General features: G+C 45.5%; 2 protein-coding genes across 2 annotated transcripts in view; one reads left to right on the forward strand and one right to left on the reverse strand.

The window, feature by feature from the left end:
• The first annotated feature begins 4,321 nt into the window (after positions 1 to 4,321).
• On the forward strand, positions 4,322 to 93,766 carry GDI2 (GDP dissociation inhibitor 2). Its single transcript, XM_082256715.1, has 11 exons — positions 4,322 to 4,496; positions 27,007 to 27,114; positions 36,229 to 36,328; positions 39,358 to 39,492; positions 39,961 to 40,159; positions 46,117 to 46,248; positions 55,388 to 55,487; positions 69,631 to 69,802; positions 80,495 to 80,639; positions 85,938 to 85,992; positions 92,828 to 93,766. The coding sequence occupies exons 1-11, from the start codon at positions 4,452 to 4,454 to the stop codon at positions 92,972 to 92,974; spliced, it is 1,338 nt and encodes a 445-aa protein (XP_082112841.1). The 5' UTR covers positions 4,322 to 4,451; the 3' UTR covers positions 92,975 to 93,766.
• A 43,080-nt stretch (positions 93,767 to 136,846) lies between these two features.
• TASOR2 (transcription activation suppressor family member 2) overlaps positions 136,847 to 144,179 on the reverse strand; it is a gene marked incomplete at both ends in the record, with an annotated part of 111,944 nt that continues 104,611 nt past the window's right edge. Inside the window, 5 exons of the mRNA XM_082253520.1 lie at positions 136,847 to 136,853; positions 139,974 to 140,088; positions 141,885 to 142,066; positions 143,310 to 143,415; positions 144,155 to 144,179. The exon at positions 144,155 to 144,179 is cut by the window's right edge and continues 129 nt beyond it. Of these exons, the coding sequence (XP_082109646.1) occupies positions 136,847 to 136,853; positions 139,974 to 140,088; positions 141,885 to 142,066; positions 143,310 to 143,415; positions 144,155 to 144,179 (435 nt within the window). The remainder of the gene's footprint in view (positions 136,854 to 139,973; positions 140,089 to 141,884; positions 142,067 to 143,309; positions 143,416 to 144,154) is intronic.

Below are 144,179 nucleotides of genomic sequence, written 5' to 3' on the forward strand. Positions count from 1 at the left end.
ACTGATCATACTTGAGATGTTTCTACAACTTGATTGGAGTCCGCCTGTGGTAAATGCAGTTGATTTGACATGATTTGGAAAGGCATACACCTGTCTATATAAGAACCCACAGTTAACAGTTTATGTCAGAGCACAAACCAAGCCATGAAGTCCAAAGAATTGTCTGAAGACCTCCAAGACAGGATTGCATGGAAGCACAGATTTAGAGAAGGTGACACAAAAAGTTCTGCAGCATTGAAACTCCCAATGAGCATAGTTGCCTTCATCATCCATAAATGGAAAAAGTTTGGATACACTAGGACTCTTCCTAGAGCTTCCCGCCCGGCCAAACTGAGCGATCGGGGGAGAAGGGCCTTAGTCAGCCAAGAACCCGATAGTCACTCTGACAGAGCTCCAGCCTTTCTCTATGGAGAGAGGAGAACCTTCCAGAAGAACAACCATCTCTGCAGCACTCCACCAATCAGGCCTGTATGGTAGAGTGGCTAGACATAAGCCACTCCTCAGCAAAAGGCACATGACAGCCCACCTGGAGTTTGCCAAAAGGCACCTAAAGGACTCTCGGACCATGAGAGAAAAATGCTCTGGTCTGATGGCACAAAGATTGAACTCTTTGGCCTGAATGGCAAGCTTCATGTCTGCAGAAAACCAGGCACTGCTCATCACCTGACCAATACCATCCCTACAGTGAAGCATGGTGGTGGCAGTATCATGCAGTGGCGATGTATTTCAGTGGCGTGAACTGGGAGACTAGTCAGGATCAAGGGAAAGGTAAATGCAGCAATGTACGGTTTTCCTTTTCCTGCGGTTGGAGCGCATGCTGGCTACGGCGTACACCTTACCAGGAAACATTGCTTTTAACACTTGGAGAAGTTTGTGAGTGTTTTATTTGCTATTTATTTAATAAAAAGCTTAGTTTACACTTACTACAGCATGTTCTTTTATATGATGGTGATAACGAGGAGATGTGGAGGAGATTACCCTGGAGTATAAGATTAAATAGTTGGAGTGTCCCCTACCCTTGGAAGGAGGTGCAAGACTACCCCTGTGGATATTTTAAAGGCTTGAGCCCTGCCTACCTTTGGTAAGTAGGGAGGAGAGAGGGGAGCACGGTGTGAAACACTGATCACAGTGAGATCACGAGTGGAACAGAATTGCACATTGGACACTGGTCATTTTATGATTCATATAAACTGTATTGCACAAGGACTATTGAGCAGATGAAGGAAGATATTTAAAAAGTCACGTTGGCACTTGTCACTTTTTATTTATTTATTCACAGATTATTTAATTTACATACATTTTTTAATTTACATAATTTATGTTTATTTAATGATATATTTAGCACAATTATTTATTTAGATTGATTATACAATATATGGAAACTATATGATTGCTAGACACAGCACGGTTGAGCACTTTATAATTTATGTATATTGATTTTATCTATATATTTATTATAAGCACTTTTTATGGTGTTAATATGCAAATACTGACACGTCCTCTTAATAGATTGTTTAAGAACACTTTATAAGCTATTTCAAGGCAGCGCTGATTAATTTGCACTCATTCAATGTACAGAGACATGCTTGATGAAAACCTGCTCCAGAGCACTCTGGACCTCAGACTGGGCGAAGGTTCATTTTCCAACTGGACAACGACCCTAAGAACACAGCCAAAATAACAAAGGAGTGGCTACGGGACAACTCTGTGAATGTTCTTGAGTGGCCCAGCCAGAGCCGAGACTTGAACCCGATTAAACATCTCTGGAGAGATCTAAAAATCAGCCAATGAAGAGAGAGCGGGGGCGGGGCCGAACCACAGCCCTGTGTCTGAATGGATACACAGAGTTGTGCCTCGGCTAGGGTTCCCCCATAGCAAGCTGCTTGGTGTGTGGCCACACAAAGGGAGGGGCCAGGAGAGCCTAGGAGGGACCTGAGAAGAGGAGGATCAGTATAGTTCATATTCCTATCGCACACCTTACTGGTTTGTAGGCTCGTGTGTACTGGATGCTGAAGCAATCACCAGTTGGCAACTGGATCAGTTACAAGTAGATACATATTCGCCAGCACACCAAGGATCTTGCAAAAGCAGTCCAAAAACTTAATTCCAGATAAGATCACATCAGAAAAATATAGTGCAACGTTTCGGAGCCGCACAGGACCCCTTCGTCAGGCATGTGCCTGACGAAGGGGTCCTGTGTGGCTCCGAAACGTTGCACTATATTTTTCTGATGTGATCTTATCTGGAATAAAGTTTTTGGACTGCTTTTGCAAGATACTTGGTGTGCTGGCGAATATGTATCTACAAGAGGAGGATCAGGGCTGCTCTGTGCAAAACCAACTGCACATAGCAGGTAAGTATAATATGTTTGTTATTTTTATTGAAAATGGTCAGTTTTTCAGCCGGACCTGATCAGACCCTCCATTCTCTTTATGAAGCGGCGGATCATGTTCACTGACAGAACCCACCAGCATTCTCTTTATGGAGTGGCGGATTATGTTCACTGACAGAACCCACCAGCATTACCTGCCAACAGTAACCACCAGCATTACCCACCACCATCCAAATTGATAAAAACAGATGGATGGTGGTCCTATTCCCCAATCCCCATCCGTCTGGTGGCTCAGATAGAAATGGACAGGCGGTCCATTTCCATCTGATTGCCCCATAGAGGAGAGAGGGACTGTGTCCGCTCTGCATAGCGGAGATATCCCCTGCTGAGTAAGCAGATTCTGCTTAGCGGAGACGCCTATGTGAAAGGGCCATTAATTGTTTTAATTGAATCATGGATCACTTGAAAAAATTAAAGTGTGTATGGTCATCGTTTGAACCTACCATCAACTGTGTAGTGTAGGGGCCTGCCTGATGTCAAGCTAATTGGATGGATTGTTTAGGTTTGTCCTCATATAGTTTTGGTAAAGGTAGGAGATCGTCAGACATCCCAAGTCTCCCGTGACTTACGGGAGTCTCCCGCCTTTGGCCGGCGGCTCACGGACACCCGCAAGTGCCGTGCAATCTCCTTTGCTGCCGCAGGAGACTTAGGATGTCTGCAGTCAGTGACAGCCGCTGCTTCCTGCATAGTTCCGGCTCTGTCACAGGCGGAGTGATATGAAATGCACTTCGCCTGTGACAGGAGCCATACAGGAAGCAGCGGCTCTACTCTCTACTGCAGCTGCTGCTTCCTCCAGCAGTACCCGCCTGACTAGCATTACCCGCCAGCAGTGCCAACAGTACCCACCAGCTTTACCCACCAACACTACCCGCCAGCTTTACCCACCAACAATACCCGCCAGCTTTACCCACCAGCAGTAACTGCCAGCATTACCCACCAACACTACCCGCCAGCAGTACCCATCAGCGTTACTCACCAGCAGTACCCATCAGCATTACCCGCCAGCAGTAATCGCTAGCAGTAACCACCAGCACTACCTGCCAGCAGTACCCACCAGCATTACCCACCAGCTGTAACTGCCAGCAGTACCCGCCAGCAGTAACCACACCAGCAGTACCCGGCAGCAGTAACCGCCAGCAGTACCCACACCAGCAGTACCCGGCAGCAGTAACCGCCAACAGTCTGCAAAATAAGCAGAAAAGGTATGTGCATTAGTGTGTGTAAATTGTTGCAATATGTTTTTTTAATAACTAATTGTGTTTTGTTATAATATGTCATGTCCTTATTCATACATGTATGAATAAGGACATGACATTTTCTGGCTGCCTAGGTCATATGTGCTAGGGGTGCAACTAGCCCCCAGCACATTACTGTATATAACCCAGCATGTGCAGTGTTTCTGACTCATCCTACCACCATGACCACTCCAAATCACTGAAGCGGTCATGGTGGTTGGAGTGTTCCTCTGATATCTCTCAGAAGAAGTAAATCTCTGTATACTGATTACATTTTATTTGATCGTCCTCTAGTTGTGTTAAATTAGTGCGGGGGGGGGGGGGGTGCGTCAGCGTGGGAAGGGTACAGCAGTGCAGGGGGGCGCGGCGCGGATTGCCACCTCCCTAAAATGAGTTGCAGGTTGGGATGCCTAGGTTGTACAATCAGATTGTAGTGTGTATTGCCAGGACATTTTAGCCTCTTAGAACTGGGCAGCTTAGCACTCCCCCACATACACTATTTTTTGATAAAGTTTATTGAGTAATCAGGTGACAATACACCGCCTTCTTTAACAAAGCCAGCAGCCAATGAACTTGACTAGGGTGACGTAGAAGGAAGTGGCTGGCCGTCGTGCAGGGAGCGCACAGATTGACAGCGGCACGCCCCTATCGAAGTCCCTGATTGGCTGCTCGGTGACGTGCGGGTGTAAGTTGGGAGTGGTGATCCGTGCGCGCGGCCGTTCCGCTTCTGTTAACGCTTCCGGAGCCGCCATACGTGCAGTCAGTGAGCGCGTCCCCGATTGTTCCTGCTTTCTAACACCTCAAGTTCTCCGCAGCCCGACAACATGAATGAGGAGTACGACGTCATCGTGCTCGGTACCGGCCTGACGGTGAGAATATGCCCGGACACACGTCCGCTTTGTAGTCCTTCACTCCTCAGCAGAGCCGGGCCTAGAGACGGCGGACACTCCCCACACGGTCCGGCCCTGCTGAAGGAGCCTGTGTGGTGACAGTGCACATAGCACCGTGTATTCATGAGAGGATATGTGATCTCCCTGGACGCTGACCAGCCGCCTCAGAGCTCCTCATACAATGGCGGCTCAGGTGTGTCCTCCTCCCTTGGCTGTATGAGGCCGACTGTGCCCTGTCTGCACCTCCTCTATAAGGGAGGAGGAGACCCAGTACAGGCCAGGCTTCTAACCTGCATACTACCCTCATACCTGTAAGAGGAGGTGACAACCTTTCATTTCTTGGTCCCCTTTCTTACAGGTGGCCGGAAGTAGCGCTAAAAATGGGCTTTTGGTAAGTTTACTGCCTACCTAATGGCACCCATTGGAGGATACATTTCTGCAGTGCTTTTTAGGCTCCATGTACACGGGACGTTGTTAAAAGTCCCTTTGAACGCTGGAATTTTTAGGACGTTTGAAACGTCCGTTAGGCCGCGTTTGCACCCGTGTTTAGCGGGCGTTTGCTTTTAGAACCGTTCCTAGAGGTAAAAAAAAATGATTCCCCTTTAAAATGGAAAAATGCAAACGCTAAACTCGGGTCATCGCATTCGGTCGCGTTTTTGCGTTTGAAATGCCGGGAAACACACGTTCGAACGCTAATAATTGCTTTCCAAAAACCGTCCCTGAACTCAACTGCCTGCAAATGACTGTTAGCGACCCTGTGTACATGGACAGATAATATAACATAGAGGTGGGTTCAGGGGCTACTGAAAAAAAAAACGCCCAACTGCTCCTAAACGGCCGTTTGCAACGTCCCGTGTACATGGAGCCTTAAAGCGGAGTTCCACCCAAAAGTGGAACTTCCGCTTTAGGTGGTCCTAACCCCCTGACTTGCCACATTTGGCATGTCATTTTTTGGGGGGGGGGGGAGCGGGTACCTACTTTTGACAGGTACCCGCTCCCACTTCCGCTCGGAGCGGCGCCCTGAGCGGAAGTTCTCCTCTCCCCCTCCCTCCCTGCAATCTTCTGGGATATGTCAAAGGTCCCAGAAGATTGCCGGCCAATCACGGCGCGTAGCGAAACTCGCGCATGCGCAGTGCGTACCCGGCTGTGAAGCCGCAAACTGTCACAGCCGGGTGCCCACAGCAGTGGTGCCGGCGCCGAGGGAGAGGATCGAGTCTTCGGGCGGCCGCATCGCTGGACCGTTGGACAGGTGAGTGAAATGCCTGGAACTCCGCTTTAAGCTGAATTCCATGGCATACTATGAGATCAGTCCAACCAGGTGCATGCCACCTCTTGCCTCCCTAACCACTTGCCTCCCATCCACCGTAAGAGCCGTATAGCGGTGCGGCTCTTAATCTGGCATGACGGCGTACCAGAACTGCCGCTCTTGCGTGTCTGTAGTGTATCGATCGCGGCAATGTGGTGTTCCTAGGACATGGCGTGACCCCAATCCTGGTAAAGAGCCAATGGCACGGCTCTTTACCCTTGTGATCGGCTGTGTCCAATCACAGAGGGTCACATGTAAATGCAGAGGTGCTGTTTATCGGAGCGCCTCGCCTCACACTGTGTGTGTGTGTGGTGAGGAGAGCAGATCAGTGGCTCCTCCTTGAAGGGGTGACCAGGATCATCAGTGTCCAGTAAAACCCAGCAGTGCACATCAGTGACACCAATCAGTGCCAATTAGCGATGCCCATCAGTGCCGCCATCAGCCCACATCAGTGAAGGAGAAAAATAACTTATTTACAAAATTTACTGAGCAAAACTAAAACTTTTTTTTTTTTTTCCAAGAAAAAAAAAAAAAAAACAGCGCCGATCAAATACTACCAATAGAAAGCTCTATTTGAAAAAAAATGATGATCATTTAAATTGTGCACAGTGCTGCATGACCACGCAATTTTCATTCAAAGTGTGACAGCGCTGAAAGATGAAAATTGGCCTAGGCAGGAAGGGGGTGAAAGTGCCCAGTAGGCAAGTGGTTAATCTGGTGGCGCCAAGCGCACACAAATATGCGGCTTAATTAATATTTGCTTGCTATAGTGCCAGTAGAGATGTGCCAAGAGAGCATGCTTCTAGCACAGTGATAGGCGGCTGAAGGAAACCTCACGATCACTCCTTGCGATCGGGAGTTTTACGATCATGTGACAGCCAATCAGGGTGGTCACATGGCCAAATGCCCTGCCTGCCTCCTGACATTTTAAAGCACTTAAAGGGGCAGCAGGAGCTGGTGCCAAGGGGTTAGTAGTTAGTAAAACTACTATACATCCAAAGAATGAAAGGTTGCAGTGGAAGGCCAGCCACATGCTATCTATGCCTAAAGAAGAAGTGAACCAATGTGTGTGTGTGTGTGTGTGTGTGTGTGTGTGTGTTTTTTTTTTTTTTTTTATATCCTTATATCTTGCAAAGTAAAGGCATAATGTGCTAGTATGCATCGCTTACCTATATGTACAAACAGGCTTATCTATAGGTACAAACAATGGATGGAGATTTACTTCCTCTTTAAACCTGATCCCATCTCCATTCTAAGACCTCTTCTAGCTACCCTGCTTCTTATGACAAAGTTTTTTTTTTTTTTTTTTTAACTTTAACCACTTCCTGCCCGCCCTATAGGCAATTGGCGGCGGGAAGGTGGTCACATTATCCTGACCCAACCTCATATGAGTGGCGATGGGTGCTGCAGTGTGTCACTATGACACACCGTATCTCCAATCTCGGTAAAGAGCCTGTAACGTGAGAATTACCTACCCCGTGAGAAAAACCTACCCTCGTCACTTCCGGCGAGGAACAGCTGAGCAGCGCAGCAGTGCGCATGCTCATAGCCCAGGATACCTAATGGAGCAGCTGAGAATCAGACTAGTGCGCAAGCGCACTAGTATGAAACGAACACGGTGTCCGTGAAAAAAACCTACCTACGCGGGGGTTACATAAAACAGCTGTGCTGCAATATCACTCATCACCGCTCCTGTCCCAGTCACTTCCCTGCTCTCGGCTATTAAATATAAAAGCGGCTGGCGGCTCCGTGATTTATGTTTTCATACAGCCGCCGCCGCTTTTATATTTACTAGGTGAGAGCAGGGATGTGACAGGGACAGGAGCGGAGATGAGTGATATTGCAGCACAGCTGTTTTAATATAACTGCTCGTGTTACATACAGTGCCGTGCAACCGGAAGTGACGAGGGTAGGTTTTTCTCACAGGTAGGTAATTCTCACGGAACAGAGCCTACTGACGTAGGATCTTTACCATGTGACCAGCTGTGTCCAATCACAGCTGGTCCACATAGTAAACAGGAAGAGCCGTTGATCGGCTTTTCTCAGTTCGTGCCTGACGGGCACGAGTAAAGGAGAGCCGATCTGCGGCTCTCTGGAGGGAGTGGTCTGTGCTGGTAATCGCAGCATTGATTACCAGTGCAGACACTTGGAGGGGTGCCACTAGAACCCCCAGGGATGCCCACCCATGACCCCAGGGATGGCAATCAGGGCTCGGGGAGCCTGCCAGTGGTGCCCTTCCCATCAGTGCTGCATCCCATGTCATCTATCAGTGCTGCCCACCAGTGCCCATCATTGCCATTTATTAGTGCTGCCTATCAGTGCTGCATATTAGTGCCTCTTCATCACGGTCTGTCAGTGCGGCCTCATCAGTGCAGGAAAAAAACTTATCTATTTACAAAATTTTATAACATAAACAAACTTCTTTTTTTTTTTTTCAAACTTTTCGCTCTTTTTTTTTTATCTGTGTAGCAAAAAAGAAAAATCTTTGCGGTGATCAAATACCACCAAAAGAAAGCTCTATTTGTGGGGAAAAAATTACATAAATTTGGTTTAGGTACAGTGTTGCATGACCGCGCAATTGTCATCCAAAATGCAACAGCGCTAAAAGCTGAAAAGTGCCCTGTATTGAAGTGGTTAATGCATTCTCTGCATTAAAGCAGAACTTTACCCATAACTTGATACAAAATAATGTTCTTTAGCAAGGAACATACATTCCACATTAAGAATTATACCACCAAAATAGCGTGTGCTGTAAATTACCCCCAGCATTGCTCCTGTTTCTTCTTGCCAGGGGCTGCCATTTTGCTAAAGCCCAGAGCCCCTGAACAGCAGTAAATCATCAAACAGAACGAAACCCATCAATTTAATGGTTTCAAATAAGTTACTTTCCTGGAATGCAGGGGTTGCTTACGGTCATGTTTTGTCCTCAACCAAACCGATTTAACAGTGTCCTAAAACCGTTACATTCCCAGCATGTGTCGGGAATGTAACCGTCACATTGGATGTGCTATCAACGAAACAGTCAAGCCATGAAGTGGCTGGTGTCATAACTTATCCCATGTGCAGCACCATGGCAGCTGCAGATCAAGCAGAAGCAGCTTCCTTGGCTGTAAAGAAATGGAGGGCTTAATTCCACTTTAAGGCTCCTTTCACACAGTGTGTCCGTCAAACAGACTCCGCTTTTCTCAGTGGGGGATCGAGCCGCAGATCCCCCGCTGAGCAGGAGAATGACAGCTGTTCTCCGCGCTGTGTGCGGAGACACAGCTGTCACAGCCCCATAGATCTCTATGGGGGAATCGGATGGGAATGGACCGTCGGTCCGTTCTCATCCGATCCCATGCGATCCGCTGGACGGATGGAAAATAGGGTTTTCATCCGTCCAGATTTATCGGATCGGGTGTCAGCGGACATGTCTCCGCTGACATCCGATGCCCCATAGAGATGCATGGGGGGACCGTTCAGATCCACCCAAAAAACGGACAGGCGGATCTGAACGGTCCACCTGTGTGAAAGAGCCCTAAGGCTGTCAGCAGATCGGCCTCTACAAACTCTTCAGTGCCTAAAGATAGTGAGCAACTGAGCATGTGCAGAGCGGGGTGAAACAGTGTGCTGGATTTTAAACAGTATAGGCACTTATTTTTAATGTTTACATAGCCATACCTGCAAATGGGGCCAGCCTGAAGTCATCTAGCAGGATTTAGTGTTTGTAACCCCAGCATTTCATATTCCCGATATATGCCTCTGCTGTACCATGTACTTGTAAAAAAAGTATCCTGTTCTTCTTTCCTTTTTCTTTCTCCCTTCCTTTGTGTGACATCCCTGGTCCTGCTAGTCACTCTGCTTTCCTGTTAAGAACTGACCACACTAAGTAAGAGAACACAGTGTGGTCAGTTCTCTAGCTGTGCTAGGAACTCTGCCTGCTTTCCAATGATCAAACGTGTCCTGACGCACCCCTGCACAGCCTTTCACTGGTAAGATCAGTGTACTGTTGCTTCTCCTCCCCCCAGCTCTTATGCAGCTGAGAAGAGGGAATGTTTGCCTTTTTAATTTCAATTTTAAACTGAATGGGTTGATTTGCAAGGGGATAGTTTACAATCCCTTTAATTTTCTGACTAAAGTTACACTTTTAAGGCTCATTTACATTTGCGTCAAAACATGACTTCAATGACACTTATTTTTTTAAAGCACCCTGAATGCCAATCAAAGCATCTGTCCCTAAATAAAAATGTTTGATTACAGTCCTGTTCACACGTGTTTTATTCCCCATGTCGCTTTAGTGGCATTTTAAAGCGTCTTCAAAGCCTCCATGAAAGTCCCGACTATGATCGCTGGCAGCACCTGTAACTTTTGAGACTTTCATTCAGCTTTAGCTTCACTTTGTTTTGGAGGTATTAGAGGTATGAGATATCAACACACATATAGGGCATTTGCCAAGCTTCATTAAAGCTTCAAAAAAGCATAATTGATGCACCACCAAAGCAGCAAAATAGCATATTAAAGCTGTAGGCACTTTAATGTGTGTTAAAGTCGAAGCAAGTGTAAATGAGCCCCAAAGCAGCATGAATTCCATTTATTTAAAACAGAGTTCCATCCAAAAGTGGAACTTCTGCTCATTTGCTTCCTCTTCCCTCCTCCGGTGCCACATTTGGCACCTTTCAGCGGGGAGGGGAAATGAGTACCTGTTTGACAGGTCAGGTACCCTTCCCCACTTCCGGGAGGCGGCGCTGTGTCTCGGAAATTTGGCCTCCTCCTCCTTCCCCCGCCGCCGAGCCATTCTGAATGCGCAGCTGGTGGGGACGTGGGCCCTCTCCTGGGGATAATGGGACCTGGACTTCCTGAAAGATCCCCCCTGGCCTGTCAGGCTACCCGGCCCTGGGCCCTGCCACCCTCTCCCGTCCCCTGGGGGGTGGAAATGGTACCTTCTCCTGCTGGGTCTGGTTGTAGATCCCTTGGGGCCTTCATATTGGGATCCCTGACCGCATGGCGCGCCGCCATCTTTAGTGTGGGCAATAGAACTTTTTTTTTCTCCATTGACTTGTATGGAGCAGCCATTTTCCCTGTGCTTCCCATAGACTTGCATTGGCAGCCATTTTTGTGTAGCCCTATGGAGCTACACAGGCAGCGTGACCTTGCACATAACAGGCTTGAGACACATGGTTTGGCTGAAGAGCTGGTCGGCTGACCAGACTTCCAAGGAGGCCTTAACAGATCTTCCTTTTCTGGGAGAGCGATTATTTGGTGACTTGCTGGATGAGTTGATCAAGGGTCTTGACTGGTGGGAAGAGTACTCTTCTTTCTCAATCCGCCAAAGGTAAAGAACCCCGTAAAAAGCTTCATTCACCGCTCGTAGATGTTTTTTTCTCTTGCCTCTGGGACGCAAGAAAAAGGTAAGCCATTAAGAGCTTCTGGAGGACCTAAGAAGTCCTGGGGCAATCCCAAGACCAGTCAGTCTGGTTCTGCAGACAAGTCCTCTTCAGCATGAAGGAGCACCCTCACCCGTTTCTGGGGTGGGGGGGATGTCTGCGCTTCTTTCAGGGACCCTGGCTTTCCTTTGTTCAAGACAAATGGGTTCGCGAACTGATTCGTTCAGGTACAAGTTCGAATTTCGGTCCTGGCCGGGGGACAGGTTGTTTTCAGTCAAAACTTCGCCTGTCTCCGGATCGTTTGAAGGATCTCCTTTGCTCAAGGAGTGATCGTGCCGGTTCCTCCGCAGGAACGCTCTCAAGGTTTCTATTCAAATCTGTTCAGTGCCCAGAAAAGAGGGCAAGGTGCGTCCAATCCTGGATTTCAAGGCTCTGAAGCGCTTTGTGTGGGTGCAGAAGTTTTGGAGTCCATTTGGTCGGTGGTGGCATCTTTGAATCAGGGATTTTCTGGCATCCATCGATATCAAAAATGCATGTTTGCACGTCTTTTGCGGGACACCAGCGATTCCTCTGCTTTGCGGTGGCATAGGAGCGTTTTCAATTTGAGGCGTTACCCTTTGGTCTCGCCTCCACTCCCAGAGTTTTTACCAAGCTAATGGCCCCGGTATTGGCCTTGTTACTTCGAGAGGGATTGCGATCTTGGGATATCTGGACAATCTCCTGTTACGAGCAGACTCACTTAGATCTGTTGGGCGGCCTCTCGATTACAGTTCAGTCCCTTCAGGAATTTCGGTGGACGATCAATTTTAAAAACTGCTCTAGCGTCCTCCGTATGGGTGACTTATCTGGGACTGACTCTAGACTCGGCCTTGGCAAAGGTCTTTTTTCATTGGAAAAACTTCAGAAGTTCGATCAGGTTGCTGCTGTTGGAAATCAATCGGTCTTCCCTATGGACTTGCATGAGAGCCCTGGGTCTGATGGTATCGACCTTTTGAGGCGGTTCCGTTTGCTCAGTCTCACTCTGGGCCTCTGCAAAAAGATTCTTGCAAAATGGAACAGGAATCCTCGGTCGTTGGACCAGAAGTTACGTCTGAGCCATCTCACAAGGTCGGCTCTATCCTGGAGGATTCAGTCGCCAGCTTTGTGTCGGGGCAAGTCTTTCCTGCCGGTGTTCTGGACGGTGGTCACCACAGATGCCAGCCTGTCCGGTTGGGATGGAGTGTTGGGGAAGCTCTGTGCCTAGGGGACTTGGTCGACAGAGGAGTCTTCCTTGCTGATCAATATTCTGGAACTCAGAGTGATCAAGCTTTTGCCTGTTCCACTGGACGAGTCAGCTACATCGTTCTCTGGTTTGGATACAATTGGACAATGCCACGGCTGTGGCTTACATCAATCAAGGGGGCACCAAGAGTGTCCTGGCGGCCAAGGAGGTGGCCGAGATTCTCATATGGACGGAAGACAATGTTCTGGCTCTTTCCGCAGTCCACATTCTGGGTGTGGAGAATTGGCAAGCAGATTACCTGAGTCGTCAGGTGTTGGATCAAGGGGAATGGTCCCTTCATCCGGAGGTGTTTCATCTCCTTTGTGCCCGGTGGGAGACTCCGGAGGTGGATCTGTTTGCATCTCGCCTAAAACAGAAAAGTCCAGAGGTTTGTGGCCAGGTCTCAGGATCCTCTGGCCGACACCACAGATGCTTTGGTGGCTTCTTGGAGCCAGTATCGGCAGATTTATGCCTTCCCTCCTCTCAAACTTTTCCCATGGTTTCTTTGCAGGGTGGCGGTAGGAATTTCCGGTTGTTCTGGTGGCCCCAAACTGGCCTCGTCGGTGCTGCTGTAACTCTTAACCTTGTACACTTCACACTGTACACGGACTCTTCAGAGCCCAACTGCTACACAGTTGTCCAGCTCTAGGAGGGCAACTTTAGACGTCATCCTAATACCCGCGCCACTGGGTTGCACATTGATCGCTGTGTCCTTTTTGATTATAGCATATAGCTGTCATATTTGTGGGAGTATACAACGTACTGACTGACTTCCTCCTTCCTGTCCTCCTTTCCTCCCTCCTCCCAACAGGCACTCTCTGCTAGAGGCTCCCCCCCCCCCTCACAAATATTTCCCTGCAGACAGGAACCAGCAGGGAAAGATCATGTGACCTCTTCACAGCACAATTAAAATTAGGTATTTAGCTGCCTCCCTTTTTTTTTTTTTTTTCTCCACACACAGCAGGAATGGGAAGGAAATCCCTCCAAAGTGAAGGAAATGCCCCGTTGGACATCATTTGTTCACTACCAATGATGGTGTTTAGCAGGACAAAGTATGAAAGACAGATGATTTCTGCTCATCTTGCACTAAGCATCTTCTAATTTAGAAACTGACTACAGTGCATCTAGGCTATTTACTGGGAGCAGAAATGATGTGTGGAGGAAGGAGGCAGAGTTCTATTTTAGATATGTCACTGGTTCAGCTACACAATGCTTATGCTTTACGTGTTTTAAAGTGATTTGTAAAGAGGTAAAAAAGTCTATACTAGGGATGCACCGAAATGAAAATTTTGGGCCGAAAATGCAGGATGCCCTTGGCCGAAAACCGAAAAATGACTTTTTCCCCCAAATAATTTTAATGGAGGGGCATACACCAAAAACAGGCAGCGACGTACACCTGTCGCTGCCACCCTATCACAGTATATGTACTGTGACGGGTTGGCAAGTGGTTAATTTAATTACCAATGGTATTTGTATTATGCAGCATGAGGGAGTTAATGTATTGCCACTGCTGGTCACTGATGCATTGGTGCCCGACCAGTGGCAGTTAATTAACCCCTTTGTGCTGCATTAATGCAACCAGTATCAGTGTTAATTAACACTGGTTGCACTGATACTGGTTGCACTAATGCAGCACAAAGGGGTTAATTAACTTCCACTGGTTGGTCACTAATGCATCAGTGACCAGCAGTGACAATACCTCAACCCCCTCATGCTGCATAATTAATACGAATACCATTGGTAAGCTGCCTCAGCTCCCCCAACCCCCCCGCCTTCATCGGTGATGTCACTACTACTACGATCTGAGCATGAATGAAGTGACACACCGGGCGGGGGGAGCGGCCGCTAATAACTGTAACTATGTGAGCCTTCACTTCCCTGTCAGAGGAGATACCCGTATGATAGGGAAGTGAAGCTCTCGCATAGTTAGTTATTAGCGGCCGCTCCTCCCACCCAGTGTGTCAGTTCAGTTCATTCATGCACATCGTCTGCTGACAGGGAAGTGAAGTGAAGGGCTCACATAGTTACAGCTATTAGCGGCCGCTCGCCCGCCCGGTCTGTTCATTCATGCACATCGTAGTAGTAGGGACATCATTGAGAGGCGGGCGGCCGGCCAGAGGCGCGTCTTATCAAACCTGCGCTGCGCCGCCCTCCTTCCTCACGGCGTCCATTAATTTCGGCATTTTTAACCCATTTTCGGCCGAAATGGGATAGGCCCATTTTCGGCCGAATATTTCGGTGGCCGAAATTTCGGTGCATCCCTAGTCTATACCATCCTGCTCTGTGCAATGAAATTGCACAGAGCGCCTGCAAACCTCCTCTTTTCGGGTCCCCTGCCTGTGCTCCTGGCCCCTCCTCTCTGTCCAGTGCCCCCATGGGAAGCCTCGTGCATGCTCGCTCCCGAGCCCAGCTTCTGTAACCATTGACAGACAGCCCTGCCCTCCCTCATCACTGGCTTTGACAGCACTTGGAGCCAGTGGCTCCCGGTGCCCCAGCGAGACCTGGAAGTGAGGGGAGAGAAGAGCTGCAGATGTGCACAACGCTGGATCGAATGAGGGCTCAGGTAAGTAAAATAGGGTTTGAAGGGAGATGCTGATACCTAATGCATTCTTTTGCATTAAGATTAAAAAAATGTTTAAGGTTAAAAATGTTTAGGCTTTAGAACCACTTTAAAGATCGGTCCTAGTTGTATGAAGCACATTTGATGTAGCGTTAAAACTCCTCTCTTACTTCACTAAGTTACAGCGACTGTGTGCGCTGTATAAATTGTATGTAGCCTCAGGTACATACAGTATACGACGCTGTGAGATGAGATCTTCCGTCCTGCTCCTGTAGCTAAATCGAGTTGGGCTGAGTTCTGCTCAGCCATTCAAAGAAAGCTTTGTATTCTATCAATACAAAGTTTTCTCTGATTGGCTGAGGTGGAGAGACAAGCTGATGAAATCACAAACTCTGCCTCAGAGGAAGCTTTGTATTCAGTTTATATAATCCTTTCCTCTGGCTGAGCAGCAGTCAACCCAACTCAATTTTGTTTCAGGTTTGGGATGTGACTTTCTCATCCAATTGCCGGAACAGAGCCCTGTATAATGTGAATAGCTGAGGCTAGATACAATTGTTTTCCAGCGTTCCCAGCCACTGTAACTGTTAGTAAATGTTCAACTGGATCAACTTGGTCCAAACAAACTAAAGTTGAATGTAACCTGGAGATCCACTTTAAACACTACTAGAGTGAAAAGGGCTTTACTGTGGGCAGCTGGTTCAGTTCTGTGTCTGTACATTCTACACAGGGAGGGTCCTTACACTCAGCATTGAATACCTACCTTTTTTATTTTTTCTGTCTTCAGTGGCTGTACGTTTATGTATGTACTTGTCTGGGTTTGAAATGGTTAACGCTAAATGCACAGCCTTTTTTTTGTTTGTATGATCAGGAATGTGTTCCCGTTATTTTCCTATGGGAATTTGAAACACCTTCAATGAATTGGGTTGCCTTAGGAAAACTCAAGACATAAGCTACTGCTTGAGTACTACAAAGGCAACAGTGTTCTTGCACAAAGGCAGCATTATATGTATGTTGTCCATTTACAGCTTACGTAATGGTAAAGAATGGCAAAGTCATCTGAAAAAGATTCAGATGTCCACTTTGGCTGTTGGGAAGTGTACTAAGCAATATTGTATACAGTTTAGAATGGGATCCTTCTATGCGGCTTATTGTTTCACTTAGATTTTTATGTCTATAGCCTGAGATTTCAACATCCTGTATTAGAACAGCAAACTACAACCCAGTCTCTGCAAGACAGGCCAAACTTTCCAATGGGAATGAGAATATATTCACCGTCCCAAGAATTATTTTCTGAAATGCAATGCTCAAACACATATCCCAATGGGGAAAAATATCATGCTGGATACCTATACTGATATGGACTGGGTAATGTGTTAGGATTGAAAAAAATGCCACATCATTTGATGGAAATGAAAATGATCAACCTACAGAAGGCTGAATTCAAAGACGCCCTGAAAATCAAAGTGAAAAAATTATTCAGCAGGCTAGTCCATTTTGCTGAAATTTCATTGCAGCAGCTCAAAATGGTACTCCGTAGTTTGTATGGCCCCTACATGCTTGTATACATGCTTGATTATGTAGGGGCATGCTTCTAATGAGATGACTGATAGCGTCCTGGGGTAATTCCTTCAGATCTGGACCCCAGGGCATCACTGAGCTCCTGAACAGACTGAGGTGCAACCTGGTAGCGTGGGATGGACTGACACATAATGTCCCAGAGGTGTTCCATTGGATTTATTTCAGACAAACCTAGGTGCCATTTCTTCATCCTCCAGGAACTGGCTGCATACTCTTGCCACATGAGGCCGGGCATTGTCGTGTACCAGTAGGAACCCAGGACCCCCTGCACCAGTGTAGGGTCTGACAATGGGTCCAAAATTTCATCCCGATACCTAATGGCAGTCAGGGTGCCATTATCTAGCCTGTAGAGGTCTGTGCGTCCCTAAAAGGATATGCTTCCCCAGACAATCACTGCCCCATCACCAAACCAGTCATGCTGAACGATGTTACAGGCAACATAACATTCTCCATGGCTTCTCCAGACCCTTTTCACATCTGTCACGTGTTCAAGGTGAATCTGCTCTCATCTGTGAAAAGCACAATGCGCCAGTGGCAGACATGCCAATTCTGATGTTCAATGGCAACTCGAGCTCCACGGTCCCAGGCAGTGAGCACAGGGCCCATTAGAGGACGTTGGGGCTCAGGCCATCCTCATGAAGTCTGTTTCTGATTGTTTGGTCAGAGACATTCACACCAGTGGCCTGCTGGAGGTAATTTTGTAGGGCTCTGGCAGTGCTCATCCTGTTCCTCCTTGCACAAAGGATCAGATACCAGTCCTGCTGATGGGTTAAGGACGTTCTACGGCCCTGTCCAGCTAGCCTAGAGTAACTGCCTGTCTCCTGCAATCTCCTTCATGCTCTTGAGACTGTGCTGGGGGAGACGGCAAACCTTTTGGCAATGGTGCATATTAATGTGCCATCCTGGAACAGTTGGATTGCCTGTGCAACCTCTATAGGGTCCACATATCACCTCATGCTACCAGTAGTGACACTAACCCTAGCCAAATGCAAAACTAGTGAAAAGCAGCTGGGGAAAAAAATGTTAGTGGCCTCCACCTGTAAAACCATTCCTGTTTTGGAGGTAGTCTCATTGTTGCCCATCTAGTGCACCTATTATTTCATTAACACCAAAGCAGCTGAAACTGATTAACAGCCACATCTGCTACTTAAAGTGATTGTTAACCCACACTGCTAAGTTGATCCTCTTTCTTTTCCAATGGTAGGTGCTCCTATTGCTGTTTTATTGGAAAAATGCAGTTTCTATCTGTTTAGAGAGCGCCAATCAGCCGTCACGTGACCTGCTGCCCCTCTCCTCTCCCCGCCTGACAGCTTTAGCGGGCAGGGCCTAGATTCCCCCGCTGACGTCAGTGAGAAGGAGAAAGCCGGCCGGTCACGTGATGGCCGAGCGGCGCTCTGAAAACAGGTATAAACTGCATTTTTTTAAATATAACAGTGACAGGAGCACCTATTATTGGGAAAGAGAGGATTATATAAGATATAAAGGTTTTTCTGCAGGAGGAGGGGAGAGGACAGGAGAGCTGCAGCTGACCGAGGCACGTACACTGACCATGGTGTCGGGGCTCAGCAGCATGATGCACCTTGGTCAGTTTACAGGGGGTGGGTAGAAACTGACAGGATCAGCCAGATTTTTTTTTTTTTTTTACGTGATCTGGGTTGCCAAATTACACAGCACAAGCACTGTGCTGTATAACATACTTTGAGGAACAGTATCTTTATTTATTTTATTTTGGGGTTACAAATGCTTTATCTGACCAAATCAATATCCCAGGAGTTTATTTGACTTGATGCTATACTCTGATTAAAAAGTGTTGCTTTTATTTATTTTTTTGAGCAGTGTAGTTAATGCTTGTAATGATGGTATTTAGGATATTCAAAATATATACACCTTTTTTTGTTTCTGCCACATTTAAATGTAGACTAAGCTGACCAGCAAAAGTGATAGTGAAAGGAAATTGGTAAACTGGAACTACTAGGGTGCTTACAATGATTATTATTTTATTATATTTTGAATTTGTCTTAAGCCTTGCCTTGCCGCTTGGTCCATGTGAACATACACACTTGAAAGTTGGGGATAGAAAGGAAGTAATTGTATAGCATTTTGTCTTTTTATAATCGGTCATCCAGATAAACTAGTAATGCTGTACTTCAATGTTTTTAGTGGGGCATTACTGCAGGATGATTGCTGTGCCTTCTGGCAGAATGCACTGTTCTTAAGGATAATTGCAATACAAACTTGCTGCCCTACAATGGCACAACAGGAAAACACAGGCCTTGTTGAATAGCAAGTTCAATGTGATTTGTTGAGTACGTTAAATCATTTAAAACTACTGAGTAATCATTTTCTGAGTTTATTATTATTTATTATTATTATTATTATTATTATTTTTACAAATGTAGCCCACGCCCACCACCATCCTATTCCATATATATCCCTGTAATTCATGCATTTCTCCATGTTCTGTTGCTAAGTGTGGACGCGCTACAAACACATCCATCAAAATACACAGGATTGTGTATTACGTCCTGTCCATATACTGCGCCCCCTTGCACTTGCTGGCAATTCCCCCAAATGACAGCCCGTAGTTGCTCCATAAATAGAGGCTGCAGAAGTTTACTCCTGTGAGAACACACACTGGGACACATTAATTATTTCCTAGAGCTTAAGGTAAACTAAGGGTTAATATCCCCAAAACAGATCACCTCGTCATGTAATAGAGATGAGGAGGGTTTTATAGTCGGCTGGGAGGATCTCTGTTTAGGATTTTAGTGCAGCAGAGGCAGTATTGAGTCACGGGCTTTCTCCAAGGACCTTTTTCTGTTCCTGTGCCTTTGCTGCCTATTAAGTAAACGGAAGCTGTGCTTAAATGAAAAGTACATTATACTGGTAAAAAGCTGTACTTCTTTGGATTAGGCGTTACTTGCAGGGTGGGAACCGTAAAACAAGCTAATATGTTGGCTTTTTTTTTTTTTTTTTGCTAACAGTAGCTTCTTTTTTACTAGGTTCCCTTTCACATAAATGGAGCATTAGGATTTGACATACTATGTTTTCATGTAATTGGTATAGTCCTGGGATCTTCATTTTCAGTATGTATTAAGCAGTTGAGCTTCTCTTCCTGGTAAATCAGATTGTTGGGCATCCTGTTTTTGTATAAGGGGGAAGTCCTTATGTTGAGTCAGGGTTGCATTCCTTTCTGAAAGAATCTGTGACCTGGTCTATATTGTTCTTGGCATACCTGTATTAATGCATACCCTCATTATTTGTCAAAGTAATAAGGTGTGTTTTTTTTTTTCCTTTTAATTGTAGTATTTGCTGCATTCACTAGGCAGTAGATTTATTGTGCGCATTACCAGCCGCTGCCTACACACTCCATGCAACCAGCAGGAGCTATCAAATTTGTACTCTGTAAAATCAATGGCCTGTAAAATCAATGGTCTGTGCCGCCGTTGCTTGCATGTAACCACTTATCTGAGCGGTTACACACGAATAAAGCTTCCAACAAAGTCTCAATGCTGACTGGATAACGCTGACTGTGTACATCCAGAGTCAGTGTTTCCGTGCAGTTCTGGACGCAGCTAATTGGCCAGTTTGTATGTGACAATAGCACAGTGTGTTGTTGCGTCCATAGATAGTTTAGCCCCCTCTGAGCGCAGCTATCTGCACCCATGTGGCCATGTTATTGTAGCCTTGCTTGTAGTTGATGTACACTGTTTCAGTTGTAGCTTTTGCTGCCTGCACTTCTGTTATACAGCTAGAAGTTTTCCTGGGAGAATATAGAGTTGCATGTCATTTACTTAAAACCTAAAGTAGTTGTAAAGGCTCAAGTTTTTTTACCTTCATGCAATTCGATGCACAAAGGTAAAAAAAATCCCCCCAATACCTACCCAAGCCCCATCCCAATAAAGTGATGTGCACGAGAGCCTCAGCTGCCCCGGTTCTCGCTCTCCTCATTGGCTAAGACAGCGAAACTGCTACTGTCAATCATAGCCAGTAAGCAAATGAGGTGTTGGTGGGGGGGGGGGGGGGTTGAGCCACAACTGTGTGTGCAGAGCAGAGGCTTGGGAGTAAGTCTGCTTGAGTGCCCGCCATAGCAAGCTGCTTGCTGTGGGGACACTTGGCAGGCGAGAGGGGCCTGAGGATGACTGGGGCTGCTGTGTGCAAAACAATTACACAGAGCATGTAAGTGTGTATGTATATCGATACATTTAGGAGGCCTTTTACAGTCCAAATGTAATACCAGGTGAATTTTTTTTTTAGCAAACCCTCGTTTAAAAAAAAAAAAAAAAAAAATTGCTGTCGGATATTTTGCAATATGTATCATGCACACCTCCTTTCTATTTCCACTCAGTACAGAAAACATAAAATTTGGTCCCAGCACTTCCTGTCTAAGGGTGACAACACTGTCTTTGATTGCTTTGCATACAACCCCAGAGTTACTACCTTAAATTTGCATTCCCTCAGCACACCACAACAGCAAGTGTGATAACATTGAGCCCTGGTATATCCAGACTTCAACTTCATACAGCCACAAACATTCTTCAATTCGCACAGCCTAAGCTCACTTCTGATTGGATTTCTCTGGTTCTGACTCAGTAGAATGTGTCAACCTCTGCAGACATCTGGTTCCCACTCTGCAGCTTGCTGGCAGGGGACAGCTTTTTCTACTCGGGGTGTGGTTGTTTTTTCTTACAGAACAAACTATAGGTTTTTGTACACTTTTTTATTTAATGTACCTGTGATGTTTTTTTTTTTTTTTCTTTCTGAATGTGGTATTTCACTTAGATATTTTTGAGGTGTAAGGTTAGAAATTAAGCGTTTGGCTCCGGAAGCCCAGAGTCCCCACCACTGCATTGCTTTCGTGATGAAGCTATTAATAAAACCTGCCATGAATGCATTCCCTCTGCACATCCTTCACTCCCCCTTGAAACCCTTTTGAGTGTCTTGTATACATAGCATGTTCTACTAACCTGTGATTGTACAAAGATAATTTACGATGTACCTAGCATGTATGTATCCGTTTTCTGAATGTCATTTCTCTACTGAACTTATATTTCCTCCCATGGGTGAACAGCAAGGACGTGAAGTATATGCAGTTAGTGTAGCCAGCTGTAAAGGAAACCTGTTGCTTTGTGCTGCATGGACAAGGCACCTGTTCACTTTAATGTATAAAATGTATTGTTGGTCCTTTTGCTGCCAACAGCGTAAGTGCTTGCCTCATGTAAACAAACTTATAGCAGCAAGGACATTAATCATAATCTTCAATCCACTGGCTTGTCGAGTGATAAAACTGCCCAGACACTTTTTTACACTGCCAGAAATGTGACTTCCATGGTAGATTTAAGGCAAATATTCTTTGCCTGATCCTCTAGGTAGTATAAACCTGTAAGCACTTAGCTCAGAGCACTTCCCGGTTCAGAGAGCTCTCAAACATGGGGTAGAAGCTGATCAAACACTCGCTTGACTTCAACCGGGTGCAGAGGTGAGATTAGGGGCTAAATAGTACCAGTCACCTGCACTAAGCCAGTGTTTCTCAACTCCGGTCCTCAGGGCACACTAACAGGCCAGGTTTGCAAGAAAACTGAAATACATCACAGGTGATATTCTTTGCTGCTCGGTGATTGCAATATTCTAGTCTGCATATCCCCAAGGTAATACTTAAAATCTGGCCTGTTGGTGTGCCTCGAGGACCGGAGTTGAGAAACACTGCACTAAGCTATCACATTGGAGGGCTTGTCATCCTCCTATAGTGTGGGGGCAAATGTATGTACAGCAGGGATTTTGTAAGTTTGCCCACTTAAAAAGAAATGAAGGGTCTATAATTATCATAGGTGTATTTTAAATGATCGAGACAAATATCCAGAAAAATCCATGCTACAAATGTTATATAAATTGAGTTGCAGTTCAGTGAGTAAAATAAGTACTTTATCCCCTACCAACCAAAAATGATTCTGGTTACAGTATGTGGTACACACGAGTCCTGTAAATTTAAGAAGGTGCTTCTAATGAAAACTCATTATGTCTATAAGACACCTGTCCACAGAATCTTTCTTCATTCAAACCCACCATCATGGACAAGACCAAAGAGATGTCAAAGGACGTCGGGGATAAGATTGTAGACCTGCACAAGGCAGAAATAGGCTACAAGACCATCAGCAAGAAGCTTGATGAGAAGGAGACAACTGTTGGCACAATTTTTTGCAAATGAAAGAAATAACCATCAGTCACCCTTGGTCTGGAGCTCCATGCAACATTTTGCCTGTTGGGGTAAGGATGATCATGAGAAAAGTGAGGGATCAGCCCAGAACTACACAGGAGGTGCTTGTGAGCGATCTCAAGGCAGTTGTGACCACAGTCACCAAACAAACCATTGGTAACATAATATGCCACCATGGATTGGTCCCCCTCAAGAAGGCACATGTACAGACCCGTCTGAAGTTTGCCAATGAATATCTAAATGATTCAGAGAAGCATTGGTAGAAAATGCTGTGGTCAGATGAGACCAAAATTAAGCACTTAGGCATTCACTCCACTCGCCATGTTCGGAGGAAAAATACGATGACCCTAAGAACATCATCTCTATAGTCAAGCACTGTGGTGGAAACATCATGTATTGTAAAATCTTGGATGAGAACCTTCTTAACTCAGCCAGAACACTGAAGATGGGTTGTAGATGGGTCTTCCTGTATGACACAGGTGTCAAACACAAGGCCCGCGGGCCGAATCCGGCCCTCCAGGCCATTTTATGTGGCCCTCATACCTCTCCTGTAGCTGCAGGAGAGCTCCAGTCCTCCAGACCTTGTACTTTCTGCTTTCCAGCAATGCCTCCAGCTTCTTCCCAGCAGCACCACAAGGTAAGGGAGGTGACTAAACCTTTATAAGCACCACACCTGCTTGCCAATAAAGGTTTCTTCACTAAGTACTAAGTCGTGTTTTGCTTGGGAATCAAATACTTATTTATTTGCCTAATTGCAACTAATCGTGTTTTTTTTTTTTTTTCTTCTTGATATTCTGTCACTATAATGTGAAATACACCTATGATAAAAAATTAGACCAGGGGTCTTCAAACTATGGCCCTCCAGTTGTTTAGGAACTGCAATTCACATTATGCTTAGTCATGTATGGGAATGTCAGAGTTCTACAATGCCTAATGGGACGTCTAGTTCCACAACAGCAGTTGGTGGGCCGTAGTTTGGAGATCCCTGTTATAGACCCTCCATTTCTTTGTAAATGAGCAAACTGCCAAAATCTGCAGGTGATCAAATAATTTACCCAGTGTGTGTGTAAGTATTTAGAAATGCACGATTCTGGATAAAATGAGAATCGCACTTTATTTTTTTTTAGGATTCTCAGCGTAACATCTTTCACATTCTACAAAAAAAAATTGGGCCAACTTTTACTGTCTAGTTTTTTTTTTTTTTTTTTTAATTCATTTAAGTGTATTTTTTCCCCAAAAACTTTTTGAAAGACCACTGTGCAAATAAAATACAATGTACAATGTGCATATAATATATGTATGTGTTTGGGGGGTTCGAAGCAATTTTCTAGCAAAAAATACTGATTTTAACTTGTAAGCAACAAGTGTTTTAATTTGCGCAAAAGTTATAGCGTCTACAAATTACGGGATAGATTTTTGTACTATTTTTTTATTTTTTATTAGTAATGTCGGCGATCAGCGATTTTTAGCGGGACTGTGACATTTTGGCGGACAGATCGGACCCCTAACTGACATTTTTTACGCTTTTTGGGGACCAGTGACAATACAGTAATCAGTGCTAAATAATATGCACTGCTACTGTATAAATGACACTGACAGGGAAGGGGTAAACACTGGGGTGATCAAGGGGTTAAAAGTATGCCTACTTGTGCTTACTGACACTGGGGGGGGAGTTGGACAGAGGCAGGGAGAGATCAGTGATTCAGCTAAGCTGAATCACACAATCTTTCCCTGCCTCTCTGACAGAAATGCAGCCTGTTTTGTTTACATAAGCAGGTGGCTCTTCTGTCACTGTAGCTGAAGATTGCGGATCACCGCCGCTCCTCCCGCGGACTGCTTCCCGCGGTGTCACCGCCAAAACCATGTCGAGCCGCCCTGCCGCAGTATATCTGCGGCAGCCAGTCGGCAAGTGGTTAAAATACCTAGTTGCATATTTATTAATCAGCAATTAAGCTGCTATCTTGGTCAGACTCTGAACCTAAACCACCTTGTCAGGCCATCTCGTCTTGGCAGAAGTTCAGTTCCTGTAATTTAAAAGGTGAATTGTCTCCTTCATACTTTGACTCTGATACACCTTCATATTGGTGCTTACAAATCATAAAAACTCCAGCTAATCTATAGCCTACTGATTTGCCCCTCATCTAAAAAAAGTTAAAATATTTCCAGATATTAGTGGATTGTTGGGTGATCAGTAGGTCAGTGTGGTGTTAATCCAAAACCAAAAATGTATTATGTTGCAGCTTGCCAATCATTAGATATGTTGGCTGCACCAATTTTCTTTTCTTTGGCTTTTTTTTTTTTCATTGTTTTCATCTGGTGTTCTGGCCACTAACACCCCTTGTATTGGTGAGACAACCCTCGAGGAATGACAGTGGGGGCACAACAGACAGCAGCATTTAACTTTGGGGGTGGGGGGGGTTAGAATCCTTTATTGGACAAAAATGGCACAACATTCCTCTCCCAAAACATCAGCAAAGGGTCTCAGTTCCCAGACATTTAAAGAGTGTTAAGAGGGGACACAGTGGTAAACATGGCCCTATCCAACCTTTTGAGAAGTGTTGCTGCTATTCATTTCATAATATTTTTTTTTTTTTAAATGGTACATTTTCTCAGTTTAAAGATTCGATATGTTTACTATTTTTCTGGGTTTTTTTTTTTTGTGAAAAAGTATGGGTTTGAGATCTGCAAATCATTGTTTCGCTATCGTTCATTGACGGACGCAGTTCTCTGATCCATATCAGTAGGGTTATTCTGCCCCCTACAGGAGTAGGACACTAGGCAGAAAAAAAAGTTCTGGCTATGCCTATGGGCAGTCCCAGAGGGTACACCCTCTCTTCCTGCATAGGATGTCCGTTTTAATCTGCCTAGTCAGGAGTAAGGAACTAGTTCCCTGCTGGGATCTTTGGTCCTGGCATAAAAGTATTTATTTTTTTATGTAGATTTTTTATTTTTTTTTAAGCTAGCCTTTTTCTCTGGAATTTTCTTGTGAGACCTTCAAGCAACTATGCCCGGCGACGGGCTGTTAATCTAGATCTAGTGGTCACCCCAATCTGGCCAGCGAGCGTGTGCAGGCCTTAGCTCCACGCAGAGTTGGCCGTGACATAGTCCCACTGGATGGGGCCTGGCCCCGCGAGTTAAACGTCCCGCCAGGACGCACACGACAGGGTCTAGGCCTATGTAGCAGCATTCTTATTTGGCCGACAGCCCCCACACTTCGGTGGAGAGGGGTCCTGTCAGGAGATGGTGCCCGCCTGTGTTCCTGGTACGGTGAGTAAACGTCCCCCCCCCCCCTCTTCCCTGACGGATTTTGGGGTGGACGCGGGCCCCTTCCTGGCATGGTCAGACCCTCACACTCCTGGGTTTCCCTCTGTCCTGTTGTGGCCCCCCCCCCAAGTGGGGGATTGTTTGGGCCTACTTGAGGCTGGGACCTAGTGTGCAGGCCGCATTGGGGGGCCAGGGGGTGCGCCGTCCGCGACGCTGGGTGGATCGTGCAGGGGGGGGTCCTCGGTCGGTTCCTCCAGGAGCAGGATGGTGTGGGAGGGCTGGCGGGGGGTCTCCCTGTGGGTCCTGTTGCCACGCATGGCCGCCATTTTGTTGTAGCCTCGTCTGCTATTATTGTGGCGGCCATCTTGGTACGCCCATTTTCGGGCATTTTGCAGTGGATTCTCTGCTGAGAATCTAGGTGGGAGTGCCTTGAGGCCTTGTCCGGGGGATGGAGCCCCTCCCTTCACCCTAGGCAGTTTACATTGCTCACTCCCTTATGAGAGGGCTTGTTGGTTACACGTGCTGTCCTGAGACTGCTTTTTGGGACAGTGGGTTCTGTGGGCCTCTCTCTCTCTGTTGGGGGGGGTCTCAGTTTAAAGATTTGATGTGTTTACTTTTTTCTATTGTGGAAAAGTATGGGTTTATGAGATCTGCAAATCATTGTATTCTGCTTTAAGTATATTTTGCACCGCATCCCAACTTTTTTTTGTAATTGGGGTTGTATATGAACAGAAGTGATTAGAGAGGGAAGGTTTTAATTTTGCTTTTCTGAATTGACTACCATTTAACAGTAAAATATTAGACCCCTTGATCAGATTGTTAAAAAGTGTACCTAGCTTACAACTTGAGCTGAACTACGAACCCCTCTTCTTCTTTTTTTTTTTTTTTTTTTAGTATGTTGTACTCTGTATGTAATCCATTACCTTTGTCTTGTTCCCTGTAGGAATGCATCCTGTCAGGAATCATGTCAGTAAATGGCAAGAAGGTGTTGCATATGGATCGCAATTCTTATTACGGGGGAGAGAGTGCTTCCATCACACCTCTGGAAGATGTAAGACAACTTTTTTTTTTTTTTTTTTTTTTATCAACATAAAGGGAAGTTTATTAGTGTCCCATATAGGGACTAAGGGATGTAAGTGACCCTTTAACTTAGTTTCTTGCAAACTGTAACATTACTTTGGTGGAATGTTGATTTGTTAATATCTTTTTTTTTTTTCAGTGCAACGTTAATGGACAACTTGATTTTTGTACCATGTTACACCTGTATTTTGGTACCATGTTACACCTGTATTTTGAGACGCAAATGAATGCTGTGAATGAATGATTGAGCTACAAGTCTCATCTGCCACCAAGGTGAACCTGTAGTTCTCAATGGATTGTGTGTGTGCAGTAATCACAATCACCGCCCTTGTAGTCCATCTACACATCCAGCTTAGTAACTGAAAGCCCGTATGGGTAACAAGCTGGGGAGAAAGTCTGCAGTAGCATGGCATTGCACTCACTGATCATGGATGCAGTGCTTTTCAAGCTCCTGTAAAAAATACATTATTAAAACATGTATATTTTTATCCCAGTGCAAAAATATGTGCATTCATTATTTTTATTAATGTACCTTTTTTTTTTTTTTTTTTTTTTTTTTTTTTTTTTTATTCTAGATTCAAAAGTTAACTTTACATTCATTAACCTTTGAACTGTACATTAATTGCCAAAGTTCAGCAGTAGTACAACAAAACCTGCTAAACAAACCAGTGTGCTGGGAAACAGCTCAGGCAAATACACACATACACTCTAAAGGGGGAGAGCGATCCATTTATCTATACCAAGTAATTTTATTGCAGAATATTTGCATATTTTATCAAAATAATTTAAAAGACAGAAGGGGAAAAATAAACTGTCCACAATGTCTTATGGGCAACAGTACATTTACAGGAATACAAGAAAACCAAGGGCTGTTCCGGAGCCACCATAGCCTGTGAATCTTACTTTGGGGCAACCTCTTGCTTCATAAGTTGATTTACACATAGGCAGAGCCTTATTAATCAAAGTAAGCCAAAATAGAGGGAGGGAGGAGTTATGAGCTTCCAGGTTGAAAGTATGGCTTTTTTAGCATAAACAAATAACGTAGTCTCTTCCTCCCTGCTGGAAAATAATCTAATAAGCAACAAAAATATTAATTTAGAATATACAAATATTTGGGAGTTGGGAGGGTTGTACTAGCAAAATTGGTGATTTCAGACCAGTAGGCTCAAATGCAAGGACAGTCCCAAACCATATGGTAAAATGAGCCAACATTCCTGGTACAGTTGGGCAATGCAAGCCTACCCATCCAAAACAGAACATGACCATAGGGGATTGGAAGGGCAAGACTTCCCGACACACTTCCTCTGTGAGATCAGGCATGTTCTGTTGCCAGTTTGACGCAGTTCTCTCAAGGCGTTTGGTGGGATTAAATGAGCAACCTTAAAAACCCCTAATGTCATGTCTAGAATCTGGTTACCCCCTTGCGCCTTTGTGTAGACTTCTAAAGAATAAGGTTATTCAAGCTATGAAGTGAGAATCGCCTCCTCTAGGGCAGTAGCTGCTTTATTTGTGTCCAGGTGAAACCACCAGTGTGCATGAATCAGTTGGTATGCAAAATAATGTTTTGAAGACTGGGCATAGCCAGTCCTCCATCAGACGGGTGGAGCTGTAGCATTTCCCTAGCAATTGCCGGCCTACCTGCCTATATGAAGGATGTGATCAGGGAGTCAAAATTTAGAAACTACAGTTTAGGGACGTAGACCGGTGAGTTGCCAAGAACATAAAATAAAGTGTGGCAAAAAGATCATTTAAAACTGATTCTCCATAATAAGTTAAGGGGTAGCTTAAACCAAGCTGTGAATGTGGTTTTTAGTCCATAAAATAGGAAGTAAATTGTCACTATATTTGGAAAAAGCCCATTGGATAATGATGCTTAAGTATCTGAACTTAGTGGTGACGTTAAGCAGGCAAGTGCTGGGAGCACCTGCAGCCGCATCAGGATCTAATGGGAAGATGATTGACTTAGCCCAGTTTAGTTTAACTCCATAAGTGTCCAAATTCCGTAATAACCTACAGGAGTTTGGGGAACAGAGAGGTAGATAAGTAGATTGTCTGTCTGCCTAAGGGGCCACTTTTTCTTTGAGGCCATTAACTACTAATCCCTGGGTGGTGGAATCTGCTCTCAACACTGCTGCTAATGGTTCCGTAGCCAGGGCAAACAGGAGGGGGCGACAAATATAATTAACACATAAACGAGCCCTAGGGTTAGAATATAACAGCTGCACCCAGGGAAGGAAGGAGGGCCCAAGCCCAAATTTTAACGAGAACATCTTGCAAGTATGGCAGTTCGACAGTCTAATGCAGGGGTCCTTAAACTTTTTAAACAGGGGGCCAATTCACGCTCCCTCATATACTGTAGGGGGCCGGACTATATAAAAAAAAATATGAACGAATTCCAATGCACATATTTTATTTGTAGTGCACAAAAAAAACAGGAAGAAAAATACAATATTTAATGATATAGATATATATATATATAGATATAGAGATAGATGGATAGATGTATAGATATATATAGATATATATATATTCTATAAAGTATTTGATGTGATATACGCGCTGAAGAGCTAAGTAGTCCCTCCTCCTCGGCTCCTCTAGGTTGCAGCTCGAGAAGCTCTCATAATATATATTGAAGCAGCAGTCTGGCAATATAATAATTATGTATATATTAAGACTGCTGCTTTTGTATATATTATATTTACTGCTGTTTATATACTATTAGGGATCACACACAATTGCTGCTTTTGTATATATTATATTTACTAGTAAATATAAAATTTACAAACAGCAGTCTTGTGTGATCCCCATTATTATATACAGCAGTAAATATAATGCATACAAAAGCAGCAGTCGTGTATGATACCCATTATTATATACAGCAGATATATAATATTGGGGATCACACAAGAGAATGCTGCTTTTGTATGTATTATATTTTCCTGCTGACCTATAATATTGGGGAATGTGGGAATCACACAAGACTGCTGCTTTATATATTTACTGCTGATAAAAATGTATATCCTGATTCATAATCACACACTGGCCCGCCCTTCCCCATCTCTTTTCTTGTCTTACCTTCTCTTCTCAGCTCCAAAACCACACCGTGTGGGACAGCCAGGAACTGTGAGTGCCTCTGTTCTCTTGTGGGTGGGGACAAATGACGTCACGTTGAGGCACTCAGCACTTCATTGGCTGGAAGCATCTGTCCTGTCTGAGGCCTGCACAGTGAGTGACAGGCAGTCAGCCCGGTGCCGCGATGGCCGCCGCCGTGCCCGGCAAACATGAATGATACATCCTGGTCGGCGGGCAGGGTTCAGGACCCTGGCGGGCTGCATGTGGGCCGTAGTTTGAGGACCCCTGGTCTAATGCTTTGTGAGTGTCCAACGCATATTAGATAGGGCTATCGGATCCGGCTGAGCTGGCTGACCAGGGAGTCTTGAGCTGGAATCTTCCATCCCCCTTTTTTCCTGAACACTTATCACCGCGGATGCAAGCCTGTCTGGGTGGGAAGGAGTCCTCGGCAGATTCTCTGCTTTGGGAGTATGGTCCCTGGAGGATCAGGTTACCAATCCAATGTCCTGGGGCTGAGAGCGATCTGGCTTTGCCTGGTTCACTGGATCGGGCAGCTGCCTGGTGCACGTTCAATCGACTACGCCATGACCGTGGCTTATGTCATTTACCAAGGGTGTCCTTGCGGCCTTGGATGTGTCAATTCTTTGTTGGGCAGTGCGCCTTGTTCCAGCTCTTCCACTGTTCCTTTTTCAGGTGTGGAAACCTTGGCGGGTGGATTGCCTCAGTCGACAGGCCTTGAATGCAGGGGAATGGTCCCTTCATCCGGAGGTGTTTCTGCAGTTGTGCCTTCGTTGGGGGCACTCCAGACGTGGACCTGTTGGCGTTGTATCTACAGAATAGTGCTTCGGTTTGTGGCCCGCTCCCGGGACCTTCTGGTGGGTGCAATGGTGGCACCATGGGTTCTGTCATGGGCAAGACCATTCCCTAGGTTCAACTTGAATAATGCCATGGAGTTTAGCATGGCCACCTGCGCACGGCTGCCGCCGGCATGGTCGTGTGCGCGTGCTCACGGATGGGCCAAGGTCAGTCTCAGCTGCGTTCTGCCTTTCCTCCTCCCAAGTTGCTGACAATAATTTTTCGCAGGATCGAGGTGGAAGGGATTTCGGTCTTGCTCGTGGCTCCGGACGGGCCTCGCCGAGCTTGGTACGCCAGCCTGGTCAGGCTGGCCGCAGATGCTCCTTGGAGAATTCCTCTCAGGGAGGAGTTATCTCCAGGGCCCATCTCCCGTCCGACTTTGCGGTCCCTGACTTTGCTGATTTGGCTGTTGAATGCCAGGTGCTGAAGGACGGGTGTTTGGCTGCCTCAGTGATTCCCACCCTGCTTGAAGAGCGGGAAGCGACTTCTAGGGTGATTTTTGTTCATCATACGAGACAGTCGTATATTGCGTGGCCTCCCCCTCGCTCTTACTCGGTGGCCCAGATCTTGGCTTCCTTCCAAGGGGAGTTGATCACAAGTTGGCCTTGAGTACTGTCAAGGGTCTGGTTTTGGCAAATTTCTTCCCGAAAGCTGTTGGCCGCCTGTGCCCTGGTGCGGGACTTCTTCCGGGGGGTGTGCGACACTTGGTGCTTCCGGTGTGACCTCCATCACCCACTGGGGACCTTGATTTGGTTCAGTCAGTTCTTTTAGACCCTATGTTTGCGAGTATTCAAGGGTATCCCCTGCCTACCTTATTACAGAAGGTGGCCTTCTTGGTTGCTGTCACTCTGCATGCGGGTGTCGGCAATCGCGACATTGTCCTGTCCTCCCTATATGTTGATTATGGGGCCAAGTGGTACTTCGTCAGGATCCGTCCTTCCCTCCGAAGGTGGTTTCTGGTGTTCACTTGCACAGGGACATTGTATTCCCATCTTGTGTCCTCAGCCCTCACATCCTAAGGAATGTGCATTGCTTACTCTGTTTAGAGTGCGGGCACTCAAGGTGTACTTGGCGACTTCTGAGTCTATTTGTGAGTCAGGCTCGCTCTCTGTACTTACGGATGGCCCGTGAACGGGACTGCCTGCGTCTGCTGCGTTTATTCCTGGATGGATCGCACAGACGGTGGTGCAGGTTTATTCAATTAGGGGTCAGGTCCTACCTTTCCCTGTTCTGGCGCGTTCTACTCGGGTGCGTAGTGCTTCCTGGGCTTTTCACCTTGTGGGCATCTGTGCTCCAGGTTGCAAGTCGGCTACCTGGTAGTCTGTTCACACCTTTACCACATTTTTATAAGGTGGATGTGCTGGCATCTGCAGATGTCTCTTTTCGGCCGCAAGGTTTTTTGCTAGCTGCTGTTTGGGGGGCTTTTGGCCTTCCTTGAGGGTGTTTACTGTTGTTTTCAGGTGGGCCTCATCTTTTGTGCTGAGTCTTATGTTCCCTTGTCGGCTATGTTTGGCCTTTGGGACTTGTTCTTTTCTGCTGTTCCCACCCCTCATTTTATGGCACTGCTTTGGGACGTCCCTACTGATATGAATCAGAACTGCGTCCGTCAATAAACGATAGAGAACTGGATTTTTGACTTGCCGTAAAATCCTTTTCTCAAGTTCATTGACGGGCGCAGTACCCGCCCCTCTATTTTGAGTTGGGTCGGTGTTACTTTTCTGACACTGCTTTGATACAAAACTGGCATCCTATGCAGGAAGAGAGGGTGTACCCTCTGGGACTGCCCATAGGTGTAGCCAGAACTTTTTTCTGCCTAGTGTCCTACTCCTGTAGGGGACAGTATTACCCTAATGATATGAATCGGAGAGAACTGCATCCGTCAATGAACTTAAGGGAAAAGGATTTTACGGTAAGTCAAAAATCCATTTTTTTTTTCGTTTACAAGCTATTAAAGTATGTATAGTACATAATATGACCATATACAAAAGATATGTCCGAAGTATAAATTTTATACCATAAAGCAAACAATTTAGAAGCATACATAGAATCTCCAGAACATTTGAATCAGTAAATGTACAGATGTAGGCAAATAGAAAATCAGTAGTGGGCTAAATGGCACTAAGCATTTAACCTATGGTAACATGAACATGTATAAGTTCAAGGTACAAGTATATGAAGGTGGGTCTTCCTTGCATCCCATTTGCGAGAATACAGGTGTATCTTATCCTGAAAGATGAGAACCATTGGGGACTTCCAGTGTAAAGCAATGGCCCATACAGTTGACAAAGTGTGAATTAACCTTTCCTCTTTGTGTAAAATGCCTGGAATTGGGGGGCCAGTAAGGCACATCTGCATTGTATGATTTTAAAGGGGTGCCTGATATCGCTAAAGCTATAGTGGATATCTTGCTCCATACCGAAGAAAGTTGCTTGCATTCCCAAAGGTTTTTTTTTTTTTTTTAATCGAACCTACAAGGAGTGCAGAATTATTAGGCAAATGAGTATTTTTGAGGATTAATTTTATTATTGAACAACAACAATGTTCTCAATGAACCCAAAAAACTCATTAATATCAAAGCTGACTATTTTTGGAAGTAGTTTTTAGTTTGTTTTTAGTTTTAGCTATTTTTAGGGGGATATCTGTGTGTGCAGGTGACTATTACTGTGCATAATTATTAGGCAACTTAACAAAAATCAAATATACAGTACCCATTTCAATTATTTTTTTACCAGTGAAACCAATATAACATCTCAACATTCACAAATATACATTTCTGACATTCAAAAACAAAACAAAAACAAATCAGTGACCAATATAGCCACCTTTCTTTGCAAGGACACTCAAAAGCCTGCCATCCATGGATTCTGTCAGTGTTTTGATCTGTTCACCATCAACATTGCGTGCAGCAGCAACCACAGCCTCCCAGACACTGTTCAGAGAGGTGTACTGTTTTCCCTCCTTGTAAATCTCACATTTGATGATGGACCACAGGTTCTCAATGAGGTTCAGATCAGGTGAACAAGGAGGCGATGTCATTAGCTTTTCTTCTTTTATACCCTTTCTTGCCAGCCACGCTGTGGAGTACTTGGACGCTTGTGATGGAGCATTGTCCTGTATGAAAATCATGTTTTTCTTGAAGGATGCAGACTTCTTCCTGTACCACTGCTTGAAGAAGGTGTCTTCCAGAAACTGGCAGTAGGACTGGGAGTTGAGCTTGACTCCATCCTCAACCCGAAAAGGCCCCACAAGCTCATCTTTGATGATACCAGCCCAAACCAGTACTCCACCTCCACCTTGCTGGCGTCTGAGTCGGACTGGAGCTCTCTGCCCTTTACCAATCCAGCCACTGTCCCATCCATCTGGCCCATCAAGACTCACTCTCATTTCATCAGTCCATAAAACCTTTGAAAAATCAGTCTTGAGATATTTCTTGGCCCAGTCTTGACGTTTCAGCTTGTGTCTTGTTCAGTGGTGGTCGTCTTTCAGCCTTTCTTACCCTGGCCATGTCTGAGTATTGCACACATTGTGCTTTTGGGCACTCCAGTGATGTTGCAGCTCTGAAATATGGCCAAACTGGTGGCAAGTGGCATCTTGGCAGCTGCACGCTTGACTTTTCTCAGTTCATGGGCTGTTGTTTTGCGCCTTGGTTTTTCCACACGCTTCTTGCGACCCTGTTGACTATTTTGAATGAAATGCTTGATTGTTCGATGATCACGCTTCAGAAGCTTTGCAATTTTAAGAGTGCTGCATCCCTCTGCAAGATATCTCACTTTTTGTTGACTTTTCTGAGCCTGTCAAGTCCTTCTTTTGACCCATTTTGCCCAAGGAAAGGAAGTTGCCTAATAATTATGCACACCTGATATAGGGTGTTGATGTCATTAGACCACACCCCTTCTCATTACAGAGATGCACATCACCTAATATGCTTAATTGGTAGTAGGCTTTCGAGCCTATACAGCTTGGAGTAAGACAACATGCATAAAGAGGATGATGTGGTCAAAATACTAATTTGCCTAATAATTCTGCACTCCCTGTAAGTGCAGACAACCACCTAAACCTAATGCTGAAGTTCCAGGAAAGAGTTTGGAGTCGGTATAATACCATCTGGTTAATACTTTAAGAGCGGTATACCTAATTGCAAGTGATTTAGTACATTTTGTGCAAATTTATTTAGCATAATGTCACAACCATCCGTGTGAAAGGGGCCTAACCTTTTTAGAAAAATACCTGCTGATCTGCACTGAAATCCCAAACGGTGTTAGCACTGCTCAGTTACGCCCTGCTAAAGTAAAAAAACGCCCTCCCCTCCTCTCCTTAAAGCGGACTTCCAGCCTTGGGGGTGAAATTTAGCTAAAAATACCCCGGGACAGTCAGGGTTAGTACATTCCACAATGGATAGCCTCTGTACTGTCCCGGGCCGCACTTACCTTTTTAGAAGAAATACTTACCTTGAAAATTTCTTCTCCAGCGCTGCCATCTCGGATGTGGGCAGCTGAAGCCAGCTGCCCACTTCTCCCAGAATGCGCCTGCACCGGCCCAGCTCGTCACTTCCGGTGCAGGCGCGTCATCCCTCCTGTTTAGCCGTCACTTCCTCCTTGCATTGATTCCTGGGAGCTGAACGTCATCGCTCCCAGGAATCAATGCGCCTCCACCGGCCCTGCTCGTCAATTCCGGTGCGGGCGTGTCATTCCCTGCTAAACAGCTTCTAGGCATGCCCAGAAGCTGTGGAGGGATGACCCGCCTGCACCGAAAGTGATGAGCGGGGTCGGTGCAGGCGCATTCTGGGAGAAGAGGACGCAGAAGAGGACGCGCTGGCTTCAGCTGCCCACATCCGCGATGGCAGCGCTGGAGAAGAAATTTTCAAGGTAAGTATTTCTTCTAAAAGGTAAGTGCGGCCCGGGACAGTACAGAGGCTATCCATTGTGGAATGTACTAGCACTGACTGTCCCCGGGGTAATTTTAGCTAAGTTTCACCCCCGAGGCCGGAACTCTGCTTTAAGCAGGGCTAACCTGTCAATCCAGCAGAATCATGAGTTTCTGGACAGATAAGTTAACACGGGGACATGTTTTTGTATTGCTTTGCTGCTATGTACTGCACATATGTTGTGTGTGTAATGTGTCCACAATATTTTTAATGTAATTTTATTTTAACTTCTAGTTGTACAAAAGATTTAACCTCCCTGGAAGCCCCCCAGAGTCAATGGGACGAGGGCGAGACTGGAATGTGGATCTGATTCCTAAATTTCTTATGGCTGGTGGTAAGAAGCAGTTTATCTTGTAAACCTTTTATGACGAATAGATTAGCTTAACAATTGTAATCCTCCTGCAGTTAGTTCAGCAGCAGTTCATATGCAGATGAATTAGTTCTGGGTCAATATCTATACAAACCAAAAAAAATTAGATTAAGCATATCCTTGTTTTTTCAGACCCTCTTGCAGTCCATTTACCACCAACTGAAAGTTATACCTTCTGAATTCTTATTGTCACAGGAAACAATCCCTATTATAGCGTTATCTCTTGCTATTCAGCAGATGGCAACTGCTAAAATGTCATTGTTAAGCTAGCCGTACGCTAGTGGAATATTGTTTGACACTTTTTCCTTTTTAAGAATGTTCATTTGCTTTTTCTAATCATTTTGTGGGGTCAAACTGATGATCTTTCTCAGTCAGTGACCAGAAAATTTGAAGTAGCAGGATGGTAATTTTTTCCTGAATAAACAAAGTGAATGTGAATTTTGTTTGGGAAAATTCATTAACTCCAAAACCATGTTAAAAGCAAGTGTTTTTTGAAGTACTTTCAAAATGACATTTGTCAAGTCATCCAATGTGCTGGTGAGAATTTTTGTACAAAGGTTACTAAATTTTTCTAGTAAATGGTGAGCTTTAGCGTGCCATAAATGTGTGGTTTCCCACCCAGATTTCTTCCTATAGGGGACAACACATAGCATAGTATTTTGCTCCCACAGGATCCTAAAGTTTTAATCTAATTCTGAACCCAATTGGGTGAAAAACCATATGCAGTGGGTTTTCTACAAGTCCAGTATCTATTATAGAAGGCTGGATTCCCCACACTGGAACTATTAGGACAGCTTACGGTGTCCAGAAACGCTCCTCTGCGGGCAGCAACTGTGTCACAACATTTTCTTCTGGTCCTGATCTGATTGCAATGATGTATTTAATGAAGTGGAGGTGGAAATGTATTGATAACTATACAGGAAAAAGCTGGCTTTTTGCCTCTGCTGCTTATAGGCACATGCCTAATATTCTTAATAGTAAATCTAGCCCTGGCCTTGCACGTGTTAGTTCAGCAGTTAGACACTACGCACCCTCTTTTTGGTTACAGGATCTCTTAATTTGAAATTACCGTCTTGCCTATGTACTTTGTGGCTCTCTGTTGCACTGATATTTGAGCCTTTATACTGGAAAACCAAGGTTTTGTCTATAAATATATGAAAAATCTATAATTGAGGGTGAGTTGCTCAGTTTGATTTGCTTTGGACCTATTTTTTTTTTTTTTTTACTCCGTTCAGGTTTATTTTTCTAAATAGAATATAATTAGAATATTGTATTAGAGCTCATTTTAGCTTTTAGTAAATACACTGAACAACATTATAAACGCAACATTTTTGTGTTTGCCTCCATTTTTCATGGGCTGAACTCAAAGATCTAAGACTTTTTCTATGTATACAAAAGGCCTATTTCTCTCAAATATTCACATCTGTCTAAATCTGTGTTTTCTCCTTTGCCGAGATAATCCACTCACCTCACAGGTGTGGCATATCAAAATGCTGATTAGACAGCATGATTATTCCACAGGTGTGCCTTAGGCTGGCCACAATAAAAGGCTACTCTAAAATGTGCAGTTTTATCACACAGCACAATGCCACAGATGTCCCATGTTTTGAGGGAGTGTGCAATTGGCATGCTGACTGCAAGAATGTCCACCAGCTATTGCCAGTGAATTGAATTTTAATTTTTCTACCATAAGCCGTCTCCAAAGCCATTTCCGAGAATTTGGCAGTACAGTCAACCGGCCTCACAACCGCAGACCATGTGTAACCACGCCAGCCCAGGACCTCCACATCCAGCATCTTCACCTCCCAATCATCTGAGATCAGCCACCCAGACAGCTGCTGCAACAATCTGTTTGCATAACCAAAGAATTTCTGCACAAACTGTCATAAACCGTCTCAGGGAAGCTTATCTGCATGCTCTTCGTCCTCATCGGGGTCTCGACCTGACTGCAGTTCGTCGTTGTAACCGACTTGAGTGGGCAAATGCTCACATTCAATGGCGCCGTCTGGCACTTTGGAGAGGTGTTCTCTTCACGGATGAATCTCAGTTTTCACTGTACCGGGCAGATGGCAGACGGCATGTACGGTGTCGTGTGGGTGAGCAGTTTGCTGATGTCAACATTGTGGATCGAGTGACCCATGGTGGCGATGGGGTTATGGTATGGGCAGGGGTATGTAATGGACAACAAACAGAGGTGAATTTTATTGATGGCATTTTGAATACACAGAGCTACCGTGACGAGATCCTAAGGCCCATTGTTGTGCCATTGATCCACGACCATCACCTCATGTTGCAGCATAATGCACGGCCCCATGTTGCAAGGATCTGTATGCAATTCCTGGAAGCTGAAAACATTCCAGTTCTTGCATGGCCAGCATACTCACGGGACTGGTCACCCATTGAGCAGGTTTGGGATGCTCTGGATCGGCGTACACGACAGCGCGTGCCAGGTCCTGTCAATATCCAGCAACTTTGCACAGCCATTGAAGAGGAGTGGACCAACATTCCACAGGCCACAATCAACCACCTGATCAACTCTGCGAAGGAGATGTGTTGCACTGCATCAGGCAAATGGTGCCCCCCCCCCCCAATACAGTGAAACTGCACATTTTACAGTGGCCTTTTATTGTGGTCAGCCTAAGACACACCTGTGCAATAATCATGCTGTCTAATCAGCTTCTTGATATGCCACACCTGTGAGGTGGATGGATTATCTTGGCAAAGGAAAAGTGCTCACTAACACTGATTTAGACAGATTTTGTGAACCATAATTTGAGAGAAATAGGCCTTTTAACTTTTCCTTACTCCTGTTTTGACACCACCTTGTTAGATATCTACCCGCTTGAGACACAGACAGCAACTCAACTGTTTAAAACCCTACTCCTGTTTATCCAAAGCTTGGAGCCACCTGTTGTCTGGAGTTGGGCTTTGGATATGTACATTTTTATACGAATATTGCCCTATTACCCTGTGTGTTTTTTTTTTTTTTCTAGGTCAATTGGTAAAAATGCTGCTATTTACTGAAGTTACCCGCTATCTGGATTTCAAAGTAATTGAAGGCAGCTTTGTCTACAAAGGAGGAAAGATTTACAAGGTTCCTTCAACAGAAGCGGAGGCTTTGGCATCCAGTGAGTATCTTTCTTTTTTTTTTTTTCCTTCAGCTAATAGTAAAGCAGGAAATGTTTTCGTTCAACCCAGCAGGTTAAACAAAACAAAAAAAACCTGACCGACCCCTGCATCCACACAAACTATGTGGATGTATCCTGCTGCCCTATTGTATTTTGACAGTGAAGACTCCCCTACTGTTGGCATACTCCGGCTGCATGCGCTGATCAAATGCAGGTTTTTCCAGCATGACCTTCAACAGAAGCTGGTCTTTAAACCAGTTTCTGTTGAACAGGCAGCGGTACACACAGTGAGATTTGGGCGGTTCTTGCTGAATTTTTAGTCCATGTATACCAGCCTTAAGGTATTCTACCAGTCGCTAAGTTGTGTGTTCAGTATAAACTTTATTCTGTGGTAGTTCCTAGTTGTAGTTACAATGGCAATACACTTGTTTGCTGTATGTTTTTAACTGTTTTATAATGCTATTCAAGGTTTGATGGGCTTGTTCGAGAAGAGGAGGTTCAAGAAATTCCTTAGCTTTGTTGCAAGTTATGATGAAAATGATTCAAAAACAATGGAAGGAGTTGATCCTAAAAAAACAACCATGCAAGAGGTTTACAAGAAGTTTGACTTGGGCCAGGATGTCGTTGACTTCACAGGCCATGCTCTTGCTCTGTACAGGACTGATGAGTGAGTTTGTTTTTGATTTGTATGGCACAGCCTTTTTTCAGTATAGTTATTATGGATTCTAATGGTAAGGAGTGTGTTTGGTTTTTTTTTTTTTTTTTTTTTTGTTTATATATAGCCATACCTTACTTGCCAAACCATGATTTCAGAGAAGATTTTAGGCTGGAAAAAGTCTATGCCTAAAAGTGTTACTAAACCCATGTACCTTCCATTCACTAGATCTGGTCTCCCACAGTACACAGAACATGGAAATGCGATTTATTTTATTTTTTGTAAATCTAAACTGCTAAATATCTTTTCTAATCAGCACTATATAGTAGTCCTGTAACTTACAGTGGGTACGGAAAGTATTCAGACCCCCTTAAATTTTTCACTCTTTGTTATATTGCAGCCATTTGCTAAAATCATTTAAGTTCATTCTTCTTCCTCATGAATGTACACATAGCACCCCATACTGACAGAAAAACACAGAATTGTTGACATTGTTGCAGATTTATTAAAAAATAAAAACTGAAATATCACATGGTCCTAAGTATTCAGACCCTTTGCTCAGTATTTATTAGAAGCCCCCTTTTGATCTAATACAGCCAGGAGTCTTTTTGGGAAAGATGCAACAAGTCTTTCACACCTGGATTTGGGATCCTCTGCCATTCCTCCTTGCAGATCCTCTCCAGTTTTGTCAGGTTGGATGGTAAACGTTGGTGGACAGCCATTTTTAGGTCTCTCCAGAGATGCTCAATTGGGTTTAAGTCAGGGCTCTGGCTGGGCCATTCAAGAACAGTCACGGAGTTGTTGTGAAGCCACTCCTTCGTTATTTTAGCTGTGTGCTTAGGGTCATTGTCTTGTTGGAAGGTAAACCTTCGGCCCAGTCTGAGGTGCAGAGCACTCTGGAGAAGGTTTTTGTCCAGGATATCCCTGTACTTGGCCGCATTCATCTTTCCCTCGATTGCAACCAGTCGTCCTGTCCCTGCAGCTGAAAAACACCCCCACAGCATGATGCTGCCACCACCATGCTTCACTGTTGGGACTGTATTGGACAGGTGATGAGCAGTGCCTGGTTTTCTCCACACATACCGCTTAGAATTAAGGCCAAAAAGTTCTATTTTGGTCTCATCAGACCAGAGAATCTTATTTCTCACCATCTTGGAGTCCTTCAGGTGTTTTTTAGCAAACTCCATGCGGGCTTTCATGTGTCTTACACTGAGGAGAGGCTTCCGTCGGGCCACTCTGCCATAAAGCCCCGACTGGTGGAGGGCTGCAGTGATGGTTGACTTTCTACAACTTTCTCCCATCTCCTGACTGCATCTCTGGAGCTCAGCCACAGTGATCTTTGGGTTCTTCTTTACCTCTCTCACCAAGGCTCTTCTCCCCCGATAGCTCAGTTTGGCCGGACGGCCAGCTCTAGGAAGGGTTCTGGTCGTCCCAAACGTCTTCCATTTGAGGATTATGGAGGCCACTGTGCTCTTAGGAACCTTAAGTGCAGCAGAAATCTTTTTGTAACCTTGGCCAGATCTGTGCCTTGCCACAATTCTGTCTCTGAGCTCTTCAGGCAGTTCCTTTGACCTCATGATTCTCATTTGCTCTGACATGCATTGTGATCTGGAAGGTCTTATATAGACAGGTGTGTGGCTTTCCTAATCAAGTCCAATCAGTATAATCAAACACAGCTGGACTCAAATGAAGGTGTAGAACCATCTCAAGGATGATCAGAAGAAATGGAAAGCACCGGAGTTAAATATGAGTGTCACAGCAAAGGGTCTGAATACTTAGGAGCATGTGATATTTCAGTTTTTCTTTTTTAATAAATCTGCAACAATATCAACAATTCTGTGTTTTTCTGTCAGTATGGGGTGCTGTGTACATTCATGAGGAAGAAGAATGAACTTAAATGATTTTAGCAAATGGCTGCAATATAACAGAGTGAAAAATTTAAGGGGGTCTGAATACTTTCCGTACCCACTGTATATCAGTACCTGGTTAAAGCTTGTAGGAGGAGTTTTCTTACTGCACTAGCTGTCTTATCAGGATGCAGGACCCCTGACCCTCTGGACAGTGCTGATTACATGCACTCTCCCAAGAAGGAAAAAAAACAAAAAACTCTTGAACGATACACTCCAAACTGAGCATGTGCAGCCTGACTTAATTTTGTCTTATCCGAACATGTTTTGGAGGCAAGAAGTTGAGGCTGGATCTGTGCATATGGGAATGGCAAACAGCCTTTTTACACAATGCAGGGGATAAACCCATTGGGTTCCAAAGTGCGTAGAACAATAATGCTTTGCAACATATACAGTACAGTGTCCCATCAAACCCCCCCCCCCCCCCCCGCCTATGGCGAATTGGTGGATCAGTTTGTCCAGGGTCTGAAGTTTATCTGTGATGCATCTTGAATGCAGTTCCTGTAAGTCTCTAAGCTATATGTCTCGGCAGTGGTGCTTGGGCGTATTTTGTGGCTGTAGTGTTGGTCCGCGGATCAAACCTCCAAGAAGGCACTGACTGAATTGCTTTTTCAGGGCAAGCGCCTGTTCGGGGCTACCCTGGATGACCTCATTAGGAGTCTGAGGGGGGGGGGGGGTAAAAGTTCTTTTTTTTTTTTTCTTTTTCGTACCGCAGGGACTTCAGAAAAAGGTTCCAAGCCCCTAAAACCTCTTTAGGTGGTGTCTAGCAGCCTTGGTCTGGCAATCACAGAACAGGTTTCTCTGGACATGCTGACAAGGCCCATTCGGCATCAAAGTTTGCCCCCATCCATATCTGGGGTGGAGGAATGTCTTTGTGGTTCTGGGGGCGATGGACCTCCCAGGTCTGTGACCAGTGGGTCCATGAGGTGATTGTCTCTGGTTCCAAGATAGAATTTCATTCTTGTCCTCCGGAAAGGTTCCTTCCTTCCAATGTGCAGCTGAAAGCTTTGTTATGGGCAGGGCAGTACTTGTCCCAAGGTATGATCATTCTGTGTCAGAATGTTTTCGAGTGTTTTATCCATACCCTGTCATGGTTCCCAGGAAGAAGGACAAGTTTGTCCAATTCTGGACCTCAGGCCCTAAACAGTTGTTGTGCGGGTGCAATAACTCAGGATGGAGTCCTTTCGGCGGTGGTGGCCATCCCTGCATCAAGGGGGTTCCCTGGCTTCTTTAGACATCAGAGCCCTACCTGCACATTCCAATTTGTACCTGGCATCGGTGTTTCCTCAGCTTTGCTGTGAGAAAGGCGCACACTGTCAGTTTGTGGCGATACCCTTTGGTCTAGCCTCCGCTCCTCGGTCCTTCACGAAAGGGTTGCCCCCCGTCTTAGTGTTTCTGCGTCAGCGGGTGGGGGATTGCTGTGCTGGGGTGCCTGGATGACCTCCTCTCGCGAGCAGAGCCTCCATCGGCTTTGACCGCCGATGTGGAAATTACTCTCCAGACTTTGCAGGAGATCGGGTGGCTTCTGAACTTTCGGAAGTCTGCCCTGGTTTCTTACCCGGAGATTATCTGGGGCTGTCTCTAGATTTCAGCTCTAGCTGGAGTGTTCCTTCCTCCGCAAAAGTTTCAGAAGTTGCATTCTGAGATTCAACTGTTGCTAGCCCACACATGGTCGTCCCTTCGGGCGTGCATGCAAGTGTTGGGCCTGGTGGTGTCCGTCTACCTTTTTGAGGCGGTTCCATTTGCACAGTTCTACACGAGATTCCTTCAAAGGAGATTCTGGTCAAATGGGACAAGTGTCCCAAGTCTCTTGACAAGGTGATTTTTCTGAGTCCAGCGACAGTGTTCTCTGGTGGCTGCGCTACCCTGATCTTGCTACAGGGTAAGTCCTTTCTCCCCTTCTACTGGACAGTAGTCATGGCAAATGCCAGCCTGTCTGGGTGGGGAGGGGTCCTGGGGCTGACCTTGGCCCAGGGCTGTTGAATGAGTCCAGATTGCCCATCAATTTCTTAACTTCGAGTGATCAGGCTTTGCCTGGATCATTGAATGGAGCAGCTCCAGGGGCTCCCGGCGTGGATTTAGTCGGACCACGCCACAGCCGGGGTCTATTGTGAAATACCAGGGCAGCACGAAGAGTGTTAGCGGCCCTGGAGGTGTCAAGCATTCTCCGGTGGGCAGAATAGTTGGTTCCTGCCAGCCCTCTCTGCTGTTAACATTTCCTGCGTGTAAAATTGGCAGGTGGTTTAGCTCAGTTGTCAGGCGTTAGACTAGGGGGAATGGTCCCTTCATCCGCATGTGTTTCAGATTTGTCTGTGGTGGGGCACCCCTGAGGTGGATCTGTTAACGTCTCGGCTCAACAAAAAGATGCTGAGGTTCGTGGCCAGGTTGCGAGATCCTCTGGCAGACGTTATGGATGCTCTGGTTTCTCCATGGAGCTGGTACCATTTGATTTACGCCTTTCTTCTGCTCCAGCTTCTTCCGTGACTTCTATGCAGAATCAGGGCTGAAGGGATTCTGGTCATACTGGTGCTTCCGAACTGGCCTCGCTCTGTGGTGGTCCTGTGACCATGGCCGTCGTTCCTCCCGAAGGTTTTCTCCGACTACCTTGTGAATGAGGACATTGTGCTGCCGTCCTTGTGTCCCAAGTCGGCTCATCCCAGGAAATTTGCCTTGCTTTCTCTGGATGTTTTTGGAGCTATTTGAGCCTATTTTGGCAGCCACCGATTTTTTCTTTTGTAGGTCAGACTCTGTGATTACGGAGGGGCCGTGGAAGGCAGATGGATCAGACAGATGGTGACCCAGGCTTTATTCATTTAAGTGTCGAGTCCCCCCCCCCCCCTTCCCTGTGACTGCACATTCTACTCGGGCACTTAGTGCTTCTTGGGCCTTCCGTCAGGCGTCAATGGCGCAGGTGTGCACAGTGGCAACTTGGTCATCAGTGTGTACTTTTTCAAAGTTTTACAAAGTTGATATTTTGGGATCTTTTGGTTACCTCCTTTTTGGCCGCAAAGTTTTTTTTTTTTTTTTTTTTTTTTTTTGCAAGGCTGCGATTTGCAGGGTCTGTTTTTCCCTCTTGAGGGTGTATTTTAGGTTAGGCCCCTGTTCTAGCTGAGCTACTGCTGCCTAGATTGGCTTGTTTTTTTCCTTGGGTTTGTTCGCACCCCTCATGTTTTGGCACTGCTTTGGTACGTCCCTATGGTAAAGAATATGGAGCTGTCTGGCAATAAACGGAAGGGAAAATATAATTTTTGTACTGACCGTAAAATCCTTCTGAGTTCGACACACCGCTCCATATTCTTTACTAAAGGTTACGCTGCCCTCTACAGGAGTAGGACAAGATGGACAACACAAAAGCTTGGCTACACCCCTTGTGCCTTCTTCAACTAGCATAATCCCACTCTGTTTAGAGATATTCCGTTTTTGTAACAAGCATAAAAACACCTTAGAGAGGTGGGTGCTGTGTGAGTACAAAAATCCGGAGTTTGACACACTGCACCCACCCGTCTAATGTGTTTTTATGCTTTTGTTATGCTTGTTACAAAACGGAGTATCTCTATTAACAGAGTGGGATTATGCCAGTTGAAGATGGCCCACGGGGTATAGCCAAGCTTTTGTGTTGTCTATCTTGTCCTACTCCTGTAGAGGGCAGCGTAACCTTTAGTAAAGAATATGGAGCGGTGTCTGTCGAACTCAGAAGGATTTTACGGTGAGTACAAAAATCCTTAATTTAGATTTTTTTTTTTTTTTTTTTTTCTTGTGTGTGCAAATTAACAAACCTTTTTATTGCAATCAATGGTCCATTTTTGTGTGAGTATTTTGTAGTATAGTGTCCCATAGAAAATATTGATTCTGAAAAGGAAGTACGTTTTCTGACAAATCTGTTGAAGCGTTCTTATTTTATGCTGAGCAAAGTGTATCTATGTTGACTTGATCCTGTCTGTTCCTTGGAAAATTGATAATGAATCCTTACCAATCACCTGATGTTCACACATTAAAGGTAGTACATACATAATCGTATACATTCGTTTAACTTTTTTTTTTTTTTTCTCTCCTTTTCGCTAGCTATCTCAATCAGCCTTGTCTTGAGACTATAAACAGGATTAAGCTTTACAGTGAATCCCTTGCACGATATGGCAAAAGCCCTTACCTTTATCCACTCTATGGCCTTGGAGAGCTGCCACAAGGTTTTGCAAGGTAAGAAAGTGATTACTTCTCTCTAACTGAATATTTCAGCTGTCGGAGGTTATTTTATTAGGTTTTACATTCTGTTGGCTGAAAAGTAATCAGAATGATTTAATTCTTTCAGCCACAGCAATTATGGCAATGGCAGTGCCAGCATGTAAATGAATAGCAGCTGAGTGTTTTTTATTTATGCAGGCTAATTAGTAGAAACCTTTAGCCATGTAATCACTCTTCTGTGCTCTTTCGCTGAGCTCCCATGGGTGTTCTGAACCTGGAAGTGGTTCAGCATTGTCAGACCATTGTGGCTCTGGCCAGTGAAGAAGCTGATCGAGCACAATCCTGACTTGATGTCCTTCAACAAATTCCAGAGATGACATGTCTTCTTAAAGAGAACCTATTTTCTGCACTATGCTATCCCATGGGGGAACTGGTAAACCTCCTTTCTCTGTCGCTCATTGACAGACGTAGTCCTCGTTGATTAATAACTCGGGTTATACTGCCCTCTACAGGAGTAGGACTAGACAGGAAAGAAAACGTTCTGGCCACACCCTAGGGGCAGTCTCAGAGGGTATATCCTCTCACTTCCTGCTACAGCAAATCAGTTTTTTTCTGTCTAGTTAGGAGTAAGGACCTAGATGCCTTGCAAAGATCTTTGGTCCTGGCAGGATTTTTTTTCTTAGAAAGATTTTTTAGACAGCTCTTTTCTCCAGTTTCCTGTGAGATCTTCAAGCAAGTAAGCTGGAACTGGGCGACGGGCTGGATGTTGAGATCCAGTGGTCACCCCAGTTCAGCCTACGAGCGCGTGCAGGCCATAGCTCCGCGCTGGGTCGGCCGCGACATAGTCCCACTGGACAGGGACTGACCCTGCGAGTTAAACGTCTCGCCTGGACGCCAATGACCAACAGAGTCACGGCATCCATATTGGTCGACAGCCCCCTCACCCCGGTGGAGAGGGGTTCTGTCAGGAGTTGGCGCCCGCCTGGTTCCGGTATGGTGAGTAGAATGTTCCCCCCTCTCCCCTTGTCGGGTTTGTGGTGGACGCGGGCCCCTCTCTGGGATGGTAGGATGGATCTCCCCTCTATCCTATGTCACAGATCCCCCAATTTGAGTGTGATTTTTGTGTAAAATAACCAGGAGGCTTGGTTTGGGAGCTGACGATCTAAAGTCATTGTAAAACTGTAAGGATGACTGAAGTCAGTGACAGCACTAAAAGGGCGTTACTATTGAAGTATAAGGTATCCTACCTGTCAGAGGCACACAGGCTGATGCCTATGCCTGAGTACTGCAGTCCAGATCGCCATTCCTCCAGCTTCCACGGGCTGTACAGCACTGGTTTGTGGCACGGACCGCATGCGGCCCGCCAGGGTCCTGTACCGCAGGCCAAGCTTATCACCATCCAGGGTGAAGTTTGTGGGGCCGATGCACTCCCGCAGGCCGCTAGGCCGAATACAGCATCCCGCAGGCCGCTGCTAGCCGCCGCTATCCTAACAGGCCGCCGCCATTGTCTTGCAGATCACACGAGGCCGTCATATTGGCGTAGCCTCGTGTCTCCAGCATGGGGGCGGCCATGTTTGAGGTGACCAAACACCTCGTGGAGCCAGGGGGAGGCCCCGGAAGGCGTGTTAAGGGGTGGAGCCGCCTCCTTTACTCAGGAAAAAGGGCCAAAGACTTCCTGTCTGTAACAGGACAGCACTGAGCAAGCTGATAGAAAACTTCTGTGCATCAGGGATGAGCCTTGGGGTCTCTCTCTCTCTCTCTGTGGGGTCCAAAAAGGCAGGTAACACTGAGGGGCGCTGTTGCGCTGGGGGATTACAAAAAAAAAAAAATTTTTTTACTTTGTAATTTTTTTTTTTTTTTTTGTCGCTGGCAAATGTCTTATATAATCATTGACCCTGCCGCATATGTATTCCCACCTGATCCCCTCAAGGTGGCCACAGGACCCTCCAGTACCCCACTTGTTTTTAATGCATTATCGGCAGTTTTGGAGTCTTTGGTATCCCGGGTGGAGGTGGCCTGTCAGGGACGGGGGTCAAGAAGCGACCCCCGCCTACCCCTATTTTTTATCTGATACTTCAGATACGGATTCAGAGCTGGTCAATGCAGCTGCAGGTCCCTCTTATGGGGCTGTTGTCTCAGGTAATGTGTGTCTCCTCAGCAGTGAGAATGTTTCTGCCTCCGCCATAGCACAAGAGTGGTGGATGCACTAGTTGTGTCCGTCCGGGAAACCTTTAGTCTTGAGGTTACACCGGCAGAGGTAGCTGAGACTGAGATTCCTTTTTGGTACTTGTTAGCCTACCAAAAGGGAGAAGGATTTTCCTTTACCCAAATGGGGTCGTTTTGAAACGAACCCCTGCTATTTCCAAACGCATGGCTAGGCGCTATCCGTTTGAGGAATCCCTCTTTAAAGGATAGACGGTACCACCTGTAGTGGACTCACCAATTTCCAAATAAAGCCACCGTTATCCCGTTGGAGGACGCTGCGTCCTTTAGGGATCCGGTGGATCGAAAAAGTGGAAGCGGAATCCCGCGTCATTTTTTCCCTGATAGGGTCAACCCTTAGGTCAGTGGTTGCCATTTAGTTTGGTTGAGATTATAAAGGATCTCACTGGGGGCAAGAGCACTGTCTTGCCACAGACTGTTACATGAAGAGTTTGTTCGTTCCGCGAGGGCGGGCGATAAGGCGAAACCCTCCAAAGCCCCTTCAGAGGGTTTTCAAAAGGCGCTGGTCGGCTAAACAAAAAGTCCGGCTCAGCCAAGCCTGAAGAATACAGCCTGATGCGCCCCTACCCATCTCTGGGGTGGGGGGATGTCTTCACCGGTTTCCGGATCCATGGCTTGCCAGAACCCCGGACTAAGGGGTTCGCAAGGTCATACGGTCAGGATACAGGATCGAGTTTCGATCACTTCCACCTGTGCGATTCTTCCCTTCTAACATTGAACGGTTTCAGGGGTTCTATTCGAACCTGTTCACAATGCCCAAGAAAGAGGGCAAGGTGCGTCCAATTTCTGGACTTGGGGAAAAATGGAGTCCATCCGAACAGTGGTGGCCTCCCTGCATCAGGGGGATTTCCTGGCGTCCATAGACATTTAGGATGCCTATCTTTAGATCCCCATCATCGCAGGACATCAGCGTTTTCTTCCTGGGCAAGAGTTTCTCCTTGCGGAGAAACTCCAGAAGGTTCAGTCAACGATTCGGATGTTGCTGTCCGTCAATTGGCTGGGACTGATGGTGGCCTTCTTAGAGGCAGTACCGTATACCCAGTCTCATACCCGAATTCTCCTGAAGGAGATTCTTTTCTAATGGAATCAGAATTCCGATTCCCTGGACAATCGGATCCGGTTGAACGAGCGGACCAGGGAGTCTCCGATGCTCAACCAGGGGAAGTCATTCCTTCCGATAGTATCTAGGTTACCAATAAGGGTATCGGAACTGAAAGCGATCAGATTTTGTCTGATTTACTGGACCGAGCAGCTCTAGAGCAGCCCAATTCGGATCCAATCGCACAATGCCACGGTCGTGACTTATGTCAAGAAAAGGGCACTTGGAGTGTCCTGGTGGCCATCGAAACGACTAGCATCTTTCGTTGGACGGAACGGTTTGTTCCGGATCTCCCCGCAGTGTTCACTCCGGGGGTGGGAAATCGGCAGGCAGATTATTTCAGCCATCAGATTCTGGATCAAGGGGTATGGCCTGTTCATCCAGAGGTTTTTCACTAACTGTCCCTTCATTGGGGCACCCCGGATGTGGATCTGTTGGCACCTTGGCTCAACAGGAAGGTGTGGAGGTTTGTAGCTCGCACCCGCGATCCTCTAGCGGACGCAGCAGAAACGCTGATCGTCCCGTGGGGGCAGTATCAGCTACGGCATGCCTTCCATCCTCTCAAGTTACTGCGGAAACTTCTTCGCAGGATAGAGGTGGAGGGAATTCCAGTTATTCTGGAAATTCCCGACTGACCTCGTCGAGCCTGGTACGCCGACTTGGTGAGGCTAGTCGCGGACGCTCCTTGGAGACTTCCTCTCAGGGAGGATTTGCGGTCTCGGGGACCGATCTTCCATCTTGCTTTACAATCGCTGGCTTAACCACTTGCCGACCGCCGCACGACTATCTACGGCGGCGGTCAGCCCCTCACAGGCAAAGTGACGTAGGTCTACGTCGCTCGCCTGTGAGGGTTTAGGGAGCGAGCGCGCGCCGCCGGAGGCGCGCTCCCGCGTGGTCACGGACCCCCCCGCGCGTGTGACCGGCGGACCCGATCGGCGCCGGCCACTCTGCGATCGGCGGGGGAGAGGGAGAAAGTCAGGCAGCTTGTGTAAACAAGCTGCCTGTCATTCTCCTCTCTGTATGAGAGATGATCACATGGATCTACTATGTAGATCCATTGATCACTCTGCATACAGTTGAAGCCACAGCCAATCACAGTTAGAATCACGCCCCTAGGGACACACACAGCCCCTCCCTCTCAAATAAAGTTAACCCCTTCACTACCAGTGTATTTTTACAGTAACAGTGCATATATATAGCACTGATTACTGTAGAAATGTCACTGGTAACCCCAAAAGTGTCAAAAATGTCAGTCAAGGGTCCGATCTGTCCGCCGCAATGTCGCAGTACCGCAAAAAAAATCGCAGATCGCCGCCATTACGCGTTAAAAAAAAAACAACAAAAATGACAATCTTTCCCTTTGTTAGTAAACGCAATAACTTTTGCGCAAACCAATCAAAATACGCTTTTTGCGATTTTTTTTTTTTTTTTTTTTTTTTTTTTTTTTTTTTTTTTTTTTTTTTTTTTTACCAAACATAGGTAGCATAAAACAAATTGGCCGAAAATATTAAATTTTGATTTTTACATTTTTTTGGGGGGGGAATTTCATATAAAAAAAAGGGAAAAATATTGCTATTTTTGCAAAATTTACGCTCTTTTTTTGTTTATAGCGCGTGATCAAAAAATCGCACAGGTGATCAAATACCGCCAAAAGAAAGCTCTGTTTGTGGGAAAAAAAGGACGCCAAATTCGTTTAGGTACAGCGCCGCACGACCGCGCAATTGTCCGTTAAAGTCACGCAGTGCCGAATCGCAAAATACCCTCTGGTCGTTTAGCAGCCAAATCCTCTGGGGCTTAAGTGGTTAATGGCCTGGCCATTGAGACCCAGGTACTGAAGGGCAAGGGAGTGTCAGCTTCAGTTATTCCTACCTCTAGTTAAAGCAAGGAAAGCGACTTCCAGCACATGGAAGTCTTATATTGCGTGGTGTGAATCTCTTGGATTTCCCCCACATACCTATTCGGTGACCCGAATCTTGGTCTGTCTGCAACAAGGGGTTGAGCAGAAACTGTCCTTGAGCACGATCAAGGGTCAGGTTTCAGCGTTATCAATCTTCTTTCAGAAACCTTTGGCTAATCATTCCTTGGTGCGGAATTTCATCCAGGGGGTGTGACATCTGGCTCCGCCAGTGCGTGCACCCTTACCGCCTGGGATCTTAATTTAGTGTGGTCGGTTCTTCAGAAACTTCTCTTTGAAGATATTAGGGAGATTCCCTTGCTTGCATTATCCCAGAAGGTGGCCTTCTTGGTGGCCATTACTTCTGCACGCAGGGTGTCAGAACTGGCCGCATTATATTGTCGTTCCCCATATCTGGTGGTTCATAGGGATAAGGTGGTTCTTCTTCCGATTCCATCCTTCCTTCCTAAAGTGGTTTTCAGAGTTTTCATCTGAATAAAAATATTGTTACCTTCCCCGTGTCCTAAGACTAGCCATCCTTGGGAGTTTGCATTACACTCCTTGGATGGGGTTCAGACAATCAGGGTACACTTGACTACTACGAACTTGTTTCGTAAGACGGACTCACTTTTTGTGATCACGGATAGCCCTAGAAGGGGGTTGCCTGTGTCTGCCGCGACCATATCTAGATGGACCAGTCAGACGGTGGTACAGGCTTATTCTATTAAGGGTCGGAATCCTCCGTTCCCTGTTAAGGCGCACTCTACTCGGGCGCCTAGTGTTTCCTGGGTCTTCCGCCATCAGGCGTCAGCGATCCAGGTTTTCAAGGCGATGACTTGATCGTCGGTTCATACCTTTACATCATTTTATAAAGTTGATGTGATGGCATCGTCAGATGCCTCTTTTGGCCGCAAGGTTCTGCAGGCCGCAATCTGAGGAGACTGTTGGTCTACCTCAAGGGTTTGTTGGGTTTTTCACTTAGGTCTCGTCTTTTTGCTCGATGAGTCCTTGATACTTCTGGTTGGCTCCGGTTGGGCCTTCTGGATTTTGATTTCTGTTATCCCACCCCTCATTTGTGGTACTGCTTTGGGACGTCCCGAGTTGTTGTTAATCAACGAGGACTACGTCTGTCAATGAGCGACAGAGAAAAATGGATTTTTGTAAAATCATACCGTTAAATCCTTTTCTCTTAAGCTCATTGACAGACTTAGTACCCGCCCCTCTGTTTTTTTAGTTGGGTTAAATTCTCTAAACACTGCTTTGTGACATAACTGCTTTGCTGTAGCAGGAAGTGAGGATATACCCTCTGGGACTGCCCCTAGGGTGTGGCCAGAACGTTTTCTTTCCTGTCTAGTCCTACTCCTGTAGAGGGCAGTATAACCCGAGTTGTTGTTAATCAACGAGGACTACGTCTGTCAATGAGCTTAAGAGAAAAGGATTTTACGGTAAGATTTTACAAAAATCCATTTTTTAAGAACAATAAAGTTATGCCTCGTACACACATTCAGCTAATCGGACGACTTATCATTCGCATTTTGTTGCATGATACTAGTATCGAATTCAACAATGGACACACGGGTAGGATTTTTTTCGTACGATTCTGGAAAAGCTTCCCAGGTTGCTTAGCTACGTATCAGATGGTGAAAAACAAAAACAATGGCAGCCAGGCTTTTTCTGTGCTATTTTAGTGTTTCTGATTATGTGCGGTCCTGTTGATTGATTTTTAGTGTACTGATTAAACAATTGTCATTCTCTAGGCTATCGTACGACAGAAGTTTTCCTGTTTGTCCCTTCGGATTTTGTTGGACGAACTGTCATGTTCGGCTGTCGAAAGCTGTGTACCAACGATCAGATTATGGTGCGATCAAGTCGATAGTGATTATTTTCGTACGATTATCTGAACGTGTACGAGGCATTACTTTTACAAAATGAAAGTCATAATGAAATGAAACCATTTTTGTAGATGCTCTTCACACCCACATAAGGCAAACTCGTGTGTTTGGTGCGCAAATGTTCTAAAACCATGATTGTCCCTAGTATATTTGGTATCGCTGAGCAGCCCAGAGCGATCGAGATCATTGTAGAACCAAATATTTACTGTTCACTTTAAAATGGCGATCTGTAAAGGTGTTACCTATGGACAATGTTCAGTACTTTTTTCATTGCTTTGCAGGGCCATGCAATTTTGAGGGTTGATGCTTTTGGTATTCCCTTTTACTCTACACAATCTAATTCGTTTCTTTTACCTAAAAATTGGGATTTGTTTGTGAATGGTTTCCCTCCCCTTTTGAAATTCTAGATCTGATTAACATTGGTAGTACAAATATCTTAAGACCTAAATTGGAACTACCACTATTTTTATAGGGTTTCTGATTTCAGAACATGTTTTGGGAGTTAAAGCGTGTTCTTCATATACAAAATGTGCATTTTTTTTTTTGTGTGCTCAAAAAATGGCTAATGCTGTGAAGGGTTAAATGGGGAAAACTATAATGGTCAGCATTTATAGTGTTTTTTTTTTTTTAATTATTGTGTGACATAGCATTATCACATTACAGCGGCACCTGAAAGTGGATGGGGATACATTGGGCAGCAAGTGAACATGTAGTCCCTAAAGTTGGTGTGTTCAAAGCAGAAGAAAAATATTCAGGCATAAACATTTTGTGTGACTTTGACCAGGGCTAAATTGTAAAGGCTAGACTGCTGGATAAGAGCCTCTCCAAAACTCCTGCAGCTCTTGTAGGATGTTTATGGTCCGCAGTATTCAGGACCTACCAAAAGTGGTCTAAGGAAGGAAGACTAGTGGCAGGGTCATGGGCGGCCAAGACTGCTTGATGTACATAGGAAAGGGCAAAAGCTGGCCTGTGTAATCTTATCCAAAATAAGAGCTACTGTAGTTGATTGCTAAATAAGTTAATGCTGACACCAATAGAAAGGTGTCATTACACAGTGCACATCAGTTGGTTGTGCATGGGGCTGTGTAGCTGCAGACCAGTCAGGGTGCCCATGCTGACCTGTGTCTACAGCCAAAAGCACCCACCATGGTGAGCATAAGGTCTGAACCACAGAGCAATAGAAGGTGGCCTGGCCTGATGAACTCTAGAATGGTTTGAGTTGTGGACTCCAAAATCTCCATATCTAATTGAGTACATGTGGCATGTGCTGGAAAAACCATTCCAATCCATGGAGGTCTCACCTTGCAACTTGAAGGAACTGCTACTGACTGTTGGGGCCAGATAACACACAATACCTTCAGAAGGGTAGTGGAGTTCATGCTTCGAGAGGTTATGGTCGGTGGTCATAATGTTATAGCTGATCTGTGTGTGTATAGAATATATATAATAATGTTGCAGCACCCCAGATATTTTTATTGATGAATCCTCAGCGATACAGCATATTTAGAACTCCGCTCAGTAGCTAAACCTGTGCAATCTCATAACACAACCGTTTTTAAGCTTGTTTTGGCCTTTCCTCGGGTTAGACAAGCCTCAAATAGTAATTAAAATATATCAATATATCAGTTTAAATTTCTGGGAACCAGAAATGACATCAGTATGGTAACTTATTTCCAGAGAATAACCATATATAGCTTTTAATAAAGATAGTGACTAGAGAACACACCTACTTTAAATATAATGAAATAAAACCTTGAAATTGTAACAATTTAATTTATGACAACACAGAAATAGTGTTTGACACCTATTGTAGAAATCCTACATGGGATAATAGACTTTAGGAGCAATCTCTTGGAATAATACCTAAATAAAAAAGAATAGAAAAGTATAAAGCTAACGATTCATTAATAAAAGATTTGAAGTGCTTCAGTTTTTTTGTGCTTTTTCTTCATATTGCTGATTGTTTTAAGTACCAGTGACAAGCACCCGCAGGACTATTCAGGAAAGCTGCCCACCAACAAAGTCTGTGGTCTTCTTGTTTTTCAGATTAAGTGCCATATATGGAGGAACTTATATGCTAAACAAGCCCATAGAAGAGTTAGTTATGGAGAATGGAAGGATTGTTGGTGTAAAATCGGAAGGGGAGGTAGGCTTTTATTTTATATGCCTTTTCAATATAGGTCTTTAACCTTTTGGTTGTATAGCACCTGCAAGAAGATTGGACCATGAAAATCAAAACTGTAGACCACCTGAGAATTTCTCTTCCCACTACCAGCTTGCCTCAGTTTCTCCTAGTGTCCTAGGAGGATGGACATCATTTCTTCAACTCTGCTGTTTTTAAAGCATTATTAAACCCAAAAGCAAACCCAAATAAAACTGATGCAGCCACCACATGCAATGATTGGTAAGCTGCAATATAATACATTTTTAGTTTTGGGGTTAATACTGCTTTAAAGCTGATCTGCAGCCTTACTTTCAGTCTTGCACAGTTTTACAGGATTCTCTCCTGTACAAGGATTGAGGACTTATTTCACTGCACACCTTGAACTTTTCACAGTGTGCATTAGAAGCTGCCACAATTCAGAGCGGTCTCATTTCCTGGCTGGAGGGCATCCCACATCATGTAGCTCTTTCCTCCCAAGCCTCACTGTTCCTGGCCTGTTTTTTCATTTATTGAATTTTAGCTTGTTCAATTATGAAAGCTCAGCAACGCGTTGCCTATGGAAGTCTAGTACGTCCACTTCTCCAGGGAGACATCCACCCATCCAGACTTTTTTATATCTGCATAACCCATAACTGCATAACTGTGTGCATCAGAGCTGAGGGCTCTTGCGAGTAGTACGGACACAGGGTATTGTGAAATTTTCAGGAAGCTATGTACAGCAACCTGCTGGCCTCTTATCGGCCATGTTCTGCTTGCGTTACCTAAAAAGCACTGAAACACAGTGAGGACACCACTGATCCTAAAGGTATGTAATGAAAGCTGGTTTTATTTAAAAAAAAAAAGTAATTAGAATGTTAATGAAAGTAAGGGGAGGAACAGGGGAAGGAAAATTGTAAGCGGGTTATACTTAAAGCTGATCTCCAGGTTTACTGACAATTTCAATAGTCCATTTATGCCAAGCTACAGCCTTATATTCCGCTGAGGGACACGAATATCGCATTTCAAACCTGCGCAAAATTGAGTCAAGCTGAGCAGCGCTCAGGACAAGTATTATTTGCTACCTCAATTATGTAGGTTGCTGGGCACCTTCAGTTATTCGTTTTTACTGTTTTGTACAGTTTTGCGGACATCACCCACTAGGTGGAATGTCGCGTGCAAATTCTCCATATTCGGATACAGCGTCAAAGGAAGCATCTCACCGCTACTGCTCCTGGTGCCAGAGTGATGTAGAACTTTAAAGTTCCATTCATTTCTGTTGGCTGCCTACAATATTGGTCACCGCTGACCCTCACTTGCCACCAGCTGTTGGGGTTTTGTCGGGATAACTAATCTTGCATTGCTTTGTCATAGTTGCAAAATTGTCTTTTCTCTTGCGTCCTCCGACAGTCACCGCCTCTAAGTCATCACGATTGGGTATTGACTTCCGCTCCGCAGGAGTAGCTAGGCATAAGACTTAGTCAAAAGAACAAAGGCATTTCCATATACACACCCATGGGGGCTGTCCCACTGGTCAATACCCCCCCTGCAGTGACACTCCCAACTCAGTTTGTTTTTGCCTAGCGTCAGGAGTAGTTAGGCTTTCCCTGTGCTGGGGCTACAGTCTTAGCCTTCTAATCTTTTATTTGATTTTCTTTTAAAAATGTCTTTTTTCTTGTTATACTAGCTGTTTCTTTTGTCAGCTTTAGTTTTTAGTCGACTCTTCGGATGAAGATGGATTCATGCGGAGCTGGGAATCGGACTGACCGCCCTGGTTCTCCAGGGTCAGAGGGACCCCCAGCCCGCCATCGAGCGTTCAGCCATGGTTCGTCCTGGCAATATGAACGACCCATCCCTGCTCGCAGCAGGGATGCAGCTGTGAGGTGGCTACCTCACTGGACTCATCTGCGATACTGCAGTGTAATGTCCTTGGCTAACGGCATTCCCTGTCAGATGAGGACAGCGGCTTTCCGTTCTGAGAGGCACCCCATGCCATGTGGTACAGGTAAGTACTCCTGTGTGGGGCCTCTGTCAGGGGTGGCAGTCCTGTGTTGCTGTGTGTTTCCCATGTCTGTGCCTGTGTGGGGCTCCCTGTGGCGATTCCCTGCGGGGGTTTTTTTGTACATGCGCTGCGGTGCTCTGTATTGTTGGGGGCCCCTTCCCCTGTGTCACTTCGCTGTGTTTCTGGGGGTGCAGACGATGTGTGTGGCGGCCACAGCGGGGAAAAAAACGCGCGGTCTGCCATCTTTACTATGGGCATACATGTCTGGCTTCACTGTGGGCTACATTACATGTTGTTTTGGCGCCATCCGACGCCATCTTGCGTGTGGCAGACCGATCGTTCTGAGCACATGTTCGGTGGCCATTTTCCTGACGCCTCCCATTCAGTTCTATAGGCAGCCATTTTCCCTGGGTTATTGCAGCTTATAGTTCAGCCTCTTCTGACCTCACCTCCTTTTCCTCTGAAGCAGCGATCGATGTGGTAACACTCTGTGGGGCTCTGCACACTGTCTCTTCTGTTTTGTCATTCCTGGCTCCGTTTCTTCTCCTTTTTTGGGGGTCTTTAGTCACTGTACATATAGCGGTGGGCTGCGCACTCTGCAGCGGTATTAAAGGGCCAGTACCTTTTTATTGCACTGTTTTTTCTAACTTGGGCAATGGATTCTCAGGACAGCAAATTTCCTCCAGCTCTAGTGGGGGACCCCAGTCCTGCTGGGGCCCCTGTTATACCTGACTTGGCTGCCGTAGTGGTGTCTTTAGTGTCCAAAATGGAGGTACTGATGGCTGAACGTGCTGCTAGGAAAAGACCCAGATTATCTATCTCCTCTGATTCAGATGGTGATGGGGCTGCTGCGGTGGGCGTGCCCTTTTCAGGGTCTCGCTCATCCTTGGACCCTCTGGGGTCTGAGGGGGAGGCGGAGGTGGAGGGGGGGTTGATGTTTCTCCCCCGGGGTCACCTGAAGAACACGCAACCATGGATGAGTTGATTGTTTCTGTTAAAGAAACACTGCACTTGGAGGATGATCCCAGTCCTCCGGGCTTTGTGTCCTCTTTTGGTACACATAGGACCCCGTAAGTCAGCGCAGGTTTTTCCCTGCTCCGCTGAGTTTCATTACACTGTGAATGAACTGTGACGCACTTTAAAACGTCCATTCATGGTTCCTAGTCGGTTTAAACTACTATATCCCTTTGCGCTGGCTACGGAATCGCGATGGTGTGTGCCTCCACAAGTGGATCACACTGTGGCCGTCTTAAACAACCTTGGTTCCTACTGAGGAGACCCCGGTTTTTCGGGATCCCACGGACAGGAGGTTGGAGTCTCTAGCCCGCCATTCCTACACGGTGGCGGGTTCCTTGCTCAAACCTGTTTTCGCGTCCATTCTGGTGGCTGATTGGACCAAGGTGCTTAGATGCAACCTCGTGTCTGATTCTGCTCCCCCCTGCCACGCTGGCTATGGTGGATCAAATTCACTAAGGAGTCATGTATTTGTGCGATGCGGCCTTAAATGAGGCCCCTTTGGTAGCACGCCTATCTAGTGTTGCAGTGCTTAACCGTCTACTGATCTGGCTGAAGAGCTGGTCGGCTGTCCAGACATCACGGAAAACTGTTGCTGATTTTCCTTATGCAGGCTCTCGCCTTTTTGGCGAGGCCTTGGATACTTTGGTAAAAGGTGTCACGGGGGTAAGAGCACCAAGCTGCCCCAGAACCCCAAGAACAAGTCCTTTCGTGGCAAGCGGGGTTCCACCTCTCGTCCCAATCAAGGGTCCTTTCGTGCCTTTTGGAATCAAACCAAGGGCAAGCTCTTCAAGGGCCAAAGTAGCCAGAAGAAGCCCTGGGCAGGCAAGCATAAGTCCGGCAATGCCGGTGCGGCTGGTCAATCCGCCTCTGCCTGAAGGGGCGCCCTCACCCATTTCTGGGGTGGGGGGACGTTTGCGCGGTTTCCTCCAACCTTGGCTGCTCCGAATTCCGGACAGGTGGGTTCAGGAAATCATTCGATCAGGTTACAAGATCGAATTCCTTTCCCGGCCGGCGGACAGATTTTTTCCCTCAAATCTTCATTTGACCCCGGGGCGTCTGCAGGACCGGCATCAAGCGGTGCGGGACCTCCTTGCCCAGGGGGTGATTGTCCCGGTGCCTCATCGGGACAGGTTTTGGGGGTTTTACTCCAATCTGTTCACTGTGCCCAGAAAGGAGGGCAAGGTACGTCCTATTCTGGACCTGAAAGCGCTGAACCGCTTCATGCGCGTTCCGAAGTTCCGTATGGAATCTCTCCGTTCAGTGGTGGCCTCCCTGAGCCCAGGGGCTTTACCAAAGTGTTGGCGCCTGTTAAGGGCACAGGGCATTGCGGTCTTAGGGTAGCTGGACGATCTCCTCTTAAGATCGAGTGTCAGCCGGCACCTGCTGCGCGATCTGTCCACCACGGTACAGACGCTCCAGGAGTTCGGATGGACCATCAACGTACAGAAGTCACCTTGTCTCCTTCAGTTTTTCTTCCCTATCTGGGAATGATCCTGGACTCTGCTCAGGCAAAGGTTTTCTTGCCGGAGGACAAGCTCCGGACCCTGCAGGGACGAGATCAGGTCCCTCAGGGACAATCCGTCTTCGTCGCTCAGGACCTGCATGCGGTCCCTGGGGTTGATGGTATCAGCCTTCGAGGCGATACCCTTTGCTCAGTTTCACACACAATCTCTTCAAGCGGAGACCCTGGCCAGGTGGGACAGACTACCTCAGTCCTTGGATCTGAGTGTCTCATTGAGTCGGCGAACCAGAATGGATCTTCTGTGGTGGCTCCAGTCTCCGGCAGTGTCGAAGGCAAATCTTTCCGTCCGTTACTGTGGATGGTGATTACCACGGATGCCAGCCTGTCGGGCTGGGGTGGAGTCCTAGGCAACCTGTCTGCCCAGGGCACTTGGTCGGGGGAGGAATCCTCACTTCCGATCAATGTGTTGGAATTGAGAGCGATAAAACTCTCTCTTCCAGTGGTCGGATCGACTTCCGGGCTGCCCTGTACAGACGGACAATGCTACCGCGGTGGCTTACATCAACCGCCAAGGGGGCACCAGGAGTGCCCGGGCGGTGACGGACATTCTGTCTTGGGCCGAGACTCATGTCCCGGCGATTTCAGCAGTTCACATTCCGGGTGTGGAGAATTGGCAGGCCGACTATCTGAGCCGCCATACCCTGGACCAGGCGGAATGGTCTCTGCACCCGGAGGTCTTCCAAATGCTGTGTGCGAAGTGGGAATCTCCCCGGACGTGGATCTGTTCGCGTCTTGGCTAAACCACAAGGTGGAAAGGTTCGTGGCAAGAACGCGCGATCCTCTGGCAGACGCCTCGGATGCGTTGGTGGCCCCTTGGCATCAGTATCGTCTGATGTATGCCTTTCCTCCGATTCAGTTGTTGTCCATGTTCCTTTGCAGGTTAGCCTCGGAACCGCACCTGGTGATTCTGGTAGGGCTGGACTGGCCATGCCGGTCCTGGTACGCCTATGTGGTTCACCTGGCAGTGGCGCCTCCTTGGCGGCTGCCAATGCGGGAAGATCTACTGTCTCAGGGACCGATCTTCCATCCTGCTTTACAGTCGCTGGCTTTAACGGCCTGGCTGTTGAGACCCAGGTCCTGAGAGACAGGGGTCTCTCCCCTGAGGTCATTCATACTCTGATCAAGGCTAGGAAAACCTCATCTGGTAAAATCTATTACCGTACCTTGAAAGCTTACTTCGCCTGGTGTGAGTCCACGGGGTTCTCCCCTCGCTCATACTGTCGAGACTGTTGGCTTTCCTCCAGTCTGGGGTGGACCAGCCCCTTGCGCTGGCCACGATAAAGGGCCAGGTGTCTGCACTGGCTGTTCTTTTCCAACGCCCTGTGGCGTCTCATTCCTTAATTCGCACCTTCATTCAAGGTGTGCGACATTTGGCTCCTCCCAGGAGGGAGCCTTTACCTCCATGGACTTTAACTTGGTTCTGTCCGTGTTAGTTTTTCTCCCTTTGAAAACATCCGGGAGATATCGTTGCCTCTGCTGTCTAAGAAGGTTGCCTTTTTAGTGGCGATCACTTCGGCTCGCAGAGTGTTGGAACTGGCGGCGTTGTCTTGCTGCTCTCCTTGGTAATTCATAAGGATAAGGTCTTGCGACCTCATTCGTCTTTTCTTCCTAAGGTGGTCTCGGAGTTCCACCTTAATGAGGACATTGTCCTGCCTTCGCTTTGTACGAAGCCTACACATCCTAAGGAGGTTGCTTTGCATTCCTTGGATGTTGTCAGGGCGATCAGGGTTTACCTGTCGTCTACGGAGTCCTTTCGGAAGACGGATTCCCTCTTTGCCCTTCCTGAGGGACCTCGGAAGGGCATGGCTGCGTCTGCATCGACCATTGCCAAATGGATCAGACAAACCATTGAACAGGCTTATGCTTTGAAGGAACGGGTTCCACCCTTCCCTGTTAAGGCGCACTCTACCAGATCTTTGAGTGCGTCCTGGGCTTACTGGCACCGAGCCTCGGTGGCCCAGGTGTGCAAGGCTGCGACTTGGTCGTCGGTGCACACCTTTTCCAAATTCTATAAGGTGGATGTTCTGGCATCAGCCGATGCCTCCTTTGGCCGCAAAGTTCTCAGTGCGGCAGTGCCATAGGGGACCATTGTTTTTTTTTTGTGGGTCCCTGGCTGTTGGGGATTATATATCCTGGGTTATTTGCTTTCCTGGGCTGTTGCTCCTGTTGAGCCTTTTTTTTTTTCTGTTGCCCAGAAGGTTCTCTTACTGTGCGTGTAAGGTTCCTTTCTCTGATGTGGGTACTGCATTGCCTTTTTCTACGGTTGCGTCTCCCACCCCTCATGTCTACACTGCTTTGGGACATCCCAATAGTGATGACTTAGAGGAGGCGGCGACTGTCGGAGGACGTAAGAGAAAACTGAATTTTTGTAAAATCTTACCTGTAAAATTCCTTTCTCTGAGTCCTCCGACAGTCGCCGCCCCCGCCCCTCTTTTGGGGTTTTCTTACCTACTGCTATTCTACCAAACTGAGTTGGGAGTGTCACTGCAGGGGGGTATTGACCAGTGGGACAGCCCCCATGGGTGTGTATATGCAAATGCCTTTGTTCTTTTGACTAAGTCTTATGCCTAGCTACTCCTGCGGAGCGGAAGTCAATACCCAATAGTGATGACTTGGAGGAGGCGGCGACTGTCGGGGGATTTTACAGGTAAGATTTTACTAAAATTCTGTTTTTCTAGACCTGCTGTACTGGATGCCACCAATTCATGCAAACAGCTGTGGGTCAGCTTGCAGCATGCCAACTGATGGCACCATTGTCTGCAGCCTGGAATCATGGCAACCTGTGCTCCTTGTCTATCCCATCAGTAGAATGAATGTGACTAGATCCTTTGCACTTTTGGCCTTGGTATTTTTTCCTACGGTTGTCATGTAACATGTTATGCCTCAAATCACCCAGGTATGCAGACTCTGATGGCACATGATCGTGCTGACCAATCGCCAATCTAACCAATCTGTGTTTATAGATATGGTATACCCTTTTGTGCCCACCTGAGGAAGGAGTTTTCTCTGAAATGCGTCGGATGACCCTGTGTTAACAGCAATACAAGACAAGTCATCGTGATGGAAAACTAATATTATTAACTGGAGATATTAGTTGATCCATGTGTATATACTGTAATGCACTGTATATGTACAAAAATAAAGCCGTGTTATGGTGTAAAAAAACGATTTTGTAATTCCAAAAAGACTGACGTGATTGTCTTTTAACACATTTGTGCTATATTGCCTAGAAAATCCCAAATGGGGACGTGTGTGTTTATAAGCACTATCCCAGTTGCCAGCAGCCTGTGCCAAGCCTCGTATCTGACGTGCAGAGGGCAGCTTTGGGGATGCACTTCCAACATATAAACTCCTTGCCTTCCTCCGCACACCACCAAGCCCCATTCCTTTTTACCAGTCTGTGCAGAGATCTTCCTACAATTAAAGATCTTCACTTTTAGCACATCCACAGCTTCTAGCATTACAGCTTCCTTCTGGGTCATCTGGTGGTGGTCACGTATTTAGCCATGACACTCATGTCTCATTTGTATACTGATTACAAGTGTGAATGAAAAGTGTAGTCTGGGACCAGAGTTGTGACTACACTAATCTTGGTGTAGTGCATGGCTGATTGCTGAATCCATTGAGGGGTTTGTATAGACACATTTGCAAAGCTATATAGCACGAGAAGTGACAAATGGTGCAATGCACAGTTAAGGCTAGTCATTCATGCATGCCAAAAAAAAATATATCTTTAGAGAGGGAGGAGAGTACTTTATCCATTGAAGTAAAACTATAGGCAACATTTTTTTTTCTTTCATTTTGGATAGCGGAAGGAAGGGTTATAACTAGTGATCGACCGATATTGGTTTTTTAATGGCGATACCGATATTTTGGTCATCGGATATCGGCCAATATCTGCCGATTATTTTCACACACCCCGGTGGGACGGGAGACCCGGGGCGAGCCGCGGGAGGGGGGGGGGGAACATCCCCTCCCACTCCTTGTAATGACAGCTGAGTGGCTTCTCAGCTGCATCGGTTGTCATTACAAGTCAGCCGACCGTCGGCTATGGACACCGGTACCGGGGTGATGCCTCTAGCTGCAGGCATCACCCCGGTATAAGCACTTTCCCTAAATATCAGCAAATCAAAAGGCCGATTCCGATATATTGGGTAAAGTGCATATCAGCCCCCGATATCTCGGTGTTGCCGATAATCTGTTGATCTCTAGTTATAACCCCTGTAAGTTTTGATTTTTGCCCTCTTTGTTCTACTGGAGTTTTACCTTCACTTCCTGTCCTATAGCCATAACTGAAAGCGAGGGGAAATCCCTTCAAATTAGGGGAATTTCTTGGGGACCCCCAGATCACCAGAACTGGTGTCCCCATTAACCCAAAATTTGGGATTTTTTTTTACTTTTCACTTTAATGATTATGGTAAATGGGACAAATAGAGAGGGTAAATCTCCCTAAAGTAGACAGACAACAAAAAAACTTGACAGGTGTTCTAATCCCTCGTCACTCTAACTAAAAGAACAAAAAAGTTTTGCCTTTTAGTTATACTTTAAGGACACAACCAATAAATGGTTGAAAGCTCTTTCTAGAACTCTTCTTCTGTTGGCAGGCCTCCCCTTCACCCCATCCTAGCTGTGACCTTAGTTTGTCAGTGTGTTTTGACTGACTGGTCAAAATTTCTCAAAACTAAAGCTATTGATCCCTTCATTTTTAATGTGTGGAGCATATGGCGGTAGCTTTTAATTTTGGTTGTGTTGGTTCACTGGAAGCTTGCTATGGCCATTGGTCCATACACATGCCCAGGAAAATTTGAAATGCTGGGCTGTGGAACCTTTAATAACAAAAAATAAATGGTTATTCCATTTAGCCTTTGCAGGACAGGGTCTTTTTGAGGAGTTGATGGTATTAAGGCAGCTACTGATGGCAAAAAAAGTGCGTTCTTCCTCTGAGAAAGAAGCCCAAGTCTGAAGCTGTCATCCTTGCCTGACAAACTTTCCTTTCATTTCGCCACACTTTTGACTCCCTTGCCAAGACCTATAAGCCTGGTTCAGAGTTCACCTGCAAGGTCTGCCACCTTTAAATATGCTCAATCACCAGACAGGCATTCCTTGACATAAAAGTGCACCCCCGCTTTACAGACTAAGGAAACGTTTAACCTTTTTTGACATTCGGATAACCTGTTTCTCTAACGCTTGGGTTAAGGAGGAGGTATCAGGGCTACAAACTGGAGTTTTGCTCCATGGCCTTCTGTTTTTTCACCTCCAACCTTCTTGTGTCAACACACAGCTTAACAATTCTCCCTTGAGCCTCTTGGGTTTTATGGACCACTGTGTAACTGTCTGTTACTGTGGCAGAATGGTTTCAAAGGTTTTACTCCATCCTGTCAACCTTTCCAAAATGCAAAGAGCCATCCACCCCATTTTTTATTTCAATGCTCAAATGCATGGAATTCGCAAAATCTGTCATCGGGTAGTTTTTCTGGCTTCTTTGGTCACATATCTGTATGTCCCCATTTTCCCTGCACACCAATGTTTTTCTCCGTGGGACCTCTACACTACCAGCTCATGACTGCTCTATTGCCTATAGTTTGCAGCTTGGGTGTTCACCAAGCTGTGCCAGCCCTGCCTTGCCCTTGTGGCATCATTATTCTGGCATACTTAGATGACTTCCTGTTTAGGAATCGGTGGCCGTAAACTTTCAGACTGCGTGGCTTTAACTGTCCAAACCTTACAACAGTTTGGGTGGCTCCTGAGCCTTCAATCTCTCTGATTTGGCTCTCCAGTCCAGGAGCTGTCTGTCTTTGCCTTCAGATCCAAGACTCCACAAAAGCGGTTCTTTCTCTTACGTCCTCCGACAGTCGCCGCCTCTTCATATTCGTCACAATGGGGTATTAGACTTTGCTCCGAAGGAGTAGCTAGGCAACAGAATGTTAACATTAAAGCTTTTAACATATCCCACCCACAGGGGGTGATCCCCTCAGTCAATACCCTCCTACTTCCTGCAACCATATCTCAGTTTCAATGTCTAGCTTGTCAGGAGTTGCACTCGGAACGCGGCACAGTGATTCTTGTGGCACCGGACTGGCCTCGCCGGTCCTGGTACGCGGGCCTCGTGAATCTGGCGGTCGACGCCCCATGGCGTCTACCTCTTCGAGACGATCTCCTGTCTCAGGGCCCGATATTCCATCCTGCTTTACAGTCGCTGGCTTTGACGGCCTGGCTGTTGAGACCGAGGTCCTGAAGGATAGGGGTCTCTCCCCTGAGGTCATTCACACTTTGATCAATGCGAGGAAACCTTCCTCAGGGAAGGTCTATTCCCGTACTTGGAAGGCCTATTTTGCCTGGTGTGAGTCCAGGGGGTTTTCACCTCGCACGTACTCGGTTTCTCGAGTGTTGTCCTTCCTTCAAATGGGTGTCGACCAGCGTTTGGCGCTGGCTACGGTCAAGGGTCAGGTGTCTGCGCTGGCCGTTCTTTTTCAACGTCCTGTGGCTTCTAACTCCTTAGTTGCCACTTTTGTTCAAGGAGTGCGGCATCTGGTCCCTCCTAGGAGGGAACCTCTGCCTCCTTGGGACTTGAATCTCGTTCTATCTGTGTTACAACGTGCTCCTTTTGAACAGATCAGGGAGATCTCGTTGTCTATGTTGTCCAAAAAGGTTGCCTTTTTGGTAGCGATCACTTCGGCTCGCAGAGTGTCGGAGCTGGCGGCTTTGTCCTGCAAGTCTCCGTATCTGGTCATTCACTTGGATAAGGTGGTCTTGCGACCTAATCCTTCTTTTCTTCCGAAGCGAGTTTCGGAATTCCATCTCAATGAGGATATTGTCTTACCTGTGCGCGAAGCCTAAACATCCGAAGGAGGTGAGGTTGCACTCTTTGGATGTTCGGGCGATAAGGGTTTACCTTAAATCGACTGAGTCTTTTCGCAAGACAGATTCTTTGTTTGTCCTTCCGGAGGGTCCTCGGAAGGGTATGGCGGCGTCTGCTTCTACCATCGCCAAATGGATCAGACAGACCATTGAACAGGCATATGCTTTGCAGGGAAAAGTTCCTCCTGTGCCTGTGAAGGCGCACTCTACTAGATGTCTGAGTACGTCTTGGGCCTGTCGTCATGGGGCTTCTGTGGCCCAGGTGTGTAAGGCGGCGACCTGGTCGACCGTACACACTTTCACAAAATTCTACAGAGTAGATGTTCAGGCATCGGCAGATGCTTCCTTTGGCCACAAGGTTCTTAGTGCGGCAGTTCCTTAGGGTCCTTTGTTTTGGACCCCTGGCTGTTTGGGATACGTTTTTATCCCTGGGTTATTTGTTTTTCCTGGGTTGTTGCTCCTGTTGAGCAAGTTTTTTTCATGTTGCCCAGCTGGTGTCCTCCTTTTTGGTAAGGTTCCTTTCTTTGATGTGGAGACTGCGTTGCCTTACGGCGCGGCTGCGTTTCCCACCCCTCATGTTTGCACTGCTTTGGGACGTCCCCATTGTGACGAATATGAAGAGGCGGCGACTGTCGGAGGACGTAAGAGAAAATGGAATTTTTGTAAAATCTTATCTGTAAAATTCCTTTCTCTGAGTCCTCGGACAGTCGCCGCCCCCGCCCCTCTTTTGGGGTTTGGTTGTATACTCTACTGCTATTCCACTGAAACTGAGATATGGTTGCAGGAAGTAGGAGGGTATTGACTGAGGGGACCACCCCCTGTGGGTGGGATATGTTAAAAGCTTTAATGTTCACATATTCTGTTGCCTAGCTACTCCTTCGGAGCAAAGTCTAATACCCCATTGTGACGAATATGAAGAGGCGGCGACTGTCGGAGGACTCAGAGAAAGGAATTTTACAGGTAAGATTTTACAAAAATTCCGTTTTTTGCCCAGTTTCACCCCAGACATCTACAATGCGAAATGCTTAAAGGACAAGTCAGTCAGGTTCCTGGACAGAAATTCTTACTGTACTGGTAGCTATTTCCCACGGAAGAGACTCACTGAATTGAATATGTAAAAGATTTTGCATGGAATTCAGCAAACGCCTTTGTATAAAAAGATTCCTCAATATAACATTTTCTACAACACTTAAAATAACTCGGGATACATTGTTAGAGGTGCACCGAATGCAAATTTTGGTGCCGAAACCAAAATGCAGGATGCATTTGGCTGAAAATGACAGGTTTTTAATAAATGTATATAGTTTTTTATATTCAACTTTTTTAATTATCATGAATTTAAAGTGAATATGAATTATTTGGAGGCCATTATTGGCACCTTTTTAGCATAAGAAAAATGTACCCCTTTAAATTCTATTTGTCTTCACACTTGTCTGTTGCTCTTCGGTTTATGTTTAAAAATCCTGCTTGGTGCATTTTTGGTCAGTTAAAAACACATTAGAAGTGCACCTCCCTTTTTGAAATGCATTAAAAACACAACAGGAACGCATGTTGTGTTTTGGATGCAGTTTTTGAGTCGCATGACCTATGGAAAACACACCTTAAGCACAGTAAAATTGTGTGCTTTTTTGGAGCCATTATCAGGCAAAATGCTGAAAACACCATTTCGAAATTTCAATGCATCTCTAATTTAATGTGATGCCAGAAGAAAATTGCTGATTCCCATGTCAGCACTGTCTGTGTTGATGGGGATTCAAATTTCTGTCCTGCAGCCCATGGTTGCATAAAATTTGCACCATGTATGGCCAGCCTAAGCCTGGCCATACAGCATACAATATTCTTGTACAATTTTTCCAAAACCATATAATATGAGGTTAAACCTAAACACTTTCAATTTGTATGCAATCAGGCAGGCCCTTGCACTACATAGTCGAAGGTAAATCTAAAATTGCATAAGAAAATTGTAAAATGTATGGGCAGTAGGGATACCCTACTAAAGTTTTTTTTTTTTTTTTTTTTTTTTTTTTTTTTTCATCGGTTTCTCTATAGTAAAAGGGTTGAGAGAATCTGATAAAGTTTGCCTTAAAGCTGAGTTCCACCCAAAAGTGGAACTTCCGCTCTCCCCCCCCCCCCTCCAGTGCCACATTTGGCACCTTTCACGGGGGAGGGGGGGGAAACGGGTACCTGTTTTTGACAGGTACCCTTCCCCACTCCTGGGATACGGCGCCATCCCTCAGAAGCTCGGCACCCTCCACCGCCGAGCCAGTAGGAATGCACAGCGTTCTTCGCGCATGCGCAGTATGGGACCTGCCCGTGAAGCCGCAAGTTCCCTTACCGGCAATGGTGGCGGCAGCACCCGACAACCGATGGAAACATCGGCTGTGATGCCGTCATCGCTGGACTCCAGGACAGGCAAGTGTCCTAATATTTTAAAGTCAGCAGCTACAGTATGTGTAGCTGCTGACTTAATTTTTGGAGGGGGAGTCAGAACTCTGCTTTAAATAAGGGTAATGATGTGGAATTAGAGGTATTGTCAGAGTTCCCCCACTTTGCGTTTTCTTGGGCTGCCAGCTGCTCTGAGGCTGCCATAGAAGTGATGGTTGAAGATAGTTGCTCTGAGACTACAATGTGCTATAAAGTGCTGTGTGAACATTTTGTTTACAGTAGAGAGACTTTTGTTCTTATGCACAGCACTATAAAAGAAAAATTTAGATTTTAATGGATGCATTTTACTTTATATTGTCTTTCAGGTTGCCAGATGCAAGCAGCTGATTTGTGACCCTAGTTACGTTGCAGACCGTGTCACTAAAGTAGGGAAGGTTATACGTCTTATCTGTGTTCTAAACCACCCAATTAAGAACACAAATGATGCCAACTCCTGCCAGATCATCATTCCCCAAAACCAGGTCAACAGGAAGTCTGGTGAGTTTTTTTCTCGAAGTTACTTTTTCACTTGTGCATATAGAAAATCTAGACGTTTCGCAGTTAGAGTGGTGTGATTTTTTTTTTTTTTTTTTGTGTGAAGCCTTAACAGTCTTGCTGGGATAGAGAAGTAATGGGCTAAAACACTTGCACCTCTACAGTGCCAAAGCTACATTTTAACCAGTCTGGAAGTCTTCAGTTTTCTCCCTCCCATTTGCACCTAAGAATGCAAAAGCGGTTTTATTGTTTTAGATAGCCTTGAAAGTTTGAAAAAGTTCATATCAAAAGCCCAGGACCAGGAATTTTTACATACCCCCCCCCCCCCCCCCCAAATAGTTGTTTTATCAAAATTATATTTGGAATAAAACCTAGTTTTTAGTGTAAGCTTACTGCATACCTTCAAATGACAGTTTCTCAAGACATAGTATTTTAAAATGTGACTTTATCAGACCTTAATCTTTCATTAGCAGGAACTTTTTACGTTTTTATGGTGGTGTGTTGAAATGTTATTTTTAATCTGTTTAGCAGTATATTAAAATGATGCCCCTGAAATTATTCCTAAACCTTCAATGTGGAAGTAGCCTAAAGTGATCCATGATAGGGGTCTCGTAAATCTGTGTGCTGATGCGCACATATGGTGTTTGCTGATGTTTGTGTGCTGTTGGCAATTATGTTATGCTGTCTTGTGTTCTTGTTGGCTGAATTTAACCTTTTTATAGGACTTTGTGTCATTTCTTATGAAAAAGGATGAGAGAAAAATTTGAATGGTCTCTAGAACAGTATGGGAGGGTAAACCTCATTCATTATGGGACACCTGCTCAAGTGATAACTGAAGCTGGACATACACTTGATTGAAAGTTGCCTAGTTCAGCAGGAATCGGTCGAATTAGGATCAATGTGTTCCCATCTGATCAAATTCTTCTTCTGTTTAAAGAACATTCTCGAAGGCTTTGTTGATTAGCGAATGCAGCTGCTGATCATTTTATTTTGACTTCTACTCGTCACTCTGTCCCAGCAATAGTTTATTACTGACACTTCAAGGGAGCACATTGGCAATCTTTTCCATTTGACTTATTAGCAATTTTATAGTGGAACTGGTAGGACTACCAAGACTAGATCTGATGTATTAGTCTAGTTATCCCTGCAACAATCTGTCAAGAACAAGTTTTGGCAGTGGGACCCCTGGATTGTTTAACCAGCATTGCCAAATATTTTTACAAATTTCTTTGGAGAATTCCTATGGTAATGTGTTTAGTTCACAAACTAGTATGGTATTAACTGCTTGGATCCATTGCGTGGATAGCCAAAATCAAGCTATTTATTTACATAGCTCTCAGACTTTTATATTTAGCTAGAAAACTCCTCAAGACTTCCCAACAAACCCATTAGCGAATCCACTGCTATTGAACCTGATATACAGTATCTCACAAAAGTGAGTACACCCCTCACATTTTTGTAAATATTTTATTATGTTTTCATGTGACAACGCTGAAGAAATGACACTTTGCTACATTGTAAAGTATTGAGTGTACAGCTTGTATAACAGTGTAAATTTGCTGTCCCCTCAAAATAACTCAACACACGGCCATTAATGTCTAAACCACTGGCAACAAAAGTGAGTACACCCCTAAGTCAAAATGTCCAAATTGGGCCCAAAGTATCAATATTTTGTGTGGTCACCATTATTTTTCAGCACTGCCTTAACCCTCTTGGGCATGAAGTGCAGCAGAACTTTACAGGTTGCCACTGGAGTCTTATTCAACTCCTACATGACAACATCGCGGAGCTGGTGGATGTTGGAGACCTTGCGCTCCTCTACTTGCTGTTTGAGGATGCCCACAGATGCTCAATAGGGTTTAGGTCTGGAGACATAATTGTCCTGTCTTATCACCTTTCGCCCTCTTTAGCATGGCAGTGGTCGTCTTGGAAGTATTTGGGGTCGTTATCCTGTTGGAATACTGCCATGTGGCCCAGTCTCCAAAGGAAGGGGATCATGCTCTGCTTCAGTATGTCACAGTACATGTTAGCTTTCATGGTTCACTTAATGAGCTGTAGCTCCCCAGTGCCGGCAGCACTCATGCAGCCCCAGACCATAACACTCTCCACCATGCTTGACTGTAGGCAAGACACTTGTCTTTGTACTCCTCACCTGGTTGCCGCCACACACGCTTGACACCATCTGAACCAAATAAGTTTATCTTGGTCTCATCAGACCACAGGACATGGTTCCAGTAATCCATGTCCTTAGTCTGCTTGTCTTCAGCAAACGGTTTGTGGGCTTTCTTTTGCATCATCTTTAGAAGAGGCTTCCTCTGGGAAGACAGCCATGCAGGCCAATTTAATGCAGAGTGCGGCGTATGCTCTGAGCACTGACAGGCTATGAAGCAGAGCATGGGCACTCCACTTCTTTGGTCAACTATGGCGAGGCCTGTTCTGAGTGGAACCTGTCCTGTTAAACCACTGTATGGTCTTGGCTAGCATGCTGCTGCTCAATTTCAGGGTCTTGGCAATCATCTTATAGAGCCCTAGGTAATCTTTGTGTAGAGAAATCCTTTTTTTTTTTTTTTTGTTCTTTGCCATGAGGTGCCATGTTGAACTTTCAGTGACCAGTGTGAGTGATGCACCAAATTTATCACACCTGCTCCCCATTCACACCTGAGACCTTGTAATACTAGCAAGTCACATGACACAGGGGAGGGAAAATGGCTAGGCATAATTTGGACATTGTCGCTTAGGGGTGTACTCACTTCTGTTGCCAGCGGTTTAGACATTAATGGCTGTTATTTTGCGGGGACATCAAATTGACACAAGCTGTACACTCACTACTTTACGTTGTAGCAAAGTGTCATTTCTTCAGTGTTGTCACTTGAAAATATATCATATTTACTAAAATGTGAAGGGTGTACTCACGTTTGTGAGATACTGTACTCTGGTAATTGATATAACACTGTTCCAATATCTCATTAGCTTAGGACATCTCCGTGACCTATGAAGGAGGTCACCAGGATGATCCTGACCATTAGGGCAGATGGGGGATTCTCTTCTGCCCCACTCATGAAGCTGTACTGGAGGAGTCTTGTATACACAATGCAAAATAAACAGGTGGGACAATTTTTTGTGCTGCATACACACTGACACCAGAGGGCCAGCTTCAAGGATCTGTCCCCCTTTTTTTCCCCATCAATAGGGCCAACATTTCTCCCATTTTTTTTCCCAGCAAGGCAAAAGGCCAGGGCCTGTATGTAAGTTAATAAATTTGCATAAATCCTAGTGGTGGTACCTTTTTTCACCATCTGTGTATATGGATTCCAAAAGCAGGGATTCGGTTAGACTTTGGGTGGAATATCGCCTTTGGCACCTAACAGCGTGATGCAGCTGTATATATTGATAATAATGGTTCTGTAACAACGGGAATTCTGCCAACAGCTGAGCATAGGATTTCAGACCAGAGTTATCAAATTTTGAGATGTATAGTTCACTCCAGCCTCCGTTCACACCAAAAAATCACAAAAGTTTAGCGATTTTCTTATAGAATTGGTTACCCCAAATAGGCATACTGCAAAGGAAACCTGATGATTCCAATCGCTGTCTAAATCTTTCCCATAATTTCATCAAATAGTTGAACTGTGGGACAGTGTGAAGGGACCATAGCAAAACCCAGTTCCATATAAAAGTCGTGTTTTCTGTATTTGAGCAAATTAGCAGGTCTCTAGAAGAATCTGCAACAGAAGGTAAGTCAAACCTGTAAAGTGCTGCAATTGTCCTGCCAAAAAATGTCACCTATATATCTAGCTGTGGGGCCCAAATCCTCTTGATAAAATTGGCAGTTTACACCAGCTGGCACATTTTATGTTTAAACTTCTGTAGTGTGGGCTTCAGGTTTAAAGTTAAATAATCCCATGGCTCCCTGGTTACTACTATACCCAAATACATTTAAAAGATGTGACCACCTGTGTTTTGGTTACACTCTCTGGTAAGGCTGTAGGTAGTGGATGCAGTGGAAGAACAGACTCATGCTAATTAATGGCAAAGTCTGTATACATTCCAAACTGTTCAATAAGCTGCATCACTGCTGTCAGAACTTGCAGTATCTTCCAAATATAAAAGGATATCCTCTGCATAAAGTGAAATTGTCTTTTCTATGCCCACGTTGAAAACGAACAATTGTTGGTGAGGCCCTAAGCATAGCAGCCAATGGTTCCATGGCCAATGCCATGGCTAAGAGCAGGGGTGACAGAGGGCACTTCTGCCTTGTGCTGCGAAACAAAGGATAAGACTCTGATGAGGAATCATTGATTCTAATTCTCGCTGTTGGTTTAGCATACAAAAGTTGTATCCAAGATCTAAACTTTCTCCCCAATCCAAATCTAGACCGCATTGCCCACATATGGCTCCACTCGACGCTGTCAAAAGCTTTGGCAGCATTGAGGGAAAACAACTGTTTCCCAGATTATCTACTGGGATTTGGATGTTTAAAATGAGTCTCTGAATATTTACTGCCGTCAATCTGGCCGGGCTAAATCCAAACTGATCTAAATGTATCAGTCCTGAAAAAACATTTGCCAGTCTGGTAGCCAACACCTAGGCCAAGAGCTTGACATCCGAGTTAAGCAATGATATAGTTCTAGAAGAATCAGGATGTAACAAGTTTTTGCCCGACTTTGGGATTACTACCACTATGGCTTCATTAATGGAAACAGGTAAGCAACCATGTTTAGGGCGTCATTCAGTGTCTCTAAGAGAACCTGTAAAAGTTTTTTGCTATTTTATTTTTTGGCTGGCAACCCATCAGCTCCAGGTGACTTACTTTTTGCCATCTGTGATACTGCCAACGAGAGTTCCTCTAGTTTAAGCGAAGCATTCAGCGAACAAAAATACTTTTTGTTTTAACTCGCAATAAGGAGCATTGATCCAAAAAGTTTACCAATTGCTCCTCTGTGGGATGCACTTTAGAAGTGTATAAATCTCAAATATTTAGAAAATACAGAGTATTTTCTGCTTTATTAAAGTAGTGATGTTGCATAAAACTTATTTTCCGCTGCAGTAATAGAAACTTATTGATAAAGCGACTGGGGCGCCAACCATCTACCTTCTGAATCGAATGTAGGGGCATTAATATACAGCTCTTCTGCTTTGCCAGCTTCACTCAATACAAGATGTTCCCTTTCTTTGGTTTTAGTTTTAATAGAAATCTGTGTAATGAGTCCCCTAAAATGAGCTTTTAGGTAATCCCAAACTATTACTGACCTAGCTGTATCACCATCTCGGTTACATTTCAGAAACTCTGCAATTGCACTCGCTATGGGATCAATTTCCTAGAATAATGTAAACCAAAAGGGATTAACTTTCCGTAACCTAATACCTATGAGTTTGGGATAAGGTAATGCAGAAGCGAATAAGGGAGTGGTCATATCTGTTACAGGGAGCATATGCTACAGAAGCAATCATATGGTGTGCAAAAGAATTCCCCAAACACATATGTGTGATAGATACTTGTAAGTTGCAGAATAACAAGAAAAACACTGCACATTGGGATTTTTATCCCTCTACACGTCTCTCAAGCCTACTTCATGAATCAAACGAAGGGGATTGGGCCAGCTAGGAGATCCTTGCAACCGGTTGTAATGAAAACGTATCAAGCTTTTTATCCATGACTCTATTAAAATCCCCCAGCACCCAGATAGGGATGTTGGAGTGAGTCATGAATTGTGTTAAGCATTTCAGGCTGTCAGGAGAGAAGGGTGGAGGGATGTAAATATTTGCAATAATGGCAATCCCGCCAATTTACATACAAAAAAAAAAAAAAAAGAATCGTCCCTGGTCATCCAATATGGAATGTATTAGCTGAAAAGGCACAGTATTTGATATTAAAATGCTAACTTCTCTAGGCTATATGGATAGTAAAACTGTTTGAAAACGGCGGTGTTTAAGTACAGATATCGTAGTGGGTTGCAAATGCGTTTCTTGTAAACACACCACCATTGTATTATGCGTTTTCAGAGTAGAGCATAAAGCCATGCGTTTCACTCCATCACCCAGCCCCCTAACATTCCACGATACAACCTTACAGATATTGACCATAACAAGAGGGAGATGTAGTATACACAGGATAATACAATTGCAAAGCAACTGTCAGATATGTAGCCCAGGGATTGACAAATTAAAAAAAAGCGCGCAGGTCTCTAGATGGCCAACAATAGGACCATAATTTGCTGGAGTACCCATACTAGGCAATGGGATGTCCCAAGAAAAGTCATTATGTACAAAAAAAAAAAAATGGCGCCAGGTGAAACACATTCCAGGTAAGTAGTCACACTTTGTCCCTCACAACAGGCAAGGGTCAGAAGAAACGTAGAAAAAAAAGTAATAACCAAAAATCTCTCTATTCTTAAAGACAAGGGACACAGAATCTGTAAGGGAATGTCCACACAGGACAATTGGGCAAGGGGGGCCCCAACATATTTTGATTCGAAAGAACTTGCAACTGCTAATTTAAATAGGAGCCACATGGATGTTTAGTAATTTCTACATACTGCCCTAAAGGATAAATGGGCAACAAGAAACGAAAAGGAACAAAACACCAGATCTCCACTCTGGGTACCTGCTCCCGAAAGAATGAAAATTATGCGCTCAACCTGCAGAAGCGGAGGCTTTAGTGTATGTTCTACTCTATCCAGCCAATTGGAGGCAGTAGCAGGGTTGTCAAAGAAGTGGGTCTTGTCATTTGCAGCAATGCAAAGCCTGGCTGGGTAAAGCATAGCATAGGTTACAACATCAAAACTCCTGAGATGCTTTTTCACCTCTGTAAATTTAGCCCTCTGGCGTTAAACTTCAGATAAGTCAGGGTAAAACTATATTCTCACATTATCAATCTTTATAAGATTGCCTTTGGTTCTGGCCTGGTGGAGCACAGCATCAAGATCTTTAAAATGTAACAGTTTAAAAAGAAATGGCTTAGGAGGTTCTCCAGGCTTTGGTGGCCTAGCAGGGACTCTGAGCCCTCTCTATTGCAGAGCACATAAGAGAATTCTTTACCAAAGGTAGTATAAGCTAGTTTTCTATAAAAGCAACAGAATTTTTTTCCCCCTCAGTTTTCCCTGGGATACTTGCTGCCCGAACATTATTGTCTAAAACTTTTTTCCATATCTTCAATACAGGCCACATGGCCTTGAAGTGAGAGATTGCACATGGTGAAGCTTACACTGTAATGGTGCTACCTCATCTTCCACATTACTCATCCAGGCTTTCAAAGCCAGTGTAAGATCTCACAATTTCTGCATATCTTGTCTGACCAAATTAAGCTATTTTCACTCCTTTTTATCTCTGAGGTTAAGGCAGTGTTAGCTGTGTTGCAAGATGTGACAGCAGCAAAAATGTCCCAGAGTGTGGGTTCAGGAGCAGGCATTTCTTGGCCGCCTGAGTCAGTGTCTGACTACAGGGGCTTGTGTACTCACTGTGTCCCACACAGGTGCTTCAGCTGAGTCATCAGGCCAGACAGCCTCCGGACCATCCAGCAAAGATTCTGGATCAGTAGGCTCCAGAGACAGCCTTGGGATAGTTTTTTTTTTTCCCCAGGGGATTTAGCAAACGACTTCAGAGCAGCTTCCCTGCAGAGCGCGGAGAACGGCCACAATCTTGTCTCACATTGGTCCATCGCTGCATAGGGATCTTTATCCCGCCGAGACACGTCTTTGCAGGGAGCATGGGCACTGGGTGGTAGCTTATACCGCGGGGCATGCGGCCAGCTAAAATAGCCAGGGGAACGGTCTCAGGATAGAGTTGTCAAGAAAAATGGAAGGATCTTCGGCGGAGCGAGCGCACCATGCTGCTTACTCCATAAGCTGCAAGCCACGCCCCGAATACACACACTTTAATGCTTTATTTAGTTTAATACTGTCATACAGGGGCTTAAAGCTACAGGTACGTTGCAGCAGGCTTCAGTGTGTGTGGCTTCCAACATACTGTAGATGTGCATTGAAGTACAGGAAACTTTGCATTGCTACGCAGTCCATTGAGTTATTTTGCACGTTCTATCATGGATCATGATGTGCATTATGGTGTGAATAAGCATTAAAAGCTAATAAACATATTGCAGTATGTTCCCTTAGACCATACTTTGAAGTACGGGTACACTTTAAAACAAACTTCCCAGGTATTGAATTAACCTTTCTTGAAGATCTGTGAAGGGAGACCGGAATGTAGAGTATCCCTTCAGTGGGTTATACTGCCGCCTATAGGAGGATAGACACTGGAAATATAAATTAAGCCAGTCCTGTATATCCAGGCCACCAACCATCATGCTTCAGATTTTTTGTACTGTCCACGTGGCCACGAACTAAAACTACCGTCAGCCACTGTGGCTGATGGCTTGTAGCTCAGAATGAATTATGAGGGCACTGATGAGCGCTTGCGTAGTTCACTTATAAGCCCTTCAGCTTTCAACAGACAGAGCCTCTATGAAGGTACGAACAGAAAGCTACTGGACTTGTATGCAGAAGCCTGACATTGCAGCCCTAATCCACTGATCATGGGTGCAATGTTTTCCGGGCTCTTGCAGGAAAAAGTATTAAATGCACTTTTTTTTCCCCTGCAAAAATATGTACACTTAAATTTTCTTAAAAGGTGAACTTCTTCTCCTTTTAAGAGTATTCCACTTTGGCTGTAAACTTGTTGATCTTTTTGGATGAACATATATTGTAAGTCTACCCTAACTTTCTTTACAGTCAAGGGTGAGGTATACTAGACTTTGGCCCAGGATACCTTTACCCTAGAGGTAACTTACAAGGATGTTGACTACTTTAGCTTTTAAGCTGTTCTTCCCTTTTTTTTTTTCCCCCCTTCCAGCTTAGTTACACTACTTTTCTTATGGTGGATAATAGTTCCCTGCTGCATTGTTGTTGAGGTCCTTTATTCATGTAGCAGGCTCTCCCTAGTGGTGATTTACCTTTTTTCTCTAAAGCACCAGATTGATCCTCAGTGCCTTTTACTTTGGTTGTAGCAATTTTCATTTTTAACCCTTCTTAGTCCCCTTTTAAACAAGTGGACCAATCTGGTCTTCCTGTCTGTTTTTCAGGTGGAACCTCTTCGAACTGTCCATTGTCATCTATGGGGTGGCTGATGTAAATGGACATGTGTCCGTTTATACCTGCCTGCATCCGATCTGCCAAAAACACAGATGGGGGATCCATTCCCCAGCTGCTAAGCAGATTGCTGAGAGGCAGACCGGCTTGACGGAGTCCACCCCATGTAAAAGGGGCCTTATTCTTGCCTTTGTTCATAAATTGATTTCTTTAGATTTTCTATTCTTCTAATAAAATTTTTAGATCTGTTGTATCTTTCAGTGTCTCTTGTCCATCCCTCAGTTGGACTGGGTTTGAATTTTTCATATATCAAGAGGACATTTTACATTCCTGTGTCCCTCAATTGACGATGAGGAAGATTTTGTACTTGGGTACATTTATTTTATTTTTTGTCTTATGGAGGCTGGTATTGACCTTATGTGCAACTTGCTAACAAAATGAAAGCAGTTGAAGATGATGGTTATATGGGGCTGGCTTAACATTTTTTGTTCGCCAGTGTCCAGACCAGTGTTTCTCAACCTTTTTTCAGTCAAGACACCCTTTAAAATGATGGACAATTTCATGGCACCCTTCAAAATTATGGACAGTCTTGAGGCGCCCCATTCTAAAATTTAAAAACTGTTCTGGTATTCTTATAAAGCAGAAACATTAATAAATGTAGAGCACCCAGCGTTAAAGGTGATTTATTCTTCCAAAGCAAATACATGTTTGCAAACTGTTACTGACTAGTATTCCAATGCTACTCTTCTCCCTCAGTTTTTCTCATTAACTTAGCTAATGAGAGCCCAGAGCTGATGGAGAGAGGCAAGGGAGAGTCAAACAAGGAGGATGATATGCAATGGAAACCTGTGGCAGGTTTCATCAACCCACTGGCTTGTATCACATTTTGGGGCAATTTCTAGGCATTTTGCCAAGTCACCCCTGAAGAAACCTCAAGCCACCACCCTGGTTGTAAAAGTTTGGTCCAGACCACCTATGGGCAGCCTGGAAGGGTGGTTCTCAGCTTTGTACAAAAATCTGATTTATTTCCTATCCTGATATTAAGCCATAGTTTTTGAAAGCGGGACTGTGTATGTTTTGTGCTGTGAATCTTTTTCTAACATCCCCCCCCCACTTTGTTATGCTACCTACTGTCTTCACCTCAGAAGCTATTAGGCTGGGTATTCTTTAGTGAGCCACTCTGCTCCTTTAACTTGTCACCCTCAATGCGCCTGCATGATTGCAGGGATGGGCTGACGGGTATTACTGGAAGTATTTACTTAAACCTGGCAGGCTGCCTCCCATCTTCATCCCTGAGATGGGAGAATAAGAGTAAACAAATAGTGCAGATGCACACAGGTCGGCTCTTTCAAAAACGGTTTTAGCACCAAGACTTTTTGGCAGATAATTACTGCAAATTGGTTTATACTTTTAGTGCCTAGCGATTTCTAGAGTTTAATTTCTCCAATGATGGCCAGTTGGAGTGTACACAAATGGGGAGAAGAATTTTGAAACCTGACCTGTACTGGCTTGAATGTGGATGCCTGATTCTGCTTAATGTTTGCCGACGTATGCTGCCATCATTTAGTTTGATTGTATTCTACAGCATGATGAGTTTTTATATTTATTTTAGATATCTATGTGTGTATGATTTCATATGCACACAACGTGGCTGCTCAAGGAAAATATATTGCTATAGTAAGCACTACTGTGGAAACCAATGATCCAGAGAAGGAAATCAGACCTGCACTTGAACTCCTGGAGCCCATTGAGCAGAAGTAAGGCCCAATTGGTACTTTAAATGAAGATGAACTTTTCAGTACTATAGCACTTTAATAAAATATGCATACAATGTAATGTGGCAGACCTAAAAGCTACATGTTTGCATCCAGTGAAGTATACAGTGCATTTGGAAAGTATTCACAGCGCTTCACTTATTACACATTTTGTTATGTTACAGCCTTATTACAAATTTGATTCATTATTTTCCTCCTCAAAATTATACAACAATACCCATCAATGACAACCTAAAAGAATTGTTTGAAATATTTGCATATTTATTAAAAATATAAAAAAGTAAAGTCCCATGTACAAAGGCATTCACAGCCTTTGCTCAATACTTTTGTTGAAGCACCTTTTGGCACCAATTACAGCCTCAAGTCTTTTTGCGTATAATGCTGCAAGCTTGACGCACCTAATTTTAGGCAGTTTCTCCCTTTTCTTTGCAAGACCTCTCAAGCTCCATCGGGTTGAATAGGTAGCGTTGGTTCAGTTATTTTCAGATTTCTCCAAAGATGTTTAATCTGGTTCCAGACTGGTCTCTGGCAAAGCCACTAGGACATTCACAGAGTTGTCCTGTAGCCACTCCTTTGTTATCTTGGCTGTGTGCTTAGGTTTGTTATCCTGTTTGAAGATAAAACTTTGCTCCAGTCTGAGGTCCAGAGTGCTGTGGAGCAGGTTTTCATCAAGGATGTCTCTGTACATTGCTGCATTTATCTTTCTCTCGATCCTGACTAGTAGGGATGCACCGAATATTCGGCGGCCGAACATTATTCGGCCGAAAATAGAAAAAATAGCACTTTCGGTGTTCGGCCGAATAAGTCAAAAGGCCGAATAATTTTGTGCCGAACAATAGTCGATATGATATCGACTATCGTTCTGTGGACGTAGGCGATATTCATATCGCCGAGGTCACGATTTTTACAGGGGGAAGGGACTCGGAGGAGGACAGGAGGACTCACAGACTTCCGTGTTAGGCAGGGGAAGCCGGGACACTTCAGCGGTGAGCATACATACATTACTCACTCGTGCACTGCAGCCGCCCCACACATTCAGTGAGTCTTACTCTCCTCCCTAGTTTTTTCAATGGCACATTCAGGAAGCCAATCACGCCGTGATTAGCTGCACAGCGAACCAATCACGCGTGCCTGCACACCTAATTGGTTCCGCTGTGCCGCTACTCTCGGCGTGATTGGCTTCCTGAATGTGCCATTGAAAAAACTAGGGAGGAGAGTAAGACTCACTGAATGTGTGGGGCGGGCTGCAGTGCACGAGTGAGTAATGTATGTATGCGGCTGTGCTCCTTTCCAGGCTCCTACTAGTCCACCTCCAGCCTCCTACTACCACCACTATGAGAGACTGTCACTGTATAATCTGATCGAGTCCACACTGACACTGACTGACTGTCACTGAGTAATTGATGTTACCACATTAACCCTGACCTGCCCAGTGCCCTGTATCTGCAATTAAAATTTACAAGGCTGCCTGCATGCTTCCTGATTTCCATTCCCAGCATCCTTCCCAATCCCTACAGTGTCACTAACATTAACCCTATGGTACAAGGCTGCAGTGTGCACTGAATCCCATTCCCTACACTAACATTTAGGGAGAGAGACAAGAGAGGGAGAGAGAGACATGAGAGGACAAGAGAGAGAGAGAGAGAGAGACATGAGAGGACAAGAGAGAGGTCAAAAAATTGGCAAAATAAATGGAAAAAATGCGAAACACCGCGTTCGGTATTCGGCCTTCGGCCAAACATTTCATTATTATTCGGCTTCGGCCAAGAATTTCATTTCGGTGCATCCCTACTGACTAGTCTTCTGGTTCCTGCTGCTGAAAAACATCCCCACAGCATGATGCTGCCACCACCATGCGTCACTATAGGAATTGTATTGGCCAGGTGATGAGCTGTGCCTGGTTTCCTCCAGACATGGTGCTTGCTATTCACGCCAAAGAGTTCAATGTTTGTTACATAAAAAAAAAAAAAATATATAATCAAGCGCCCAGGACTTCAGAGGTTAAATGTAGACCAATTCTAGGAACAAGAAAATGCTGCTAATCCACTGCAAATTAAGTGCATAGAAATACTAATCAGCGCAGTTCCTTATGATTCCTATATGGTATCAAATAGAAGAACCAAACATAGGTGGTGTCCTGTTCCTCTAAACCACCAAACGGTTATTCTAATATCTCCAAAATGAGTATAGATACAAGTTTTTTTTTTTTTTTTTCACAGGTGTGATAATCCATAACAATTTAAAAAAATCATACAGTGGTGTGTGAAGGAAAAAAAACCGTATGATCCACTTCGCCAAAAAAAATGTAAGGTGCAATCAAGAATATTTGCCAGCTTCCTGAGAAATCTCTCTAAAGTGCACTCCAATAGGTTTGCCACCAAAGAGAATTTACTCCACGAGCTGACTGGAAACAAATACTATACAAGGTCAAATCAACAAATTTAACCAGCTTCCTGGAAATTATCCGTAAAGTGCACAGTATTTTTAGAAAATGTCTTATGGAAAGAAAAAAATTGAATATAAAAAAAACCCAGTGAGTGCCAGTATAACCCATCCAGGGACAATGTGTAAAGTGCAATGTGATAGTTTAAACCAACGTGCTGGAAAATGTTTTCTAAAATGCTCAGTTTGTATACAGTGTATATAGATAAGTGAATAATAAAATTTTAATATGACCAAACAAGAAAAAGTTGCAATCCAACTAATCAAACCAGCATCCTGGAAAATATCTGTGCAATACTCTCAATATGTAAACGAGATTTATACATATATATATATATATATATATATATATATATATATATATATATATATTATGAAAAAATAATTAAACAAATACGTGAATTTATTAAATTGTTTATATTAAAGTCCATAGTACATCATTGAAATCCCAGGGAATAAAAAAAAGTGCAAGTGCAGAAGTGCAAAGATCCCGTGTGTATCTTCACTGTTTACTCGTGGGGGTCACACCGTCCGTGTCACTATTTTTCTTAAATGAACTCACCAGATAGTAGGCTGGTAACGACCAGCAACCACGCTTTATAAATGAATATCCGGTATCTTCATCAGATTTCCCGTAATTATTCACAGGGCAGTGGAGTATGAAGTTTATATGGAGGGGGAGGAAAGAATAGATCCCAAATAGTGTAATTCCGTAAAAGATATTGTTTGTTTAAAACTTGCAAAAAAATAGTTACACTCACATTTAATAGTGTCAACCTGACACTGGGATGCTGTCTGAATTGAATCCACGCCGCTCCGGCTGCTTGTGTCCAAGCCGCGAGCGTGTGTCTAGTGTAGCGTTGTCCTCCTTCGGCTTAGGCCTCCACATCCCTCCAACAGTACCTGTGAAAAAAAAAAAAATATTTTTTTTTTTTAAATGGCCGATATCCAATGACCAAAGTTTCGGTCGATCACTATTTTACGTGTTTATTTTTTCATATTCATATTTCTTATATATATCGTTTGAATATTGAATGTATTGCACAGATATTTTGTTGGATTGCAACTTTTTCTTGTTTGGTCATATTGGTATTTTATTATTCACAATATATATATATATATATATATTATACTGTATACAAACTGAACATTTTAAACATTTTCCAGCACGTTGGTTTAAACTATCACATTGCACTTTACATTGTCCTTGGATGAGTTATATTGGCACTCAGTTTTTTTATATTCAATTTTTTTTCTTTCCATATAGACATTTTCTAAAAATACTGTGTGCACTTTACGGATAACTTCCAGGAAGCTGGTTAAATTTGTTGATTTGCACTTTATATAATCAGGAAGCTGGTTAAATTTGTTGATTTGCACCTTTATATAATTGTTTCCAGTCAGCTGGTGGAGTAAATTCTCTTTTGGTGGCAAACTTATTGGAGTGCACTTTAGAGATATTTCTCAGGAAGCTGGCAAACTTTCTTGATTGCACCTTACATTCTTTTTGGCAAAGTGGATCATACCACTGTTTATGATTTTTTTGAAAAATTGTTTTGGATTATCCCAACCGTGAAAAAGTTTGTTTCATTAGACCAGAGAATTTTGTTTCTCATGGTCTGAGTCCATCAGGTGCCTTTTGGCAAACTCCAGGCGGGCTGTCATGTGCCTTTTTAACTGAGTGGCTTCCATCTGGCCACTCTACCATACAGGCCTGATTGGTGGAGTGCTGCAGAGATGGTGGTTCTTCTGGAAAGTTCTCCTCTCTCCTCAGAGAAACTCTGGTGCTCTGTCGAGTGACCATTGGGTTTTTGGTCACCCCCCAGACTAAGGACCTTCTCCCCTGATCGCTCAGTTTGTCTGGGTAGCCCACTCTAAGAAAAGTCCCAGTGGTTCAAAACCTCCATTTGTGGATGATTGAATGAGGATTGCAGAAATTTGTGTACCCTTCCCCAGATCTGTGACTCTATATAATCCTGTCTAGGTCTACAGACAATTCCTTGGACCTCATGTTTTGGTTTGTGCTCTGACATGCACTGTAAACTGTGGGACTTTATATAAACAGGTGTGCGCCTTTCCAAATCATGTCCAGTCTACTGAGTTTACCGAAAGTGGACTCAGTTGTAGAAACATCTCAAGTATGATCAGTGGAAACAGGATGCACCTGCGCTCAATTTGAGTGTCATGGCAAAGGCTGTGAATACTTATGTACATGGGATTTTTTTCCTTATTTTTAATAAATTTGCAGAGATTTCAAACAAACTTTTCACATCATTTTGGGATATTGTTTGTAGAATTTTGAGGAAAATCATTTGTTCTGTTTTGTAATAAGGCTGTAACATAACAAACTGTAGAAAAGGTGATGCGCTTTGAGTACTTTTCCGGATGCACTGTAGGCAGGAGAGGAGCTGCTTGAACAACTCAACTGTTCTGCACTGTTGGATTACTGATAAGTTTGCACATGTCCTACAAAGCAATGTATTTTATTTTTCCTTTTTTTTGTGTCTTAAGTTGTTTGCAGTCAGTTTAGTCTTTACCATAAATTTGAGTTTATAATATTTTTTCTGTTGTTTACATATGTTTGTATAGTGCACGCTAGCTACACCTGAGATGTTCAAAAAGGTAATGATCTCATTCATGTCATGCTTAACATCCTGACCAGGTAGTACCTTCCCCTAGTCGCTGATGATCATTCATAGCATTCATACAGATCTTCTAAAATACATACAATCATTTTGGTCAAATCATACATGACCTTCTTGTATGTCAGGGAATGTTAGGTGTTTTGTCCTGAAAAAGATTGTACTTGTGCGTAATCTTTTCATCTCTCCCCTCTAGATTTGTTAGTATTAGCGACCTGTATGCCCCCACTGATTTGGGAACAGACAGTCAGGTAAGAAATTTGTGTTTTTTTTTTGCATTGTTTTTATCTGTTACGTAAGAACATAGTATTTAAAGCAGACCTTCACACCTTACCTACTTTCACAGCCCCCAGCACCTCCCCCAATAAAAATGGGTAGTGTTGAAATAAAAGGTCTTGCATCCTATTTTATAGAATGTTTACTTTTTGTTCATTGACGGACACAGCTCTTCATCTTCATGACCGTAGGGTTATGCTGCCCCCTACAGGAGTAGGATACTAGGCAGAGAAAGGCTTGAGCATGCCTATGGGGCAGTCCATGGGGGTATGAATTGGCCGCTGCGGATGCCAGTTACCCTTCGAGGTTTGTGTTCACGCTTCCCCTGTGCTCAGATAGGATGATTCCTTTAGCCGTACATGAAAAGGCACTAGTGGATGTACTGATTGTATCGGTGCAGGTAAACCTTACATTTGGAAGATGCGATTAATGCAGCATCAGAAGCGCAGGTCACCTTTATCACCCACAAGTCCTCCAAAGTGGCAAGAGTGTTCCCCTTTCCCACCTTTGACGATATTGTCTCAAAACAGTGGGGGGTCCCCAAAATTCACCTTTGCAATGCCCAAGCATTTTGCAATGCGGTACCCTTACGAAGTGTCCCTTTTTAAAAAAAAAAAAAAAAGATACCTCCTGTAGTGGACTCTCCGGTTTCCAGGTAGAATAAAGCCACTATAATTCTGTTAGAAGAGTCTCCAGTCTTCTCTGATCCAGCTGATAGGTCGGAGGCCTTGACCTGACATATGTTCACTGTGGCTGGTTCAGCACTTAGGCCGGTGTTTACCAACGCCCTGGTGTCACAAGCTATGACTGAATGGGCAAAGGTTTTACGCCCGGACCTGGAGGAGAAACCGCTCCCTCCTGAGTTTGCAGAGCTGGCGAATCAATTGATCCAAGAGCTACAGTTAGTCTGTGATGCCTCTTTGGATGCTGCTCCCTTGGTTTCTAGACTGTCTGCCTCTGCGGTGGTCCTGCGGCGCATTATCTGGCTGAAGTGCTGGTCTGTGGACCAGGCTTCTAAAGCAGCCTTGTCCGATCTTCCATTCGTGGGAGATCGCCTGTTTGGAACTTCCTTGGATGACCTCGTCAAAGGCCTCACAGGGGGAAAAGAGTACTTCCAAGGGTAAGGAGTCCCGTCGCAGAAGGGGACCCTCCTTTTCTGCTCACAAGCGGCCTTTTCGTTCCTCAGGATCTCAGGACAAGCAATCAAAACCCTTCAGGGCCTCCAATGGGGGTTCCAAGAAGTCTTGGTCGGGCAAACCAAGAGTAGGGTCTGCCAGGCCTGCTGACAAAAACTCCTCCGCATGAAGGGGGCACCCTCACCCATATCAGGGGTTGGTGGGATGTCTTTGCTGTTTTCCGGACCCGTGGACCTTCCTTATTCAGGACAAGTGGGTCCATGAAGTTGCTCGATCCAGGTACAAGATAGTTTCGATCATACCTGCCGGCAAAGTTCTTTCCTTTCACCCTGCACTTATCCCCTGATCGCTTACAGGATCTTTATGGAACAGCGCTAGGCTTTTTGTCTGAAGGAGTGATTGTCCCAATTCCGATGTCGGAACGTTTTCAAGGTTTCCATTTAAACATGTTTACATTTCCCAGGAAGGAGGGCAAGGTGCGTCTTAATCTGGACCTCAAGGTGCTGAACTGCTTTATGCGGGTACAGAAGTTTTGAATGGAATCCATTCGCACCTTGGTATTCATCCCAACATCAGGGGGATTTTCTTGCATCAATCCACATCACGGATGCTTACCTTAACATTCCCATTTGTATCTCCGGTTTGCCATGGGTGAGGAGCATTATCCATTTGTGGCGTTACCCTTCGATCTCGCCTCCGCTCCTTGGGTCTTCACAAAAGCGTTGGCCACGGTTGACTACATTACTGCGCCAGTGGAGGATCATGATACTAAGGTACCTGGACAATCTGCTTTTGCGAGCAGAGTCTTCAACTGCCCTGCTGGCCAACTTGGAGATCACTCTGCAAATGCTAAGGGAGTTTGGTTGGATTCTGAATCTTCAGTTCTGGTCCCGTCCATGAGCCTGGAATATTTGGGACTGACTCTGGACTCTGCCTTGGCCAGAGTGTTTCTCACTCTGGCAAAACGACAGAAGTTGCAGGAGGCGATTCGACTTCTGTTGTCCTGTTGTCCAGCAGATGGTCATCTCTTCGGACATGCGGGTGCTGGGCCTGATGGTGACTACCTTCGAGGCTGTTCTGCACAGTTCCACACGAGATCTTTGCAAAAGGAGATTCTAGTCAAGTGGAACTAGTATCCTCAGTCTCTGGACAATATGATCATGTTGAGCCGGAGAACAAGGGGGTCCCTGGTTTGGTGGCTTTGTTCTCTGGCACTTCAGGGAAAATCCCTTCTTCCCCCTGTACTGGACGGTTGTCCCCACGGATGCTAGCCTATCCAGGTGGGGAGGTGTCTTCAGCACGGATTGTGCTCAAGGGGGTCTGGACTCTGGAGATCAATGTACTGGTGCTCTGAGCGATCAGGCTTTGCCTGGATCATTGGAGAGTTTGTATACAAGGATGTTCAATACGGATTTAATCGGACAATGCCCTCGGCCTTGGCCTATGTCAATCACCAAGGAGGCACGAGAAGTGTGTGCTGGCAGCTCGGAAAGTAGTTGAACGAAGGTGGGCAGAACGGTTCGTTCCAGCCCTCTGCTGTACACATTCAAGGGGTGGAAAATTGTCAGGCAGACGATCTGTCGACAGGTGTTGGACCAGGGAGAATGGTCACTTCATCCGTAGGTGTTAAGTCAGTTGTGTTTCCGGTGGGGGACTTCTGAGGTGGACCTGTTGGCCTTTAGCCTCAACAGGAAAGTTCAAAGGTGACGCGGTCTCGGGACCAGTGGCGGCTGGTGAAGTTTTAAGATGCTGGGGCGCAAGACCCTGCCCTTCCATTTTGACCCCTCCCGTTTCTAAGAAACCCCACCCCTTATAGACTCCACCCATTTTGTCCCCTGTATTTTGTTTGCGTGAACAAATTCTCCCAATATATCACATATTAAGGGGTCCATCAGTTCTAGTATATCCCATAATAGGGAGCAGGGGCCCTCTTATGGGATATACTGAGTACAGGCCCCCTAGCACAAACCCCCACAGTACAGGCCCCCTAGCACAAACCCCCACAGTACAGGCCCCCTAGCACAAACCCCCACAGTACAGGCCCCCTAGCACAAACCCCCACAGTACAGGCCCCCTAGCACAAACCCCCACAGTACAGGCCCCCTAGCACAAACCCCCACAGTACAGGCCCCCTAGCACAAACCCCCACAGTACAGGCCCCCTAGCACAAACCCCCACAGTACAGGCCCCCTAGCACTAATCCCACAGTACAGGCCCCCTAGCACTAATCCCACAGTACAGGCCCCCTAGCACTAATCCCACAGTACAGGCCCCCTAGCACTAATCCCACAGTACAGGCCCCCTAGCACTAATCCCACAGTACAGGCCCCCTAGCACTAATCCCACAGTACAGGCCCCCTAGCACTAATCCCACAGTACAGGCCCCCTTTCAATGCAGTGACCAGCGTACATGCCCCCTTTCAATGTAGTGACCAGCGTACATGCCCCCTTCAATGCACAGTGACCAGTATACATGCCCCCTTCAATGTGTTGACCAGCATACATGCCCCCTTCAATGTAGTGACCAGCATACATGCCCCCTTCAATGTAGTGACCAGCATACATGCCCCCTTCAATGTAGTGACCAGCATACATGCCCCCTTCAATGTAGTGACCAGCATACATGCCCCCTTCAATGCACAGTGACCAGCATACATGCCCCCTTCAATGCACAGTAACCAGCATACATGCCCCCTTCAATGCACAGTAACCAGCATACATGCCCCCTTCAATGCACAGTAACCAGTATACATGCCCCCTTCAATGCACAGTAACCAGTATACATGCCCCCTTCAATGCACAGTGACCAGTATACATGCCCCCTTCAATGCACAGTGACCAGTATACATGCCCCCTTCAATGCACAGTGACCAGTATACATGCCCCCTTCAATGCACAGACCAGCGTGCGTGCGTTCTTCTGATGTCGGGACGGTGCGTGACTAACGCACGCACCGCCCCCACGCAACGTCACACGGGGTGCCCTCTGATTGGTCCAGGCTGGAGACTGGACCAATCACAGCCAGGACATCCGGAAAGTGGGGAGTGTCGGGGCGCATTGCTCTGCGCCCCGATGACCCCAGAAGGCCGCCAATCGGCGGCTCTGCTTCAAGCACATGGGGTGCATACCCCCCTCCCATAGCCACCAGTTAGTCCGGTGCCCATAGTTGGCTAAAAATTGTATTTTTTTTCTTCTTTTTTTTTTTTTATTTGGGCCAGGACCGCCACTGCTCGGGACCCTGTAGCCAACGCCACAGACCCTAGTGGCTTCCTGGAGTCATCGTCTGATATAAGCCTTTCCTCCTAGCTTGTGCCACGACTCCTGCGCAAGATTTGAGGCAGAAGGGGTTCCAGTCGTTCTTGTGGCTCCAGACTGGCCTCGCTGTTCTTGGTATGCCAATCTAGAACAACTGGTCGCCAATGTTCTTGGAGACTCCCTCTCAAGGAAGATCTGCTGTCTCAAGGATTGATCTTCCATCCTGCTTTACAGTCGCTGGCTTTGACGGCCTGATGTTGAAAGACAGGTGCTGAAGGATAGAGGGTTGTCTGAATTGGTGATTCCAAAGCTTTTAAAAGCTAGAAAATCTACTTCCAGGAAGATTTACAATCGTACTTGGAAGACGTACATTGTATGGTGTGAGTCTCTTGGGGTTTACCCTCCCCCCACCTTTTCGGTGACTGATCTTGGCTTTCCTCCAGCAATGGGTCGTGCAACATTTGGCCTTGAGTACCATCAAGAGCCAGGTCTCGGCCTTGGCGATTTTTTCTTTTTTTTTTTTTTTTTCTTCTTTCAAGGTCTATTGGCCTCACTCTCCTTGGTGCGTACTTTTCTCCAGGAAGTAAGACACTTGGCTCCCCCGGTGCGCTCTCAATTGCTGTCGTGGGACCTCAATTTGGTGTTGATAGTAAACCTCCCTTTGAAAATATTCGGGAGATTACCTTGCTTACATTGTCCCAGGTGGTGTCCCTTTTAGTGGCTAGTACTTCAGCGCGCAGGGTGTCTGATCTGGCGGCGCGGTCTTGCTGTTCACCTTATCTAGTTGTTCACAGGGTTAAGTTGGCTCTTAGACTATGTCCATCGTTCCTTCCAAAGGTTGTCTCCGATTTTCAGCTGAATGAAGACACTGTGTTGCCTTCCCTGTGTCCTAAGCCTAAGCACCTTAAGGAAGTTGCCTTGCATTCCTTGGATGTGGTTCGGTCACTCTTGGTGCATCTTGGCAGCTAGTCGTTTTGAAAGTCCGACTCAATGTTTGTCCTCACTGATGGACCTTGCAAGGGTCTGGCTGCTTCTGCGGCGACCGTTTCCAAATGGATCAGGCAGACTGTGGTTTAGGCTTATTTTGTTAAGGGTCAGGTTCCTCCTTTCCCTGTCAGGGCGCACTTTACTCGGGCGCTTAGTGCCTCCTGGGCCTTCCGTCATCCGGCATCAGTGGTGCAAGTTTGCAAAGCGGTCACCTGGTTGTCTGTGCACACATTCACTAAGTTTTATAAAGTGGATGTGTTGTCATCTACGGATGCTTCTTTTGGCCGCAAAGTTTTGCAGGCTCCTGTTTAGAGGATTTGTCCTCTTTGAGGGTTTTTTTTCTTTCCAAGGTGAGCTCCAGGTGTTCTCAGTTGATCTCCATGTTACCTGATTTACTATGTTTAATCCTTTGGGAAGTTTTTCTGCTGTTCCCACCCCTCGTGTTTGACACTGCTTTGGGACGTCCGTACGGTCCTGAAGATGAAGAGCTGTGTCCGTCAAACGAAAGAAAATGGGATTTTTGACTTGCCTTCTGACACTGCTTGTTACAAAACTGAATCCCTATAGCAGGAAGTGGGAGTATACCATACATAAGTAATTTTCTAATCAAGAGGAAAAAAGTGATTGCGAACACCACACAGTGCAATGTGCACATATAGAAAAATCGGATTGATTGGATGTACCCCCTCTTCTGTTCCCCACATGAGATGGCCGGGAAGCCTTTGATTATAAATGAATTGCTAGTGGGGACACCTGCCCGTGATTATATGGGATGAACATGCCTTACGTCTAGGGTCTCCCATAAATTGTTTTTTATATAAATAACTGAAGTAACCCTGGGCTGGTGAGAGATCAGAATCTGCTTTGATTTCTGCTCTTACACCTAGTTCTGTCCCTGCCAACTACAGACACTAGAAGAGCACAAGGACCAATGCAAACACAGGACATACCAGACCACCTTGAATCCCATAAGTGATACACTCATGAGGTTCATCTTTTTGTTTTAGGATTAAAAAAATCTGTAAACCTAAAATCCTGTCATCCTTGTATTGCTTCCTTTGTGTGAAATCCCTAGAGCTCCTGCCCATCCCTCTGCTTTCCTTTTTTTTTATTGCTGTAACCCTGTAGGGAAACTTTCCCTTCTGTTGTGTTATTGGGACAGGAAGTGAGGGGTCTTCCTCAACAGGAACAGTCAGCATTAAAAAGCTGGCAGGAGTTATTGGTCCATCTTTTCTTTGGACCAAGAAAAAAATATAGTTTGGCTGAATGTCCACTTGACCACAAAGTCTGTTTTTTAGATTCACCGTATTGGTAGAATAAAATACACATCTCAAAGTGTTAAAAAAGCCGTTCTCCAAAATTTGCAAATGGCCTATTGGGTACATTTTATTGAGCTATATTAGAAACCAATGACCCGGATTTTTTTCCACAGATCTTTATTTCACGGTCATATGATGCTACCACCCACTTTGAAACCACCTGCAATGATATCAAGGACATCTATAAGAGAATGATGGGTTCTGAATTTGACTTTGAAGAAATGAAACGCAAGAAGGAAGACATCTTTGGTGACAACTAGACATGCAATGCCCAAGCCTAGGAGAATTTCTAAATCTGCTACAAACCTATTTCTGGAAATTAGGAACACTGTATGAAACTCAATATTGTAAGGCCTGCTTTTTGTAAAAAGTCCTGGAAATCCAAGAATACTGCACTGGTAATCGCTCTATGCTCATTCCTGTTTCATTTTCTGACGAAGCTGCTGCTGCTATCTGGCCTAGTCATAAATACTACAGAAGGCACATTTATTTTTCCCCCCCAGTTTAATAGAAAATGTACATCCTGCAATGAAGTATCTGCCTTCATTATTGACTTTTTATCTTCATATTTTAATTTAGTGTCATCACTGGTACACATATATACTAAAGATATTTTTTTTTTTTCCTTTTTTTTTTTTTTTTTTTTTTTTTTTTTTTTTTTATATATAAAGATACCAGGATTATAAGAAGTTTTGTCAGATCACTCTATTTTTGTGCTGCAAAACACTTGAGAGTATTTGGGCAGCTCCTCTGTCCCTGCTTCTCCCTTGCTACATTAGTTCATAGTCGGGCTTGGAGTGTGACATGGAGCACCAGGCGTGCACATTTCTTGACACCAGCTGGGAAAGATTGCTTCCTTTTTATTATAATGAAGTACCAAGCCAATAGTATTATGCAGGCCAAGCTTGCCTGCATTTCTGTATTCCCTCACAGCTTCTGGCAGGATTAAACAGAAATGCAGTATTGATTTGACAGTCCTACCCTGACTTGTTGCTTAAATAGGGTTTAAGATGATTTCTGTACTGCAAAGTAAAGCCAAATTGTGGAAACCAGCACTGTGTTTAGTGACTCTGTTATGTATTTATATAGTACTAAACAATTCTCTAAGAGTGAACAATTCTATTACAGAGAGAATGTGGTAGTAGATTTCAGTGTTACGTCAGTTGCATATGATAGTGTCCAACCACTGTTGGTGGGGTGCGGAGACAGCAAGTGGGTGTCACTGCTGTTTCCTAGCATGTAACATAGGCCTTCTGCACCCCTTGAATGTAGTTCAGAATTTTCTTTGATTTTTGTCAGTTACAGCAAAAATGTGGTGTTTTAGGAAAATGTCTGTCTGTTTTTCTTTATATAACACAAAAAAATTGCATTCAATATGTGCTGTAGACTTGTGTAACATGCTAAATTTGGGTCAGTCCATTTTCTTTAATATTTAGGGCCCATTCCCTTTTCAGTGCTAAAACCACAAGTCAAAGACTACCCATGTTCAGGTGTAGCTTGAGTATAGGAAACTGCCTAAAACACTTAGTGGTTGTAAAAGTCAGGATGATAAAACCCTGCCATCCCCTTTGTTTAATCAAGATGTACAGTACTATATTGTTTGTTTTTTTTTTAATTCTAATTGTAAATACCTTTTTATCTCACAGCAATAACTTGACAGTGACATTCCTCTGCTCAGTTTCCTGACGTAAGGAATTCAGAGAGGGGGGCTGAGATAACCCTCTGATATCAGCTGGCCAGCAGAAGGAGGTCACGTGACCTCTGAGATATAAGGCATTTACATTAGTGTTAAAAAAAAATGAACATCTAGTAGTTTAGATTCTAATAAAATAGAGGGGATGCAAGCTACTTTTAAAAGGTATTTCAAGTGACGGGGAAGAGCAGTAGGAGGGGTGAGGAGGAGGTAACTCTAACACAGGCATCAGAACTGACCGGCAGAGAGGGAGGGGGAGACAGAGGCACGTATGCTGACCACAGCATGATACATCAGGAGCCATGGTTATCATGGTCAGCAGAGACTGGGGACACAGGAACAGGCAGTATCAGCCAGGTATATTACATTATACAAAGGGACAACACATCAGATGTCAATGGGGAAAATGTCATGCTGAATATCTATACTGGTATGGACTGGGTAATGTGTTAGGAAGGAAAGGTTGCCTAATCATTTGATGGAAATGAAAATTATTAACCTACAGAGGGCTGAATTCAAAGACACCCCAAAAATCAAAGTGAAAAAAATGATGCAGCAGGCTAGTCCATTTTGCTGAAATTTCATTACAGCAGCTCAAAATGGTACTTATTAGTTTGTATTGCCCCCATGTGATTGTATGCATGCCTGACAGCGTCGTGCCTTGCTTTTTATGAGACAACGGATGGTGTCCTGGAGTATTTTCTCCCACATCTGGACCAGGGCATCACTGAGCTCCTGAACAGACTGAGGTGCAACCTGGCGGCGTCGGATGGACCGAAAACCTAATGTCCCAGAGGTGTTCTGTCGGCTTTTGGTCAGGTGAGCGTGGGGGCCATTCAATGGTATCCATTCCTTCATCCTCCAGGAACTGGCTGCATACTCTTGCCACATGAGGCCAGCATTATCATGCACCAAGAGGAACCCAGGACCCATTTCACCAGCGTAGGGGGTCTTACAATGGGTCCAAGGATTTCATCCTGGTACCTAATGGCAGTCAGAGTGCCATTTTCTAGCCTGTAGGGGTCTGTGCTGCTCTCCATGGATATGCCTCCCCAGACCATGACTGACCCACCACCAAACCGGTCATGCTGTACAATGTTACAGGCAGCATAACGTACTCCCATGTGATCAAGGTGAACCTGACCCTGGCCAAATGCTAATCTAGTGAAAAAGTCGAAAAGAGGAGTAGGGAAAAAAGTCAGTTGCTTCCACCTGTAAAACCATTCCTGTTTTGGCAGTTTGCATTGTTGTCCATTTAGTACACCTGCTAATTTCATTAACCGCTTGCCGACTGCGCACAGTATATTTACTGCGGCAGTCGGCCCCGGCCAGGCAGAGTGACGTAGGTCTACGTCGCTCGCCTGTCACTCCTTCCAGAGCCAATAGCGGGCGCGCGCCCGCCTCGGCTCGTTCACGGAGGAGTGCGGGAGTGTGACTGGCGGACCCGATGTCCGCCGGTCACACTACGATCGCCGCTACAGCGGGAGAAAGACAGAGCGGCTTGTGTAAACAAGCCACCTGTCAGTTCTCCCTGTGTAAAAGTGAAGATCAAACAGTTCTACTATGTAGAACTGTTGATCTTTGTTTTTACACTAGTAGACCTGTCCCTACACAGTTAGAATCACGCCCCTAGGACACACTTAACCCCTCCCTGTCCAATACTGTTAACCCCTTCCCTGCCAGTGTCATTTTTGCAGTAACAGTGCATATATATAGCACTGATTACTGCAGTAATGTCACTGGTACCCCCAAAAGTGTCAAATGTCAGTCAAGGGTCCGATCTGTCCGCCGCAATGTCGCAGTACCGCAAAAAAAATCGCAGATCGCCGCCATTACTCGTTAAAAAAAAAAACACCAAAAATGACAAAAATCTTTCCCTTTGTTAGTAAACGCGATAACTTTTGCGCAAACCAATCAAAATACGCTTTTTGCGATTTTTTTTTTTTTTTACCAAACATAGGTAGCGTAAAACAAATTGGCCGAAAATTTTAAAAAAATTTGATTTTTACATTTTTTTTGGGGGAATTTCATATAAAAAAAAGTGAAAAATATTGTTGTTTTTGCAAAAATTACGCTCTTTTTTTGTTTATAGCGCGTGATCAAAAAATCGCACAGGTGATCAAATACCACCAAAAGAAAGCTCTGTTTGTGGGAAAAAAAGGACGTGAAATTCGTTTAGGTACAGCGTCGCACGACCGCGCGATTGTCCGTTAAAGTCACGCAGTAAAAAAATCGCAAAATAACCCCTGGTCTTTTAGCAGGAAAATCCTCCGGTGGTAAAGTGGTTAACACCAAAGCAGCTGAAACTGATAAACAACCCCCTCTGCTTCTTAACTGACCAAACCAATACCCCAGGAGTTTAACTGACTTGGTCCTATACTCTGATTTAAAAAGTGTTCCTTTATTTTTTTTGAGCTGTGTATGTATATATAATATATATTTTTTTAGGGTTACATACTCTCTAATGCTGTTTGTAACCCCAAACAAACAACCAACAAAGAGCATTTTTGCTGTGCTGGCTAGTGCAGTGCACTTGGGTATATATGGGTCCTCAGTCATTCATTCTTGATACAAATTTTGTGGAGCTATGTGTGTGTGTGTGTGTGTGTCTCCTTTTGGAAATCAGTTTCTTGCATCTTTCACCCCCCCCCAGTATGCCTTATATAATTTAAAAGGAAATTACACTTTATTTGGTAAAATGTGCGTTTCAATTCAGCAATTCAGAAGTACTGATGCAGAAGTACAAATGTAGACTTGTTTTGCATATTCAGTTTGTAATTCAGCAATTTTTGATGTTGGTGGGTCAGCATAACAGCTGGAAGATGATGTCTTAAGGAAGCAGCCTCCAGCAATGGCATCCCCATATTTTTTAATACAGGCTTACTTGGAAGCTCAGCTGAAGATGGGAAACATTTTTTGCTGCACCAGGGGCCAGTTTCGTGGTTGCCAATTTTTTTTTCCTGTGAACAGGTGGGTGTTTGCTCGTGTGCATGGTTGGTGATGGGATATTCATGGAGTCTGTCCTCAGACCATTTTACAGTACAGTCCCCTTTTATATCTGTGCCTGCAGTCCCCCGTTACATGATTTCCTCAATCGCTGTTATAGTGCTGTCTCTTTACATTAGTGCCCCTAGCATACATCGGTTCTCCCCCCCCCCCCTTTTTTTTTTTTTCCTGTAATTAGTGCCCCCTTTTACTGCCTCCCCTGCCCAGTCCTACCTTCAACTGCCTATTAAGAAGCAGGTTAGTATGAAAAGACTTGCGCTCTCTGTGCAGATCTCCAGCTCCTCCCTCCAGGAGAGGAGACACAGGCCTGACCACGTAGTGGGAGTAGCAATTGTGCTCGGTCATCAACAGCCTGGGGGTTGGGGACCCTTGATTTAATGCATTTGTGTATTCCTTATGCTAATTGTATGTGAAACAAATCTTGTTAATTTTATATGTTCCTGAATCTCAATATCTGCCTCCATCATCACAGCAGGAGAGGCAGCACTAGGAGCCCATCTGCTGATAGGAGGAAAACAAGAGTTGATGATTTAGCAATATGTTGCGGTTAGGTGACACCATTGCATTAATATTATGTTGGCTGCCTTTTCACATTGAAGCAATAAACCACACTCACTTATGCTGAAAGAAGCCCATTGGCTACCAAACTTAAGCATAGAATTACAGTCTAAACCTAACTAGTCTTTCACTCAAGTCTGGTTACATGATCCCCTGTGTCAACCATCAACAGCAGAAAAGGGTGCTTGACAACTGCTGGGAAGGCCTAGGAGCAGTGTTGGCATTCCCTCCTATATCCTGCTTCACTGACGCAGGGGAGCTGGATCATGTAACTGGAGCAGGCTGAAAATAGGCAAGTTTATACACCTATCTTTAACAGGTTAGTCAGCATAGGTGTTGGGAGGGAGCATTTTTGAGACCAATTATATTTAGCCTAGAATTCTTACTTGGATTTTTTTTTTTTGGTAATAAATTTGGCTGCTGTGAAAATAAACATTGTAGCCTTCAGGTGATACTTTTTCGTATTGGACATTGACAAAAAATTGTAGGCCTGTCTAGAACAACCCCTTCTACTACGGCATGTCTTAGGAGAATTAATGTCTTGTCTTCAGTTCTGCTAGTCTTAAAGACTAACCACCTTTTGCTAGCAATTTGTTTTTTACTCTGTGTCTTTTGTAATGACTCTACTCCAACTTGTTAGAGCTTCTATGATTGCAGCAATCCTGAGTCTGGCCTTTGGGAGTGTCACTTTCAAACAATGGTAGACTGGACTTGGAAATGAGTGGTGAACTTTGGGCACTGGGTTCTGCATTCTGGTAAGAAGCTTTCAGATTCAGAGCTGCTGGTCATTGCCCTGTTTCTGGCTGTTTAGGCTAAGCATTGGGACCTATCTAGTTTACATGGGGTGCTCCTGCTATTCCTAACTCACATGTTACTAAGGGCTCCTGGGTATGCTTGCAGTATACCTACTGACTGTCAAAGACTGCAGTCTGGAATTCTGTTGCCTTCTGCTCCTAGAATTTACCCTTTGTTGGAGTCGTCTCTTGCTCTATTGGGGGATGACTAATTCCTCCTAGCCTTTTTGTGAGGTGTCTACTACAGGGATGCAAGACTTTATAACCTAAGTCAATCAAATATTTGCTGACTGGCTGCTGAAGCCCAAGGTGTGCTACTACTTTCCCCTAAATTCTATACTGTATATCTAATCTGCCTGTGCATTGATTGCTTCTGAGTGGCTCCAGTTTTTGACTGACGGATCTTCATCCTGTGGTGTTGCAGTCTACTGCTGTAATGCATAATAACATTGATCTTTTTGGCTTTTATTAATGTGGGGTGCACCACTCTGATACTAGAGGATCAGTATGTTGCTTATACTAGTGCTGTTTTTCAGTCTTGGCTTTTTTCAGACTTATTAAGGCAGAAAAGGCTTTCCCCTTGCATCTGCCTCAAATAACTTTGTGTGGCACAGGGAATGGTGCAAAATGTCTGTTGTGCTGCTGGCTGCAGTTTTAATTGAAAGTCCTCTGATTTCCCAACCCTCGAGTAGTAAACTTCTGGTGCTGTGAGTGTGAATTTTAATGAAGGGACTTGTCATAGGCACTTGTCAAGAATGAAAACACTGCTGCTTCTCTCAATTCAGAGAAGCTGTACTTCTAGCCTCTATCAATCTATCAAAGTGCTCTATAACTGGAGGGTGGATTGATGAATAAAATGTCTGCCTACTACATGTGTCGGGATTCTCAAACGGTAAGCTCACAATCTTTAAAATAGTTCAAAGTTTCATAAGCACTGGATAGAAATAAATATGTCCTTAACGTCTGTCGCATGTATGTCCAGGGTGTACCCACTGCTGTCACAAAATTTAATGAACCCCACTCAAGGTGAGCCAAATAGAACCCACAGCAGGTAAGTGAACAGGTGCTGGCCCGGCTTGCCACTGCGACAAACATGGAAACTTATAAAAGGCAGCTGCACATTGCAATGTGATACCAATAAAACTTTACTGTACTGTAGACCGATGCAGTCACAGGAATGAATGAAAGGTTAACATGTGTCACACATACATTAATTCACAGCCAAATCCAATCAACACGATTCCCCCCCACCTGACAAGCATGAAAAAAAAATCATCCATTGATTAAAAACCATACAAAATATTGCATCACATAAAGCGAAAAAGAAAAACATGCAAAAGGTATAACAATAAACACCAGGCAAAGAGATCAATGCATTAAAAGCCAATAATTAATATAGAGGAAACAACCTAAAAGGCTCCTATTCTATGCAACAAACCTGAAACAGGAGCGACAAATAAAATGTACACCGATACAAAGCTCACCATAATATAAAATGTAAAGATAAGAGGAGATTGTCCTAATCGCAGGAGGGAAGATGAATATAATACCTGTTGCTACTCATAAAAATGGGTGACATCCCACTCAAAAAATGTAGAAACGGCCACAAATATAACATTGCAATTGCTGGTTGTAAATTTAAGACAGTTGCTACTATTTATACATATTCCCTATCCACTCCACATCGCAACTCTCCCCTTAAAGTATTTCTTGTTTTTTGAGAGAAGAAGGTATACAAGTGCAACTAGTAGAAGTTGTCAACTAGATAATTACATCACGAATGGAGCATGAAAAAAAACATGCAGGATCAAGCAAGGAGTAGTAATTAGCATAGGAGGACAATTCCCAACCAAGGTACACAAAGTAAGGCAACAATCCAAACCTAAATTACATGTGGTTAAGGAGAGGGATAAACCTGGGAAGGGTATCATGAGGGTATAAGCACGTGCGGGCATCCCAATAGGTGCCCAGCAGTTGGGCTTTTTAGCACTCCCCCTCGAGGGTGAGCCAAAGTGTCCTCTTGCGGCTTTGGAAGTGGCAGGCATCCTTCGGTAGGCTGAACGCTTTGTTCCAGCTCTCTCCGCTGTCCACATTCCAGGAGTGGAAAATTGGCAGGCAGATTACCTCAGCCGACAGGCCTTGGATGCAGGGGAATGGTCTCTCAATCCGGAGGTGTTCCGGCAGTTGTGCTCTCATTGGGGCACTCCAGATGTGGATCTGTTGGCGTCCCGGATCAACAGAAAAGTGCAGAGGTTTGTTGCCTGCTCCCGGGACCCTCTGGCAGACGCCACAGACGCGCTGGTTTGCCCCATGGCTGATGTATGCCTTTCCTCCTCTTGAGTTGCTGCCAAGACTTCTTAGCAGGATCGAGGCGGAAGGGAATCCGGTCATTCCTGTGGCCCTGGACTGGCCTTGCCGAGCTTGGTACGCCAACCTGGTCAGGCTAGTCGCAGACGCTCCTTGGAGGCTTCCTCTCGGAGGATTTACTGTCTCAGGGGCCAATCTTCCATCCTGCTTTACGGTCGCTGGCTTTGGCTTGGCTGTTGAAAGCCAGGTGCTGAAGGACAGGGATTGTCTGTTTCAGCGATTCCCACTTTGCCTAAAGTGAGGAAAGCGACTTTTAGATAGATTTATCATTGTATGTGGATGTCATATATTGCGTGGTGTGAGTCTCTTGGGGCACCCCCTTGTGCTTACTCGATGGCTTGGATTTTGGCCTTCCTTCAAAGGGGAGTTGATCAAAAGTTGGCCTTGAGTACTATTAAGGGTCGGGTTTCGGCCTTTTTCTTCCAAAGGCCATTAGCCACCCATTCCCTGGTGCGTAACGTCATCCAGGGAGTGCGACTTTTGGCACCTCCAGTGCGACCTCCATTACCACCGTGGGACCTTTTTTAATTTGGTGCTGTCGGTTCTTCAGAAACCTCCTTTTGAAAGTATTCTGGAGATTCCCCTGCTTACCTTATCCCAGAAGGTGGCCTTCTTGGTGGCTATTACTTCTGCACGCAGGGTGTTGGAACTGGCTGTGTTGTCCTGTCGTTCTCCCTATCTGGTGCATACTCTGGATGTGGTTCGGGCAATCCGGGTGTACTTGAAGACTACTGAGTCTTTTCGGAAGTCTGATTCGCTCTTTGTACTCACGGATGGTCCAAAGAAAGGGCTGCCTGCGTCTGCTGTGACTATTTCCAGTTGGATCAGACAGACGGTGGTGCAGGCTTATTTGGTTAAGGGTCAGGTTCCTCCTTTCCCTGTTAAGGCGCATTCTACTCGGGCGCTTAGTGCTTCCTGGGCTTTTCGGCATCAGCCATCTGTGGTTCAGGTTTGCAAGGTGGCTACTTGGTCGTCTGTTCATACCTTCACAAAAATTTATAAGGTGGATGTGCTGGCATCTGCAGATGCCTCTTTTAGCTGCAAAGTTTTGCAGGCTGCTGTTAAGGGGGCTTATTAGCCTTCCTTGCGGATGTTTATTAGCCTTCCTTGCAGATGTTTAATTTAGTTTTTTTCAGATGGGCCTCTTTTGTTCTGATGAGTCCTAAGTTGCCTGGTTGTTTATGTTTAGCCTTGGGGACTTAATTTTCTGCTGTTCCCACACCTAATTTTATGGCACTGCTTAGGGATGAGAAAACTGGCTTTTTGACTTGCCCTAAAATCCTTTTCTCTTAAGTTCGTTCATGGATGCAGTACCCGCCCCTCTATTTTTAGTTGGGTTGGTATTATTTCTCTGACACTTCTTTGATACAAAACTGGTATCCTATGCAGGAGGAGAGAGGGTGTGCCCCCTGGGATTGCCCATGGGCATAGCCAGAACTTTTTTTGCCTAGTGTCCTACTCTTGTAGGGGGCAGCATAACCCTACTGATATGCATCAGAGACTGCGTCCGTCAATTATCAGTAGGGTTATGCTGCACCCTACAAGAGTAGGACACTAGGCAAAAAAAGTTCTGGCTATGCCCATGGGCAATCCCAGGGGGCACACCCTCTCTCTCCTCCTGCATAGGATACCAGTTTTGTATCAAAGAAGTGTCAGAGAAATAATACCAACCCAACTAAAAATAGAGGGGCGGGTACTGCATCCATGAACGAACTTAAGAGAAAAGGATTTTAAGGTAAGTCAAAAATCCATTTTTTTTTTCTTGTTTTGTTTATAGCACAAAAAACCACAGAGGTAATCAAATACCACCAAAAGAGCTCTATTTGTGGGCAAAAAGATCTCAATTTTATTTGGGTACAGCGTCACACGATTGTCAGTTAAAGCATCGCAGTGGTGTATCACAAAAAAAAATGACCTGGTCATTAGGTGGGTAAAACCTTCTGGAGCTGAAGTGGTTAAAGCATGTTAAACATCATAATGCTTTTGCCCTTTCAGTCACCTGAAATACCTGGCTGATCTTGCCTGGCTCTGCCCTCCCCCCTGTAAATTTACCACGGTTTATCATGGCTGCTGAGCCCTGAAACTGTGTCAATTTATGTGCCTCTATACCTTATTTCATAGCGCTGCTCTGCGCTCACATGACTGGCTGACTCTCTCCTCCTAGCTGACATCAAATTCTTGGCCCCTCCGACTGTAGCTGTAGGTGAGTTCGGTTTAATAAAAGATAGTCATTGATGTACCAAGATGTGGGTCTGGGGGATCAAGGAAGAGATGTGGGTCTGGGGGATCAAGGAAGAGATGTGGGTCTGAGGGATCAAGGAAGAGAGTAATGTACACACAACATTATGGTCCACCCACACAATGGGTATGATTACTGAGGCCAAGAGGAGAGGGGAAGAGCCAATAGAGAGAAAAATGTTGTCTATATGCGAGAAAGAAAAAAGGGAATCCCCCACTGGAGGTGGGACTGTGTAGGCAACTGGCCACCTGAAGAAAACAATGATAATATTTTTCAAAGGCATAAAAAAATACTTTATTAATTATACATTAAGAAATTGGTAAAGACACACACCACACACCACACACCACACACCACACACCACACACCACACACCACACACCACACACCACACACCACACACCACACACCACACACCACACACCACACACCACACACCCTAAATAAAATGCAGATCACGGCTCATAAAAATTTAAAGGGAACTCTGGTGTATATGGTTAGGAGGGACCCTATGCGTTTCGGTTAAAACCCTTCTTTGGGAGGGTCAGAAAACTTTAACCATATAAATTCACCTATATAGAGAAGAGATCAGTGGTGTAATTATAGATATATATGGGAGTAATTTATATTGAATCATATAGGCAATCCATACATACCACTTTGAGTGTCCAAGTAAACAAAGGAGCTGTAAAGGTTAAAAATCTGGTAAGGATTACCAGAAGATAGGCATTTAGAGGATGCGTAGGGTAAGGCCTCAACACGTTATATGATAGAAACATAGGAAAGAAATTGCCGCGAACCCGCAAAACAGCAGGTTCTACGAGGATCCGAATAGGCCCAATGACTTTTTGAAGAAAAATCCTGAAAATATATAAAAAAAAAAAAGTGGTTGGAATAATAAAAAAAAAAAAATTATAATTTGTGAGAATCGTTACCTGTAGTATAAAGCTACCAGAGCTGCGAAAGTTCATAGAGTAAGCACAAATTCAAATGATGCCAATGTCTCAATGTGTGTTAGGACATAAAGCGATCTGGTATGGCAAAAATAAATGAAATAAATTTTATCTCATACTTAAATTAACTAAGTAGTAAAAACGAAATATCCACCAGAAAATATAGTGGAGAGTTTTTTTTATAGAAAAGGAGAAATTAATTATTAAAAGGAAAAATATATAATATGTATATAGCGCACTAATTGCAGGAACATATGTGAAAAAATGTCTATGACACACAAGGGAATCTTTAAATTAAAGGTCAAAATGATTGTCTAGAGCAGTGTTTCTCAACCTTTTTTCAGTCAAGGCACCCTTTAAAATGATGGACAGTCTCGAGGTACCCTCCAAAATGATAGACAGTCTTGAGGCATCCCATTCTAAAATGTAAGAACTATTCTGATAGTTTTACATAATGCATCAACATCAATACATGTAGGTCACCCAACATTCGAGGTAATTTATTCTTTCAAAGCAAATACACTTTTGCAAACGGTCCTGACTAGAGTTCTAATATTTCTCTTTTCCCTCAGTTTTGAGACACCAAAGCTGATAGAGAGGGGCAAGGGAGGGTCAAACAAGGATGCTATGCAGGCAAAGACATCCTCCTTATCAACTGATGATTTCATTGGTTGTTAGGAGGTTGGCAGCTAGAAGGTTGTAATCAGTGGCGGCTGGGGCCCCATGGGCCTGGGGGGGGGGGTGACAGATGGACGACACCATACGCCCCTTGGACCACACCAGTGCGCACACTATACCACCCCCCCCCCCCTGGCGCCAGCTCACTCACCCCGGTCTGATGTGGAGGGCAGGCAGTGGCTTCCCTCCTTCTTGGCCAATAGCATGGCCTCTCCTTTTGGCCAATTGGGAAACGGGTATCAGGACCCACTTCCTGATTGGCTGGGAGGAGAATCAGTGTGATAATAGTGAATATTCATTCACTATTGTCACACAACTGGGTGGGCTCAGGGCACAGTGCTCTGCACCCCGAGCCCACCCTTTTTTTGAAGCCTATTAGAGCCTCTGGCTTTAATCACGTGCTTAAAAAAAAAACCCCATTGGAATCCATGCGTCTGGCGCCCTGCATGTTTATTAGGGGGCTGGACGCATGGATGGGGGGGGGGGGGGGCGGCCACTGGTTGTAGTGGTGCACAATGGAAATTTGTGGCTTTGTGTAACTAAAAGGCAGGTTTCCTTCACCCACAGGCTTGTATACAATTTTGGGGCAAATTGTAGGAATTTTGCCAAGGCACCCCAGTTGAAAAAGGCTGGTCTAGAGTGAACAAGCCCATTATAGCATGGTAGAAAAAAATGATGAAGGAACACTCTAAAACAGTGGTTCCCAACTCCGGTCCTCGGGACCCACCAACAGGCCAGGTTTGCAAGATAACTAAATTACAACACAGGTGATCTAATTTGCTGCTCAGTGATTGCAGTATTCAAGTCTGCATCCCCCAAGGTAATACTTAAAATCTGGCCTGTTAGTGGGTCCCGAGGACCGGAATTGAGAACCACTGCTCTAAAAGAGTGACAACAAGGAGGTGTCCCACAGTGACAAAGAAAGTGTGCCAGAGTAAAAAGTCAAAAACGCATGTGCAGTAGACCGCCAAACGCGGCGCATGCGCATAACAGGGCCAATCAGGGCACTCGCTCAAGGGACGCACCACACGCCCCCAAAGAAAGAGGAGGATCGTCCTGTGTTCCACAGGCACCGACGCAGGAATAGAGGGAGCCATTGCACGCCCCGGCACAGGAAATGCTGCAGGCGGCGTGGACCTCCAACGGGATTGGAAGAATGAACCAGCGCCCCCCTACCTGCGCCGGGGGAACCTGCAAGAAAGGCACGGAACTCGGCTGTGAAGAAGGGAGACAGGGAAAAATAAGAAAAGTAGTATGAAAAGAGGGAAGATGATTGGCCAAAGAATGGGCAAGCCAAAGAAGATAAGAATAAGGATAAAGAGAGTAGAAAAGCGAAAAAGAGGGAACAAGGAAAGGCGCAAGAAAGGAAAAGCTGTTATGTATTAAATATATATGTGAACTCATATTCAATATTAGAAAATATGCTATATTAGAGAATGCCTGTGCAGTGTCAACGATTAACATACAGATCAATATGATAAATGCACAATGCAAGTAAGGACATCAAAATCATACATATTGCTTGGTACAGAGAAAAACAATGATAATATTCCAATAACTGCTGCACATTGTAAAAGAATAGTATATTCAATTATTACACTACGAAAACAAAATCGTACATATTGTTATATGTGAAATGTGCATATATGTGCCTGAGATCGTATAGCAGGGGTGGGGAACCTCCGGCCCGCACGATCCTTCTGTCCGGCCCCCCGTGTCGCTGTGTCAGAAGGAGCCGATGGCTCCGTTCTGACACTGTGAATTCTCCGAAAAGGGTGGACCCGAAGCGCAGAGCAGTGCGCCTCGAGCCCACCCATTTGTGTGACAATAGCGAATGAAAATTCGCTACTGTCTCACGGATCCGCCTCCTCCTCGGCCAATGTCATTGGCCGAGGAGGAGGCGGGACGCGGGAGGACTCGAAGAGAGGAAGCCGCCCGCCGCTAGAACAGGTAAGTCAAGTGCACTGGGGCTTGGCACGCTGTTCACTCTGCATTGTGGTCAGTCACTCCGCATTGAAAGGGGGCACGCTGTGGGCACTCTGCATTGAAAGGAGGGCACCCTGTGGGCACTCTGCATTGAAAGGGGGGCACGCTCTGGGCCCTCCGCATTGAAAGGGGGGCACGCTCTGGGCTGGGCACTCCGCATTGAAAGGGGGGCACTCCGCATTGAAAGGGGGGCACGCTCTGGGCACTCCGCATTGAAAGGGGGGCACGCTCTGGGCACTCCGCATTGAAAGGGGACACGCTCTGGGCTGGGCACTCCGCATTGAAAGGGGGCACTCTGCATTGAAAGGGGGCACGCTCTGGGCACTCCGCATTGAAAGGAGGGCACGCTCTGGGCACTCCGCATTGAAAGGGGGCACGCTCTGGGCTGGGCACTCCGCATTGAAAGGGGGCACTCCGCATTGAAAGGGGGCACGCTCTGGGCACTCTGCATTGAAAGGGGGCACGCTCTGGGCACTCCGCATTGAAAGGGGGCACGCTGTGGTCACTCCGCATTGAAAGGGGGCACGCTCTGGGCATTCTGCATTGAAAGGGGGCACGCTCTGGGCATTCCGCATTGAAAGGGGGCATACTCTGGGCACTCCGCATTGAAAGGGGGCACGCTGTGGTCACTCCGCATTGAAAGGGGGCACGCTGTGGTCACTCCGCATGGAAAGGGGGCACGCTGTGGTCACTCCGCATTGAAAGGGGGGCACGCTCTGGGCACTCCGCATTGAAAGGGGACACGCTCTGGGCACTCCGCATTGAAAGGGGACACGCTCTGGGCACTCCGCATTGAAAGGGGGCACGCTCTGGGCACTCCGCATTGAAAGAAGGGCACGCTCTGGGCACTCCGCATTGAAAGGAGGGCACGCTCTGGGCACTCCGCATTGAAAGGGGGCACGCGACTTCCGGTTCCGGCGCCCATGGAGAAGGAGTGATCTCCTCGGCTCCCGCTGCACCCGCCGCTAATCCGCATATAAATACACGGCCGGAGGCCGTTTAGAGGGCGCCCACTCACTGTGACCCCCACTACTGATCCGGGGGCCTGGAATGGATCGATTCATTGAGCGCCAGCGCTCCCAGCCAGGAATGGTCGCAGAGCGGCCGGAGACCGCCACCTCCCACATAGCAGCAGACATGGCTGCGGCTGCACGCGCGGGAAGAGAGGAGCGGGGGGGATCCCTCCCTGCCTCTCTCGCTTCCACCTGCTCCCCTTCAGCCTTCCGCCGCTCCTGGAGGTGATTCAATTGACCCAGCCTATCTTAAAATGGCTGAGGCAGTGGCAGCAATTCTCTCGCCCACCATTAAAGCTACTATTGAAGCAGCAATGCACCAGGGATTAACCCAGTTGCAAAAGGAGCTTTCAGCTCACAAGCACCAGATCCAGGAAGCTGAGCAGCGGATTTCATCCTTGGAGGAAGAAACCCTGATGAACAGCAGGGATTTAAACCACCATGACAAGGCTCTTCAAGCAATGCAAGATAAGATAGAGGATTTGGAGAACCGTTCTAGGAGGAACAATCTCCGTATTGTAGGAGTACCTGAGACTGTTCAAGGGGAGGCGATCCATCTATTATGCGCTGAAACTATCCCACAGGCTCTGGGCATGCCATCCCCATGTGTAGTTGAAAGGGCACACAGGGTTGGAGCACCGAATGAATCTCGGAAGAACCCACGACCCATCATTGCCAGGTTCTTGAACTATGCGGACAAGAACGCTATATTGCTAAAATTCAGACGGCAACGGCCCTTGCAACTGAATGGTTACTCCATACTACTTTTTGCGGATTACTCCGCCGAGGTCTCAAAGCAACACAAAGCTTTCTCCCAGGTGTGTTCTTCCCTCTTCGCCCAACAAATCAAATTCACCCTGGCGTACCCAGCAGTGCTTCATGTCACCTCCCCTGATGGAGAACGCCTGAAATTCCACTCTCCTTCTGATGCAGAACATTTCCTCTCATCCCTCCTGTCACCGATGGATGATGCCTCCACCATTGCCAGAAAAGCCTCGCTCTCCCGCAAAGCGCAACTGTCACCCACTAAAGGATCCTCTAAAAAAGGACGCTTTGGAGCCACATCCTCCCAAAGAGCCTTCACTTGAATTGAGGACAACCTGCCTCCTTGAGGGTCTTTATCCTCCTTCCCGGATCTCAAGTTTCCCTCTGCTCGCTAGAGCGTGAGTATAGCCGGGAGCTGCACGAGAATTCTGACTGAATAAACTGCTACACCCCCCCTTGAGTAGCCATATCCGCCTGCTTATGGGCGAACAGGTTTGCTTCTGGATTCAGTTTACTGTTATGATGGTTCACAATTCTTCATTGTTGATGGTTACATGTCTATTCTCTAGTTTGTAAATACATGGCCTCCATGCACTACCGGGTAGTGCATGGACTCCCAGCCCTCTAACATGCCCCCGTGCCTTCGTCAAGCAGTTACTTAGGCAATAGGGTTGTGGGGCCACTCTTGTTCACTCCCTTCCACATGGTGAAAAAAGTGAAGTCCTCACTTCGCACTCCCCCACGGGGATCCCGAGTCCCCTACTCCCCTGTTATTCACCTCACTGTCCCTCTGCACTGGCATCCCCCCGTCCCTTCCTTTCCTCTCTCACCACACCAAAAACCTACTCTATATCTTGACATATACGCCATGAGACTACCAATAAGCTCCCATTTCCTTGGCTACCGATCTCTACCCATACGGCTGCTATGGCCACCCTAAAAATCATATCCTGGAATGTCAAAGGCCTTCGCTCCCCTAACAAGCGGATGATGATCCTCCGCCATCTTAAGAGACTAGGGGCGGACGTTGCACTCCTGCAGGAGACACATCTTGCGGAGGGCGACCTGCGCTTTTTATATAATTCGATAGGGATGCCATCAGTCCCGGGAGCCATACAGTTAGGGAACGATGCTAGCGCCTCCTGGAGTTCCTCCAATTTAATGGGGGAGTCCAGCATGGCTCGATCCCTGGAGGAGATCTGTGGCAATGGAAGGTCGTGTAGAAAAGTTTGCAGGTCCTCCGGGTCGTAAACCACCTTGGAGGAGTACAAATCCTCAAAGAACATGCGGAAGCCCTGTAGGACATCCGCCGTGTCCTCCACCTCCTGGTCGGAAGGAAGTACCAATCTATGAATCACAGAAGGGGGGGGCGCTGCGCCCTGGAGATGAGCGCCAGCATATGACCAGTTTTCTCCCCCTCTTCGAAATGTGCCTGAGAGGTGAAGAAACGTTTGTGGTCTGCCTGCTGTTGTTGAACCGACCGGAAGAAGCGTTGTGCCTCCAACCAGCGGCCCTCAGAAGCTGACGTGGGCGAGCTTAAGTAATCACGTTCAGCTTGTAATACAGCCTCACCGGCATCCTGTGCCCACCTCCTACTGTTAGTTTTAATAGTAGACACCTCCTTAATGCATAAACCTCGTAGGAAGGCCTTCATGGCGTCCCATACCACCCGGTGAGATGCGGAGTGTCTGTTGTCGGTGAAAAAGTGTTCCAGTTGGGTAACAAATGAGGCAGGGTTAGAGAACAATGGAAGCCAAAACGGGTTCAGCTTCCAGTGCATTGGAAGTCTAGTCCCCGGGAACCGCAGGCGAATCTGTACTGGGGAATGATCGGATAGACCCCTAGCCAAATACGTGACTTCTGGCGCTAGCACATGAAGCAGATCCGAGCCAAAGGCCAAGTCGATGCGGGACAATGATGAGTGGGATAGAGAGTGGCAGGAGAAGCCTGCTTCTAGGGGGTGTTTACTGCGCCAGAGGTCCACAAGACCCAGCTCCCCCACGAATCTGGCAAAGGGAGTGGGCGTTCTGGATCCCCCGGGGCAAAACCGTTTATGTATATCCAGTGTTGGGTCAAGGACATTATTAAAATCTCCCATCACAAGTATCGGCACCTGAGGATGTTTCCCTATAAACCGAGACAGACACTCCAGCACCTCAAATGAGAACGGGGGAGGGATATAAACATTAGCAATAATACATTTAAAGACATTCCACACGCCGATCAAAAAAATAAACCGACCCTGAGGGTCCACTACAGAGTCCAAAAGTTCAAATTTGGCAGTTAAAGAAATCAAAATAGACACACCCCTGGAATACTGACTGTGACAGGAGTGCAATTGGGTGGTGTACCTCCGAGACCGGAGACATCCCTTAGTGTCCGGAGTAAGGTGGGTTTCCTGCAGGCACACCAGAGTGGGACCGTGGTGCGACAACAGGGACATCACAGCTGTACGTTTACGCGGGTCCCCCAGTCCCCTCACATTCCATGAGAGAGCAGATTCCCTACTGTCAGCCATGAGGAAAGATTAGAGTACACACGGGGCAAAGGAAGTCGCCAATTGGGTGAGTGGTCTGGGTAGCAGTGATCGGAGCACAGGGCATGATAGGAGCAGGTAGGGCATCAAAGAGGAATTCACCAAAAAATAAAAACCAGACAAAAAAAGGGAAAAAAAAGAGATACACAACACAAAAAACAGGAACAGCCAAAGTGTAGGAAAGGCAGCCAACGTGGCCATCTTCTTCCATACCCCGCAGGGAACAGTGTGTCGGCCCCAAAGGGGCTGGGGGGTAGTAGTAGAGGGCCCGAACTCGGTCAGACTCGGAAGCCCGGCGATTCCTTCCCATGGGCTTCATAAGATGGAAAAACAACAGAGCCAAATTATTGTAAACAGAACTTGATACCATGGCTCCAATCAGGGGACTTGTAGACCCAACAAAAAACAAAAAAAAAAAAAACATAATTCCAGATATTAGCCGGATAGAGCATCATCACTCCGCTGCTCCTCTGAGGTGTCGCTCCTGGCGATCCAACCAGTTAGCTGCCAGAGCGGGGTTCTCGAAAAAGTGCACGGTGCCATTCGCCACCACGCGTAGCTTAGCAGGGTACATCATGGAGTAAATCAATGGGATGGCACGCAGGCGTTTCTTAACATCTGTAAATTTCGCTCTTTGTTTTTGTAGGGCAGCTGAGAAATCAGGATATATAGAAATCTTTGCGCCTTGTATCTCCATGCGTGGCTGCTGACGGGCCAGTCTCAGGATAACATCCCTGTCCTTGTAATGCAGGAGTTTCAGGAGGAAAGGCCGATCAGGGCCCCCGGGTGGCGGAGCCCGGAACGGCACCCTGTGTGCACGTTCCACTGAAAAGAATGGTGAGAGATTGTCCTTACCAAAAGTAGTCAGCAACCACTGTTCGATAAATTCCACAGGGGTTTTACCCTCAGCTTTTTCAGGTATGCCCACCAAACGGAGATTGCTGCGGCGCAAACGATTCTCCATATCTTCCAGTCTGTGCATCGCCCCAGCGACACCCGAGGAATTTAGACGCACATCTTGTGCAAGGGGGGGTAAATCATCCTCAACAGCACTCACCCGGCCCTCCAGAGCCGTAGTTCGCTCCCTCATCTTCTGCATGTCGTGTCTGATGTGCAGCAAGCCCTCTTTCATGCTTTTAACCTCTGTAGATAGTTCAGAGAGGGATGCACCATATGTATGCACCGCATTCAGGACGTCTTGTATGGTGGGGACAGCCTGCTCCGCCTCACCCCGACCCCCAAGGCCCTCCACCACGCTCGGCGGGGCACTCACTGCGCTCCCGCCGGAGGGCCCCGCCGAACCCACGGAACCCGGAGACATCACAGCCACCGGAGGAGACGGGGCAGTTCGGGGCGCCGAAGAGGTGCCCGCCGGGGAAGCGGAGGGATGATGAGTCACAGGATCCCGGGCAAATTGCCCCAGCTTGGCTATGGCAGTGGGAGGCTTCTCACGGCCCGCACGCTGTGGCAGCGCGGCGCCGCCATTTTGAGTTTGCCTGGAGGCCGAGGAACCCTCTCCCTTCTTCTTCTGCATGTCGGATACAGGCAGCCGAGTGATCGGAGCGGTCACCTGTGTTAGGCAGAGTCGGGAGCGGAGTAGACGGGCAATTTTAGCAAAGAATAGGGTCCAGTATGCAGGATAATAGAGGTCAGGATCACTGAGCCAGCTCGGCACACGTCTGTTCACATGAACGGTCCAGCCACGCCCCCGACCTGCGCTTTTTAAAGAAGCTCTGGGTTGGCGAGGCAGTTGGCTCTCCGGCGGTGGGCCGCAAAGCCGGAGTAGCCATACTGATACACAAAAACCTCCCCTGTGAAATATTATCCACGATACGTGATGACATAGGCCGCAGAGTGTCAGTCTCGCTCAAATTGCCATCACACACTGTGCAAATCTCCAACATTTACGCCCCTACACCTCCTTCAGCCGAATTCAACAGGGACACCTCCACCTGGCTTCTCCAAAATCCTACACCCTTTCATGTCATTGTGGGTGACTTCAATGACGTTATGAACGTGCAGGAGGACCGGAAGCAACGCAGATCGAGACCCCCCACACATGCTCAAACACGGCCCATGAGCGAAACCGCACTTAACTCTATGACAGCTGCCCTTCACCTGGTGGACTCTTGGCGCCTTAGCCACCCCACTGACAGGGAATTTTCATTCTATTCTCCCCCGCAAGACTCCATGGCAAGGCTAGACTACCTTTTTGTCACTCCTGAATTGGTAAAGTCCATTCATCACACTGATATTCATAGTATTGCCATCTCCGATCACTCTCCCGTATCATTGACCTTACTACTAGCCCCCTCTACTGCCCCCTCTACTAATTCTTGGAGACTCCCTGGGTTCCTCTTGGACAATGAAGACTTCCAACACCATGTTCGCAAGTCCTGGGAAGACTATGCTTCACTGAACCAGGGCCACTTAGATGACCCTGTCCTCTTCTGGGAAGCAGGTAAAGCGGTCCTCCGGGGTGCCATCATAGCGTACACGGCCTCTTATCGCAAGTCCCTCATGCAACACTACCGCGAAGCCAGTGATCATCTCCGCAAAGCCCAAATAGCGCTCACTGTCTCCGACTCCCCCGAACACATTGCTGATTGGCACTCCGCCAAGCGGCAATTTGACCATTGGGCTGAGCAAATAGAGAGCACTAAACGCACGCGACTCGCAGCAACACTTTTTCGATTCGGCAACAAGCCTGGCAAATTACTCTCCAGATTGATTAAGGGCCCCCACCGTCCGACGCACATCTTGGCTCTTAAAGATAGCTCTGGGACCCTGACTCACACCCCTCAAGAGATTAGCGACATCTTGGAAAATGATTACACAGCACTTTACCGCAGTGACCCCATATGCCACGAATCTGCCCAAACCTTCCTAAATGCCTTATCCCTCCCCTCCCTATCTGACACACAATTAGAACAGATTAACGCCCCAATTACTTCAGAAGAAATTAGCAAAACCATTTCCAATATGGCATCTCACAAAGCTCCAGGGCCCGATGGATACCCACCGGAATTTTATAAAACGTTTAAAGACACCTTCTTACCCACGCTCACTTTGCTCTACAGCGTTATGTGGCAGGAGGGCACGTATTTGCCATCGGGCGCCCAGGCATACATAAAGCTGTTAGCCAAGAAGGGCAAGGACCCTACCCTTTCCTGGATCATATCACCCAATATCCTTATTGAACATTGACGCAAAAGTCTTATCCAAAATCATAGAGTCCAGGATAGCCCAGGTTCTCCCTACACTCATCCACCCTTCACAGGCAGGCTTTGTCAGGGGCAGGTCAGCAACGGCAAACATTCGCAAAGTCATAGCGGTCCTGGAACATGCCAAAGCCAATCCCTCTGCCCAGCTCGCTATAGTTACACTAGATGCCGAGAAGGCTTTCGATAACATCAATTTCGACTGGCTGTTCCTGTCCCTGACAAAGTTGGGCTTCTCCGGTAGAATATTGAGCTTTTTGAAAGCCCTATATGCATCCCCCTCAGCACGCATCATCACTTCTTTAGGCATGACGAACCCCATCTCACTTCACAAAGGGACGCGTCAAGGTTGCCCTCTGTCCCCTTTATTGTTCAACATGGCCATGGAACCCCTTTCCAGATATTTAATCTCTTCGGCCCCCATTCATGGGATAATTTGGGGGGAGGAGGAGTTGAAGACCGCCCTCTTCGCGGACGATCTTTTACTCTTTACGTCGCAGCCCAGCGGCGATCTCCCTATACTTTGCTCTCTACTAGAAAAATTTAGGGTCATGACAGGTCTAAAAGTCAACTTTGATAAAAGCGAAGTTCTCCCTCTAACACAATCAGTAATTGACCAATGGGACCCCTCTCTCCCCTTTCCGCTCACTCTCAACCACATCACTTACTTGGGCATTAAAATTGGCAGGCTCCCCTCATCATTGTATCAACTCAATTATGTTCCACTTATAGAAAAGATTGTCAGGGAACTTGAAATATGGATGACTCTTCCCCTGTCGTTCTTCGGAAGGTGCCACCTGGTCAAAATGGTTAGCTTTCCACGCTTGCTATACCCTCTTCAAACGATCCCCATTCTCCTTAAACATAAGGATGTCCGCACACTAAACAGAGCCATGGCCTCATTTCTTTGGAACAAGAAAAGACCTCGCATCTCCATCGCCAAACTGCACCTTCCGAGGAACGAGGGGGGAGCTGGCCTACCCAACATCAGACTTTACAATTTAGCATGCCTTCTACGCTATGGCCTGGACTGGATTACTGAGTCCTCCACCTTTTCCAACTATGTGCTTGAAGCTAACGTAGCTCGACCGTTAAACCTTTCTGGCATACTCCATAGTAAACTGCAATCTCTCCCCGAATCTCTCCGGCACCATCTACTCATTCGTGATACCTTAATCGCATGGAGAGAAATAAGGAAACACCTTGGAGTTCCGTACAATATTTCAAAACACCTGCCGCTTCATGGTAATCCATCCTTCCCCCAATCTGGAGATTATGCTCCGTACCAACTGTGGGCACGCAAAGGTCTCACCGTAGTCTACTCTTTTATCCGGGCGTCCGACTGTTCCATCAAATCATTTTCAGAGCTGGCTGCGGAATTCAACCTGCCACAATCTCATCTTTTCTATTACCACCAAACAGTTTCCTTCATTAAATCTTGCTCTCTTAATCTTTCAAAGAGTTTTCAGAAAACACTAGTGGAGGAATTAATCCATCGGAAACAATATTCCATCTCTCTCATCTATGACCAGCTGGTAATACACACAAATAGGATTACGGTGGAAACGTTGTTCGACAAGTGGGGCTCTGACTTTCCTCAAACTGACCTGGCGCAGAACATTTTGAACGGCTACCTAAAATTAAGAAAATATGTACTAGCTGAAACATGGAGAGAAACTCAGTTCAAGTTGATCCACAGGGCTTTCATACCAGCCTTTTACACGACTAACCCGGGTACTAATGCTATTTGCCCCAAGTGCAATGAACACAGGCCTACCTTGGCACACAGATTTTGGCACTGTCAGGTAATCTCAATATTTTGGGACCTTGTGTTAGACTTTATCCATTCCGTCCTGGACATTCGCCTGGAAAAGTCTCCTCATTTTCTGCTTTTCGGTTGTGAAGCTCCGAACCCAACTACAGGATCACATAACAGGTCGACCACACCGACACCTCAGTGGGCTTACCTTTGTGCCCTGGCGGCAAGGAAAGTCATATTAAAAACCTGGATCTCTAACACCCCTCCCACAATCTCTATGGTATGCAACGACTTGAAAGCCCTACTCTATACGGAAAAGACCGACTTGGAGACCAGGAAATTTATCTCCACGGAAAAATTTTTTGCTAGATGGCGATCATTCATTGAGCGAAAACTCCAGGAAGCAGAAAGAAAGACTTTGATGTCTTCATTCCAGTATACCAAATGGTATCTGCAAGCCTCTATTGCAAACACCTTGGGCAGTCTGAAGGTCTAGACATACAAAGATTCTCATCAGTCTCAGGGAACATAATTTATCCTTTCTCCCCTCACCCCATTCTGAATCTCATGGACGTATTCCAAATCACTCCCCCATGCCCCCCCCCCCTATTTTCCTTCCACCCCCACCCCTCAACACCCCTAACACCGCTACTGTAGCTCATGGTATGATAAGTGGCCAGCACAGAGTCATCCGAATCAGTCTTTTTGATGTTTGATGGTTAATGTTCTCCTCCCTTCCCATGCGAGAATGTTTCAACCTATTTCTCTCCTCGCACTCTTCTTCCCCTAGGTCCTGTAGTCTGTATTTCCCGTTTAATGCCCTTATCTATGTGAACTTTTGGACCCATAAGGTTTAAAATGCATTACGATTTTGTGACGAAACGTACATCCTATTGCTGCCTCAATGTAATGTTCACTTTGTTTGTACAAATTGTTGCTTTTCAATAAGAATATCTTTAAAAAAAAAAAAAAAATGGATTTTTGTAAGATCTTACCGTAAAATCCTTTTCTCTTAAGCTCATTGACAGACGTAGTCTTCTTGATTCTCAAGAGCTGGGTTATGTTGTCTCCGCAGGAGTAGGACTAGGCAGAAAGACAAAACGTTCTGGCTCCACCTTAGGGGCAGTCCCTGAGGGTATATCCTCCCTCTCTCTGCTACAGGGAATCAGTTCTGTTCTAAAGCAGTAACAGAGAATTTAACCCAACCCAACTCAATTATAGAGGGGCGGGTACTACGTCTGTCAATGAGCTTAAGAGAAAAGGATTTTACGGTAAGATCTTACAAAAATCCATTTTTCTCTATCGCTCATTGACAGACGTAGTCTTCTTGATTCTCAAGAGCTGGGACATCCAGAAGCAGTGCCACAAAATGAGGGGTGGGATTGACAGAATCAAAATCCAATCTAGAAGGCCCAACCGGAGCCAACCAGAAGTATCAAAGGACTCATCGAGTAAACAGATGAGACCTACCCCACAAATCCTCGAGGTAGACCAACAGTCTCCTCAAACAGTGGCCTGCAGGAACCTTGCGGCCAGAAGAGGCATCTGACGATGCCATCACATAAACCTTATACAATATTGTAAAGGTATGAACCGACTACTAAACAGTCGCCTTGAAAACCTGAACCACAGACGCCTGATAGCGGAAGGTCCAGGAAACTCTAAGCGCCCGAGTAGAATGCGCCTTAACAGGGAACGGGGGATCCCGACCCTTAGATAAAATAAACCTATACCACCGTCTGTCTGATCCATCTAAAGATGGTCGCAGCAGAACAGGCAACCCCTTCTTAGGGCCATTCGTGATCACAAACAGTGAATCCGTCTTACAAATTGAATCCGTAGTATTCAAGTATATCCTGATCGCCCGAACTACATCCAAGGAATGCCATGCAAATTCTCGAGGATGATTGGGCTAAGGACATAGGAAGGACAATACACTGTCCTTATTCAATGAAACTTTGAAACCACCTTAGAAGGAAGGATGGATTCGGATGAAGAACAACCTTATCCCTATGAACCACCAGATCTGGGGAATAACAGGATAATGCAGCCAGTTCTGACACCCTGCGTGCAGAAGTGATAGCCACCAAGAAGACCACCTTCTGGGATAAAGTAAGCAAGGGAATCTCCCTGATATTTTCAAAGGGAGGTGTCTGAAGAACCGACAGCACCAAATTAAGATCCCAGGATGGTAACGGCGCGTGCACTGGCAGAGCCAGGTGTCGCACCCCCTGGATGAAATTCCGCACCAAGGAATGAGTAGACAAAAGCTTCTGAAAGAAGATAGCAAATGCTGAAACCAGACCCTTGATAACACTCAAGGCCAGCTTCTGCTCAACTCCCTGTTGCAGAAAGCCAATATTCGGACTACCGAATAAAGATGTAGATGGAACCCAAGGGATTCACACCACACAATATAAGACTTCCATGTACGATGATAATCTTTCTGGAAGTCGCTTTCCTTGTCTTAACTAGAGTAGGAATAACTGAAGCTGACAATCCCTTGTCCTTCAGCACCTGGGTCTCAATAACCAGGCCGTCTAAAACCAGCGATCGTAAAGCAGGATGGAAGATCGGTCCCTGAGACAGTAGATCCTCCCTGAGAGGAAGTCTCCACGGGACGTCCGCCATCAGTCTGACCAAGTCGGCGTAACAAGCTCGACGAGGCCAGTCCGGAGCTGCCAGGATTACTGGAATTCCTTCCTCCTCTATCCTGCGAAGAAGTCTTGGCAGTAACCCAAGAGGAGGGAAGGCATACATTAGCTGGTATTGCCCCCACGGGGCGATCAGTACGTCTGCGGTTTCTGCTAGAGGATCGCGGGAGCGAGCCACGAATCTCTGAACTTTCCTGTTGAATCGAGATGCCAACAGATCCATATCCGGGGTGCCCCATCGTAGGCACAACTGGTGGAAAACGTCTGGATGGAGGGACCATTCCCCCTGATCCAGAGTCTGACGGCTGAGATAATCTGCCTGCCAATTCTCCACCCCCGGAATGAACACCGCAGAGATTGCTGGAACAAATCGTTCTGCCCAGCGAAGAATGCAAGCCACTTCTTTGGCCGCTCGGACACTCTTGGTGCCCCCCTGGTGATTAACATAAGCCACGGCCGTGGCGTTGTCCGACTGGATCCGAACCGGGCTGCCCTGGAGCTGCTCGGTCCAGTGAATCAGACAAAGTCTGATCGCTCTCAGTTCCAATACATTTATCGGTAACCTGGATTCTTCCGGGGACCAAAGTCCCTGGACAGATAACTGACCGAGAATTCCTCCCCATCCGGATAGACTGGCATCCGTGGTCACTGTCGTCCAATATATTGGCAGAAATGACTTTCCCTGGCTGAGCATCGGAGACCGAAGCCACCAGACCAGAGACTCTCTGGTCTGTTTGCTCAATCGGATCTGATTGTCCAGGGATTCCGGATTCCGATTCCATCTGAGAAGAATCTCTTGCTGAAGAATTCGGGTATGGGACTGGGCAAATGGGACTGCTTCGAAGGAAGCCACCATCAACCCCAGAACCCTCATGCAAGTCCGAAGGGAAGACCAGCTGCTGGATAGTAACAACTGGACTGCTGATTGAATCTTTCGGAGTTTCCCTACCGGAGAAAAAACTCTTGTCCTGACTGTGTCTAGAATTAGACCCAGATATTCGAGCCTCTGGGTGGGAACCAGCAATGACTTTTGCTGGTTCACCAGCCACCCGAATTCCTGTAAAGAAATCATAGTAATTTCTATGTTTTGTAGCAAGGTCTGAGGAGACTCTGCATGAAGCAGAAGATCGTCTAGGTAACCTAGAATCGATATGCCTCTTTGGCGCAGTAGTGCCAACATTGGGGCCAACACCTTCGTGAAGACCCGCGGAGCCGTGACGAGACCGAAAGGTAACGCCACAAACTGATAGTGGTTCTCTTCTACGGAAAAGCGTAGAAACCGCTGATGTCCTGCGAAAATGGGAATGTGAAGATATGCGTCCTAGATGTCTATGGACGCTAGGACATCCCCTGGATGCAGAAAGGCTGCTACTGTGCGAATGGACTCCATTCTAAATCTTCTTATGTTGACAAAAGAATTGAGTGCCCTTAAGTCCAGAATTGGACGCACTTTGCCCTCTTTCCTGGGTATTGTAAATAGGTTTGAATAAAAAACCTTGAAACCGTTCTGTCCAAGGAACGTGGACTACCACTCCTTGTAGTAGTAAATCTGTGACTGCTCTCCGCAGATCGTCTAAACGATCCGGGGATAGTCGGCTATTGGAAGGGAAGAATCGCGCCGGTGGGAGAGATCGAAACTCGATCTTGTACCCTGACCTTATGACTTCGCAAACCCATCTGTCCGGGATTCTGGAAGGCCATGGATCCGGGAACCGGCGAAGACGTCCCCCCACCCCAGTTATGGGTGGGGGCGCACCTTCAGGCTTTGGACGGTTTATCTTCAGGTCTAGAGGGGGCGGGCTTTTGCTTGCCCGACCAACGACCCCTGACGCCTCCTGCAGGAGCTTTGGAGGACTTAATTTTTTCACCCGCGGGACGAAAAAACCTCTTGTGAGCAGAAAAAGAAGGCCCTCGTCTTTGACGAGTTCCTTTACCTTTAAAATTTTGCGGTAAAAAGGTACTCTTTCCACCCGTGAGATCCTTAATGATCTCATCTAAGTTGGCTCCAAATAGACGCTCTCCTAAAAAGGGGATATTAGCCAATGCTTTTTTGGAACCTTGGTCGGCTAACCAACCTTTTAGCCACAGTGTACGCCTGAGAACCACCGCTGAGATAGATGCTCGCGCCAATAATGAAGTGGCGTCTAACGCCGAATCACACACAAACTGTAACCCCTGTATCATTTGTTCCAACGAATCTGATACCGCCTGAGGGACCTCTTCTAGGTCCCGGCGTAACCACTTGGTCCATACAGTTACAGCCTGCGAAACCAGACCAATAGCAATTATTGGTCTGAAAGCTGATCCAATCAAGGTAAACATGGTGCGAGACATAGCTTCTATCTTGCGATCCACTGGATCTTTAAAAGACGGAGCGTCTTCTAGAGGAATAACCGTGGCTTTATTCAATCTAGCAATTGGTGAATCCACCACAGGTGGTTCTGTCCATTTCTTAATGAGGGTTTCCTCAAATGGATAACGCCTGTTAATGCGTTTAGAAATAGTAGAAATGCGTTTTGGCAGACTCCATTCTTCTTTGATTGGATTGCCAAAACATTTGGGCAATGGAAAAACCTTCGCCACTTTGATGCGTTTTTTAGTCCCAAAAGGGATTTCAGTTTCAGCTATTTCTGACGGAATACCCTGTAATCTTAAGGTTTCTTGAACAGATACAATGAGTGCGTTTACCAACGCTACCTCTCTGGCTATGGCTGATGCCGAAACATCCTCCTCACTGTCTAAAAAGACAGTACACGAGACACCAATACCAGATGAAGTACCTGCAACTGCAGAAATAGGCTCAGAGTCTGAATCCGAGGTTTCAGATAATAAGGGGTTAGGCGGGGGTCGCTTACTTGCGCCCTGTCCCTGACAAGCCACTTCCACCCGGGACACAAAAGTTCCATAATAGCGGACAATGATTCAATCGTCAGTGGGGTGCTGGAGGATCCCGCAGACCCCTCGAGGGGATACGGAGGAGATACATGAGTGGCAGGGTCCATGTTAATTCAGGACACCTTTGCCAGAAAACACAAAAAAAACTTTTTTTTTTTTTTTAAATAAAAAATACCTCTTTTTTTTTTTTTTTTTTAAAAATCTTTTTTTTTTTTTTTTTTTATGTGTCTCCCCCTAGCGCAATAGCGCCCCTCAGAGTACCTGCTTCTCGATCCCACAGAGAGAGAGAGGGACCCCCAAGGCTCACCAACCGATGCAGTGAAGTTTCCAACCAACTGCAGTCAGCGTCTGTCTTTTACAGACTGGAAGGAGCTGTTTGCTTTTTCCCGGGTAGAAGGACGTGGCTCCGCCCCCTGTGTACGCCTTCCGGCGTTCCCAGCTCTCCACGAGGTAGCTGGGCTCATGAAACATGGCCGCCCCCATACAGGAGACATTAGACTCCAAAAACATGGCGGCCGGCGTGACCTGAGGACATGCATGCACCTGGTCTACGGCAAAATGGCGGCGGACCGCCGAAATCGTTTTTCCCAGCACATCCACCTGCATCTCTGCTGAGTGGCGATAGATTGATCTACAGGAGATACACTACAAATAAGGTAGGATTATACCTCCTATGTCTGCTGTAATGCTACAGTCTGCTGGGTAGAGTGTTAGCTCTCAAACCAAGTCCACTTCCCACAAACACATACTGTATTTACAAGGGGGACTTTTAGTGTCAGATATATACTGACCATGTATGGAGGGGCCCATAATTCATACTGCCTCATAACGAGGGAAGAAAAAAGGGAACGTTTACTCACCATACCGAACCGACAGGCACCCTCTCTTCACAATACCCTCTCCACCGGGGTGGGGGTTTGTGGACCACTCCGGACGCCTCGACTCTCTGGTTCCTGGCGTCCAAGCGAGACTTTTAACTCGCAAGGTCAGTCCCTCCACTGGGACTCCGTCGCGGCCGACCCAGCGCGGAGCTCTGGTCTGCACGCGCTCGTAGGCAGAAACCAGGGGGACCACTGGATCTCAACATCCAGCCCGTCGCCCGGCCCCGCATACTTACTTGAATGTGTCGCGGCCGACCAAGCGCAATGCAATGGTCTGCGCGCGCTCGTAGGCCGGCTGGGGTGACCACTAGTGTCGCCCAGTCCGGCGTTTTTGCTTGAAGATCTCACAGGAAAAACACTGGAGAAAAAACTACCTAAAAAATATTTCTTCTAAAGAAAAAATCTTGCCAGGACCAAAAAGATCCCAGCAAGGAACTTAGGTCCTTACTCCTGACTAGACAGAAAAAAACTGATTCCCTGTAGCAGAGAGAGGGAGGATATACCCTCAGGGACTGCCCCTAAGGTGGAGCCAGAACGTTTTGTCTTTCTGCCTAGTCCTACTCCTGCGGAGACAACATAACCCAGCTCTTGAGAATCAAGAAGACTACGTCTGTCAATGAGCGATAGAGAAAGGGGGGCACGCTCTGGGCTGGGCACTCCGCATTGAAAGGGGGCACTCCGCATTGAAAGGGGGCACGCTCTGGGCACTCTGCATTGAAAGGGGGCACGCTCTGGGCACTCCGCATTGAAAGGGGGCACGCTGTGGGAACTCTGCATTGAAAGGGGGCACGCTGTGGTCACTCCGCATTGAAAGGGGGCACGCTCTGGGCATTCCGCATTGAAAGGGGGCACGCTGTGGTCACTCCGCATTGAAAGGGGGCACACTGTGGTCACTCCGCATTGAAAGGGGGCACGCTGTGGTCACTCCGCATGGAAAGGGGGCATGCTGTGGTCACTCCGCATTGAAAGGGGGCACGCTGTGGTCACTCCGTATTGAAAGGGGGGCACGCTGTGGTCAGTCTGCATTGAAAGGGGGGCACGCTGTGGTCATTTATGCATACATTTTGTACAGCCCCGAATTATATTACAAAAATCCAAATGGCCCTTGGTAGAAAAAAGGTTCCCCACCCCTGTCGTATAGGCTATGAACAATATTCTGCATAAAGCAATTTATATATAGTATAACATACATATTAGTATAGGAAATCTATCATATCGATAAACACATCAAAAATATGCATATTGATGGTAAAAGAGGGAAAGAGCATACAATAAATATATATATATATATATATATATATATATATATATATATATATATATAGTGCCTTGCGAAAGTATTAAGCCCCCTTAAACTTTGCAACCTTTTGCCATATTTCAGGCTTCAAACATAAAGATATAAAACTGTAATTTTTTGTGAATAATCAACAACAAGTGGGACACAATCATCAAGTGGAACAAAATTTATTGGATATTTCAAACTTTGTTAACAAATAAAAAACGGAAAAATTGGGCATGCAAAATTATTCAGCCCCTTTACTTTCAGTGCAGCAAACTCTCTCCAGAAGTTCAGTGAGGATCTCTGAATGATCCAATGTTGACCTAAATGACTAATGATGATAAATAGAATCCACCTGTGTGTAATCAAGTCTCCGTATAAATGCACCTGCACTGTGATAGTCTCAGAGGTCCGTTTAAAGTGCAGAGAGCATCATGAGGAACAAGGAACACACCAGGCAGGTCTGAGATACTGTTGTGGAGAAGTTTAAAGCCGGATTTGGATACAAAAAGATTTCCCAAGCTTTAAACATCCCAAGGAGCACTGTGCAAGCGATAATATTGAAATGGAAGGAGTATCAGACCACTTCAAATCTACGAAGACCTGGCCGTCCCTCTAAACTTTCAGCTCATACAAGGAGAAGACTGATCAGAGATGCAGCCAAGAGGCCCATGATCACTCTGGATGAACTGCAGAGATCTAAAGCTGAGGTGGGAGACTCTTTCCATAGGACAACAATCAGTCGTATACTGCACAAATCTGGCCTTTATGGAAGAGTGGCAAGAAGAAAGCCATTTCTTAAAGATATCCATAAAAAGTGTCGTTTAAAGTTTGCTACAAGCCACCTGGGAGACACACCAAACATGTGGAAGAAGGTGCTCTGGTCAGATGAAACCAAAATCGAACTTTTTGGCAACAATGCAAAACTTTATGTTTGGCGTAAAAGCAACACAGCTCATCACCCTGAACACACCATCCCCACTGTCAAACATGGTGGTGGCAGCATCATGGTTTGGGCCTGCTTTTCTTCAGCAGGGACAGGGAAGATGGTTAAAATTGATGGGAAGATGGATGGAGCCAAATACAGGACCATTCTGGAAGAAAACCTGATGGAGTCTGCAAAAGACCTGAGAGTGGGACGGAGATTTGTCTTCCAACAAGACAATGATCCAAAACATAAAGCAAAATCTACAATGGAATGGTTCACAAATAAACATATCCAGGTGTTAGAATGGCCAAGTCAAAGTCCAGACCTGAATCCAATTGAGAATCTGTGGAAAGAACTGAAAACTGTTGTTCACAAACGCTCTCCATCCAACCTCACTGAGCTTGAGCTGTTTTGCAAGGAGGAATGGGCAAAAATGTCAGTCTCTCGATGTGCAAAACTGATAGAGACATACCCCAAGCGACTTACAGCTGTAATCGCAGCAAAAGGTGGAGCTACAAAGTATTAACTTAAGGGGGCTGAATAATTTTGCACGCCCAATTTTTCAGTTTTTTATTTGTTAAAAAAGTTTGAAATATCCAATAAATTTCGCTCCACTTCATGATTGTGTCCTACTTGTTGATTCTTCACAAAAAAATTACAGTTTTATATCTTTATGTTTGAAGCCTGAAATGTGGCAAAAGGTCGCAAAGTTCAAGGGAGCCGAATAATTTCGCAAGGCACTGTATATATGTATATGTTTTGTTTTTTTTTTATTTTATTTTCATTGTGATATTTGTCATTTTTTAACTACTTCTGAACAATGTCCTGAGGGTGCATACTCTTTGAACTGTGTCTTCATACGCATTGTTTGTGTATATGTGAGTATGTATGTGTGTGTGTATGTGTGTGTGTGTGTGTATATATATATATATATATATATATATAATTTTTTTTAATATATATTTTTAACATGGTAATGCAGTATTCACATGTGCGATAATTGTGCAATGGTTACCAGCTTTCAGGGGTATGCACATGCTGGTATCAATTTCCTATCCATTTATCTTCTGCCTGAATGCACCTGTCCCATTTAATAACGATTTCAGTTGCCTATATAAATGTCCTTTTACCTCCAGCGGGTGGAGGTCTGACGAAGGAGCTGAGCTCAGAAACATGTAACCCCCCACCACCCGCTCTATTGGACACCAGCCGCTGCGTCCACACCCTGCCTTCAGGAAATCTCATGCCGACCAGGCTGAGACACAGACGAAAGGACGCATCTGCAGGAAGCGGATCACCGGATGTCCTCATTTCAACCACTCAGCATAGCGGATAGGAAGACTCCAGACAGATCTTTGCTATGCCCATGTCACATTTACCAAATGTGAGTGCTTTTATACTTTTAACCTAATAAATACTCAGAGCCTACTGCACTTAGAGGCTCCTTGTCTTTTAATCTTTATCACTTTCAGAGCAGCTTATCCTCTCCCGTGCTGCTGAAGTGCAGTGTCTCACCTATAGCCTGCTGTATTCCACGGAAGCGCCCATACAACAAACCCTTGTTCGCTGTCCACATAAGGACATGTTGCCCACACTAAAGATGGCGCCCGATTGGCACCAAAAAAATGCGGCTCCCACTCACCATGTACTATTCCCCAAATAGTTGCACAAGCACCTCAGGGACATAGGAGACCCCCGCAACCCCCCCCCCATACAGCGGTGGAACCCCCACAGCACCCCTGCAGGGACCGGGAAGGGACACACAAAGACCGCACCTACAGACATGAGGGGGACATCACAGAACACATACCGAACTGCCATCCCCATAAAACAGAGGGCCCACATACACACCCCCGACAGACCATGCCAGAGACGGGTAGCATGGTACTCACTGGTCCAGCGAAAAACATGGGTACCACTCTGTGACAGGAAGCCTCCCACCCTGAGTGGGGGTGCAGTCAGCCGAAGGGAACGCTAGCAACATGCGGGCGTACCGCAGTTGAGACATCCCGGCGACGATAGCAACTTCGCAGGCTCGACACTGAGGTCAGGGACATAGTCGTTTGCGAGGCCTGGGCGTACCAATAACCTGCTAACGCTCGATGGCAGGCTGGGATTCCGTAAGGCTCTAGGATAACCAGTGCGATTCCCAGCTCCGCAAACGCTGTAGTCTTCCGAAGTCCGACTAACTAAGCACAGGAACAAATAAAAAGCTATCTTTTAAAAAGAAAAAATACTTTTCTAGAGAGAAAATATAAAAAGAAGAAAAAAGCTGAGGCCCCAGCCAGGGAAAAATAGAATTTTTGTAAAATGTTACCGTAAAATTCTTTTCTCCGAGTCCTCTGACAGCCGTCGCCGCTCTTAATTCATTACGATTGATTGGGTAATGGCTGTGCACTCTAGGAGTAAGCTAGGCAGTTATTAAACAGTTAATAACAGGTTTTTTAACCAGACACACCTCTAGGGGGCTGTCCCACAGACATTATCCCTCAGCTACTTCCTGTATCTAATCAGTTTCGTAGCAAGCAGTACCGCAAGGCAAATAAAACCCCATATCTATAAAAATAGACACCAGAGGGGCGGGGGCGACGACTGTCAGAGGACTCAGAGTAAATAATTTTATGGTAAGATTTTACAAAAATTCTATTTTCTCTTACGTCCTCTGACTGTCGTCGCCGCTCTTAATTCATTACGATTGGGATGTCCCAAAGCAGTACCAAGGTGTGAGGGGTGGGGAAAAAAACGCAACCATCAAGAGGTACGAAGGCCACCCCAGGCAAAAAAAAACATTGCCCTTAAAAAGGAACTGGAAAATAACCAGGACCACAAAAAACCAAAGAAGAGCCAAAAACTCTTCAAACAACTGCCGCATTTAAAACCTTTGCGGCCAAATGAAGCATCCGAGGATGCCAAAAACATCAAGTGTGTAAAACTTTGCAAAAGCGTGCACAGACGACCAAGTCGCCGCCTTACACACCTGAGCCACAGAAGCCTGACGGCGAAAAGCCCAAGAGACACCAATGGCCCGAGTGGAATGAAGCCTTTACAGGGAAAGGAGGAACCTGACCCTTAACGGAATAGGCCTGAACCACAATCTGTCTGATCCATTGTGAAATGGTCGCTGCGGACGCAGCTAAGCCCTTGCGAGGTCCCTCAGGAAGAACAAACAAGGAATCAGATTTTCTGATATACTCCATGACAGATAGGTAAAACCTAATAGCCCGTACCACATCTAAAGAATGCAAGGCCACTTCTTTAGGATGCTCAGGCTTTGCACAGAGAGAAGGCAGAACAATATCTGCATTAAGGTGGAAGGAAGAGACCACCACCTTGGGCAACAAACGACTAGTTTAGTCGCAAGACTACCTTGACCCTATGTAGCATCAGGTAAGGTGAACGGCAAGACAAAGCTGCCATCTCGGACACTCTGCAAGCAGATGTGATAGCGACCAAGAAGGCAACCTTCTGGGATAAAACAGGCAGAGGAATATCTCTGACGTCCTCAAAAGGAGGTCGTTGCAAAACTGACAACACCAAATGTAAGTCCCAAGGAGGCACCGGAGCCTTCCTTGGGGGAGCCAAATGACGCAATCCGTGAATGAAAGTGCGAAGCAACGGATTTGTCGCCAGGGGGCGCTGGAAAAGGACGGCCAAAGCCGACAACTGGCCCGCAATCGTGGCCAGTGTTAACGCTGATCTACCCCTACTACCCCTTCCAGCAGGAAGGCCAAGACCTTCGCTACTGAGAAGGCACGCGGGTGAAAACCCCGCAAATCACACCAAGCAAAATAGGCTTTCCAGGTGCGATGATAAAGCTTCCCGGAAACTGCTTTCCGAGCCTTCAGCAATGCAGGGATGACCGCAGTCGGAAGACCCCTATCCCTCAGGACGTGGCTTTCGACAGCCATGCCGGTAAAGCCAGCGACCGTAAAGCAGGATGGAAGATCCGCCCTTGAGACAGAAGATCGTCTCGCAATGGTAGCCACCGAGGAGGTTCAACGGCCATGTGTATGATGTCTGCGCACCACGACCGACGTGGCCAGTCTAGGGCCACCAGAACCACCGAGCTTTGTTCCGACGCCACTTGGCGAAGGAACCTGGATACCAGTTGAATCAGAGGGAAGGCATACATCAGTCGATACTGATGCCAAGGAATCACCAACGCGTCCATGGCATCCACTAGAAGATCGCGTGTTCTGGACACAAACCTTGTTAGTTTGTTGTTCGGATGGGATGCAAACAGATCCACGTCCGGAGTCCCCCACCGGATACACAGGAGCCAGAATACTTCTGGATGTAGGGACCATTCTCCCCGTTCCAGGGCCTGGCGACTCAGGTAGTCCGCCTGCCAATTCCCCACACCCGGAATGTGAACGGCAGAACACATGCGTTTCGGCCCAATTTTGAATCTCTATCACCTCTAAGCGCGCCCGGGCACTTCTGGTGCCCCCTTAGTGATTGATGTAAGCCACTGCCGTGGCGTTATCCGTCTGTACTCGGACCGGACAGCCCCGAAGTCGGGAAGTCCACCGGAACAAGCAAAACTTTGTCGCTCAAAGTTCCAACACGGTCAGTGGGAGTGAGGCCTCCCCATGGACCACCAACCTTGGGCAGACAACCTGCCCCGTACTCCACCCCAGCCCAAAAAGGTTGTCATCCGTGGTTACCACTGTCCATAACAGAGGCCGGAATGACCGGCCCTGAGTCAAGGCTTCATGAAGAGGTGGATTGTGACGCCGAACCAAGTGAACTGGTCTCGGGCTTACGAAAGGACCCCGGGTTTGGTTTAAAAGAGGGACTCTGCTTGGCGCGGGACGATTTTCCCCTAGCCACCTGGGGCAAAAGAGTGCTCCTATCCCCAGCGAGCCCTGTGATCAGTTCATCCAGAGAGTCCCCAAAAAGACGACTCCCCGCATAAGGGATGTCAGTAACTGTCTCTTTTTTTTTTTTTTTTTTGAAGACTGGTCGGCCGACCAGCTATTCAACCGCGACCGCCGACAGCCGTGTGAATAAGGTGGCCTTGTCTCCACCCGCCTTTCCGCCGGGTCCTTGAACACCAGGGAATCCCCCACGGGCATTAGAGTGACTTTATTTAACCTGGAAAGAGTGTGGTCCACCTTAGGAGCCACAGTCCTGCGAGAATCCACCAGATCCGCAAAAGGATAATGGTACTGAAATCACTTGGGCACCACAAACATATGTTTGATACGGCGCCATTGGTCATTCACTGTTTCGTGAAACTCCTCGGGACAAGGAAAAACCTGACCCAATTTTTGGGCTTTGCGGGTCCCAAAGGAAACACGCTTACCTGACAGGGGGGTGGCTCATCTTCCAAATTTAACGTTTCCTTAACAGCTGATAAGCGCGTCCACCGCAGCTCGGTCCCGCGCTTACCCAGAGGACGAATCCTCCTTCTCCACATCCGACTGAGAGGACAGGGACCCCTCAGGGGGAAGTTGTCCGTGGCAACCAAATTTGGCTCTGAATCAGAAGACTGAGAGGGCATAGGCCGTTTTTTAGAAACCCGGTCAGACATCAGCAAATCCACTTTTGACGCTAAAGTCGCAAGTGCAGCAGATCGAGAGACTATGGAAGCGGATTCAGGAGTACCTGAACCACCCACCAGGTCTGTGGGGAATTTGCTATCCTGGGACTCCAAAATAGCACTACACAAATTAAGTGACGCTGGCCCTTTAAATCGGCGATTCCAGAGGTCCCCACCGCAAATGGAGACCTTGTCCCTTGCTACAGGAATCTGTAAAAATGAGTGCTAGCAGGAATCCAGGCCAGAGAAACCAGTAAAATGCCCCCCCACAGTGTGTTATACTTGCCTGCGCTGCTGAGGATCTGAAGGGAAGAAAGAGGAAGTGACCTCACGCCCCTAGAGGTAAAGCAAGCCCTGAGCCACAAGAAAATGGTTGCCAATAGAAGTCTATGGGAGAAAAGCCCTGGGAAAATAGCCGCTACCCACAAAGGACATCATGCCCACACTAAAGATGGTGCCCGATCGGCGCCAAAAGGATGCCCGAAAATGGCTGCTGCCCACACTATGAGGCCAAACAGCCTGCCCACACCCAAAATGGCGGCCGTGTGGATTAGCGCTAATTGTGGCCCCAAAACATCATGCACTGGCCCCCACAAAGCACCACAAGCACCCCTGGGACGTAGGAGACCCCCGCACCACGGTCAAACCGAGACAGTGCCCCCGCAGGGACAGGGAAGGGACACACAGGGGCCGCACCTACAGCCATGAGGGGGATATCACAGAACCCTTACCTGAACTGTCATCCCCAAACAGAGGGCCCATATACACACCCCAACAAACATGGTTCAGAGACAGAGGGGTAGTCATGGTACTCACCGGTCCAGCGAACATGGCCACCGATCTGCGACAAGAAACCTCCCACCCTGAGTGGGGGTGCCGTCAGCCGAAGGGAACGCTAGCAACACGCGGGCGTACCGCAGTTGAGACATCCCAGCGAAGATAGCAACATCGCAGGCTCATCCATGATGCCAGGGACACTGTAGTTTGCGAGGCCTGGGCGTACCAATAACCTGCTAACGATCGATGGCAGGCTGGGAGTCCGTAAGGTTCTATAATAACCAGTGCAAGGCCCAGCTCTGCAAACGTTGTAGTCTTCTAAAGTCTGACTAACTAAGCGAAGGAGAAAATAAAAAGCTATCTTTTTAAAAGAAAAACACTTTTGTGGAGAGAAAACATAAAAAGAAGAAAAAAAGCTGAGACCTAAGCCTACTCCTGAGCTAGGCAGCAGAAAACGGATTAGATACAGGAAGTAGTTGAGGGATCATGTCTGTGGTACAGCCCCCTAGAGGTGTGTCTGGTTAAAAAACCTATTATTAACTGTTTAATAACTGCCTAGCTTACTCCTATAGTGCACAGCCATTACCCAATCGTAATGAATTAAGAGCAGCGACGACTGTCAGAGGATGTAAGAGAAAGCCAGCCTACTCCTAAGCTAGACAGCAGCAAACTGAATTGGGAATGAAGCTAGCTGGGGGTATTGACCATAGGGACAGCCCCCTGTAGGTGTGTCTATACAAAGTTTTTGTTAATATTCTAAAAAAATCTTCTGCCTAGCTTACTCCTGTGGAGAAGGCCAATACCCAGACGTGCATTGTATGAGTGGGCGGCGACTGTCAGAGGACGTAAGAAAAATTATGTTTTTGTGCAGCTGTGGTTTCGTTCAGGAACGTGTATGTAGGAGTGGATCCAGGAAGACCTTGCAAGGTATTGGAGCCAACCCATAAGCGGAAGTATACTTTGCCAGGTTTAGAAGTTTATTTCCTGTACAACAGATAGCCCTGATAAGGAAATCATTAAGCAGCAAGCAAAACTTGCAAGTGTAGCTAACATATTTTAGTTAATGTCTAATAACTTTAATAGTGTCCCAGTGTACAATGCTGTGCACATCCGTCCCAGGCTGGAGCAGTTTAAACACTAATGTCCCCAACAGTCATACACAAGCCAGTATAAGCAAAAGCCATTTGACTTAGGAATTATTTCTGGGATAGTGGGAGAAAATGGAAACACTGGAGGAAACTTAAACATAGCTTGGCTAATAGTCAAACATGCAATCAAGATAAGCCCCGTACACACGTACCGATCGTCGGCCGTCTTTTGTCCAGGGCTGTCGTGTCTGTTGAAAACTGCACATGAATTTTGTCGGCCAACAACAGCCGACTGCAGAAGTGATGTCATGTGATGGTTAACTTTCCTTGTCTTTTTCTTTTCTGAGCATGCCCAGTCTTGCAAATCTGCTGTCTGTCGGCCGAAATCTGTACTGACTGGCAAACAATCGGCCGTTCTGGTGTTGGCCTACAAAAATTTTAATGCCTGCACGACAGATTCTGTTCGGCCGAAAATGCGCTGTCGGCAGCTTCATACTAACAAGCCTACAATCGGCCGATCGGTCGGCGGCCGAATATTTGCAGCCGACAATCGCTACGTGTGTACGGGGTTATAGGATCCTGATAAAATGGAACCCAGGAGTACCTTGCTGGTAACCATGTTTCACCATCTGTGTTATGGACCTACTGTTGCAGTGATCAGGTAACACACTAGAGGCAAAGGGAGAACAGAATCTAAATTTGTGTTTTCCCGGCTGGGGGGGCGGGGGAAGCTGTCCCCGCCTGTAGAACACAGCGATTATTGCTAGCAGCTATTACAGCCCCTGGCAATAATCAAATGTAAAATCCAGCAGGCTGGGTGTAATAACTTTGATCGATCATCTTGGGTACACTAAGCCTACCCATACATGGTTCGAATCTCAGCTGGTTTATGTTGAACCAGATGATATTCGAACTGTCTATGGCAGGCTTAATGAATGGTTGAATGTAATAGGAAACCTGGACTTCAAATCAAAGAATGAAGAATTTATTTCTTGCCATTAAGAACTGCATCTGAGATTGTAAATGTATGGGAAAATCTAGCTGTTGAATGAGCATTATGACCATGGAAAAGATTAGGTGGATCTCCAGCTGCTAATGCATATATATATGTCGCAGTAGGGAAATGGTTATACCAGGAGCATGGATGAGACTACAACCATGATCCCGGTATTAACTTTTAGGGCCCGCAAATATCTTTAGTGTAAAAGTACTCCGAGCAGCTGGGCAGCCGCTGCAATATTTTTACAGGTGGTGGAAGTGGGTCCCACATTCATTTTGACAGCAAAAAAAGTGATAAAATGTTTAAAGAAACACTGTAAAAATAAAAATTAAAAAAAAAATATAACACTTTTTTAAAAAACGCCCGTCACACGCAGTGGTGAACGCACACATCAGTACCGCAAGTATATCTTAACAGTGATCGCACCACACAAGTGAGGTATCACTGCGAATATCAGAGCGAGAGCAATAATTCTAGCACCAGAGCTCCTGTGGAAATCCAAACTGGTAACCTGCAAAGGCTTTTAAAAGTGTCACCTATGAAAAATTTAACTTACCGTAGTTTGTTGCCATTCCATGAGCGTGCCCAATTTTAACCACTTCAATACAGGGCACTTTCACCCCCTTCCTGCCCAGGCCAATTTTCAGCTTTCAGCGCTCTCACATTTTGAATGACAATTGCGCGGTCATGCTACACTGTACCCATATGAAATTTGTATCATTTTTTCACACTAATAGAGCTTTCTTTTGGTGGTATTTTATCACCACTGGGTTTTTTATTTCTTACAAAAAAAGAAAGAAAAAGACAGAAAATTTTGAAAAAAACAAAAAAGTTTTTCTTATTTTCTGTGAGTACATTTTGAAAATAAATAATTTTTCTCCTTCACTGATGTGCGCTGATGAAGCGGCACTGATGAGGAGGTACTAATATGCCACACTGATGAGCACTGATAGGCGGCACTGATGGGCAGCACCATCAGTGCCTACAATCAGTACCCATAGTGTTGCCAGTCAGTGCCCATCAGTGCCTAGATGAGCAGGCACTGATGGGCACTGACTGGCAGCACTATGGGCACTGATTGACACTTTATTTCACTTTATTTAACTGATGATCAGTGCCCTAATTACCTGTCTTTGTCTCCCCTGTGAGGAGGAGCTGCTGATCGGCTCTCCTTACCTCACACTCTGACAGAGTGAAGCGAGGAGAGCCTGATAACGGCACTTCCTCCTTTACATGTGACCGGCTGTGATTGGACACAGCCGATCACATGTGTAAAGAGTCATGTCATTGACTCTTTACCAAGATCGGTGTCGCGCCGTGTCCTAGCAACAGAGAGGCGCGCGAGAGAGGCCATTCTGGTGCGCCGTCATATGACGGCGTCCCAGAACAATGGATGCACCGCTCTGCCTTCATTTGATGGTGGGCGGGTAGGAAGCGGTTAAAGAGTGATATGTTTGGTATCTATTTACTCCGTGTAACAACATCTTTTATATTTTACCAAAAAAAAGTGGTATTATATTGTGTTCACATAAAAATTGCAACACCCACCATTTTATTCTTTAGGGTCTTCGTCTAAAAAAAATGTTTGGGGTTCCTAATTTTCTAGCAAAATAAGTATATTTTCACATGTATGTGAGAAGTGTCAGAATTGGCCTGGTATTGAGGTGGTTAAAGTGGATAATTCAAATCTAAAGCCCCGTACACACGCACAGATTGTTGGCCGTAAATTGTCGGCCAACGTTCGATCGGCCGATTGTAGGCTTGTTAGTATGATGCTTCCGACAACCAACTGCGACTTTTCAGCCGAAAAAAATCTGGTGTGCATGCTATAAAATGTGTTGGCCAACAACAGAACGGCCGATTGTTCCTCAGTCAGTACAGATTTCGGCAGACAAAAATCAGATGAGCAAGACTGGGCATGCTCAGAGAAGAAAGAACACACGGAAAGTCAACCATCACATGACATCACTTCTGAAGTTGGTTTTTGTTGGCCAACAAAAGTCCAGTGCAAGTCTAGAGCACATTTCAACCAACAAACACTGGACAAAAGACGGCCGATCGGTCGGCCAACAATCTGTGCGTGTGTACGAGGCTTAACTCAAAAATAAATGATAACAAATCAGCCTCACTTACACCCCCTAATTCAAAATGTTCATCTCCCCCATCAGCCCTTCAGCCCCCATTCACACAGGGGCGACGCTACTTCGCACCGCGACCTCCGAGGTCGCGGTGCGAGCAGCGCCCCGCTCCCTTTGAGCGGCCGCCACGGACTTCGTAACATTGAAGTCTATGGCGGTCGCCTCCTGGTCGCCCCAAAGAAGCTCCGGACCCTTTTTCTGAGTCGGAGCGACTTGTGTCGCTCCTATCAGAACGGGTCCGCAGCTTCCCTATGGGAGGCGACCTGCGGCGACCTGTGAGGCGACCAGGTCGCCTCACAGGTCGCCCCAGTGTGAACGGGGGCTCAAGAATATACTATATCAATAAAAGAACAATTGTGTAAATAGAATGACACACAGTTCAGCTGTTTAAAACACTCTAAAATTTTAATGAATGCGTAAGCTTCGTCTTGCAACATTTATCTCAGCACGCTTTATTTATAAAATTGTTTACAAAGGTTCTTCCAAACAGGTCAGTAAAGTAATTCTAATGCATTCACTGTACAGGTTTGATAGAAAAAAGTATCAGAAATAATCCTTTCCTCTGTACTTATTTACAACATCTACCTAAACACACTGCAATGTAGACACTTGTAAGAAACAAAAAAAAAAAAAAAATAGGATTGGGATAAATATACCAATACATATTATATTGTACAAGGTTTGATTTATAATAACATATACTGTTTGATAATATTAGCTTTAAGCCAGAATAGCTTAATGTTGTGCATATAATAATTTACAGAACATACAAAAAACAAAAATATAGATATTTAAATTGCGATGTACATAAAGAAATATTTTGACTGTATAAATAGCTTCCCGCAAGAGTCTGCTATCAGGATTCCGCAAAACATTGAATTTACATATTTAAAAAATGGTTAAAAAAAAAAATAAAGTATTGTTGCTTTTCAGCAGTGGGCAAGATGGATTGTACACTACAAGAGGATATTGTAAGGTTTTGAAACACAGAAGAAAATGAGAACATAGTGTCAGATTCTCAGTGTCAGGAAACAGAAAATGTCAACCATAAAAGGGTCTTGAAAAGGGATTTGCTTACCATACTAACCAACCACATTCTTCCTTTACTATGGAAAAAGTGACAGCAGGAATGTAATTGGCAGCAGAATTTCTTTCAAAACGCTTTTATACATCAGACTAATGAAAAGTGAGAAGAAAATCACCCACACATAAAATAAGCAGACTTTACTGAACAGGTCCAAGGTGTGGACATTTTCCTCTTTCTGCTGAAGCAGATGATCAAGTGCATTTCTGTTTTCTTTGCTTCTAGATTTATGTACAAAAATTATACTGGTAAAAATATTTTATTCCTATGTGTATTCTCAATAATCCTCAATGCTTCATGACCTGAAAAATAAAAAGTTAAACTGAATTAGCACGTATACATTTCATGTCTTGTATCAATGAGTTAGCGAATATACACTATTTTGTGCAGTTAGCAATACAAACCAAGTGCATCAAGCCAGCTACTTATTTCTGGATATACAAACCCGATTCCAAAAAAGTTGGGACATTACAAATTGTGAATAAAAAGAGAATGAAATGATGTGGAAGTTTCAAATTTCAATATTTTATTCAGAATAAATCATAGATGACATATCAAATGTTTAAACTGAGAAAATGTTTCATTTTAAGGGAAAAATAAGTTGATTTTAAATTTCATGGCATCGACACATCTCAAAAAAGTTGGGACAAGGCCATGTTTACCACTGTGTGGCATCCCCTCTTCTTTTTATAACAGTCTGCAAATGTCTGGGGACTGAGGAGACAAGTTGCTCAAGTTTAGGAATAGGATTGTTGTCCCATTCTTGTCTAATACAGGCTTCTAGTTACCCAACTGTCTTAGGTCTTCTTTGTCACATCTTCTTCTTTATGATGCGCCAAATGTTTTCTATGGGTGAAAGATCTGGAGTGCAGGCTGGCCATTTAAGTACCCGAATCCTTCTACGCAGCCATGATGTTGTAATTGATGCAGTATGTGGTCTGGCATTGTCATGTTGGAAAATGCAAGGTCTTCCCTGAAAGAGACGATGTCTGGATGGGAGCATATGTTGTTCTAGAACTTGGATATACCTTTCAGCATTGATGGTGCCTTTCCAGATGTGTAAGCTGCCCATGCCACACACACTCATGCAACCCCATACCATCAGAAATGCAGGCTTCTGAATTGAGCGCTGATAACAATTTGGGTTGTCCTTGTCCTCTTTAGTCCGAATGACATGGCGTCCCAGTTTTCCAAAAAGAACTTCAAATTTTGATTCATCTGACAACAGAACAGTTTTCCACTTTGCCACAGTCCATTTTAAATGAGCCTTGGCCTAGAGAAAACGCCTGCGCTTCTGGATCATGTTTAGATATGGCTTCTTTTTTGGTCAATAGAGTTTTAGCTGGCAACGGCGAATGGCACGGTGGATTGTGTTCACCGACAATGTTTTCTGGAAGTATTCCTGAGCCTGTGTTGTGATTTCCATTACAGTAGCATTCCTGTATGTGATGCAGTGCCGTCTAAGGGCCCGAAGATCACGGGCATCCAGTATGGTTTTCTGGCCTTGACTCTTACGCACAGAGATTGGTCCAGATTCTCTGAATCTTTGGATGATATTATGCACTGTAGATGATAACTTCAAACTCTTTGCAATTTTTCTCTGAGAAACTCCTTTCTGATATTGCTCCACTATTTTTTGCCGCAGCATTGGGGGAATTGGTGATCCTCTGCCCATCTTGACTTCTGAGAGACACTGCCACTCTGAGAGGCTCTTTTTATACCCAGTCATGTTGCCAATCGACCTAATAAGTTGAAAATTGGTCCTCCAGCTGTTCCTTTTATGTACATTTAACTTTTCCGGCCTCCTATTGGTACCTGTCCCAACATTTTTGGAATGTGTTGCTCTCATGAAATCCAAAATGAGCCAAAATTTGGCATGACATTTCAAAATGTCTCACTTTCAACATTTGATATGTTATCTATATTATATTGTGAATAAAATATAAGTTTATGGGATTTGTAAATTAGTCCATTCCTTTTTTACTCACAATTTGTACAGTGTCCCAACTTTTATGGAATTGAGTTTGTAGTTCCATAGGATATTTCCAATCTGTGTACCGAGATCAAATCAATTAAAGCTACTGCCCAACATTCCAATACTAAGGATTTCCTAGCAGTATCCAACAACATGACTGCCACATGTCCACTGACACATTTTATGCTTAGTGATGATTAGCCTTTGTGCTGCACATACCAGAACTCCTTTTATAACTGCAAGAGAGTCATGTAAAATATACATATACACACACACACTTTATATATATATATATATATATATATATACATATACACACACACACATATATACATACATACACACACACACACACACATATATACATATATATATATATACACACACACACACACACCCCGACACTATCTCTGCACAGAATGTCTGGTGCTCCAATAGTCACATCTTTTACACTTCCTAGCAATATCAAGATAAGGTTCATCCCTCCAGCACTTCCTATTAGCCAGCAAGGCTGCCTGTTACAGTTATTGCCAACAGTCTCTTAAGGGTTTCATAAAGATGTATGAATGCTTGTGTTGGAATCTTCCGGAGCTTGTCGATATTATTTATGACAGTTTTATGTACATAACTGGCTATATAAGTAGTTAATTTTGGAAATATGCACATTCCTAAACTTTCAGAAGTAGACATACCATAGTGATTTGCTTGGATAAAACTGTAACCACTGACAGACTTGTGTGCTTAAAATGTATTTTAACTGCAAGAAATTAAACTGTTATGTACACTACATTTTACTGCAATCACAAATCGCATGAGAGAGATTTCCTTAAGTGCCACATACATCATGGGTTAATTTGCAGTGAGCTACATAAACTCGTTTTCACAGAAAGAGATTTTCACTAGCTCTAACCCTTATACATTAAATGCTTGAATGGTTTAAACTTTTCATCTGGTATGTTCCAATGTCCACATTGTGCAGCGTTGGTTAAGAGCCGGTTCTCGCCATGCCCGCACATGAATGAGCGTTTTTTTCCTGTGTAATTCACCATGGGGTTCTGTGTGATGTGATTTCAGCTCATTCATTTTGAATGGGCCAAAATTGCACCAAAAGTAGAGCATGCACTACTTTTGAAAATGCACTGCAACCGGATCCCTTGGTACAACAGTACCATGAGATCCTTTGCAGGCAGATGAAGGCAAATTGCGTTTGGGGTGTCGTTAACTTTATATTGGCACCCACTGCAGATCGTAAATGGAGTGTGTTTTTCATGCACATTCCTGTGCGATTCATGTGTGGGCATGGTGTGAACTGGGCCTTTATATTTTAGTTCTAAACACTGCCTTACTGCAAACCTATTGTTAGAGTTTAACCCTTACTTTTTAGAGTCTACCAGAACTGATACATACAGTAGTTACAGCATATTTTTTTAATCTAAACTATACTCACCAAAAAGGTGGCTGAAGCTGTGCATCCACTTTCCGAATTCTTCTGATAAAAGTGTCCACATCATACACAAGAATTCCATTCTGCTCAAACTCCTCAGCTTCTGTGCTTGGCATAACTGCATGTAAAAAAGCCAACGATGAATTTATGCTGTTAACAGTCCAAATCAAGTACACATTTGAACACCCTTAATCTACCTCCTATTTGTATAAAAAGCAATACTTTGTCACAGGTCAATTTCTTCATAGCCACATACCATGGCAGCATAAAAAATTTAAACATTTATCTGTGGCTATGCTATGTACATTCAAGTATTTATACGCTTTGGCGAAATCCACACCATATTGCGCCATGTCCCATGGCATCCAGGTAATTTATTGACCCCCTTAAAAGGAAACCTCCACCTTCCAACAATTAACCACCATCACGCCTGTGTAATAATTAAACGCTTACCCTTAGAGAGTAGGAGATTAATAAATGAGGGCAAGCGTTTAGTTATTACACATAAGTGAATGTGGTCAATTGTTGGAAGGTCGAGGTTTCCTTTTGAAGAAGAACATCTTACAATTTCCTTCAAGAATGGGTTTGGTACTTTGTTGTGGTTGATTCACATAAAAATATAACAAAATTTGATTTAATCACTGCACATATTTGCTTATTATTTTTATGTATACACAGTCGGATCATAATTGGTTGTACATAATTTGACACATTTACTCGAGTGGTTCACTTCGGTTTTGGAGCGCTGCACATTTTTTTCTTCATTATATTCCCTGTGTTGTGTGAATTACATAACTGTGCGGGCTGGCTCTATTTTGAATGTACGTTTTTCACCACGATTCAAAAGTATAAGTATCACTTAAATTAATATGTATTCACACATCTTGATTTACAGTGATGGCTCGGGCTGGAAGGTTTGTTTTTCATGTGAACACTGATTGGCTTTCAGGATGATCACATGATCAGAAACCAAGCTGATATGTACCTTTTTGTTAGTGTAGTCTGGTAACTGTCAGTTTAAGAATCAGTAGCACACACATACAAGAGGAACTGTGCTGAGAAATGTTAATCTATAGATTGTGGGTGTCAAGGTGCCTAAAGAGAAGCTCGAGCCACTCGACCAAAAAAATTAAAAGGCAGCAGCTACAATTACTGTAGCTGCTGACTTATAATATTAGGGCACTTACCTGTCCATCGATCCCGTAATGTCGGCAGTCCAGCCGATTTTTCAATCAGCTCTCGGGTGCTGCCACCACCCTCTCGACTAAGAAGGGAAGCGCGCTGCGCTTTTTGAATGGCCCAGCGGCAGTGGAAGGAGGAAGAGGACCTTATACTATTAGGTGGATGAGGCATAGATCCCATGCTGCATCTGTCCCCACAGCTTTGCAGTGAGAACCGAGTGATCAAACACCACCGATTGCGCAGTTCTCCCCTCTGCTCTGAGCAGAGAGCCGTGACTGTCAGTCACCAGCTCTCTCCTCCAGCGCTTACTTAAATGCTAGGCTGGGGGGGGGGGAGCGATTGGCTCAGGCTCTAAGCGGCTCATAGGTCACAGGAGTGCAGAACGATTATTACGAAGTATTGCCAAAAAAAGCTTTGGCCATGCTTCTTCTTTAACCGGCAGAGGGTCTCTATGATGAGAGGCTCGGGATTTGGTATTCTCAGGACACTAGGCTATGGATATCCAGCAAAACAGCAGGCTACCAGGGTCTACTCCGGTATTGCTAAACTGAAATTCAAAAAACTCAAAGGGGCTTTACAGGTGCATTTTAAGGATAACCCTTCAGATATGGATTACCTAGAGGTAAACTGCAGGGTTTGATCCTGCTTATGTAGCATCTGGCATTTTACTAAACAATTTTAACATTTTAAAATAGCATGGTAAATAATATATATAAAGCTAAGCGATAATACCTGTCAAAAAGACAACAAGTCTTGAACGGATATGCTGGCTCTGAAGGCTCAACAGACATTCCAAATCACTTGAGAGGTCTTTAGACCTAGAGTCACAGCGATGGTAAGGCAGGATTTCAATGACGTTTGATTGCTGGTAAGACTTAAGCAAAGGAATCTTAACCCGAGAAGCAGACTCTGCTCTGTTGTGAGAAATAAAATACAAGTTCAGTCATTACTTGCCTCTGCCATACTTTAGATTTGAACACTGCTAATAACATTTCCATCACCTCTGGAGCTCTGCCCACCAGTATTAAGAGAGCTTTGAAAGGGAACTTTTCTCATTTTTTTTTTTAATAATAAAATATATATATATACTGGCTTCATTGGACGGAATATTTTTCAACCACTTATAACATGTTTCCTTCCAAACAGTAATTTAGCCTTTTACAACTGTTTACACACCATACATATTTTGATTGGTGAATTACCATCTGCATCTTCTGTTTGCCTTTGGCTACATTAAAATAAAATTAGCAATAGACTGGAACAAAAATGAAACCCAGTGCTAGGACTCCATCTGCAATTAAACATTACAAACCGACTGTCAGCTTACAGATGGAAGCGGTGCAGCAACTGTATTACTTTACCTCCTGTTTCAGATGTCAACTTTCCCAGCCGCTGTTGCCTGGGTAGGTTGCATGATCTGTGCAACTTGTCATACAAAATACCAGCAGCAATAAAGATAAAAATCTTAAAAAATGAAAGTTACACCCAACACATAACATCCCTTCCCCCCATAAAAACAAAAACACGAGAAAACGGTGATTGTGTTACACAATGGGACAGCAATATACTAGGGCCATCTTTTATGACCTGTAAGCACTTTTAAAGCACTGCCTATAGACAATATTGCATATCAAAGTTTGCTGCCATATCACAGGTGCGTGCGGAAATTTTCAAGCTGAACCCCAGGCATGGATATTTTGTTCATAGTTACAATGGTGCAGCTTGCACCAATGTAAGTATTTACCTGTATCTACACCCGTGGAATCCCTATGGAAGCTGGAAATCACTGGAGTAGGCACTGTTGACCTCTGGGTTTCATGCCAAGAAGCTGCCCTGCTGCCTGATGAACACAGGAGGATACTCGCTTGGCACAGCCGTCGTTAAGAACACTTTGCAATGTCTCAGCCAATGCAAAAAGATTACACAAAAAAGAGGCGGGCTTGTGACATCTCAATCTCCAACTCAACCAATCAGAGAAGGCTTTGAGGTAAGAATTGGAATTACCACCACTACTTTTTTTCTACAGGGTCACTGCTTTCACAAACTATAGACTGTTAGGGGTTTTAGCTAATCTTAAGGACCAAAATGTGCATTTTAACATGTGTGCAAGAAACGCAAATACATCTCTGGCAGCGAAAGGGTTAAACATAAGAATACCTTTTATCTTCCTTAAGTTTCCTGTATTCTCCATAATGAATAAGCCATTTCCAAGATGAAGTTCGGCTCAACTTCTCCAAAATTGTCAGAATTTCCTTTAGCTTATCTACACAGAGATAATTAAATTAATAAAGGAAAAAACATTTGCTTTGAATTTAATTGCAAGTACATAATATATGCTACATTTTCTCAAAATCAGCAGTTATGCAGTACAGTGATGGTTAGTAGTGCTTGCAGAGCTGGGACCCAGAGTATTGGGGTACCTTCACTGTACAAATAGCCCATCACATATTAACTATCAAAATGATAAAGCGATCAATAGATATATTTTCTTAAACCTTTTTTCCTGTCCAAAAGCAGACCATTAAAGTGATTGCAAAGGTTATTTTTTTTTTTATTTAAATAGCAAACAAGGTATACTTGCCTGCTCTGTGCAATGGTTTTTCCACAGAGCAGCCCCGATCCTCTTCTTGGGTCCCCTGCAGGAGGCTCCTGGCACCTCCCCTCTGCTGAGTGTCCCCATAACAAGCTTCTTGCTATCGGGGGACTAATGCAGGTTAGCTCAGCAAGCAGAGAGAGAGAGCAGCGATGGCTCAGGTATGTAAAGGGGGCTGGCGGGAGGGGGTGGGGGTAGCTGCACAAACCATTCTAAGTGGCACTCCCTGCAACTGATTCCTTGGAATGTCACACTATTGTTCGGAATTTAAAAAGGGCAGCTGATTACCGGCTCATCAATTACATTAATTGTAGTCCCCAAGAATACAGCACAAAAAGTACAAAACCAAAAAAAAAACTGAATTTGATTGTATGAAGAAAAAATGTAAACAGAATTGATAAATGCTAACCTATGGTTATACTTTCCAATACAGA

The sequence above is a fragment of the Pelophylax lessonae genome, assembly GCF_965119305.1.
Source record: "Pelophylax lessonae genome assembly, chromosome: 4".
Taxonomy (NCBI): Eukaryota; Metazoa; Chordata; class Amphibia; order Anura; family Ranidae; genus Pelophylax; species Pelophylax lessonae.

Excerpts from the sequence above, each read along its gene's own strand:
- GDI2 (XM_082256715.1), top strand. The coding sequence starts at position 4,452 with ATGAATGAGGAGTACGACGTCATCGTGCTCGGTACCGGCCTGACG. Across the intron at positions 4,497-27,006 it reads TGCTCGGTACCGGCCTGACG|GAATGCATCCTGTCAGGAAT; the intron begins GTGAGAATATGC and ends TGTTCCCTGTAG. Across the intron at positions 40,160-46,116 it reads GCTCTGTACAGGACTGATGA|CTATCTCAATCAGCCTTGTC; the intron begins GTGAGTTTGTTT and ends CCTTTTCGCTAG.